The following is a 133,995-nucleotide window of genomic DNA, read 5'->3' as shown; positions in this document are numbered from 1 at the left end:
CACCCTGGCTGCCACTGCCCACGCCCCCACCCCAAACACAAGTCCTGGGCTCACCACAGTCTTCAGTCTCCTGCAGGGCTTTCTCCTGTTTTGTTGTTTAGATATTGCATATTGTTTTTGAAACCTTTATTTTTTTAGAGCCTCTTAGGTGCCCAGAAAAATAACGAGGAAGGTAGAGAGATTTCCCACTTACCCGCTTCCCCCACACATGCATAGCCTCCCCCATTATCAACAACCCCCACCAGAGTGCAACATTTCTTATAATAGATGAACCTACATTGACACCTCATATCCCCCAATCTCCATTGTTTACGTTAAGGTTCACACTTGGTGTTTTACATTCTATGGGTTTGGAAAAATGTATAATGACATGTATCCATCATTTCGCGTCATCCAGAGAAGTTTCACTGCCCCAAAAATCCCCTGTGCTCTGCCTATTGGGCCCTCCCCTCACGGCCCCCAGTGACCACTGCTCTTTTGACCATCTCCATCATTTGCTTGTTCCGGAATGTTCGTATATTTGGAATAATACAGTAGAGAGCCTTTTCAGATTGGTTTTGTTCACTTGGCACTATGCCTTTAAGGTTCATCCATGTCTTTTCATGGCTTGATAGTTCATTTATTTGTTGCACTGAATCATATTCCATTATCTGGATGTACCACAGATTGTTTACCCATTCTCCTACTGAAGGACATCTTGCTTGCTTCCAAGTTTTGGCGATGGTTAGCAAAGCTGCCCTAAACCTGTGTGCAGGTTTTCATGTGGACATACCTTTTCACCTCTTTTGGGTAAATACCCATATGATTGCTGGATCATGCAGTGAGAATACGTATGTTGGGTTTTCTAAGTACCTGCCAAACTGTCTTCCAAAGTGGCTGTACCATTTTGGTCTCCCATCAACAATGAATGAGAATTCATGCTGCTCCACATCCTCGACAGCATTTGGTGCCGTCAGTGTACCAGATTCTGGCCGCTATAACAGGTGTGTAGTTCTTGCGTGTGTGTGTGTGTGTGTGTGTGCGTGTGTGTGTATTTAATTTCATTCTCCATTCTTTGGCTTTCCAGCGTTGATTTTGGGAGTGGAAGACAGAAGTCCGAGCTTGATTATCATCTTGGCTGCCACAGTCTTTTAAGCAGAACTGACATCTTTGCATTATTCTGTTCTCCCTCAAGGAATAGAGCATACTGCTCCCTTTGCGGGTACTTGTTTTACCCGACTCTATCTGTAAACTTGTATCGTTGCATTTCTCAGTTAGATCTCATGTATTTTCGTTCAGCTTGTTCTTAGTTAAATTTCATTTTTGTAGCTTTGTTCAATGGAGTGTTTTCTATTACTACACGTTCTAAATAGTTTTTGCTTCGGTGTGGCAAGGCTCTTGATATTGTGATAGTCGTGATCTTCAATCCACTCTTTTTCTGAAGTCTGTTTTTCATTTGTATATTCCATGTGCCCATTCTTCTTAATTTTCTAGGAACGTGATGACTTTGTCACACAAAATTTATTAACTCTTTGTTTTCAATACTCATTCTTGTCATTTATTGGGATATCCATAGCTCTGGTTGTGTGTTCCAGTGCAGCCTCTGAAAGAAGAGGTGATTCCACATGTCTGTGACTTGTCTCTGACAAGGGTGCTTCTAGCATTTCACACTTCAGCGTGTTTGCTGTGCTTTCAGGAAATGGAAATTCCCTACTAATCTTGTTCTGCTAAAAGGTTTTTTCCATATACTCATGTTGCATTTCATTCAAAGGATTTTTCGGTACCCACTGATGTGGTCAAAGGTTTTCCCTTTTTTCCCCCACTAATTTGTTAATGTAGGGTATTACAATTGAAAGCGTTTTATAATGTTAAATCATATTTTCATTAGTTGGACACTTCCTGTTTGTCCATTTAATTCACTGCTATTTTGAATATGCTATTCATTTATTTAGGATAGTTGCTGCGATGTGAGTGATTTTGGCCTGAGTGTTATTTTCATGGTGGGGTCCTCCTCTGGTATTTAACTCAAGGAGAACTAGTTTGGGACAACAACTTGAACACTTGCCCCTGTTTTTTTATGGTTTGAAAGAGTTGACCTAAATGACGATGAGTTTTCCATGAGCATTTGGTAGAACTGGCCTCCAAAACTGCCCTGCCCTGGAACATTTGAGGGAGGCTTGAGCTTAGGATACAGGTTCGGTTTGTAATGTACAATTAAGATTTTGTATTTCTTTATGGTCATATTTTTTTTCTAGAAAATTGGTCCATTTTACTCAGGATTCCAAATTTAATGGCATAATATTTACAAATGTAAACTTTTTGTTACAGAAAGTCTCAAACATGTAAACAGTAGGAAATACTATAATAAACCCACATACCTCATACCCAGGGTCAACAGTCTTCGATATATGGCCAGTCATGTTCAAACTATACTCCTAACTACTCTGTATATCAGCTGCTGGGATACTGTAGAGCATATCCAAAACATCGTACCTTTTCATCTCTTAGTACTTGAGTAAGCATTTCTAAAAGATAAGTACTCTTTTACAAAACATAAAGTCACCATGATTATTTTTTAATATGTCATTAATATAGTGAAATGTCTGCTTATTTTTCACAATTTTATGGCAGCTATATACTCCTTTTAAAATGCTTTTTTTTCGAATCAGTGTCAAAATATGTTCTATACATTTTGATTGTTCATGTTCCTCATCTTTTCAAATCTACACGTTGTTCCACACCACCTCTTTTTTTTAGCAACATTTTTGTTGAAAATAAAAACACACCTTGTCTTCTGTCCAGTTTCCCCTTGTCTGGATTGGACTGAATGCAACATTTCTCTTCTTGCATTATCCATCTGTCTTTCCATGTTGCCCATTTTCTTTTTCCATTGGAGCCTCTTCACATTTTAAACATGGTTATTTTAAATTCTGGTCTGTTACTTCCAACATCGTTGTCATATTTGAGTCTTTTAATTCCAAAACATATGTATCATATTTGATTCTAGTCCTGATGCTTGCCTTGTGTGTCCAGACTGCCTGTGTTCTGGCCGTTTGGTGTGCTTTGTAATGTTTTGTTTGGAGGCAGATGTGTTGTGTGAGGTAATAGGGACAGAGATAATTATGCCTCAGGTGTGAAGTTTTATGTTAATCTGCCTAGAAGTTGGGTTTTGTTTCTTTAAGTCCTGAAAGTGCTTTTTAAAAAAGCTTTAAGTGCCAGAGGCTTCAAATTTCTCCAGTTTCTTTGTTTGTATCTTCCCTCTTGTATTAATTGTGAAAAATATACCATGATAACATAAGATGATGATAATAGGGGAAACTGGATATGTGGTATATGAGAATTCTCTGTACTCTCTTGGCAATAATTTTGTAAATCTAAAACTTTCTAAAATAAAAAAACTGGGGCCCGCCCGGTGGTGCAAGCAGTTAAGTGCGGGCGCTCTGCTGCGGTGGCTGGGGGTTCGCCTGTTCGGATCCCGGGCACGCACTGACGCACCGCTTGGCAAGCCATGCTGTGGCGGTGTCCCATATAAAGTAGAGGAAGATGGGTATGGATGTTAACCCAGGGCCAGTCTTCCTCAGCAAAATGAGGAGGATTGGCAGATGTTAGCTCAGGGCCGATGTTTCTCACACACAAAAAATAAATAAATAATAAAGTAAAAAAAATAATAAAAGTGACTCATTGTACCCCATTGGAAGTAACAAGGACAACCACTCTTCATTCTGAGAACTGGACCTCCAAGGGAAAGAATTCAGCTTTCATCCTGCTTTCCCTGTACCAACTGCATTTCTGGATAACACAATGGCTGTAGTAAAAGTGGCCGAGTTCTTCCTTGCTGGAGGATTCCAGTTGAGGAAAGTGCAAAGTATGATAGTGTGGAAATTAATGAAAGAAACCTTAACTAAATTGGAGTCGGGAAGGCCTGTAGGGGGAGCTCTCACGCCTTATCATATACTGCCAATTACACCGAAGGGGAAGAGAGGGACCTTGCATCTTCCACAGGAAGTAAAACTACTTTACTACTGAAGGAAGATTTCTCTCCCCTCCCAGCAACAGCCCAACCAATGAGAAATACCACAGCTCAGCCATTGAGAAGCTGTTGCCACCCTGAACTTTTACTTTACCCCAATGGACTTTCCTTTAGAACAGCCCCTCCCCACTCCCCTTTTTTCCCTATAAAAGCGGCTTCCCTTTTTGTTTTCCCAATTTGCCTATGGTTCACCATAGCATGCACATCCTGAATTGCAATTCTTTTGGCTATCCCTGAATAATCTCATTTTGAGGGTAAAATAACAGGCAAATTTGCTTTTTAAGTTGACAGTAGAAAAAAAGAAAATGACCATTTGCCTGTCCCAGGGGCATAACTGATGCAGCCCACGATAATTGATGGATGAAACCGTTTGGTGAAAGGCTGATGAAGCCCTTTGCAATGGAGGCACGAGCTGTCACCACCTGAGCCTACTGGTCAGCGCCACTCTTATCAAGAGTGGAATAACCACAAGTTATATGCCTTCTTCTGCAATGCAGTAGGAAGGACACAGCGCCACCTAGGAGTACTTTTCCCCCAAGAAAGTTGAACTTGCTTCTGGCCTCCCCCTGGGTTAACTTACAGTGACAGGAAATAGAGCTCTCTGTTAAAGTGACCATGCCCCTCAGTGAAGACACAGGGCCTGCTCTGTGAGAAGAGCTCTAGGCATCAGCAGAGAGGTGTGTGCTTTGTCCTGCACCCAGTCTACTAAAGGCAAGCACCATTTTCCTGCCCACCACAGTGCAGGCCAACAGCCTTGCCCATTCCAGGACAATGGCATCTTCCCTTCCCTTTATCACAGGAAAAGGGACTCTGGATGGCTAAACCTGCATTCGCTCCCCACAGGTCAAGTCAGAAACCTGGATCCAACAAGCCAGTTCATGGCATAGTGCAGATGACCTCGCTGCAAGGCTGCCCCTCACTGCAAGGGGAGGATCAGGCCCTCCCCTTGAGCTGGCTCACCGGGCCCCCCAGAGGGGCCTCTCTAGACATCTGCCTCCTACTCTCTGCTGCAGTGCCCTGAGCTACTGCATGCCATTGCTCTCCTCTGGGCCTTTGCTCCTGTCATGCTGCTAGTACTCCTCCTGAGACATCCTCAAGTCTCTCCCTCAATGTCACCTTCTCCATGAGTCCTTCTATGAATACGCTATCCGAAATTGCTATCCCTCCTCCCATGCCATTCCCAACATTCCTTATTCAGGTCTGCAGATTCAATTTGTTTCCACAGCGTTTATCACTATCCAACCTACTTCACCTTTCACTTTGTTCCCATGGTTCATTTCTGCCTACACCGCCCCCCCCCACACACACACTAGATTATAAGCTCCACAGAGGCAGGAAATTTGTTCAGTTCTGTATCCTTAGAGCCTAGAGCAGGGCCTGGCACACAGTATATGCTCACTACTCATTTGAGGAATGAATGAAGAACTACCAGCTCCCAAGTCCTAGTATTTTGCAACCTCTCTGCCCCAAACCCCCTCGGCATTTCCAACCGCACCAACCACCCAAACAGGCAATGTTTGAATACTTCCCACCATCCTAATTGTTGGATCATGGACCAGGTAAGCAACTGAGCTTACTGAGGACTCTGGAGAGCCCTTGCCCCAGCCTTGGTCTGTGCTCCTGGCATCCTGGGGAAGTGAGCATGGCAGGGCTCTAAATACCCATGGCTGGCTGCACCCTCTCTCCTGCCAGCACGCAGCTGTGACCTTCGCCCCTATGCCCTGCTCCTGTTTCTGGTCGGCTTGGATCTGTAAGTTGCCATGGTCAAGGACTCACATGTCCCTGGGTTTGGGTTGTGCCACAGAGTATTTTACAAAGAGACAGTTCAAACAGCACGTGCCCATAGATTCCTGGGCATGCTCTGGAGAGTATGCCCCTATTCACCAATGACCTTGATGACCCTTTATTAGAGAAATCGGGGAGCAGGGTGGCCAAGAGAGTTTGTAGGTTTACTTTCAACCTGAAAGTGCTCCAACCACTAGCATTTCTCCCCATTGCCAGAATACAGGTGCACCCCCTGCCTCTGCACACACTGTTCCTTGCATCTTGAAGTGTTGGAGATACCATACCTGCGATGAGAAGGGCTCTTCCTCTCTGTGGTGTCCTTCATGATAATGTGTAAGCCCAGTCTTATCATGAGAAGATATCGGACACACTCAAACTGAGGGACATTCTGCCAAAACCAGACCTGTACTCCTCAGAAGTGTCAACACCATTGAGGTAGGCATAATAATGGCCTCCCAGAGATGTCCACATCCTAATCCCTAGTAGCTGGAATATGTTAAATTCCATGTCAAAGTGGGATTAAAGTTGCAGATGGATTAAAATTACCAACATGCTGACCTTAAGATAGGGAGTTATCCAGGATTATCCAGGTGGACCCAATGTTAATACAATGGTCCAAATGTGGAAGAGGGAGGCCACGTGAGAAAGCCTCAATTGCCCATTGATGGTTTTGAAGATGGAGGAAGGGTCCACGAGCCAAGGATTGTGGTCACCTTCTGGGCACTGGAAAAGTCATGAAAATGGTTTTCCCCCTGGAGACTTCTGAAAGGATCACAGCCCTGCTGACAGCTTGATTTTAGCCCAGTGAGCCTCTTTTTGGACTTCTGACTTCCAGAACTGTTACAGAACACATTTGTGTTGTTCCCTTAATAAATTTGTGTTGTACCACTAAGTTTGTGGTATTTTGTTACATCAGCATAGGGAAGTAGTGAATTTTCAGTGGACCCGGAGATACTGAGAAACTATCACAGACCAGAGGACCCTAAGGGGACATGATGACTACATGCATTGTGGGACCCTGGGTCGGGAAAGAAAAGACACTTCCCTGTCTCTTTGCTTCCAGAAGTCTTGGCCACTGTGCAGTCCCTCTGGCTGCACCATCCCTCAGGACACCTTCTGCAGGTACCCAGGCAGAATATGTACAGGAGACTGTGGCTGAGCTGGAAAGACAAGACCCTCATGAGGACAGCATGTTCCTCTCTCCAACTCCCTGTCCCCAGGATCAAGCATTCTCTCCACCCTGGTCAGGAGGAAAGGAGTGACAGGAATGGGGAACTGGCACCTGACAGTTGCGGGATGGCAAGCAGGAAGCTGAGGACACAAGAAGCTGCATGAGGTTGTTTCTACAGGAGAAGCCTCAAGAGCCATGGGTTTCATTCTCACACCATGAGCCCAGAGACACAGATCACTCTGAATGCACACCTGGGGACTTAAGTCATGCACATTTGCTCCTTTTGATGTTAGACGCCAGATTTTGCACCTTTTAGGCCCTGGGAGAGGTGGAGGTTCTTAAAAGAGGAGGCGCCCCACAGAAGGCTGACTTCAGGAATGGCTGGATTGCTATCCACACCCTTCAGGCCCATGAACTGTACTCATCCATCTCCTGAGAGCCATAATGTTCACCAAGGCTCAGGCCTGTGGTCCAAATGGTCCTGCTAGGATTGGAGATGTCCTCCTTCTGGGGCCCAGGCCAGAACCTCCATCACCCCTGCTGCCCGCAAAGCCCACTCTCTCCGGAACCTGACTTTGGTCTGCACAGTGTGGGGCTTTGCCCTGCCCGTCTCCCCACTGACAACCGCTCAGTCCCCGATGCCGATGTTCTTGTACCTATATCTGTATTTGGAGGTCCCCAGATAAGAATCCCCTTTCAGGACAGTTGTCGTTCAGGGAGAGCTGGCACGACGTGATGTAGCCTTTTGGTGAGTCTCCTCATGGCTGGTAAATAATAATTGCCATTGTGTGAATGTGTGGCAAATCGCTATGATGATTAGTTATTTTCAAGCAGTTCCTGGTATAATGCCAAAGGTTTGATTAAACTGATGGCCTGGTCAGGGTGACTCTGAGGTTTTGCTTTCTGAGGCCGAGCCAGAAGGGGGAAGTAGAGTCTTCTCAGCCACCCACAGAGCCAGCTAGGACCTTGGTGTCCCCAGCAGAGAGTTTGAGCAGACAAAAGGCTCCAGCAGATGGTAGGGGTGGTCACCAGGAGGCTCCTCCAGGTCCCAGACACCCCAAGACTCAAAGGTGGATTTAGAAAGGAGCCATGCAGGAGAGGGCTTTGGGGTCCCAGGAGGCAGGCTGTGAAGAGGATCAGTCGTGCCAGGAGAGGTGAAAGGAGGAGCATCCGCCAGATCCTATCTGAAACGCCCTGGGCTGGCCAGGGGAGGGCCGTGGGAACATATGCGGCTGGAGGTGAGCTGGAGCACTGGAACACATCATGAAGCGGGACCAGGACCATCCTGACAAGTCCCAGGACCAGTCCCAGGGCACTCCAGGATGGAAGCAAGGACACTGCATGCCCATTCTTGGAGGGAACTGACTGGTGTGGGACAGTGCTTGCCCAGGGCGGCTGTGGACTGCAGGGCTGCAGCAGCTAGGATGTCCCAAGTGCCCCCCACCACCTTTCCCAGAGGCATTTTCAGGATCTGACATCCCCAGCAGCAGCCTTTTGTGCCAACACACATCATCTAGAGCCTCAGCCTACATATATATTGGAGGGCAAATACAGTGATCCAATAAGATTATTTGATTTTTGAGTAAAATGTTATTTCACAAGCATATCATGATCTCCTACTGGGTGCTAAGGCCCTTGGTGTGCACCAGGGGTTCAGAGCATGGCGTTCAACCCATGCTCTGATAGCAGTGTATAGCCTCGTTAGGAAATTCTTTCTGTATGGTTCTGGAGGAGCCAAGGAATGTGTACCACAAAAATTTATAATTAAAAATAAGTATGTTTCCAAGTAAAAATAGTTTAGACAGACTTAGATGTAAGGGAGGCAGCTGAGAGCAGAGGCTCTATAGCCTGGATTGGAATCCTGGCTCTGCCCCTTCCTAGCTGTGTGACCTTGGGTAAGCTTCCAACGTCTCTGTGCCTCGGTTCCCTTATCTGTCAAAAGTGGATAGCAATAGTAGCTACTTCATGGGGCAGTTATGAAGACTAAACCAAGTACTATCTGTAAAGCACACATAACAGTGCCTGGCACACAGTAAGTGTCACATGAGTGTTTATGAATTCAGCAGCTTCTGACTTCACCACTCACTAGTGTATGGCCTCAGGATTAAGCAAGTCAGTTGGTGGAAGGTTGTCAAACTGGGTAAAACTTGTACTCCACAGGGCTGTGATGGACTTGAAGTGCTGAGCCCTCTGCCTGGCATGGCAAAAGATGGGTACCTGGTGTTATAGTTATCCTCATCCTTGAGGCTGGCCCTGAAGCCCTTAGAACCTCCGATGCTCCAGAGGGCACTATTGCATCTGTCAAATGTTCTTACTGTCTCTGCAATCGCCCTGTGGCCAGTTCTGGTGAAATCACTTAACATCCTGAATGGCTTCTGCCATCATGACACACTACTGTTCATCAATGTGTGGGTCACAGGCATTTTCTCACTGGAGCCTTAAAGTAACCCAGGTGTTTTGATTGTAGAGTGCACTGCTTGTCCATGACTGCACTGCTTACTGCGGGATGCATATATTACTGTTATCACAGTGATAATGGCAACCTCTTATTAGTACTTTTCAGCTTATACACTGGGTCACACAGATGATCTCATTTGCTAAAACAAGCGGCAATAGGATTGAGATTCTGGCCTTTGGTTGAGCTCAAGCCAAACACCTGGGGAGCTCTATTTCTGGAGTTCCTGACGGAACACACAGATGGCCCCCCTACCCATGACTTAAGCCTCCAATAGCTAAATCATGGTCTACCTTGCATTTCATTCTGCCATTCACTTCTGCGGCCCTTTCAGAGCACAGTGGTCACAGTAATAACTTGAAATCAGACATCAGCTGGGAAGGCCCTATAGAGATAAGACTAATCAAAGCAAGGGGGTCAGGCCTTTGTATCCTTGCCTCATTGACCCCTTGACTAGTCTTTCAAAGGGAGCTGATCTCAAGGAGGCAGTTCCCTTCAACAGAGGGCAATTCTGGAGAAGACCTTGGCTGTGAGTCCTCATCAACCGACACCTTTGGCAGCTGGGGGAATGAGTGCCTTAGTTATAAAGAGGAGATCTGGGTGGTACCACACCATCCGCTATAATGCACCCCTTGCAACACTTAAATCTGCTACCTTCATATATAAAGTTTACCTCATTTGAGGACAGCCCCTTGAGGATTCTGGTTGTTCTCTTCCTAATGAAGCTCACATGAGAAATGATAGTGGACCCTCTGTTGCATCAGGCTTCTACGCCACAACTCATGATCATTCTTTCTTGTCTGCTATCCATTCTAGGGTCCCTTTAGTCTCAGCCAGCACCTCTGCTGTTTTCAGTGGCTCACCGGGTGAAGGAATGCAGACTTTTGCCCCTGAAGGTTCTGAGCCCCTGGTCCCAATGCCCTCCTCAGGCTGTGGCACTTGCATTTGTCCATTTACCATAGAAATTGGGCAGCAATACCAAGATGCATTCAAGTGAATCACCTGGGTATTAAACATATCCTTCTCTGTTCCCATATGTATTAGTAACCCTGCCAGCTCCTTATGATCAGGGTCAATTACCCCTGACAGGCTGGTGACTGCACTCTGTGCCTACTGGTCCCATAGCATGAGGACCCCAGAGTGCCCAGGTGGGAACCATAGCTTAGTGTTCAATGGGACTCTTATTGTGTTTCCTGGTGGAAGCATTCTAACTTTGGGGACCAATATGTCTAGCCAGCACTGTTCAAAATGGTAACCAATAGCCACATGTGGCTATTGAGTACTGAAATGTGATTAGTGTGACCAAGTGCCTGAACTTTTACTTTAAAATAAAATTAAATAATTTAAACTTAATTGTAAATAGCTAAATGTGGATAGTGGCTACCATATTGGATAGCACAGGTGTAGAACTACAGAAGCTAAACTTGTAGGGCAGGAAGCACAAATCCCCATGTAGGTCCCTGGGATGGATAGTAGGTGGGGTCATTCTACCCCTTGGTTCGTGGATGATGTCTTTTATCTCTCGGTGGCAGATAACGATAACAGATTTAGAATTTAGGATGACACTCTATCCTCACAGGCTATCATCTACAAATTTGCACCATTTTTGTACTTGTTGTGTGTGTGTGTGTGTGAGGAAGATTAGCCCTGAGCTAACATCGGTTGCCAATTCTCCTCTTTTTTGCTGAAGAAGACTAGCCCCGGGCTAACATCCATGCCCATCCTCCTCCACTTTATATGGGACGCAGCCACAGCATGGCTTGATGAACGGTGTATAGGTCCACTCCCGGGATCCGAACCCGTGAACCCCGGGCCACTGAAGCAGAGCCCGCGAACCCGACCACTATGCCATTGGGCTGGCCCCATCCATTTTTTTTTACTTTAAAGAGGCAATTCCAATGTTCTGGAAGACCAGCAACTTCTGGATGGTGCAAGTTGAGATAGCAAATTTGGATCTCATGGTCATGTTCCCTCTGAGCTCCTCATTTGTTCTAAGTGGGTCTCTTGGTCCCAGGTGATCATATGAAATAGCCTGTATCAGTTAATCCAACATTCTGCAAGCTCTCAGTTAGTGGTGCCAGACAAGGTCCTGCATGTAGGAAAGTCAAACCCACACCTAGAATGTGTACAAATTCCAGGAAAGATGAATCTCACCCCCTTCAAGGATGGAAGTGACCTTCTTTAATCAACTAGTCATAAGTGGCTCGTTGGTCTCCTCGAGGAATGGTGCCATATTGGGGATTCAGCATTGGTCACTGTTGCTGGCTAGTTAAACATTTGGCAGCCGCGGTAGCTAGTCTTCCCCGGTGGGTGGGGTTGTGGGTTGAATTCATACATAGCATCCATTCCTGCCACCATGGCTACTCCATACATAAGAACATTGTGCAGCACTGATGTGGCCAATGACAACAGCTGGCTGATGTCAATTAGTCAGGTCATTCTGTCTTGATTTTTTAGTGCCTCTTATATGGTGGATGCTTGTGCGAGCATTAAGATATGATACACATTTCTTCATATTTAGTTCCCCCTCCCACAGGTCCATTGATAATGCCCTTTCCACAAACCTGCTTATTGCAGTCTTCCAATATTTCTCATTCTAGGTCTCTGACCAGCTGGCCAATCCATTTTCCATCGTCCTTAAGTCCATGTAGGTTCTTAGCTTGGGCCACTCCCTCTATCCATCCAAAATGAATCACTAGATGCACCATCTGAAGCTCTGCCCACCAGGAGTATTTCCACTCACTATTGTCTTTCATGGCAACACTCGATTAAGGTGGTATTGCAAAAGTAGTCCATTTTCAGCTTGCACCCTAAATCCAGCCAATCCATCCACTATCTAAGCTCAGCATTTCTTGTCCTCCAGCCCCTGGTCATAAGAGAACTCCCTGGTCCATTAATTTATAAGAATGAGTGAAGGGAGAGATGCTGGTGCAGCATTTGCAGATGATATTGAGGTTTAGGTCACCTGCTTGTAATCTATGACCCTGCTTGATTCTGATCCCGGATATACCACTTCCATCTTTTGATGGATTCCTGTTGGAATCATCTCACTTTGTGGGTCTAACAGAACCTAGCTCATGATGATCAATGGCTGCACGCTGTGGTGATCTGTTCTAGTAAAGAAAACAAGTGTGGTAAAGCAGTTGCAATTAAGTTTCTGGTAGTCCATGGTCATCCTCTAGGTGTTAGTAGGGGCCGGATTGCTGAGGAGATATGATGGGGACCACCATCCCTGCATCCTTTAGGTCTTAAGGGTGTCATTAATATTTGTCATCTCCCCAGATGCAATTTTGTCTTTTATTCACTATTGTGAATAAAAGGCACAGGGAGTGTACTTGGCCTTCTCCACTCTGATAGCTCTTACACTAATGACCACAGACTCAGTTGGAGCTTATGTCCATTGTCAAGCATGTCCATTTTAATTACACGTTTGGAGATTGGAGGAGAGCACTCTGGGTCAGTCCTAGGCCAGCACTCCTTACGAGCCTGGTCCACATATGCTTCAGCTCTAACAGGGAGCATTGATGAAGTTGCAGGTACTGGGTATCAGTGTCAATGCAGATCCTGTTTCCAGCAGTACTCGAAATGTTTGGGTATTTCCTCTTTCCCCAGTCTTCCGTTACCAAGGTGAATGGACATAGGTCTCTTTGGAGGGTAGACTTGGGGAACTATTACTGTGGAAACTTGCCACAGTGTTGCAAGGTCTTTCCTCATAGGGACCCCAGCTTTTCCTTTGTCAATGGAGTCTGTGTCTGAGAAGTTGCTCAGGTCTGGAAACTGGTGAAGAAAGCATGACTTTTTATTGGAACAGTTTACTCTAGCCTCTTGCTCACTCATCCTTGAATTCTTTTGCTTAGAGAAATTAAGCAACATACTTGTCGACTGTCCATATATCTTGACCCTAAAAACACTGTGTTCTATTAACAATCTCTATACCTCTCTGCAGGACAGACCTCCTGGATGCTACTTCAACTTTGCCAAATAATGCTATAGTTGTGATTACCTTGCTTTTGAAATTTAAGTGCCACCTCTTGAATTGAAGGGACAGTGGCCCAAAACTTCCAGTTTTTTGGTACAATTGCAAGAAATAGAGACTCTGTAGTCAACACTTGCACATCACCAGTCCCAGAATTCACCGGCCACAGGTGCCTCTCTGGACACTGCTCTTCGATGGCTTCTCATGGTCTAGACCAAGGGAACAAGTATAAATTTCATTGGAGCACTATTCATGAGCACACATGATGCAGCTCCAGGAATTCTAAAAAATAATCAGGTCATGATTTCAAGAGGATAGAAACCCCGTATCATGCAGGAGTGAGGGCAACTGGTGAAATTTCAATTGTTACTATTAATACAATTCTGAAGGAAAAAGGGAAACTGATTTCATTTGTAGACAAAATGATCTTTTATATAGAAAATCCTATGGAACCCACCAAAAAAAGTACCGGAATTATTAAACTGGTTCATCAAGGTTGTAGGATACAGGATCAATATTTTAAAAAATCTGTTGTGTTTCTATATGCTAGCAATGAATAATCCCAAAGTAAAATTAAGAAAATGATTCCATTCACAATAGCGTCAAAAAGAATAAAATACTTAGGAAGAAGACTAACAAAAGAAGTGCATGAGTTATATGCTGAAGACCACAAAATGTTGCTGAAAGGAGTAAAAAAAAAAACTAAAAGTGAGAGATGCACTGAGTTCATGAGTCAGGAGATGTAGTATTGTTAAGATGCTAGTCCTCTCCAAATTGATCTGTGGATTCTACACAATCCCTATCAAAATTCCAGCAGACTTTCATGTAGAAATTGACAAGCTGGTTCTAAAATTTATAGTAAAATGCAAAAGACCCAGAATAGCTGTAAACCTTTTGAAAAAGAAAAGTTGGATGACATTCACTTCCTGATGTCCAAACCTAAAATAATGATATAGCAATCATGATAATATAGTTTTGGTATCAAGGTAGACATATAGATCAATGTAACAGAATTAAGAGTCCATAAATAAGCTCATATATTTGTGGTCAATGGATTTTTTAAAAGGTGCTAAGATGCTAATTCCATGGGAAAAGGGTAGTCTTTTCAACAAATGGTACTGGGAAAATTGGATATCCGTCTACAAAAATATGAACTTATGCCATTTCTCAGACGATACACAAAAATTCAATCATAGGAGAAACTCTTCATGACCTTGGCTTTAGACAATGCTTTATTAAACACAACACCAAAACATAATCCATGAAGGAAAAACCCAATAAATTGTACTTCATCAAAATTTAAAATGTTTTTCACATATCCTTGCAAAGAAATACTAGTTAGTAATAAAAAGGAAAGAACTACAGGTAGATGGTACAGCATGAATCAACCAAATAAGCCATAGGATATGATACCTTTTATATGTAATTTCCAGAAAAAGCAAAGCAAGTCATCAGAGATGGAAAGTAGATTAGTGGTTGCCTGGTAGTGGGCTAGAAACACAGATTAATTGTAAGTAGCCAGAAGTGATCTTATTAGGTGATAGAAATGTTCTAAAACTGGACTGTGACGATGGTTGCATGACTTAGTAAATTTACTAACAATCATTGAATTAGGTGAATTTTAAATGGGTGAATTCTATGGTGTGTAAATTATATCTTGATAAAGTTAAAAAAAAATAAACGAACTAAGACTGTGCTCCCATCCCCCCAGAATTTTTAACTTTCATGCTTGTCCACGCTGAAACTCCAGCAATCTTCAGTTCCAATTTAAATGTTCTACCCCATTACTGGCTCCAAAGGTGGTTTTTGCTTCTGGGGTTCTGTTCTGTAAGCTGTAATTCTCTGTATATGCCTGTCTGTCTCTCCCATTTGAGGGACAGCAGTTTGCCCTGTGACCTCAATTTTTTGATGAATCTGAGAAGAATTGTTGATTTCCAATTTGTTCAGCTTTTCTCTTTTGGTGAGGACAGGAGTGATGACTTCCAAGCTCCTTACATGCCAGGCCAGAAGCCAGAAGTCTCCAATGAGTTTTTTTTGAAAGGTGATATTAAGGCACCTTGTATACCAGCAAAAATGATCCAGTAGAGAGTGAGGATTAGCTGATGCAGGAAAAAAGGGGGAGAATTTCAAGAGAAAAGTCCTTGAGAAAGAGTGGGATTTAGGGTCTTAAAAAGGTGCCAGGAAGCTTGTTCTCCTGTAAGAGGATTAGGGACAGAGAATGTAGATATCTTGGGGGGATCACTGGTGAGAGGAGGAGAGAACTGCTGTTGGTAATTTCTCTTTCCCTTATGACATATGTGGCAAAGTCATCAGATACAGGTGGAGGGCAATGTGTGTTGGAGATTCAAGGAGAGAGAAAGGTTTGAAATAGCTCCCCGTCAGAGTGAGGAAGTAAATTCACTAGAGGAGTGAGTAGGTTTTCTGGGGTTGATGGGATTTGTGTTCACATATTTGAAATGGTTCCAAACTTATCAGAGGTATATTGTTTTATATAACTGGAGAAGACTTTCATTTGGTCAGGTGCCATCATGGAGAAAGTTGTTAATTAGGTTTACCAGTGTTGGGGGTGTTTGCAGAGGTGAATCACATTTGCAAAGGGGTTTGCAGGTGGATCGCCTCTACAGCTGTTGCAATTGCCGAGAAGAAAGGCAGCAGTTGTAGTGCTGAAGAAGACAATGAGCAGACATTCAATGCAGTGTTGAATATGGGTAGTGGTGATAGGAAGGTATCAGGGAGTATATTCTGATGACCATGTTCTTTTAAGGAACTGGGGACCTGTAGAAAGAAGGAGGAGAAACAGTGTGGAAGAGGCAATGAGAAACAAGGAACACACCCACCCCAACTCCAGGCCCTGATGTATGGGAGGGTGAGGTGGTAGAAGACACAATAGCTGGCCCTTGAGAGGGCTTTGGGCTGTCTTGGTTGAGGGTAGGCCAAGCCAAGGCAACAAAGGCACCACGGCATGTGAAATGGTTCAAACACAATAGAAGTTCATTTCTCATTCCAGTAACAGTCAAAGTTGGCTGTTCCTGTGCAGTAGCTAGCTATGCTCCATTTGTCCCAGGCTCTGTCTATCTTGAGGCTCTGCCAGGAAGCCCTAGTGACTCATCATCTGCATCCAGGTGACAGAAGAGGAAAGCAGGAGTGAAGGAGGTACAGAAACTTCTTAACCCTTGGCCAGGACATGGCACACATAACTTCCACTCAGTCTGATTGGCTGGGACTCAGTCACATGGCCACACTCGACTGCAAGGCAAGATGGGAAATGGAGTCTACCTTCATGCTCAGAAAGAAAAGGAGCCTTCAGATTTTAGTGGAGAGCTAGCAGTCTCTGCCAACAGGTGGAGCACATAGCCCAGGAAGCTGCCAGGTTCAGTAAAAGAGGAAACCTTGAGGGAAGAAGTGAAAGTTGCAAGGGTTTTCTCACCATTGAATTGTAGTTTTTCCCTAATGGAGATTCTCTGTTGCCCTCCTGCCTTCTATACTTATACACTTATTAATGAAGAACAGAGTAGTGGTTGCCAGGGGTTACAGAGGAGGAGGTGGGTGTGGGAAGGAAGTGAATGTGTCTATAAAAGAGCAACTTGTGGGACCCTTGTGGTGATGGAAATGTTCTGTATCTCGACTACATCACAGTCAGAATCTTGGTTATGATATTGTACTGTAGTTGTGCAAGATGTTGTCATTAGGGGAAGCTGGCTAAACGGTACACGGGATCTATTTGCATTATTTCTTACACCTGCATGTGAATCTATGATTATCTCAAGAGTAAAAGTTGAATTATAAAATTGTCTGCAAATGATGCCCCCCTTTATAGCCTGTATGAGAGGTGAACCAATCCCACAGTCCCGCCCTTGGTAACCATCTACTTCATTCCAAGTTTTCTTAGCAAGAATGTGGCCAAATCAGTGTTGGATTTGTGATTTCCAAAGACTATTATTTTAGTGCTTCAGCTCTCGGTGACTTTAAGTAGGGTAAGGATTTTGGTCCTTCTGAGCAACTTACATCATAGGACTGGATTCAACAAACACTACTATGAGGTAGGTGGCCTGCAGGCAATTACTCTGTGTGCCTTTTTGGAGATTGGCACTGCCACCCCACACATAACACCTCTCCCCAACTAGGTCCACACTCCTGCACACACACAAGGAAACACCAAGTCCTTTTCCTCTTACCCTGTGGGAAGTTTTTCTCCAGTGCTCAGTCCTGACCCAGTCCTTATCCCCACTGTCTGCTAACTGGACCTTCTGGTCTGACCCCCAACCCTGCAGGACTCACCTGCCTCCTCCTTCACACACCTGCCTCTTCCCTTCCTTCCCCACTCCCACCATGAGAGAACTCACAGAGACACACACATTTTCACAACAGGTCCAATTTATTTGAATCACCATCAGTGCACCCTTTTGCTGTAAAATGACGTCTACACAGTTGGCCATTTCTCAGGGGCCATACCTCAGAGACTTCTCAGATAATTCTGAGGTCTCTGGCCTTGCTCTGAAGTTACTGGCTGCCCAGGTAGTCACGTGAAGTGGTGGGCTCCTCCACGCTCTCTGGCTCATTTTGACTCAGTTCTTCATTCAGCCAGTGATAGTGACCGAATAGTGTTGTTCCTCTAGCTTTCTTAGATTTAATTGAAGAGGTGGGATGTTTTGGAGAGGCTTTTTTTGTTGAACTCCTTTGAAGGGGCCTTTTTGCCCCCATGGATTTCTTGGCCACCTGGAAAGGCAACAGGATGAATGCAGAGGGGCATTGGTTTGAGGGAAGAGGGTGGGGGATGGGTGGGGACAGGGGCTTCATGAGAAGAGATGTGGGCTGAGGGGGGGGGGGTGTGCCAGGCAAGGACAGGGGATGAGTCTTGGTGCGGGGAGTCAAAGGGGATGATGGGGAGCTTGGGCTGGGTCATCTCACCTTGACACTGCCCCTGGACCTGGGTTGACAGGAGGCCTTCCTCTTCTTCCTCTCTTTAGTATTTGGAGTCTGTTGTTCTGGTTGTTCCGTAACTGTGCTAGAAGCTTGTGGTGTCCTGGTCACCCGCGCCATGTCAGTGCCTCCCAGTGGTCTACCCCAGGCCTCCTGACCTGCCTATATATCCCCCTCTCCAGGACAGTAGGGGGGCCACACCCTTCAGCTTTGTTTGGTCAGCAAGGCTCTCCTCCAGCCAATGGTAGCCTTTGGGGGGCTTAGACATCACAAAGTCCCACCCTGACACCTCTAGGAGAGGATGGGGAGCAACCAAGATGTTCCGGTGGGAGAAAGGGGACATATTTTACACATGCCTTCCAAACTGACCTGCCACCCTCCTCATCTCCCCATGTCAATTCTGGTGGGTCACATGGCAGGGAGAGGGTGTTTCCTCCAAACCTTTCCCCACTGCCATCCTGTTCAGTCGTTCATTCTCTTCTCTCCCACCCTTCACCATTACCTAGTTTCTGTATGTCTTGCCTAAAATCCATCCATGGTAACGTGGCTGTATTTAAGTCTCTGTAGAAATGTGAATCATCCCACTTCCTGACTACAAATTACTCTTATGCACCCTGAAGACCATTCACTTCTACCAGGGATCCTTTCCACCCCACCTCCTTTTCTCAGTGTCAGTGTTGCTCTCCTCAGTTTTCTGTTTTCCAATCTGAAATTGCTGCCTTCATCCTGCCAGACTTCCATGAATAGACTTGCTCTACTCAGAATCTAGTCTTGTTCAAGTCTGGGACTCATGCCCATCTCAGTAGGTGTACTATCCAGGCTTGGGTTTTAATAGGGTCAGCGGGATGAGGCACATACATGCTACAAGTTGTGCTAGATGTTTGTATGCAGGAAACTACAACTAAGACTGGTGAATTCACCAGGGGCTGGGAGGTGTTCAACATTGTCCTTGTTGTCCAGTGCAACAAGGGAAAATAAAAGGCATACAGATTGGAAAGGGAGAAATAGAACTATCTTTATTCACAGACCACAAGATAGTCTATACAGAAAACTCTATCAATCTAAAAAAATGCTTCTAGAAGGAATAATTGAGTTTAGCAAAGTCTCAGGCTACAAGACTAATATAAAAAATTAATTGTATTTTTATATACTAGCAATGAATAATTGAAAAGTGAAATTAAAACAGTGTGATTTAAAATAGGGTTAGACGGCATGAAATATGTAGGGGTAAATCTGGCAAAATATATAGAAGATCTGTACACCAAAAACTATGAAACATTGCAGAGAGAGATTAATGAAGACCTAAATAAATGGAGGTATATACCTCGTTCGTGGTTTGGAGGACTCAATATTGCTAAGATGCCAATTCATCCAAAATTCATTGATAGAGTCAATGCAATCACAAGGAAAACCCCAGAAGACTTTAACAACAACCAAAAAGGAATTGGCAGGGTGATGTTCTGCAGTGTAAGCCGGGACAGGTACTTTTTTCTTGTTTTGTAATGCAAGTGCCTGACTTAAGCTTTGATTGCCAAGTCGTCCACTTCAAAGAAGCATTCACTTCAAGAGGGCTATCTTGAAAAAACACATTGCCAGCCACAGGACTAGATAAAGAGCCAGGCCACCTCTCCATACTGAGGCTCCTTTGATTTAGGGAGTTTGGTTGATTTCAACAACTGACCATTTGAGCCACTTCTTTTTTTTCTTTTCCCACACTTTAAATTCCTGCTCTTATGTTTTAAATTCACCTATAAAGAGTGTGCCCATAAAACTCTAGGCTGCCACCCTGGACCCTAATAAAAGCAGAACCCCAGGCCCCTGTGCACTCTCTCTCTCCAGGCGACCTCGCTGTGTGGCCCCAGGTGTGCTGTGCAAATTCCAGGTCCTGTGAGTAATAATCCTTTATTCTTTCAAAGTTTCTTGATGGTTGTTGCTGAAGGCCATCTTGTAGTCCTAATGAGAGCTACAAGGCCTGATCCAACCACAACATTGGTTACTGATAGGCTGAGACCAGCACAAAACATGTTCACATTCATATGGAAATGCAAAGGACCTTGAATAGCCACAATAACTTTTAAAAAGAGAAGAGCTGGGGGTGGCCGGCCTCGTGGCTTAGCAGTTAAGTGCACGCGCTCCGCTACCAGCGGCTCAAGTTTGGATCCCGCGTGTGCACGGACGCACTGCTTGTCTGGCCATGCTGAGGCGGCATCCCACATACAGCAACTAGAAGGATGTGCAACTATGACATACAACTATCTACTGGGGCTTTGGAGAGAAAAATGGGAAAAAAAAGAAGGAGGAGGATTGACAATAGGAAAAAAAAAAAAAAAAGAAGAGCTGTGAGCCAGCCCTGATGGCCTAGCAGTTAAAGTTCGGTGCACTCTGCTTTAGCAGCCCGGTTTTGGTGCCGGGCTCGGAACCACACCACTCGTCTGTCAGTAGCCATGCTGTGGCGGTGTCTCACATAGAAGAACTGGAAGAACAACTAGAATCTACAACTATGTACTGGGGCTTTGGGGAGGAGGAAAAAAAGGGGGCAGATTGGCAACAGATGTTAGCTCAGAGCAAATCTTTCCCACCAAAAAAAAAAGAGAGACAGAAGAGCTGGGGGCTTTATTCTACTTGACTGCAAGGCTTATAAAATGACAATAATCAAGAGAGTGTGGAATTGGCATAACATAACAATAGAAATACCTTTGTGGAACAGAAGAGAGAATCTAGAAATAGACTCACACATATATGCATATATAGACAACTGATTATCAATAAAGATACAAAAGATTAGAGGTGAAGGGATGGTGTTTTCATCAATTGGGTTTGAAACAACTAGATAGCCACATGCAAAAAGTACTGTTTAATCCATACCTTGTTCCATATAAAAAATAACACAAAATGGATCATAGACCCACATGTTGAACCTAAAATTATAAAGCTTCTTGGAGAATACATAGGAGAAAATCTTTGTTACCCTGGGTTACTGTAGTAAGTTTGAGGATTTCGAGGTTGATCAAGGAATAGATAGGACCATGAGAGGCAGGAACACACAAGCTTTATTGAGCAGCACTCGGACAGGGTTGCATGAGAGGAGAAGTCCCTCTCAGGAAGAGACCTTCCAGAGGCAGAGGCACAAAGCCATCACCCAGAAAGGAAATAAGGCAAGTGGCCTCCCAGGAGACAATGGGAAATAGGAGAGGGGGCTTCACTTATCTGGGAGATGTTGCTCAGCAGTGTGGAGGAGGAAGACAATTCCTCTACCCTCTAGGTCCTTCTGGCTGGTCTAACAGTTAAATTGACATGAGACGGGATAACAGGAAAAAATCAAACAAAGTTTAATAACATGTATACATGGGAGAAACCCAGGAATACTGAGTAACTTGCCAGAACAGCCAAAACCACCACCTTAAATACCACCTTCAGCTAAAGACAATGGAGGATGTTGGGGGTAGTGGTTTAGGTCGTCAAAAGTGAGGAAAGCAATTTACATGGAGAGGGAAATGCAAATATTTGTTAAACAAGTGTTTGCTATGACCCGAGAGACACATTTTGGGGTGGCCAATTCTGATTCTCCACAGCAGCAAGGTGGGGATCTCTGGGTCAGATAACTCCAGAGGGCAATAGCAGTTAGGAATATTTTATCGCTACAGACTCTCTTATCTATGGTTAGCAGGTGTTGGGTGCATTTTTGTGGAGTATGCAAAGTAGGCAGGCTCTAAAAGGCTACAGATATGTTTGTCTGAACTGTATTTAAAGCAATTGGGTGTGTAATAATTTGAGTTTGGCACGAGTGCATTTTGGGCTACAAACCCCAGCCTGCTGTGAAGAAGTAAACAACATGGGCCATTTTAGGGCAATACATAGGGGTCACCATTGGCCCATTTACATAACAGTCAATAATTTCTTAGATGCTAGAAAACAAAATCCATAAATGAAAAAAATTGATAAATTTGACTTCATCAAAATTCTAAACTTCTTTTCTTTAAAAGATACTTTTAAGAGAGTAAAAAGACAAGCCACACATTGGGAGAATGTATTTGCAAATCACATATCTGATAAAAATCTTGTATCAAGAGTATATAAAGAACTCTCAAACTTCAGTAAGAAAGAATCAAACAACCCAATAAAAAATGGGCAAAGGTTTGAACAGACACTTTCCCAAATAGACATACAGATGGCAAGTAATCATACAACTAGAAGCTCAAAGTCATTAGCCATTATGGAAATGCAAATAAAAACCACAATGAAATATCACTACATGCCTATTAGAATGGTTAAAATTGAAAGAGTGACCATATCACATGCCGGCCAAGCTGTAGAACACTGGAGTTCTCATACCTTGATAGTGAAAATTGACAAGATATTTTCACATATTGAAGTATATGGCATGATTATTCAGGTTCAAAAATGATTCAGCTTGAACTAAAGAAGCCTATAAACATAAACTGTACATCTGCTTTAACCATTAAAGTAAAGAATGCACTCTCAAGACAAGAATGCATACTTGCCCTCCCATGCCAGTATTGGTAGGTAATGCCCTATCAGTAATGCTCATATTAGTCCCTTTCCAGACATCAGGGTCGTGTTGACCCGGTAACTGGCAGCTGAACACCTGTTTGAAATTTTGAGGAATATGTATCCTGAGCATTTTTAATGTACGTTCTTTGTTCTAAAAAGATCCAAGTCTGCACTGAAAACCACTCTTCTCTGGAACACTTTCTTTCTTTGTGGAAACTGCCTTCTCGGGTTATAATCCTCACCCTGGCTCAAGTAAAGCTGACCTTACCTCTCTTATCTATATAACGGTTATTGGTTATTTTGTGTCAACAAAGTATAAAATGGCACACCACTTTCTAACACAGTGTGGCAGTTTCTTAAAAATTTAAACATACATCACCATATGATGCAGCCATCTTGCTTCTATTTATTAACATAAAACTTAAAAAATGCAAGTGAATGTATTATGACAGAAAGCAAATCAGTGGTTTCTTAGGGATGGGAGTACGGGGATGGAGAAAGAGGGAGGTATTACAAAGGTCTGTGAGGAAACTTTTGGGGGTGATGGATATGCTCACTCTCTTGATTGTGGTGATGGTTTTCCTGGTGCAAACGTATGTGAAAACTTATCAAATTGTACACTTTGGGAAGCTTAGTGTATGTCAATTATACTTCAATAAAGCTGTTTAAAAAATTATATTCTCCGCTGGAAAAAAAACAGCTTTTGAAAAGAATAAAGATAAAGGATTTGGGGAGCAGAATGGTTTATCACTGTAAATATATAGATAAGCTGGAGTATGGTGGTGATAAAAATCAAGACTGGCTTTATTTCAATCTTATTATTGTTTTTAAAATTCTCTGTAGGGATTCAACTGCAACTTCTGGGAAGATGGAGTAGATGTGCTTTCCCTATTTCTCCTGATAAGTAGAACTAAACAAACACTCAGCATATTATATATAAAATGAACACAAGAAGGCTCTGAGCAGTGGAGAGAAGAAGGCAGGGACCTTGGGGCCCTAGGAATGACACAGTGGTGAGTTTGTTCCCTGGGTTTTTTTGTGTGTCTCATGTCTCCCAGACATGGCCCTAAAGTAGCTGGCAACACGGAAATGCCAACAGGCATAGACCAAAAAAAAAAAAAAAAGCTCAAACCAAAGACTGCTCTCTCTGGCCAAAGGACCAGGAAAGGGATAGCCTAGCATGACAGAAAACTTTTAGACAGTAACTGCTCTACTCCTAGAAAACACCACCAAAAACATCTGTGAGCCACCCTCACCCATGCCAACAAACACCATGTAGGAAGCCTAGATTTCCACCCTCACCAGGCTACACCAGGTGTCCCAAATATTCCCCCCAACCACTGCCAGGGTGATGTCAGAGAAGACTGAGTAGGGAGCTAGTAGTTCCACCCCCACCAGGTGATAACAAGGTCTCCCCACCCCATGCTGTCTGTGGAGACCATTTTGGGAGCCTGAATTTCCACCTATAGGTAAGAAGTCACCACTTCCACTCCACAGTGGGGATGGAGTCAGAGTCAGCCTAGCGAAAAGTGAGAACTTTCATCACTGCCCAGCAATAATGAGGGTACCTCAACCCCCTTACTGTCAGTGGAGCCACATTAGGAACACTAATGAGGCACATCTATGCTTTCCAGGCAGATAGGTATCAGTGGAGACCTAGTAGGGTGGAAGAAGTCCCGCCCCTTTCCAGCAGTAATGAGGACCATCCCCCTTGGGTGTCAATGGAAGCTAAGTGAGGAACCTACACTTCCATTCCCAACCTGGTAGTAATGAGGTGATGTTCTCCTTCTTCTTTTGGAATTTAAGAACCAAAATGTCAGACCATGATCAAAACTTACTCTTCCTAACAAGAAACAGGAAAATATCAAACTTAATTAAAAAAATCAATACATGCCATTACCAAGACGGCAGACATGTTAGAACTATCTGACCAAGATTTTAAAGCAGTCATCATAAAAATGCTTCAACAAGCAATTGTGAATCAACTTGAAAGAAGTGAAAAAAATAGAAAGTCTCAGCAAAGAACTAGAGAAAGATGTTAGACACTGTGAATTTTACTTAGTTTTGAGTGCTGAATATTTTTGTATTTCTATAAAAAATATTCTTGAGCTTTGTTCCCGGCCATAGTTACTTGAATACAGTAAAATCCTTTCAAGTCGTTCTTTTAACTTTGTTGGGTGAGATTACAGCAAGTGTTTAGTCTATGGCTTATGCTACCTCATTACTGAGGCAAAACTCTTTTGTGTTTTGTAATTTATGTCCTGTGGTTTATGGGGTTTTCTGCTGAATGATGGGAAAAGGAACTATTCACATCCCTGTGTGAGCTCGAGTGAGATCTCTCGCTACAGTTTTCTCCTCTCCATTATCCTGTCCTGCAATCCCTAGCCATCTTTGCCTCCCTGTACTCCCAGTTCCATCACCTCAACTCAAAAAATCAGCCAGACACCATGCAGTAAGCTGAGGTGATTGTAGGGCTCATTTCCTTTGTTTTCCACTTCTCAGAGATCACTCCTCTTTGTTTCAAGATCTACAAAAAATTGAAAATAGTTGTGAACAGTGATTCATGATTTTGTTAATTCATCTCCTTGTGCATATTATCCACATTTTCCACTAGATTATTTAACATATTAATCACAGTTATTTTATTTATTTATTTATTTATTTATTTTTATTTTTATTTTTTTTTTAATTTTTTTGTGAGGAAGATCAGCCCTGAGCTAACATCCGTGCCAATCCACCTCTTTTTGCTGAGGAAGACTGGACCTGAGCTGACATCCATGCCCATCTTCCTCCACTTTATGTGGGACGGCGCCACAGCATGGCCTGACAAGCAGTGCATCGGTGCACGCCCAGGATCCGAACCCGGGCCACCGGCAGTGGAGTGCACGCACTTAACGACTATGCCATTGGGCTGGCCCAATCACAGTTATTTTAACGTTTCTTTCTAATAAAGTCAGCATCCAGGTTGTCTCTGAGTCCAGTTCTGTTTATTGCTTTTTCTCTTAGAAATGGATTGATAGTTCCTGACTTTTTGTATGTTTTGTAATTTTTTTTGAATGCCTGACCGCATTTGTAGAAGAACAGTAGGAACTGAGGTAACTAACATTTATACATGGAAATTGGAATGTGTCTGCTCCTGCTAGTTTGTCAGTGTACGGAGCGTGGTTGATCTATTCAGTAGTTTAGCTGGGTTTGGGTTTTGATTTTACTATCAGCTTCAAAATCTCCCCGTGGTGAGCTGCCTTTGCCTATACTTAGTATGAGTTTTATGATGCTGGAACATTTTCCCAGCATTCCTGCTCTTCCCTCAGCTTTCAACAGTCTCAACAGGGCTGCACCCCAGAGGGGATCCCTATCAATACTCTTTCCCTACCCTGGCTTCAATTCTGTGGATTGTCATTTCACTTTCTTTTTTTAAATGCATATATCATAAATTTACCACTCCAAAGTGTACAATTCAATAGTTTTTAGTGTATTCACCAGGTCGTGCAACTATCACCAAAATCTAATTCCAGAACACCTCCATTATCCCCAAAGAAACCACCTACCCATTAGCAGTCACTTACGATTTCTCTAGCCCCAAGCAAGAATTAATCTACTTTCTGTCTCGATAGATTTGCCTGTTCTAGATATTTCATATGAAGGGAATCACACAATATATGATTTTTTGTGTCTGTCTTCTTTCACTTAGCGTAATATTTTTAATGTTCATCCCCATCGTAGCATGTTTCAGTACTTAATTCCTTTTAAAGGTTGAATATTCCATTGCATGTATATACCACATTTTGTTTCTCCAGTCATCCATTGATGGACATTTAGGTTGTTTCTGGTTTTTCGCTATTATGAATAATGCTAGTGTGAACATTCATGTGCAAGTATTTGTTTAAATACCTGTTTTCGCTTACTTTGGATGTATATCTAGTAGTGGAATTGTTGGGTTGGTCATAAGCTAATGCTCCATATTTAACTTTTTGAAGAGCTGCCAAACTGTTTTCTACGGTGGCTGCATCAGTTTACATTCCCAACAGCAATGTATGAGGATTCCAGTTTCTCCATATCCTCAGACACTGTTATTGTCTGTTTCATTTTAGTCATCCCAGTGCATGTGAAGTAGTATTTCATTGTGGTTCTGATTTACAATTCCCTAATGACTAAGGATGTGGAGCCTCTTTTCGTGTCCTTATTGGTCATTTATATATCTTCTTTGAAGAAACGTCTGCTCAAATCCTTTGCCCATTTTAAATTGGTTTATATGTTTTTTCACTGCTGAGTTGTGTTTTTTAAATATTCTGAATATTAGCCCCTATCATATATATGACTGACAAATATTTTCTCCCATTCTGTAGGTTGTCTTTTCCATTTATTGTATCCCATGAATTGTCTGAGACAACTCACTCACTCCCTTAGTGAATTCACCTCCTTACTCTGAAAAGGATCTTCATCCTTCTCCATCTCCTCAAATCCCCAACACACTCTCTCCTCCACCTGTATCTGAAGACTTTGACACCTCTTTTATAAGGCAAATAAAAGCTATCTGATTGCAGTTCTCTCTTCATCCTACCACTGATCCCACCAAGGTACCAGCATTCTCTGCCCTCCCTTTTAGTGCAAGGGACCAAGCTTCCCAGCACCTAAGTCTCTAGAGCCCACTCTTTCTCAGGGAATTTTCTCTTAAAATTCTCTCCATTTTCCCCTTCATCAGCTAATCCTTGCTCTTTACTGGAACATTCACACCCTGATACAACATAACTCAATTTGAACTTTCAAAAAAATGTCTTCCTTAACCTCACATTGCCCTTCTGTTGCATGTCTCACTCCAATACTTAGTAAAATTCTTTGCAAAATTGTCTACATGTTCCCCTCCAAATGCTCTGTTAGTCACCTCCAATCAGACAACTATCCCCACCACTGCATTGGAACAGCTCTTCTCAAGGTCACCAATTACCTATATTTTCACAGTCTAATGGTCAATTCTCAGTGCTAATCCTACTCAACTTCTCAGCAGCACTCAACAGAGCTGACCGTACACTCCTAGAGATGGTTCTGCTCTGGACCTTACAATAACTACAGTTGGATTGCCTTCAATCCCACTGACTATTCCTTCTCAGTTTCCTTTCCCGAAGACCTAGCCAAACTTCCAAATGGCTGAGAGCCCTGAACTCAGCTCTTGGTTATCTTCTCCCTCACCTGATGATCACATCCAGTTCCATGGCTTCATGTGCCATCTACACCTTGGTCACTCTCAATTTTTATTTCCGATAGTGAACTCTTTCCTGAGTTCCAGACTCCTACATCCTCTTGGTTATCTAGCAGAATCTCAAACATGACATGGGTAAATTAGAGCTATTTCTTTTCCTCCCTCCCCTTCCCAATCTGGCTCCACTTGCACACTTCTGAACTTCAGTACATGGAAACTCTGGTTTTCAGTTGTTCAAGCCAAAATTTCTGGAGTCTTCTTTGACCACTCCCTTTCCCTTACATTCTACATCCAATCAGTCAATGAAGTCTTGATGGCTCTAACTCAAAGTTACATCAGGACCACAAAGGAGGCAGGGATCATCAGCGGCCATCTTGGAGGCTGCCTTCCCTAGGCAGGGACTCCGTTGTTCACAGCTGATTCCCTGGTGCCAATCACAGTGCCTGGAACATAGAAGAGTATCCATTAATATGTGCTGACTGGCTGATTATTTACATCTCCTAGGATACTTGTGTTCTGAAGGATAGAGTTTGGGAAACAACTCATTGAAACATGTTTGTCTCTCTTGCTAGGACAAGAGTTCCTTCAGAACAAGTATTCTTTCTTGTTCTGAACTGTATTCCTAGAACCTAGCACAGTTTCTGGCACATAGTAGGTGCTCAGTACATGAATAAATGAATAAAGTAACAATTAATCATGAGTGAGTGACTATATATATAACTAAACCCATGGGCACAACAAAATCATCTTTTAAACTTTATTGGGATATAATTTACATACCTTAAAATTTACCCATTTAAACTGTTCAATGAAATATTTTTATTAAATTTACTGAGTTGCACAACCATCATCAATCAAGTGTTAGAAAATATCCATCACCTGCATGAGATCCCTGGTGCCACTTGTAGTTAAATCCTGTTCTCAGCATCTGCCCCAGGCAAACACTAATCTACTTTCTGTCTCTAATGATTTGCTTTTTCTCAAAAATTCGTATTAATGGAATCACATCAATGGCTTATTTTGTTGATCTTTGTTACAGCATGTATCAGTAGTTCTTTCGTTTTTATTTATTTTATTATTGAATAGTATTCCATTATATGGATATGGCACATTTTGTTTATTCATTTACCAGTTGATGGACATTTGGGTTGCTTTACTTTTTAGTTATTGTGAATATGATCCTGTACACATTCATGTGGAAATCTTGGGCTGAACATATATGTATTTTCTTTTCTCTCAGGTAGTGGAATTGCTCATCATATGGTAATTTTATGTGTAAAATTTTAAGACTCTGGATTGTTTGTCTTTATTATTGAGTTTAAGAGGATTTTTTTTTTGGTACATTTTGCAAACAAGTCCCTCATCAGGGACATGATTTGCAAATATTTTCTCCTAGTTTATGGCTTCGTGCTTTTCAAAGTGAAAAAATATTTATTGATTTTTTTCTTTCATGGATTGTGGTTCTGGTGTCATATTTAAGAAATCCTTACCTAATCCAAGGTCGTGATGATTTTTTCCTATGAATTAAATTTTGAGTATGGTCTGAGGTAAGATTGTAAATCCATCATTTTGCAGGTGGATATCCAGTTGTCCCAGAACCATTTAACTAGCTCCGTAGCACCTTTGTTGAAAATCAATGACCACAAATTTATGGGCTTATTTGTGGATTCCCAATTTTGTTATGGTCATCTATATGTCTACCCTATAAAAATATTATATTGTCATGATTACAATATCTTTATAGTAATTTTTGGAATCAAGAAGTAAAAGTCCTCCAACTTGACTCTTTTCCAAATTATTTGAGCTATCCTGGATCTTTTGCATTTCAACATAAATTTTAGAATCAGCTTGTCAATTCTTACAAAGAAAAAAAAGCCTACTGTAATTTTTATAGGGATTGTGTTTAATCTATAGATCAACTTGGGGATTATTGACACCTTAATATTGCATTTACTGATCCGTGAACACAGCACATTTCTCCCTTTCTTTAGGTGTTCTTTAATTTCCCTCAACAATGTTTTGTAGTTTTCAGTGTAAAAGTATTGCACTTCATTTATTAAATTTATTCCTAAGTATTTTATTTTTTTAAATGTTATTGTAAATAGAATGGTTTTCTTAATTTAATTTTGGGATTGTTCATTGCTAGTACATGGAAAAACAACTGATTTTTGTTTATTGATCTTGTATCTTACCACCTTGCTTAACTCTTTTATTAGTTCTAGTAGTTTTTGGTGGGTTCCTTAGAGTTTTCTTTATACACAATTCTATCGTCTATGAATACAGTCAGCTTCACTTCAGCTTTGGAACCGTGTTAACAGTAACAATCCAAACTTTATGACTGCACTCATCCCTACATGATGTGTGCCCTCCATCTCCTTGAAAACATGACCTAGTTATTTCTTAGAATTCTTGGGGCTGCCTCATACATACTCATGATTAGTGCTCCAGTGTACTTCACACTGACAACCCTGGTCAGACCCTGGGAAGCCACAGGAAGGCATGGCTGACAGCAGTCACTGTGGCCATTCTTTTCTGGGAATATTGATAGCCAAGTCAGGAGTGCAGACCATAGACTATTAAGGAACAAACTACAAGTAAAATTAAGAAAACAATTCCTTTTACAATGGCATCAAAAAAGACAAGATACTTAGGAATGAATTTAACAAAAGAAGGGCAAGATTTGTATACTGAAGAAAAACTACAATATATTGTTGAAAGAAATTAACCAAGACTTAAATAAATGGAAAGACATCTCATGTTCATGAATCAGAAGGCTTAAGATTTTTAAGATGGCAATATTCCCCAAAGTGATCTACATATTCACTGCCATCCCTATCAAGCTCCCAGCTGCCTTTATTTCAGAAATTTACAGGCTGATTCTAAAATTCACATGTAAATTCAAAGAGATCTAGAATAGCCAAAGTGACAAAGTTTGAGGACTCACACTTAACTGTTTAAAAATTTACTATAAAGCTACAGTAATCAAGACTATGGGGTACTAGCACAGATCAATGGAATAGAATAGAGAGTTTAGAAATAAACCCCTACATCTATGGTCAATTGATTTTCAACAAGCATGCTAAGATAATTCAAATAGGACTAGCACAACCGGATATCCCCATTCAAAAGAATGAATTTTGACCCCTTTCTCACACCATACATAAAAATTAACTCAAAATGAATCATATACCTAAATGTAAGAGCTAAAACTATAAACTATTAGAAAAAATATGGCAGTAAATCTTTATGATTTGGGGTTACATGAAGTCTTAGATTTCACACCAAAAACACAAGCCACAAAAAAACATGATAAATTGGACTTCACCAAAATGAAAAACTTTTTTGCTCAAGAAAGTGAGACAACCCACAGAATGAGAGAGAATATTTGCAAGTCATGTATCAGATAAGGGACCTGTATCCAGAATGCATGAGGAACACTTACAACTCAACAATAAGAAGACAAAGGACCCATTAAAAATGGACAAAGGATTTGAACAGACATTTCCCCAAAGACAGCCTACAAATAACCAATAAGCACACTAAAAAGTGCTGGACATCAATACTTATTAGGGAAATACAAATCAAAATCACAATGAGATACCACATCACACCCACTAGGATGACTATAATCAAAAAGACAGATAATAATATGTGTTGACAGGATGTAGAGAAATTAGAGCCCTCATACATTGCTGTTAGGAATGTAAAATTGTAGAAAAAGTGCAGCCACTTTGGAAAGTGGAAAGAAGCTCTTGCTATGTGGTATGTGGTCAATAATGGGAGCTTCTAAAAAGTGTCCACTCGGGTAATCCTGCCCCATTACTCCTGACTGTTGAAGACAGAACAACCCTGAATTCAGTGAGTCACAGACTACAGAAGGCAGAGGCACAAAGCACAACCAAGCTGCAATGAGCACATAGTAACATCACCTGGGGACCTTGTTGATACACAGATTCTTTCTTCATAGGGCTGAGTGGAGTCTGAAATCCTGCCTGCCTAATCTGCCCCCAGGTGATACAGATGTTTCTGGTCCAGAACTACTGGTGGAGGAAAGAAGTCAGACTGGTGACAACTGACTCCAGAATAAGCAATTTTATGTCCTTCCAGAGGAGAGGGAGGTGCAGTCAAGGAAAAGCAGCCGGAGCAGGCCTTGGGCTTCCTCCAGGCAGATGTTCAGTGCATTCTGGTGGTCCTTCAGAAGACACGGGATTTAATCAAGCAGCCCTGGCCCGAGTCCCTTCCATATTTGGCTCCTTCTTCCTTCTTATAGATTCACCTAAGGGATGGTGATGAACAGCACAGAACTGGTCATTGTGTGCAGGAAATGTCTGTGTGCAATATTGGGCAGACTGTGGAATTCAAGGTGGCTGGGTGGCTGGTTTATGCCCTGCACTGTGATGTACTTTCCCGAGGTGCCAATGAGAAGAGTGGGATTGCTCCTTCAAGATGTCCTGGGTAAATCTGGGGGAGGAGGGGCACTGCTCCCAGTCTAGGTCTTCTGCCAGATCCAAGGTCTATGCTGGAGGTGCACTGCTGGCTCTTGGTGGTTCTCTCAGTCCTATGCCCCTTTACTTCCTGTCTGGCCAGGCACAGGGCCACCCGGCTAAGCCCCGCAGGAGGAGTTGCAGGGCCTGAGTGGCTGGGACCTCTTGCCCCGGACCACTTGTCCTGGGGCATAGTCATGGCTTTTGGCCCTTGCATTTTCTTCAAGTACGGGCCCTGATCCATGCGAGCAGGTGGTAATTGGCACTACTCTTACTGCTGTACCCTCCATCAGGCCCCGCGGTGCCAAGTGGCGGGACCATAGAGGACAGGGGATTTTCCATGACCACAGCCATCTTTGAAGCTCTGTTCATATTCACCACCTTGCTCATCTTATGCATTCCTCTGGTGCAACTCGCAGAATGACAACGAGGATTGAAGGGAGAACGAGGCCTCTGCTTTAGGGGGCCCCACCCCTGGGGTGTCCCAGGGTGTCCCAATGCAGGGGACCTCGAGACCCTTTTCTTATCCCACAGCCCTCTCCAGACCCCATGTCCCACTTCCCTTGGCCTGAAGCCCTCTCCCTATCTTGTGAACCATCCTCAAACCCTGCAACTTTCCCTCCATCACACACTCCTCATTTGGTGCCCTCTGCCCTTATCCACTCACCCTCCTGCCAAAAAGAAGCTGTGGTGATCTTGATTCTCCTTCACGTCTCTTCCTGCTGTGCCCAAGGCCCCATGACTCCCACTCACACCAGGCCAGCGACAGTTCCTATGTGGGTCCCCCTGCCCTGGGGCCATTCCGGGTCTGAGAAGCAGGCAACTGAAAGACAGTGGAGGGGACTTTCAGCGGCTGATGGGTGTCCAGCAGCCCTGTCTCCCCGTAGAAAATCCATGTCACTCTTGCATCTTCCTGACATCAGATGCCTTTTTCCCTCCTAAGGATGGGGGCACATAGGACTGAGCAGGCCAGGCCCTTAAGACTCCTTGGTGGCTTGATTCTGCAAACCATAAAGCAAATAATAACAATCTGACATGTCACTTCTGTTCCCCGTGTTTCCCTGAATTAGGTTCAATCCGACAGAGAGGCCCCTGGCGTTGGGGTCAGGCACTGCCCTGGAGATTAAAGGGTACAACGTGGATGAGCCTGTGGGCATGGAGTAACAGAGGTTGTGATGAAGGTGGACTCTGAATACACGGTTGAGCACAGACTTGAAGTGAGTTCACCCCAGATTCTCCTGGAGAGGCCAAAGGCATTCGGGCAGCAGTGGAAGCAGCCCCTTCCACAGGGTATTGAAGGCTGTCCCAAAACCCAATTCAGAAGCTGTCCCAGCTTTTCTCTGATTCTCTTCGGCTATTCTCATCCCTTCTCCTTGCCCTTAATGTTTCTTTCTCTTACCTCACGCAGCACTAGAGAATGGTGATTTCCTTTCCGATTCCAGCTGGATTTGGGGCGGTCTACACAGCTGACAAGTGTTCTAATCTCTTTGGGAAGATTAAACAGAAAATTATTGAAACTGGGAGCCATGTTCCTGCTCACTGGGAGTGAAATTTCCATGAAAACATTCTGTATCATCCTAGGGAAATTTGACTGTGGAAACCATCTCAAATAATAGCATCCCCTGTTTGCTTCTATAAAGGAATACTACATTTTTCAAATATGTTATTTATGTAGATGCTTTCTTGCTCCTTGGGATGGAGTGTACCATCTCCGCCCATATTAATGGGCATTTATAGTGCAGTGCAGGTGCAGGATGTTGAGAGCTGGATTTTTGGAGTCACACAGACCTGAGTTCTAATGCCAGGTCAGCATGTGACTGGGCTAGTTACATCTCTAATCATCTGTTATTTCACCTGTAAAATGGAATGACAGTATCAATCTCACTGAGAGGATTACACGAAATACTGTATTTAGACTGCTAAACAGTCTTGTACATAGTAAATGTACCATTAGAGGTTGTAGTTACTTTAAGGGATGTATAGCTTGGGTGACAAATCAGAGGACAGGGTAAGAATAGGTTGGCCTTTGGAAGGGCCTAGAAGCCGGGAGTCAGAGTGGACCAAGGATCTAAGCCCCAGAAAGCAGACTTTCGGGGGAAGCAATCTCAGGAGGTTGGGACTGTCACTAGATCCATTTGACAAACAGGGAAACTGAGTCACCAAGAGCTTAGGTAACTTGACCATGATCATATAACAAGTAACTAGTGGAGACAACTACACTTAAATTAATTGTGTTGAAAACAATGGTGATGAATATTTAAAATTCATCATTTCCTAATTATTTTCCTACAGTTTTCTATTATAGGTTATTCACATCTATTGTATCTGTATGATAGAAATACTATATAATTGTGTGCCACTGAACATCTTTTCCCAGCAGTGACCTCTTACTGATAGCTTTAAATCAGCCACAATGGAAAGTGGCAAATGCTGAAAATCAAGGCTTTTTTTTGAGGTAGTTGTTAATCATTTATCATTACACCACTGAGAGGAGATGAGAGGAGGGGCTATATAAGAGCATTGTTTTGGGTGTAGAATTAATGGTGATGGAAAGAAAGGGAAGGGTATAGAATAACTCCTGGGTGTCTAGCTTTGGTGAGCACATGAACAGTGGAACACAGGAGGAGTAGCAGTTTGGGAGCGAGGGAAAAAGGCGAGGAGTTTGGTTGTTCTTGATCCAAAAGACTGAGCCTGAGGTGTGAAATGGCACAGTCAAGGGGAACTTCCCAGCAGACAGAATGGTTTGGGAGCACAGAAGAGCGGCCTACAGTTGCCTGCATGGGGCCTGGGATAGAGGACAAGAGGCTGGGGAGCCCCACCAATTAAGGGACACCAAAGAGGTAGGAGGAGAACCATACAGACAGTGGCCAGGCAGGTCAGGAAGAGAGGTCCAGGTGGTCACAGAGGACATTGCTGCTGAGGGACAGAATAGGACAGGGACTGACATCTGTTCACTGGAGCTCTCAAAGTGAGGGCATTGGTGATCTTGGCGAGAGCTGTTTCTGCGGAGCAGTGAGAACACGAGCCAGAATGCAATGGACTGAGGAGCAAACAGGGAGCATAAACTCTGAGCAAGCAGAAGATAGGAGAGAGAGAAAATACATACAGACCAAACGGAAAGATACGTGACTGACAGCGAAAACATTGAGCAGAAACAGCAAGAGGACGATTCAAGATAGAATGATTTTTGCTGGAAGGGCCTCAGGGAGATTGGAAGAGTTGAGAGCCAGGGTACAGTGGGCTAGAGTTGTGCAATCATCACCACAATCAATTTTAGAGCATTTTAATTGCCGTAAAAAGAAACTCCATACCCAGTATCCAATCATTCCCCATTCTCCTCTTCTCCTAGCCCCTGACAGCCAATAATCTGCTTTCTGTCTCTATGGACTTGTCTACTTCTGGACATTTCCTGTAAATGGAATCATACAACACGTGGCCTTAGGTGTCTGGCTTCCTTCATTTAGCATAATGTGTTTAAGTTTCATCCATGTTGTAGCATGGATCAGGACTTCATTCCTTTTTATGGCTGAATTATATTCCATTGTATGGACACATGACATTTTGTTTTTCCATTCATCCATTGATGGACAATTTGGGTTGTTTCCACTTTGGGGATATTATGAATAATGCTTCTACGAAAATTAGTATATGAATTTTTCTGTGGATGTATATTGTCATTTCTCTTAGACAAGTTTTAATCTCAGAAATGCATGCATCTTCCTCTGCGTGGATACATCTGTGCCTGTAGGCTTGTGTTAACTGTAGAATTATTACAGTTCTCCAAGTGGGAGAGGAATGAGAAACCAAAGGAACTATAAATGATGTGTGAGCCATTCACAGTTTCACTGTACTAAATTCAGTTTAAGATCTCTTTGTGATTCTTTGCACCATTAGGATATATCCCAAGAGGGGTGCACAATTAAACACTATGTTTCAAATTCACCTAAAATAATTCTTCTCTGTGTAGTTATGCTTTCAATTGATAAACAGTCAGGTTCATTTTTCTCAGCTTTTTTATTATTAGCATTGCTTTTTTTTAAATTTAATTTTGTTTTTAATCGTGTAAGACATTTACATGTTTCCACAGCAAAACTATAAAACAAGGTATGCTCAGAAATATTTAGCTTCCATTCTTATCTTCTCCCTCCTGTGCTCTGATTCCCCTTTTAGCTAGCTGGATTACTTGTCTGTCTTCAACCAAGAATTTGGAGGGGATCTTCTGGCCTGAGTCTGGCCATACGAACGTGGTTCCCACAGACTTGAATCATTAGTCTTGTCTTGATGTATCTGAAAGCTATTCATTTAAGTATTGTTCATCTTTATTGGGTAAATTTGTCCTGTGCTTGACTGCCTGTTCAGACACAGCTTTAATCTCTAGATTTTTGTCTCTATTTTAATTTATATCTGTTTAGAGATACCTATTTGCATGCCCTCGAAATCAGTGGTTTTTGATTTGTTGCATGCCTGCCTGTGGGGAAGTGGTGAAAGATGGGCTATCACTACGTCTAAAACTCTGTAGTTAACAATGCAGGCCAGTGCAACTGATCCATGTGCTCAACTGGTGTGAATGTGTGCATGTGTGCGTGTGCGTGTGTGTGTGTGTGTGTGTGTGTGTGTGTGTGTGTTGTGTGTAGGGGCTAGAGGGCCCACAGTAGAAGGATAAGTTTGGTCTTTCAAAAGAATATTTTTGCATTGTAAAGAAGATGCACACAGGCTTTCTGATGTCACCTGCTCTCAAACAGAGCCTGTACAATTCTGTAAGGCTTTATATGAGGAGATGGTTTTCTCAAGTTTCCTGTCTGTCACAGAAGCAGACTCTGCTGTCCCTGTTGCGCTGAGAGGCTTCTGGGTAGTGGTTGAGAAGCATCCCTACTATAAGAGCAGACACAGCTTGTGCAAACGTACTCACGGCAATGTGCTTTTAAGATAGATTGGTTAATAAAGTTGTCTGCTGTAATCTGCAGTGTGGTGAGTGAACGTTTTAGAACCCTTTTAATGACTTTTCCCTGCTGTCCCATACACATCTCTGGTGCCTGCTGTGCAGGACATAGGTTGTCAGACATCGTTAGAGTCTTGGGCACTTTTTTCTCAAGATTATCACATACCATAAGTTCACCCTTTTAAAGTATACAATTCAAAGTTATTTTTAGTATCTTCACAAGATTTTGCAACCATCACCACTATCTAATTCCAGAACATTTTCATCATTCTGCATTCACTCTATGAACTTTACAAAAATTTTTCTATAACTCAAGATCTCAAACATTTTCTCATATGTTTTCTTCTACAAATATTATAGTTTTAGGTCTTCCAGTCAAGTCTATCTTCAGTTTTGAGGTTTTGGTTCAGGTCCATTTTTTTTTGTTTGCATATAGATGTCCAATTATTCTAGCACCATTTGGATTGCTTTGCAACTTTGTCTGGGTCTATTCTGCACTTTCTATTGTTTTCATTTGGTCTATGTATCTGTCCCTCTGCCAATACCATGCTGTATTGATTGAACAGCTAGACACTAAGGATTGGCAAACTTTGGCCCTTGGTCCAAACCTGGGCTGCCACCTATTTTTGTAAATAAAATTTTATTAAAACACAGCAATGCCTATTCATCTACATGTTATCGATGGCTGTTTTTGCACTACAATAGCAGTAGTGCAATTCACAATTGCAAAAAAATTTAAAGTTACCTAAGAAGAAACATAAAAAAAATATAAAAGGTCTTTATGGAGGCAATTATACAAGTTTACTGACAGATTCAGGTTAAAGAGTTCCCAAGTAATAAATATAGCAATATACCATATATATTGAGAGGAACATAATATTGTAAAAATGCCAATCCTCCTTTTTTACAGATTTACAGATTTACTGCCTTAAGTTTAGCTGCTAAAATGACAGTCAATCTTGGGCTTCTGTCTTCTCTTCCCAAAATCAGCCCTGGAAAACTATAGACAGGAGAATGAAAATTTAAGAAAGAAATCAACAACAACATCTAAACAACAAAACAAGAGAAAGCCCTAGGGGAGACTGAATACTGTGATGAGATTTTACTTGTGTTTGGGATGGGGGCATGAGGAGCAGTAGGAAGTTGGGAGGGTCTGTAGGCTGCACAGATGTGGATGACAGGGTGGGTAGGAGGAAACATTTCAAACTTCTGCTCCTCCTTAACTGCACACATCTGAAGCAGGCCCTCAGGACACACATGCCAGTGGCCCTGGGGCAAAACCAAACAGCAGGAAAGATGGGTCAATTGAGGCATTTGACTCCACAGTCTGTGATAATAACCACCTGAAACCATCTTAGTGGGTGAGGTCTAGCCTTTCAAAAGATTCTTATCTTAATAGAATTAAAGAATAGACTAGAAACAGAATAGCGAGTTATCAGAGCGAACCACGTGGAGAAAGAGAATGTATAATTTCATAAAATAAGTAGATATATATATATAGATATATATATATATATATATAGTCTACATGCATTTATAAAGATATGCTGGGAACATGCATGCATATATAAGTGCTTAGGTGCATATTCAGATGGTATGTACACACACGTCTGTATAGACACATATAATCTACATAAATGTTATATATATAGATACAAGACACATGCAGTGGGCAGAGATTTACAGTGTATTTCTTACTAGGAAGGAGGATTAGAAAGTGAAAATCCCTGCACTCCATCCCACAATATGAGGTCACCATAAACCCAGAGGACCATCCTGAAGCCCCTGCAGCTGCTCAGTCCCATCAATGAGTAAAGAAAAATCTTTTGAATGAAATTCAATGCAAGTTCATGGAAAAAAACTTTAGCAGAATAGGATTAGAAGGGAATTTCTCTCTCCTGAAAGCAACAGCAAACATGCTGAAGTGTGAACTACTAGAAGCACTCTTGTCAGAGACAAGTCACAGACATATGGAATCACTTCTACTTTTTGAAGCTGCACTGGAACACAAATCCAGAGCTATGGATATCCCAATACATGACAGGAATGAGTATTGAAAAGAAAGAGTTAATATTTGTTGGGACAAGATCATCAACTTCCTGGAAAATTGAGAGGAATGGGCACATGGAATATTCAAATGAAAAACAGACTTCAGAAAAAGAGTGGATGGCAGATCACGACTATCACAATATCAAGAGCCTTGCCACACCAAAGCAAAGACTATTTAGAACGTGTAGTAATAGAAAACACTCCATTCAAAACAGCTACAAAAATGAAAATTTAACTAAGAAGAAGCTGAATGAAAATACACAAGATCTTTAGGAATGCAACGATACAAGATTACCGATAGATTCAGGTAGAAGTCCCCCCAAAGGGAGCAGTATGCTCTATTCCTTGAGGGAGAATAGTGCGAAGATGTCAATTCTGCTTAAAAGACTGTAGCAGCCAAGATGATAATCAAGCTTGGACTTCTGTCTTCTACTCCCAAAATCAACCCTGGAAAGCCATAGAATGGAGAATGAAATTAAATACACACACGCGCACACACACACACACTCACACAGACATGCAATAACTACACATCTGTTAGAGCGGCCAGAATCTGGTACACTGACAGCACCAAATGCTGTCGAGGATGTGGAGCAGCAGGAATTCTCATTCATTGCTGATGGGAGACCAAAAGGGTACAGCCGCTTTGGAAGACAGTTTGGCAGTTACTTACAAAACCAAACATACACATTCTCTCTCCATGATCCAGCAATCATATGGGTATTTACCCAAAAGATGTGAAAAGGTATGTCCACAAAAAAACCTACACACAGATATTTAGGGCAGCTTTGCTAAGAAGTGCCAAATCTTGGAAGCAAGCAAGATATCCTTCAGTAGGGGAATGGGTAAATAATCTGTTGTACATCCACATAATGGAATACGATTCACTGCAAAAAAGAAATGAACTATCAAGCCATGAAAAGACATCGAAGAACCTTAAGGGCATAGTGCCAAGGGAACAAAGCCAATCTGAAAAGGCTCCCTACTGTATGATTCCAAATATATGAACATTCTGGAAAAGGCAAATGATGGAGGCGGTCAAAAGAGCAGTGGCCACCAGGGGTTGGGAGGGGAGGGCGCCATCCGCAGCGCACAGGGGACTTTAAGGGCAATGAAACTCCTCTAGATGGCGCTCGAACGATAGATACATGTCATTACACATTTGTCTAAACCCATAGAATGTACAACCCCAAGTGTGAACCTTAATGTAAACAATGGACATTGGGGGATACGAGGTGTCAATGTAGGATCATCAACTATAACAAATGTCCCACTCTGGTGGGGGATGTTGTTAATGGGGAAGGCTAGGCATGTGTGGGGGCAGGGGGTAAGTGGAAAATCTCTGTACCTTTCTCCTTATTTTTCTGGGCACATAAGAGGCTCTAAAAAAATACAAGCTTCAAAAACAACACACAATATGAACAACAATACCTAAACAACAAAACAGGAGAAAGCCCTGCCGGATACTGAAGACTGTGGTGAGCCCAGTACTTGTATTTGGGGTGGGGGCATGGGCAGTGGCAGCCAAGTTGGGAGGGTCTATAGGCTGCATAGATGCAGATGACAGGATGGGTAGGAGGAAAGATTTCAAACTTCTGCTCCTCCTTCACTGCACACATCTGAAGCAGGCCCTCAGACCACAGATGCCAGTGGCCCTGGGGCAAAACCAGGACAGCAGGAAAGACGGGTCGATTGAGGCATTGACTCCTCAGTCTGTGCCAATAACCACCTGAAACCATCTTAGTGGGTGAGGACTGGCCTTTTAAAAGATTCTCATTTTAATAGAATATAGAGAATAGACTAGAAACAGAATAATAGAGAGTTACCACAGCAAATTATATAGAGAAAGAGAAGGTATCCTTTCATAAAATAAGTATACACACACATATATATAGTCTACATGTATCTATAAAGACTAATAGAAACATACATGAATGTATACACGTTTATCCGCATATTCAAGTTGTATGGACACATACGTGTCTATACGCACATAGAAGCTACATATGTGTTACAGATACAGGACACCCACAGCGGGAAGAGACGTACAACGTATTTCTTACTAGAAAGGAATATTAAAAAGTGAAAATCCCTGCACTTAACCAGGCAACACGAGGTCACCATAGACCCAGAGGGCCATCCTGAAAGCCCTGCAGCTGCTCAGCCTCTTCAGGACAAATGAAATCCAGAAAAGGAACGGTTCGCGGTGTTGCGCTGCCTGGTGCAGAGACCCCACGTGAAGGGGGCTTCTTCTCTGACCTCCCCCACAGCCCTGGGCACCGCAGCCCCCACCCAGCACCTCCCCTGGGACGGCAGCCCTTCTCGGCCAGGATGGACGAGGACCCTCCTGAGGGAGGCCGGAGGGCACCCCCGGCCCCAGAACACAGGGTCCCATAGAACCCCCCTGCGCCCCTGTTGTGCGTTCTGGGGGACCCCCGGCAGGGCTGTCAGCAGAGCGCTCTCCCACGTCCCCCTCCTCAGACAACCAGGGGAGTCAGGGCTGAGGGTGAGGGGCGCAGATTCAGGCGGGCAGAGGGCTAGAGGCCCAGGCCGGGCAGAGTAGGGTGAGGAGCGGAGGGCGGGGCCGAGGGAACGTCCAGACCACTCTCACCCCTGCCGTCAGCACTGGGAGACTCCGGGCCATGGCGTCCGGATGTGACGTTCTCTGGCGTCCGCCTCCGAGGTCTGAGGGAGCCGATGGCCTCACGGTGGGAGGCCGGACCCTGGGCGGCAGAGGGAAGGAGCCCAGGCCCGGTCAGGCGTCCAGGTAGCCTCGGGAGGGAGGACTCCTGGCCCCACGGCGTCCAGGTCTGCCCCTGCCATCTGCCCTGAGGGACCCTGGGGGACGGGGAGGGGGCAGGTGGTCAAGCGGAGCCCCCCGCCCCCACCTCGTCCTCAGAGGAGCCTGCTGGGGAGTCCTGGGTCTGCGTGGAGCGGCCTCAGGGGGCAGGGGCCCAGGCCCTGCTGGGAGCTCCGGAGAGGAGCAGAGGGAGGGCCAAGGAGCCCCAGGCAATCCCTGTCGGCCCCTGCCATCAGCCCTGGGCGTCCCCGTGCTTAGTGGCCTGAGGTGACCTCCACAGACTTCCCCCAGGGCTCTCCGGCCAGTGAAGGCCTCGGATCCACAGAGGGAGGATCCCAGGACCTGCCAAGGCTCAAGGGGAAGACCCTGAGGGAAGACAGAGGGGACCCCACAGAAACACGGCCCTGCAGGCAGCCCCGGGAGGCGCCAGGGCGCCATGAGCACAGGCCACGTTTCCAACTTCCGCATCCGGGACTGAGAGAGACCGGGGACTTGGTCAATGGAGCAGGGCCTGAGGGGGGCAGAGGGGACGGCCCAGGGCCTGCTGGAAGTCAGGGGGAGATGCTGAGGGAGGCCTGAGGGACCCTGGACCCCAGGACAAACAGGGATCCTGTGGCCCTGTGCTGGTCTGGGAGGCCCCAGGGTAGGATGACCTGAGGAGGCATTTGCTGCCTTCTGCCTTGGGGGTCTTCGGGAGGTGAGGAATGTGGATTCAGGTCAGCAGAGGGTGGAGTCCCTAGACCCCCAGGGAGGACTGAGCAGACCCGCAGCTCAGACATAGGTGACCCCAACAGAAATCTGCCCCATGGTCAGTCCCTGCAGACCAGGCAGGATGTCAGGAGAGTGGCCTGTCCACTTCCTCCTCAGGGTCTCAGCAGGATGGTGGCCTTGGCCTGCAGGATGCATCCTCAGGTTAGCAGAAGGGATGGTTGTAGGCCTGGCCAGTAGTAAATATGAATACCTTGAGGACACTGAGGGGACTCCCTCCCCAGCCAGAGGAGGACCTCACTGAAATTAGCCCCCCCCACGTCACCCCAGGAGACTCCAGGCAGGGGTGGCCGCAGGTGTTGCATCCTCACTCACCTCTGCCTCGGGCTCTCTGAGAGGTGAGGCCTTGTTCTAAGGGGCGGTGTCAGGTGAGCAGAGGCAGCCACATCTGGTCAGCAGAGGAAGGAGTCCCAGGATCTTCCAGGACGCAAAACAAGACCCTTTGGGAGGAACAGAGGGCATGGAGATTCCCCCCACCCCAATAGAGAAGGAAACTTACAGAGGCCAGCTTCCCCTATTCTGAGCACCAGGAGGCCTTGGGCAAGGATGGCTGGATGTACCCTGCTCTGACTTCTGCCACGTGGTTGGGGATGGGGCATCTCAGGGAGGTGAGGCCTTGGTCTGAGTGGGGACATCAGGTCAGCAGAGGGAGGAGTCTCAGGATCTGTCGGGTGTCAAGGTGAGGACCCTTCATGAGGCCTGAATGTACCACCCTCACCTCAGAAAAGAAAGGCTGACACAGAGTCCTCCTGTCCCCTGATCTCAGCACTGGAAGGAAGAGTCAGTGGTGGTCCTCAATGGCATGCTCACTTCTACCATGGGCGGGAAGTTTGGGAGTCCTCAGGGAGAAGAGGTCTTGCTGTCAGTGGGAGATGTCAGCTATCCCAGGTAGGGGACCGGGAAGAAGAGCAGGCCCTGGAAGGAGAAAAGATGAAAAACCAACAGGATGTCTGAGGGAACCCCCACCCAGGACAGAAGGGCTGGTCCCCTCTGCCTGCCAGCCTTTTGTGATCCTGGTGGGGGATGTGGGGGGTGGGGGGTGGGAGTGGATGTGGTGACTCCTCTCATTTCTTTCAGAGCCATCAGGCAGGTGAGGACCTTGGTCTGAGAGGAAGACGTCAGGTCATCTGAAGAAGCACATTTGGTCAGCTGAGAGAAGAGTCCCAGTTCTCACCAGGAGTCAAGGTGAGGACCCCAAGGGAGGAGAGAGTCTACCCCAATCCCCAGGACAAAGAGGGGAATCCTCAGAAATCTGGCCTGCCCCTACTGTCAGCCCTGGAAACCCCCCGGCAGGGCCTGTCTGGCTGAGCCCCTCCTCACTTCCAGACCAGTGGTCTCGGGAAGGCGATGGCCTTGGTCTGTGGCTCTGTTTTCACGTCAGCTGAGGCAGGATTCCAGGCCTTAGTAAGGGTCATGGTGAGGATGAGAGGACCCGCCCACACACTCATCAGGACGCATGGAGCCCAGGCATGCCCTAACCTTCTGTCTGCCATGGGGAGACCAAGAATCGGGGTGTGGATTGATTCCGCCTCACTTCCTCTTCCCGTGTCTTCAGGAGACGAGGGCTTTGGCTAAGGAGGGTGGCCTCAGGTCTAAAGAGGGAGTAGTCTCAGGCGATGCAGGGTGTCAAGGTTAAGACTGGGCGGACCACCCATCCCAGGACACATGGAACCCACAGAGTTTGGCCACCCCTTATTGTCCCTTGGTGCTTCCTATTAGCCCCTGGGCAGGTGTGGCCTGATGTGGGGACCCCTCACTTCCTTCTTTTCAGTCTCAGGGGTGTGTGATGTTGTTCTGAGAGTTTTGCCTCAGGGAAGCAGAGGGGTGGGGCCCAGGGACTGCCAGGGGAAAGGTGAGGACCCTGAGTGAGCATGCAGTGGACCACGCACTCCAGAAGAGTGGGGACATTACAGAGTCCAGCCCGCCCCTCCTGTCAGCACTGGGGGCCCAGGGCTCTGCTTTTAGTCTGCACCCTGACGTGCCCCCTCGTTTCCTCTTACAGGGGCTCCAGGAACCCCCAGGTGAAAGCCTTGGTCTGAGGCTCGTGTCCTCAGGTCACGGAGCAGAGGAGGCCCAGGCAGCGCCAGGAGTCAAGGCGAGGTACACACTCTGAACGTGTATCAAGGGGACACCCCATGCCAGAACCGAGAAGACCCCACAGTGCCTGAGCCCACCCCACCCCACTGTTGTCACCAGAACCTCGGGCTGTGCTGGGTGTACCCGGAGGAGCCGTCTCACTTCCTCCTTCAGGTTCTTAGGGCACAGTCCGCCCAGGAGGACAGAGCCATGCAAAGCTGAGAGCATCCCTAAACAGGAGACCTGGAAGTCGCCTTTGTTAGAGACAACAAGGGTTTGTTCCTCAGCTGATGCCGCTCACACTCCCTGTCTCCCTCAGGCCTGTGGGACTCCATCGGTCACCTCCTGCCTACGCTCCTGCGGGCTGCTGGACACATGTCACCATGCCCCTAGTTTGGATGAGTGAGCTCTGCAAATGAGAGGAAGACCATGAAGACCCAAGAGAGGCCCAGGGCCTGGTGGATGCGCAGCTGTCTGGGGCTGAGGAGGAGGAGGCCACATCCCACTCCTCCTTCCTCTCCTCCTCCTTCTCTATCCTGTTCTTGGGCACCCGGGAGGAGGTGGCTGCTGCTGTGACTCCAAGTCCTCCCCAGAGCCCTCAGAGTGCCTGGCCCTCCCCCACTGCCATGGCAGCCGCTCCATGGAGCCAATCCCAAGGCCATGGCTTCAGCAGCCAAGATGAGGAGGGACCAAGAGCCTCGGAGGACCCGGTAGACGCTGAGTCCTCACTCCAAGATGCACTACATTTGAAGATAGTTGACCTGATGGGGTTCCTGCTCCTCAAGTATTGCACAAAGGAGCCGACCACAAAGGCAGAAATGCTGAATCTGGTCATCAGAGATTACCAGGACCACTTCCCTGTGATCTTCAGCCAAGCCTCTGAGTGCATGCAGCTGGTCTTTGGCATTGATGCGAAGGAAGTGGACCCCAGCGACCACTCCTACGTCCTGGTCACCACCCTGGGCCTCACCCATGATGGGATGCTGAGTGGTGAGCAGAGCATGCCCAAGATTGGCCTCCTGGTGCTGCTCCTGGGCGTGATCCTCCTGGAGGGCAACTGTGCCCCTGAGGAGGATGTCTGGGAAACGCTGAGTGTCATGGGGGTGTGTGCCGGCATGGAGCACTTCATCTACGGGGAGCCCAGGGAGCTCCTCACCGAAGTTTGGGTGCAGGAACAGTATGTGCAGTACCGCCAGGTGCCTCACAGCGATCCTGGACACTAGAAGTTCCTGTGGGGTCCCAGGGCCCACGCTGAAACCAGCAAGATGAAAGTCCTGGAGTATTTGCACAGGGTCCGTAGCAGGGATCCCGGTTCCATCCTCTACCTGTCTGAAGAGGCTGTGAGGGATGAGGAAGAAGGGGCCTGAGCCAGAGATGCACTCAGGCACAGTCCAGGCCCACGTCCAGCAGCTTCTCCTGCCGGGCATGAAGTGAGGCTGCTTCTTCACTGTGTGTTTGAAGAGAGAGCAGTCAGCATCCTAAGTAGTGGAGGGCCAGGACGAGGTGGGGGGACACGGTGCATAGCGTCTTTGGGTTTCTGTTCTCTATGATAGATATGGGAGATGGATCTTGGTTTCCTTACCAATTTTTCAAATGGCTTCCCTATAATAGAAGGTTTAATTAGCTTCCACATCTAAGTTTTCAAATGACATTCATTACATATGAATTTGTACTTATCCAGTCCAAGAGGAAGAGTTTTGCTATTTTGTAAAATAATTGGGACACCTTCCATTGTAGTCTGTAACCGAACCTGGTGACATGGCACTGGAACAGGAATATCCTTGGAAATGTGAAAGAACTTAGCAGTCAAATTGATGGGGTCAAGAAATTGAAAAATAAATGTAGAAGGTACTTAATTCTTGGCTTCTTATCCCTTCTCTTCTGTCATTCTATTAAAGTAAAAGTTATGTATATACCCGGATTTGCTTGGATTATTCAAGAAATACAGAGAAATTTCATCTGAATAAATAAGACCCCTGCTCACTGGCTCATTTCTTCCGCAGACTTTTGCTGAGCCTCTGCTCTCTGGAAGGCCCTGTGTTAATAGTGGGGAAAGGAGGGTAAGGAGGACGCCCCCCACCCACAGACTGAGAGTCTAGGAGCCTCAGTCCTAGAAGGAAGGTGGTGAAGTGTCCCCCCCAGAACAAGTCAAAGAAGATGAGCGGTGGTGAAGCCCCAGGGGAGAGCACTCAGTGTAAATACCCCGAGCCAGGGCAGTGTGGGGCTTTGGGAAACTGTGATTCCTTCCGTGGGAGTTGATTGTAATGATGCTGGGTAGTGGCAGCAGCCAGACTCGCAGACGGTGTGTCTTAGGGCTGAGAAGAATGTTTGAAGACAGAGCAGGAAATTGCTCTGAGAAGTTTCTTTTGGATCATGGGTAAACCAGAGAGAAATGCTGACCTGGGGCAGGAAAGCTCTCCTGGGCTCTGGTCGCATTGCAGAACAATAGTGAAAACTGAGGTGTTTAATTCCCATCATTTGCAAGGATTACCTGAGAAATACAGTCGCATTCCTTTGAAGTGATGCCCTGAAGTCAGTGGCCTGGCACTCGTTTCCCAAAACTGGGAGAGCCAGAGCCCACAGCATAAATTAGGTTTTAATCTGATTTGAGGTTAATTTGGCCAATTGTATTCAAGGGCTAGATTTTTGGTGGAGATGAAATTAATGGATGGTCTGGATGACCACAGTCTGGATGAAGAGCAGCTTGGAGTGAGGGAAGGAGTTGGTCCTTGATTCTATTTCTAGGTTTGTGTTCCATCCAGCTGGGAAGACTCCCCCAGACCCGAATACTCACATGTATCCTCTAATTGGGAAGATTTACTGTGTTTTAATTATGAAACATCCTTTTTGGCTGATTAGCTATTCCGTGTACTATTGAGCTGCATGTTCGCTTATGACCTGAATAAAAATCAAGCAAAATTCCAGAGGAAAGTGTGAACAGCTTGGGTTCTTAGAAATAACCGCCAGTCCTCAAAGTTCCCATACACACCAGGCACTGTGCCAGTTCCTTTCCGTACATCACATACACACCTGCAGTTCTACAAGACAGGGCTCACCAACCCACTTCCTTCACAGAGGGAGAGTCAGAGGCTCAGAGGGCTTGCTAATTTTCCCAGGATCACATGGCTAGTAAGTGACAGAGTGACGGGGCGGAGACCAGAAACTGATCTGGATACATCTAGAGCCAACGCTGCTCCCACCCATCCCAGCCACGGCCAACCTTCTGACTCGTCGTTCATTTCTCTTCTCAGTACTCCATGATGTCTCTCAGGTGACAAAATTAGGACCTTGAGGCCCAGGTAGTGAAAGCCAGCCCAAGGAAGGAAGGCAACAATGAGAATCAAACACAATTTGGGGATGGTCCGAGGCTTGTTGAGAGCTGACTCCTCCAGGTGTCACCATTTCTGTCCAGTCCCAGCTCTTTCCTACATGATAGCACACTTCCCCTGGTCTTCCCCCATGTGCCCTCCTGCCCAACTCTGGAACCTTGTCAGCTGACAGGGTCGTCCCTTCTGCCTCCTCTGAAGGCTGCACAGAACCTCCTGTCCTCTCCACTGACACAGGGCATTCCTACTCCCTGCAGAGGTCCCCCTGATCCCATCAGAGAGCCACAGGCGTTTTCATGGAAAAGGTTACTTGGGACTGTGACGTTTAGACACCTGGTCATCCCTCCCTGGGAGTCTTCAACACATTCGCTGTTTTCCAAATGGGCTGTGAGTCGAGTCTGATTGCATCTATAATATACTGGGACCTGGGATACAACCTTGAAGCTACATAGAGGATTTGTGAAGCCACCCTCGGGTTCTCAGTAGGCCTTTAATGGGCTCCTTATTTGATGCTGGGAACTGAACACATACACAGATGAAAGAGCTTATTTAGGTGGTCAGAAATTAACACCTCGTCACAAACAGTAGCGGAGGAGCAAGTATCCACTGAAGCCAAATATCTACAAACCCTGGGATCCTCCTAGGAGGTGAGAAATGGTTCCCTGGTGGACATGTTAGGTCAAATTTAAAAAGAAAAAATAACCATTCTCCCACTTTCCTTCTCTAGTACCTGCCCCACAGGAAGGTCCTGGCTTTCAGTGAGCCTAAGGGCACCTGTGCAGGTGTTCAGAGAAGTTCAGTCATGTGGAGGGTAGCGGAGACTCACAGGTTAGGATTTTACCCATGCATCAAAAGGAAGGAGTAAATTCTCAGCCTACTGAGATTATAGATGGTATTGCAAAGTGAGGGCAGAAAAGTGCTGTTGAGTGAAGAAGGCGAACCCTCCCTGCTGAGATTGACAGTATCCTCCTAAAGTCAGATGCGGGTCTGTATTTCAAAGCATCTGTCGCATACTAGGCACTTAAAACTGCAGAGAATTTCAAGGCAAATGTGACCTCAGAAACTCTTCCAAGCAATGGACACGGTTGTGGTTATAACAAGTTATAATAGTTGCTTTGTGTTGAGCACCTAGTATGTAACGGTGCATGGGAGAGACCAGTGCTCGTCCATATCTTGTCTAGCTGTCTTCCCTGGATACAGGAGACACTACATTGCTAGTCCACTTGTAGTTATGGAGGGTCATGTGATGACCCTTTGCAAGGGAGACTTGAGCAGAAACATTGTTTGTCACATCCAGGCATTTGAGATCCAGTATGCCAGGTCCATGCTCTCTCTCTCAGTTCACCAGCAAACATGGTAACCCCGTGCTGAGATGGTGGAACCACAAGATGGAAGCAGTCTGGACCCCTGAGTCACCTAGAGTGGAGAGACCCTGGCAAACCGCATCAGCATTTATGTGCACCAAAAATACGCTTTTGTTGTGATAGCCTTTCAAATGTCAGGGTTGGTCTTTTGCCCCAGCTAGCAGGAACTTTAATTGACACAGTGACTATTTATGTTGTTAGGTTTATATAATAAAATACTTTATAATATAAATATTACAATATATTGCATATATTATATATTACATATATTCTTGTTGCAAAAAATTCTAAAATAGAGCTAAATCACAATTTCCCCCTTTACCAAATTCTTCCCAAATTCAGCCCCCTCATCTGAGGTCACCACAAATAACATATTGCTGTATGCTATTTCAGAGCTTATTCTGGGCTTTTTCATACATAAAGACATTATGAAATATGTGGCATTTTTAACGTACCTAGGTAATGAAGTACATACCGATCTGTCACACGACTTTGTCACTTAATAAGATGGATGCAGGGTATTCCCATGACAAAACATATAGATCTACCTCACTTTTGCAAAAAAACACCAAATAACCCTATTCAAAAATGTGCAAAGGAATTGAATAGACATTTCTCCAAAGAAGATATACATGTGGCCAATAAGCAAATGAAAAGGTGGTCAACATGACCAATCATTAGGGAAATGCAAATCAAAACCACAAGGAGATATGACCTCACACCCATCCGGATGGCTACTATCGAAAAAAAGAAAAAAAATCCCAGAAAATAACATGTCTTAGTGAGGATGTTGAGAAATTGGAACCATTGTGCACGGTTGGTGGGAATGTATGATGATACAGCCGCTTTGGAAGACAGTATGACATTTCCTCAAAAAATTAAAAATAGATTTACCGTAAGATCCAGCAATCCTTCTTCTGAATATGTACACAAACGAATTGAAAGCTGAGTCTCAAAAAGGTATCTGTACACCCATGTTCATAGCAGCATTATTCATAATAGCTAAAATGTGGGTGTGACATTGTGACTTTGAGAAAAATTTATATTTGGTCATTCAGATGACCAACATGTATTTCTCATATAAATTGGTCTTTGTCCAGGGTTCCTGACTCACAGCTCCCAAATCCCTTGGAATGTTCTAACTGTCGAGAGTGACCGAGGTGTCTCTTGCTATTAATGAGCTGACTTTTGGACCCCACCCAAGGATGGGGGCTATGCCAAGAGAACCAAGCATGCGATTAGAGGGTTGGAACTTCTAGTCCCACTGTCTTGACCCTTGTGAAGGGGAGAGGGCCTAGAGATTGAATCAGTGACCAACGGCCAATGATTTAATCACTCATGACAACGTAATAAAGTCTCCATAAAAACCCAAGAGGACAGGGTTTGGAGAGCTTCTGGGTTGGTGAACATGTGGAGACTCGGGGACAGTGGTGTGCCTGGAGAGGGTACGGAAGTTCTGTGCCCCTTCTTATGTACCTTGCCCTATGCAGCTCTACATCTGGCAGTTCCTGAGCTACATCCTTTTACAATAAACCAGTGATCTGGTAAGTAACTGTTTCTCTGAGTTCTGTGAGCCACTCTGGCAAATTAATTGAACCTGAGGAGGGGGTCATTGGAACCTCGGATTTCTAGTCAGCGGGTCAGAAGTACAGGTAATAACCTGCATTTGCAATTGGCACCTTGAGTTGTAGGGGGTCGTTGGAACCTCCAATCTGTAGCTGGTCACTGAGAGGCATGGGTAAGAACCTGGGCTTGTGATTGGCATCTGAACCAGGGGCTGGGGAAGTCTTGTAGGACTGAGCCCTTACCTGTGGAATCTGATGCTGTCTACAGGTAGATAGTGTCAGAACCAACCGGAATTCTTGAACACCAATAGGGTGTCAGAGAATTGCTTGTTGTATGTGTGGGAACCGCCCACCTCCAACGTTGAAATTGAGTCTCAGAACACAAGAAGAGTGAGAGCAAAGCAAGCATCTATCAACAGGTGAATGGATAAGGAAAATGTGGTATAAACATACACTGGAATATTATTCAGCCTTAAAAAGGAAGGAAATTCTGACATATGCTGGTGAACATTAAGACACAGAAAACTCATTTTAAATGAAGTCAGGAGGCCAGAAGAGAGAATTCTCATGCAGGAGCCTCTCAATGCACACTACAGACCCCAACAGGAAGAGAAATACCTTGCATCTCCCACAGGAAGATGCAGCAGAAGGAAGGAAGTAATTCCTGCTTGCCGAGCAACAGTTCAGCCAACGAGAGTTGTCCATAACTCATCCAATGAAAACTCACCATACTTTGAAGTTCCAGGTTCCTCCAGTGGACGATTTGTTTATAACAGCCCCTCCAAGGTTCATAAAAGAATGTTTTTCTCCTTTGTTTCTCTGGAGACACCTCTGGTTTGCCACAGACCACGTGTCCCCCATTGCAATTCTATTTTTTTGTTTGTGTGAGGAAGATCAGCCCTGAGCTAACATCCACGCTAACCCCCCTCTTTTGCTGAGGAAGACTGGCTCTGAGCTAACGTGTATTGCCAATCCTCCTCCTTTTTTTCCCCAAAGCCCCAGTAGATAGTTGTATGTCATAGTTGCACATCCTCATAGTTGCTGTATGTGGGACGCGGCCTCAGCTTGGCCAGAGAAGCGGTGCTTCAGTGCGCGCCCGGATCTGAACGCAGGCTGCCCGTAGTGGAGCGCACGCACTTAGCCGCTAAGCCACAGGGCCGCACCCCCCCACTGCAATTCTTTGTTGTTCCTGAATGAACCATTTTCATGTTAAAATAACTGGCTGTTGGGCCAGCCCGGTGGCGCAAGCGGTTAAGTGCGCGCGTTCTGCTGCGGCGGCCCGGGGTTCGCTGGTTCGGATCCCGGGCGCGCACCGACGCACTGCTTGGTAAGCCATGCTGTGGCGGCGTCCCATATAAAGTGGAGGAAGATGGGCACAGGTGTTAGCCCAGGGCTGTCTTCCTCAGCAAAAAAAGAGGAGGATTGGCGGATGTTAGCTCAGGGCTGATCTCCTCACAAAAAAAAAATAAATAAATAAATAAAAATAACTGGCTGTTTATTTGTTTTAGGTCAACATATTACAACAAATATGAGCCTTGAGGACATTATGCTAAGTAAAATAATCCAGACACAAAAACACAAATGCTGTGTGACTCCACTTATGTGAGGTACTTAGAATAGTCAAATTCATAGAGACAGAAAGTAGGGTGATAGGTGCCAGGGGTTAGGGAAAAGGCGGAATGAGGAGTTATTGTTTAATGGGTATAGAGTTTCAGTACTGCAAGATGAAAAGAATTCTGGAGATGGATGATGGTGATGGTTGTGCAACCATAAGAATGTACTTAATACCACTGAACTATACATTTAAAAATAGGATGGTAAATTTTATGTTATGTGTATTTTACCACAAAAAATATATATATATATATTTTATTAAAAAAGGACACTGTAACAGAAAGGAAGACTGCCTTAGATGGGCTCATCAATAGACTGGACCCAGCTCAGGACGGAATGAGCCAGCTTGAAGAAATGTCGACAGCAATGTCCAAAACTGAAATGTAAACAGAACAAAGAATGAATAAGATGGAAGAAAATACCAAAGAAATGTGGGACAAGTGCAAAGGTGAAAGATATTCATTAGTGGAATACCAGAAGGGGAAGAAAGAGAGAAAGAAACAGAAGAAATATTGGAAGTATTAATGGCTGAGGATTTCCCAAAAGTAATGATAGACTTGAAACCAGAGATTCAGGAAGGTCATTGAACACCAAGAAGGATAAATAACCAAAAAAATGTACATCCAGACATATCATATTCAAACTGCAGAAAATCAAAAGTGTGAGAGGAATCCCTTCTGTTATTTCTCTTGTCAACTTAAAAAGCCAAATGCCTGTTATTTTATCTCAAAATGAGTTTATTCAGGAATAGACAAAAGAATTGTAATGTGGGATGTGCATGCTATGGCAAACCATAGGCAAATCCGGAAAGGAAAGGAGGGGAGCTGCTTTTGTAGAGGAAAAGGGGGAGTAGGGAGGGGCTGTTCTAAGTGAAAGTCCTTTGGGGGAAAGTAACAATTCCGGGCGGCAAGAGCTTCTCATTGGCTGAGCATGGCATTTCTCATTGGCTGGGTTGTTGCTGGGTGGGGAGAGAAATCTTCCTTCACTAGTAAAGTAGTTTTACTTCCTGTCCAAGGTGCCAGCGTCCACTTCCTGTTTCGTGTAATTGAGGATGTATGATAGGGTGTGATAGCTCCCTCTGCAGGCCTTTCCAACTCCAATCCAATTTAGTTAAGGTTTCTTTTATTAATTTCCACACTCTCGCCCTATGCTCCTGCCACTTGGCCAGCGAGTCAGACCCATTCGAGGGAAGTGCACAGTTGTGTCAGGAGACTGAAGGCCCATCTCCTAGCAAGAGGACCACAAGGGGGCCCCTTGTGGGGCCAGTGAGTGTAGTCAAGGTGATCTGTCCCGAACAATTTTAGCTGCCTGTGACCAGTGTCAACGATGAGTGGTGCAGGCATTCTGTGTGAAAAGTGCCAGAGCTGGGCCCACCCCCGGCTGTGTCATAGTCAGTGCTGTCAGGTGTGCTCCCAGGCTCAGCAGTCAGTTTGGAGTCCATCACTTGAGGCAGCTTACAAAGGCAGCATGGTGCGTTCTCCTTCAGGAGGAGGGCAAAGCTTCCAGGAGCACTTCTGGAAAACCGAGATCAAAAAGCCCTCCCCGTGCACCACACCTCCCCTTTCTGCTCTGGAAGGGTTGTATGCAAGAGGGACAAAAGCATTTTCACAGAGAAACACTGGCATACAAGTGAGCCAGAAAGACACGTCATGTTCGGGAAGTGGTCAGGATGAAATCCTGGTTTTCAACAATTTTCAAAATGGATTTACATAAATCTTTTCATCCTGATCGCTTCTGCAGTGAGGGGTGGAGAAGAGAGCAATGCCTTTCTGGGGACAGCTCCGTTAACCCTCACACCGCCTGGTGCCTGCGCCAGGAGAAAGGTGAGGGAAACAGTCAGGTAATCGCTCCTTGTTGCAAACTGCGACTAACCCGGCTAGTCAATGGCAGAGGAACGTCCCGAGAGGGAGTCTCAGTGGGATCTGTCTGAAGTACGTGGAGGGCTCCCAGTCCCTGTAATGGGCCCTCCCCGGATGTACAACTATCACAGGAATGCCAAGTCAGGAGTGCAACCATCTGCCCCAGAAAAGCAGTGCCCATGGGCATCTCCATCTCACTTGGCCCCATCCCATATCAAGCCCTTCATCGCGGGCATCTGCAAAAGACCCAGATGGTGCAGGACAGCACCCAAGATGCTATGACAGATTCGGACCCCACAGAGGGGTGCCCCAAATCTGCAACAGTCCCAGAGTCCGAGACCTGTTCATTGAGCTTGGCCTGCTCTCCATTCAGCACAGCTCGCGCTGAGCCTGAATCAGACCATCGTGGACAGTTTCAGGTTTTAGCTTAGAGTTAAAGCCAGTCCATTAGGATTTGTGAGTCTGGGGTCCACAAAAAGTCAGTGGCTTTTCTGCAGCAGCAGGAAAGCCGAGACGGTGCAAGGACAGACGGCAGCGGTCCAAGTCTGAATGACAAGGAACGCTTTCCTAAGCCCTTTTTGCATTGTCAGCCTTAGAGTCCCTCCCAATCGACCCCTGAAAAACATGCACCTCAGGTCGCATAATCATCAGCCTCTAAGGGTCAGACGTGATTTCACAAGAGCTCATTAGCCAACTGTAGGGGGTTCGAGGGATTGGGGGCTGATCCAGGAAGAAGAGATGACCAGGGGAGGCAGCAACCCACCACAAGCTTTACTGGGTGGTGTCTCAACAGGATTGCATTAGAGGGGACTCCCTCACAGCAGGTGATTGTCCGGGGGTTTATGGGTCAGGAGGGTACTCTCAGAAGGGGAACACTATGGTCGAACTAATGTGTCCCCCCAAATGCATATGTTGAAACCCTAATCTCCAAATACGAGTGCATTGCAAGGTGGGGCCTTTGAGAGTTGCTTAAGTCAGGAAGGTGGAGCTCCCATGGATGCGAATCACCTTCAAAAAGAGGCCCCAGAGAGATTCCCAGCACCTTCCACAGTGTGAGGACACAGTGAGAAGGTGGCGGCTAGGAACCCGGAGGAGGGCCCTCAGCCCACCATGCTGGCGCCTTGATCTTCCAGTCTCCGGAATGATTAGAATCAAATTTCTGTCGTCTATAAGCGACCCAGTCTGTGGTCTTTTGTTAGTTGGACTGTGGGAGGAAGGCAGGGGAGCTGCTGGGAGAGAGGCATCAGAGAGGGGGCCCATGTGTCTAAGGGATGTTGCTCAGCAGTTCGGGGAAGTGGCCTGGGGTCATAGGGCCACAAGGCTCTATCTTATCTATTCTTAACAGATGTGGGTTGAGGTTTGGTGGGGTACACGAAGCAGGCAGTTTCTAAAAGGCCAAAAATCTGCTAGTATGAGCACTGTGCGAAACAATTGGATATGTGAAAATTTGAGTTGGGTGCTGGCAGGTTTTTAAAACAACAGAACTCAGACTGCTGTGAAGAAATATACCACCTAGGGGCCCATACACACAGGTCACCCCTCTTTGGCTCGTCAGTATAACACAACCTGAACACTGCTTTTTAAATCTCTACAAGTCTATCTCCATCTGGAGACTGCCTCTCTTTCCCAAGTGGTCTTCCTTTTTCCAGGGTCGCCAATAGGCAAAAATCATCAGGAGGCTTGTTCTGTTTCCAATCCTCAAAGAGTTTACACCAGAGAGATTGATTGAGACTGACTTGAACGCCACAATTCCTACCGGGATAATGTCCCTAAAGGAGAATAAGGCTAGTGGAAATTCCTAGAATCCAGGCCTCCCTGTCTAAGGCAAGGGGAGGAAGCAGGCTGCTAACAAAGCTTGCACGTGGCTCCTTTACAAAGGCACATTTCACCCAATGGCCCCCGTGCCATTTTTAGCCTCTTAGGACATGTTTACCAGCATGCCCTTAGCCTTGGACAACTACAAAATGAGACACCACCAGACAAGAAAGACTCTCCTTTGCTGCTTACCCTGCAGTGTGCAGGTGGCTTCACGGCACACAGAAGGCCCCCGTCTGGGGGTGAGGCTGTGGGCCCCATCCTGGCTCTATTTCTTCCTCAGGGTGGAAACTGGGCCCGTGACTCCACCTGCTATGGCCCAGGCTTGGGTCTTTCCTGGAACCTGCCCAGGGACTGTGCTGAAGAGCAAATGGCACAGACCCTCAGAGCACTCCCACAGCCAGTGATGCAGGAGCCCTCCACATCTGCTCCTATGGTCGCTGTTACAAGGCAGAGCTGCTTTCAAGGACACTAAACCCCACCCAGGTCCTGGTGACACAGAACTTCCTTCATTCCAACATGTATACTGGGGACTGGGTTCACATCATGGTCTCCTGCCATCCTCAAGGTCCTCCTTCCTAGTCTGGAGAGAGAGACAGACCCATCCAACCTCACAGGGGGCAGGAGCAACCCAACTGGCACTGGATGTGGCTGCTGGGCTGTGGGAGCCCCGGAGAAGGAGCTGTGAGGGGGACCTGGGATGGGAGGAAGGAATTACTGAAGAGGCAGCCTTGGAGCGGGACCCCGACAGGATGAGTGGCCTCTGGACAGGGAAGGGCATTGCCATACGAGGGGGCAGCACAAGCACCATTCCTGACTGGAGTTCCCACCGTGTCAGAGAATAGCGCCAGGGGCCCAGTGGGGCTGGAGCCCAGCAGATGGTGAGTGAAAGCAGCTGGAAGGCCTCTGGGCTGGCAGATGGCTGAGTGGGTAAGAGGAGCACAGTGGCTGGGGGGCTGGAAAAGGCAGGCTTCGGATGTCACGAGCGCTGTGTCTGAGCCATGGCTGAGACAGACCCCTCAGGTGCGATGTAAACCAACTGCTGGGGCACAGCTGGTGCCCAGGGGGGGAGGGAGACCAGTAAAGAGGCAGCTCCCATGTGACCCTGGGCGCGAAGTGGGGCAAGAAGGTGGGGGAGGCACAAAAGGCCACACAACCAGGCTTGCCCCTTGGCTGCCCCAGGCCCTGGGCCCCATAGCTCAGAACTATGCACTTTCTCCATGGCTGCAGGCTGTGCAGAAGCCGCAGCCAGTCCAGACTGAAATCACTTTCCCTCCTAGGTGGCTGTCCTCAGAGCCCAATCAACTGTGCTCTTCTCAAGTCACCTGACTCTGGGGATTTGGTCCATAAGGTGGCAACACGTATGAGTCATCTCTGAGGCCTCTGGAGCACTGAAGAGCCAACCAATCATTTCTCTCCAAGAGGCTTGAGCGTGGTAGCTACCTAATAAAGACTGTTGGACTGGTGGCCACAGGGGCCCGGGTTCAAATATTGAGACTGAGAAGGCTTCGTCGAGGGAGGCCATTTCCATAATGCCTTTCATCAACTAGACTGAAGTCATCACTGTGAACGTTTCATTTTCAGAGGACAAGATGAGCCTCGTGTCCTAGATTCTTAACCCCAGTGGAAATTCGGTGACTCCTGAAACAAAGGACACGAGCTAATGGTCCTACAGAAGACTCAGGAGGTAAGAGTGCCTAAAGCACATCAAGGAAATACCTGCTCTCTGCAGAATGCCAGGCTGTGGTTTCCTGCGTCATTTTCTCCTCTAGCACCAATGGCCCAATCCCTTTGTATAAGTCATCGGCAGAGTTCATGAGCTAGCACATGCCACAGGGAAATTTCGTTTTCAGACTTTAAAGAGCTCACTGAAGCAAAAACACTTTGGTGTGCAACTGAAGAAAGCTGGCTGTTCATCCAGAGACTCTAGGAGCCCTCTTCTGAGAAGCCACCAGCGGCCTCCATTTTAAATTCTTAGACTCTGATGGGATGTCCCTACAGGATAAACTGACATCTCGAATGAACGCTTTGGAAACCTGTTTAGAAGCACAAAGACCACAGACCAAGCCCAAATCTAGACCTACACGCTCCCTCAAGGGTTACAGTCCCTAGAATGAAAGGCATCTTGGGAGATTCTCTTTCACACGCTCTTGACACTCTCCTTTTAGAAACAAAGGATTGGCATATGGGGCATATGACCCTACTTAGTGGTAGAGCCGGGACAAGGAACTACGATCCTTGCAGGTGAGGCCTTCCCACAATACCAGTCTATCCCCTTGTGTGGAGTGAATATTAAGAACAAAGTTGTCCAGAAAGGCTAGAGAACACATATCACCAAAATCACTGTGGTATCCTCTCATCTTTGTTGAGGATGACTTTCATTTGGGTTTTGTCCCATTCTACACCCAGACTCTCATCTATTTTCAAATACACATTGAGGAGTTTCTTCATGTTGACTTCTTTTGCACATGTCTAGCTAAATGAGCAGGAATATTCATTGGGAGTGAGTCTATGTGAAGTAGGCCCTTTGAAAAGCGTCTAAGCCAAGAGCAAACAAAATTCTTCAATGGACCTACCATCCAGGTAATGGCAGGGGAGGGACACACCGCTGGGGAGTGGGCATGAGCTTGGGGCAAGGAGAGCAAGGCTGGCTCATGGGAGTGGGTCAGTGAAATGCTGTCTCAACAGAACAGAATAGATGCTGGCCACCCAAGTCAAGTAATCAAAAGGGGAAGTACCAAAGGAGATCCAATTTGGAAGTGGGAGGCCAGAAATCTGGGAGAGAAGAAGCCAAACCACTCTATTGAAGAAAGGAAATAGGGCTTTAGAGGCAGCCTCAAGGGAGGCTGAATCCGAGCATCTGGGGAAGGTGATTTGAAAAGGGCAAATACAGGTGTTCCCAAAGTGAGCTCATCCTGGGCAACGGGAAGAGTTTCTATGGGGGAGAAATGGAAACTGGAGACCATTTTTTGTGATCTGGAGAAGGATGAGATTTGGGGACAAGCAGAGCTCAAGAGGAGACTCTCTCCCACGCAGAGTGGAAGATGCGGCCACCCACTCACATGATGGTGCTTTGGGTGACAGAGATTGGTGAACCTGAGAAGCACTGCCACTGTGCTCCTGCACAGCCCTACTCTGGGGACAACTTTACCCAGGGGCAAGAAAACAGGACTCTTTGTTTGGGCCCACCTGAGCAGGACTAACCAACCAGCAGGAGTAGCTAGAAGAGACAAAAGCAGAAAGGGAGGGGGCGACCAACCTAGACTAGGCCAATCAGCCTGCTAGGGACCACCCTCTTCTGGGAGGCGCAGTCTCCCAGGGGCCCTTCTGACCCACCTAGTCTTGGAGGGAGCCCAGCTAGGACTAACCAAGGCCTGGTCCTTGAGCAAATCAGAGAGCTCAGCCACCGGCCCACCTTCCCATCTTTAGGGGTGGGAGTGGAGATAGGATCATGGTTTCTCAACCCATCCAAGGCCTGGCCCCATGAAATAATGTGCCTGGCAGCAGATGGGAGCCTTTTCTGGGAACTCAAACCATAGGTTTCTTTATTTTTAGAAAAGAGAAGCTGGGAACCCACACCTCTCCCCTCCCCAACACTTGGCCAGGGCTCCCTCTCCAGACCAGCTGTGAGCCACCCTTGTGACATCATGTGACAACTGAAGAGAATGATGACTTAAGCAGCTGATTTCCCCACCCCAAGACTCTAGAATTTTGTGGACAGTCTTTACTGGGTGTCCCCGCTCTGACTGAAGGCATTTCTGACTCGAGAGTTCAGTGATAAGGTCTTGGGTAGAACGTGCTCCTGACCTAGACTAGCTCCATGGCTAATCAGAGTACTGACCAGATAGATCAAGTCGAGCTGGCCCCATCAGGTAATGGAGAGTCAGCAACAGGGGTCCCATCTAATTCACCCCTGGATCCAAATTTGGATTCAAGGGAGGTTTTGGAGAACCACAGTGACCAAGCCATGAGCCAAGATCCAAGCCCCCAAGATGACCCACGACCACAGGATCCAAACCAAGGCACAGCCCACGTGGAAGAAAATGATCTTCTTGGGCTCTCCTTCCCTTGAAAGCTTTGGATGTTAGCAGAGGACAGCGCCTTCATGTCTGTGCTCTGGATTGACGATGGAGACACCGTGATCATTGAAGGAGATCTTTTCCAGAGGGAGATTCTTAACCGGAGAGGTGCAGTGAGAATTTTTGAAACAGACAGCTTGAAGACTTTTAACCGCCAACTGAATCTCCACGGATTCAGCAAAATACGTTCAGACAACTCTTCGGCTCACTCTCCAGGGAACAAGAGAATCATGGTAAAGTAGAAAGTCCTTCCCTTTCCTATCTTCTCTGTCACTTGAATATCTTCCTAGTAGACCAAGATGAATGATACACTGAAAGGGTTTAATTTCTGAGGATAACTTTTTTCACGTGAGACATTATCGAAAGATGAGAAAGTACAGATGTTCCTATGAAACTACAACCTCCTTAGAGATAATCTGTAGGTATGACTAAAGACTCTGAGATGTCAGTTAATGTCAAGGAGAGAGATTAACACCTTAACCTATGCATTACGTATGTCTAGTGAGCTTAGGCTCTAGGGCATAATGAAACTTGACAGCAATTTAAAAATATCTTTTCTCCATAGGAAAACAAGACCACTATTAGTGGGAGGGGGGGCGTTGAATATTTGCTCCCAGAATGACTAACAGGATTGATTTTGTTTCAGATCTCCTGAAACCCCAACTATCAGAGAGACAAGCCTCTCCTCATTGAGAACATTCGGAGAAGAGGAGACCTGAGAATTATCGCCTGCCCAGGGACCAGCGCAACAACTCCCAAGAGAAAGAAGAAGGTAGCAGCTACGAGGCACCCTTCAAGAATCCATCGCAATGAACCCACCAAAGAAGCTGACCAAAAGGCCCAGAAGGAAGCCCCAAATGCTCAGGGTCTCAATGACAGCTGGTGGTTCATGTGCTCTGGTATTTGTTCTGTGACCTGCGTAGCCAGACGTGCCACGGAAAAACATTGCCCAAGTGAGCCAGGCAGCCCAAGTGGGGAGGGCCCGTCCAGGAATGATATGTTTGTGCCCCTGGCTACTGCCAGAAGGGACGGCACAGGGGAACCACCCGCCAGCCCCCCAGATTACTCAGATTACGATTTTGTGATGTCCTTGTACAACACCTGTTATTTCATCCTGCTGGCTGCCCTTTCAGTCATGTCCGCATACGAGGTCCCTGACGAGGACGAGGAGCAGGAAGGCTCCTCAGATCACAAATGTGCACTCTGTGAGCAGTGCAAGGACAATCCGGGTCCCTAAGCTCACAGGTCAGTGGTGACAGATAAACATCACCGTTTTATAACCAAGATGCAAAACTCCATGGGAGTAAATAAACAATCTAATGAGAATTGTGAGTCGGTGTTCTTCCTAACTTTCGATACTACACACACCTCATCAGATAAGCCTGAGGAGGCGGGAAATCCCGGCCCCAAACAGGTTTTGGGCCATGTTGTCCTCCTTCACTTGAAGCAGCAGCATTTTCACACACTCAGCTGAGGATTTGGCTAGGGAGTCTCGAGGCAAGCCCAGGAAGAATTGGTTCCCTAAGCTTTGCCTGATGGTCAGGAGACAGAACAGCCGGGCTCTTGACCTTGGTGGTATCGCCTTACACTATACATGCATCTTGAAACAGGAGGGTCTTTCCTCACGGGTTCCCCTATGATACTAGGAAGTTTCTGATCAGGAGCTGGACGTCTCTGGCCCAAGAGCCAGGGGCCTTCCAAAGAGGTCCACCTAATACAAGGGCCACCCCACTTGCCCAGGGATGTCCAACCACTGCAGTCAATAAACATCCCGCACCAGCACTCCAAGTTCATGGCCCGTGGGCCTGACCTCTCCCCAATGTCCCACCCTCCCCCCCTGCCCGGGTGCCCTGAACCCTCAGTCACCTGGACGGTGGGGGAGCAGAGAGTGTTGGCTCCTTCTTCCAATCACCAGGCATCTGCCGATAGGCCCGATGGAAGGGGTTGCTGACTGGGATGATCCGCCCATCAGATGGAGTCTTTGGGGAGCTCACGGAGGTGGGTGGAGACAGCGAGAGAAAGTCACAGCCAGGACAGCATTTGGTCAGTTCTACAACAGATCACTGAACCCCAGAGCAGCACAGAGGAGGGAGGGAGGGTCCTTTGGCTTCACAGTGCAGTGGGTTGACTCTAGCCCTCTCCCAACACAGCCAAGGACAGTCCTGGGCTTTGCTTCTTCTACTGCCACCCCCACCAACCCCAGCACTCTCAGCTTCCTGGCACTGCCACCACCAAGGCACTGTGGGTCCCAGATCCCCGGCCCCTAGCGCAGGGCTGCTAAGCAGAAATCCTCAGTATCCGACCTCAGCTGGGCCCTGGGGATGCCCTTGATCTCAGATGGCCTGTCGGGTGTCTCCTCCTGACCACTTTGGTTGCTATTCCCCTTCAACCCCTTCCTGCACCACTACTCCCTACTGTCAGCAGACGCCAAGAGCCTAGAGAAACGAATAACGAGAGTAGGAACAATTGATAGAAATGTGCATGCTCTGCCTCCATGCCAGGCCCTGGGACGGGCACGATCCATGACGGATCATAGAATTCAATCCTCAGATAACCAGGTATGGGGCAGTGCTACTGTCACCCCACTCTACAGCTGAGAAGAGGGCATTGAGAAATGAAAAGACGGTACACAATAACAGCGGGCCTGACTGCATGCACCCCCTGCCCTTGCCTCCTTTCCTTGTACCTTGAAGGGGTCCCTCCTCCTCGCTGGAGGACTGAGCTGTGCACGGGGAGGAGTAGGGCCCCGGGCCCGAATCTCAGCTGGTTCATGGCACCTCGGGGAGCCTCAGTCTCCACGTGGCTGTGAGGACAGGGGACAAGGCACCTAGGGCACCTAGCCCAGTACCTTTCAGGGGCTTCCTTCCCCAAACAGAACAGATCCACACTTCTCACCAGGGCCCGCCAGGCCCTGCGTGATCTGCCACCCCACCACCAGCTGTCTGCGCTCCTCTCCCCTTTACTCCCCACCCTGCAGCCACGAAGGCTGTCCTTTCATCCCTGGAAAATTCCAAGTTCCTTCCTACCGCAGGGCCTCTGTAGGTTGCTATCAGTTGCATTGTGCCCCCCCGATTTCATGTGTTGAAGTCTCAGTCCCCAGTACCTCAGAATGTGACCTTATTTGGAGAAAAGTTCTTCACAGAGGTAATCAAGTTAAAATGAGCTCATTAGAGTGGACCCTCATCCAATATAACTACTGTACTTAAAAAAGGGGGAAATTTAAAGAGACATGCATGCAGAAGAACACCATGTGAAGCTGAAGGCAGAAGGAGGGATGCCAAAGATTGCCAGCAAACCACCAGAAGTCAGGGACAAGGACAGCCCACATTCTCTCTTACACTCCTCAGAAGAGCCAGACTTGGCCGACACCTTGATTTTGGACTTCTGGCCTTCAGAACTGTCAGACGATAAATTTCTGTTGTTTAAGCCACCCGGTCTGTGATACTTTGATGCGACCACCCTGGCAAACTAATACAGAGGTGTACGCTCTTTCCTGGACATCTCCACAGGGTGGAGAAAGATTTCTCCATTAACGGCAGATCAGCCACATCCTTTCAATGTCTGCACATCTTCATCTATCCTATTTGTCACTGCCTGTATGGGATCCCACTGTTGGCTGCCCCGCAATTTACTGACTCTTCTCCTACTGATGGCGAGTCACAGACTGCTTTGCACTTTCTGCCACTGTAAAGGACATTACCACAAACAGTCGCTGACTGAAGACATATTTAGGAGGAGGCCTGGGTCACGCAGCACGCACATCGGAGATGCTGATATGCACCAGCAAGACGCCTTCCACGGAGGCTCACCCGGGCACGCTCCACCAACCGCAGGCAAGGGTGCCATTTCCTCACACACTTGTCAGCCCTGACCATCACCTTTCTGCTTAACCTTTGCGAACCTGATGGGTGACAAAGGGTCGCCCTATTCATTGGGTTTGGATTATTTACGAGGGAGGCTGGCTGTCCCCCTGTGGCCTGGCCATTTCTATTTCTTCTCCTGGGATAGATGACTGGACTGCAGGTTTGCCTAGTTTCTGCCACTTGGTGTCTTGGCCCTTTTCTCAGCAGCACCACAAAATCACAACAAGGAGACCTGAACTGCGTGGGTGGAATCCCTAGAGAGAACTGAGGTAACTGTAAAAACACGAAGGGGGCTGAGTTCCCTCCTGCCTCATGAGGCAGAGAGTACCTGCTTGGTAGCCTGAGGAGGAAAGGCTGTTCCTTTTGTCTCAGCTTTAGGATGTCAGGAGGAGTGGCCTGTCCACTTCCTCCTCGAGGTCTCAGTGGGATGGTGGCCTTGGCCTGCAGGATGCATCCTCATGTTAGCAGGAGGGATGGTTCCAGGCCTGGCCAGGAGTAAGTATGAAAAACTTGAGGACATGAGGGGACTTCTTCCCCAGCCAGAGGAGGACCTCACTGAAATCGGCCCTGCCCTCATCACCCCTGCAGACCCCAGGCAGTGGTGGCTGCAGGTGGTGCATCCTCACTCACCTCTGCCTCGGGCTCTCTGAAACGTGAGGTCTTGTTCTAAGGGGCGGTGTCAGGTGAGCAGAGGCAACCACATCTGGTCAGCAGAGGAAGGAGTCCCAGCATCTTCCAGGATGCAAGACAAGACCCTTTGGGAGGAATGGAGGGTATGAAGGTTCCCCGCACCCCAATAGAGAAAGGATCTTACAGAGGCCTATTCTCAGTCCCCAGAGGGCTTGGGCAAGGATGGCTGGATGTACCCTGCTCTGACTTCTGCTATGTGGTTGGGGATGGGGCATCTCAGGGAGGTGAGGCCTTCGTCTGAGTGGTGACATCAGGTCAGCAGAGGAAGGAGTCCCAGGATCTGTCGGGTGTCAAGGTGAGAACACTTCATGAGGACTGAACGTACCCCCTCACCTCAGAAAAGAAAGGCCAGCACAGAGTCCTGTTGTCCCCTGTTCTCAGCCCTGGAAGGAACAGGTTGGCGGTGGCCCTCAATGGCATGCTCACATCTACCATGGGCGGGAAGGTGGGGAGTCCTCAGGGAGGAGAGGTCTTGCTCATTGGGAGATGTCAGCTATCCCAGGTGGGGGGCCAGGAAGAAGGGCAGGCCCTGGCAGGAGAAAAGACTAAAAACCTACAGGAGGTCTGAGGGAACCCCCATCCAGGACAGAAGGGCTGGTCCCCTCTGCCAGCCTTTTGTGTTCCTGGTGGGGGATGCGGGGGATGAGGGGAGGGCCTGGATGTGCTGCCTCCTCCCGTTTCTCTCAGAGCCCTCAGGGAGGTGAGGACCTTGGTCTGAGAGGACCTCATCTGGTCATCTGAGGAAGCACATCTGGTCAGCTGAGAGAAGAGTCCCAGTTCTCGCCAAGAGTCAAGATGAGGACCCTGACGGAGGAGTGAGTATACCTCAATCCCCAGAACAAAGAGAGGGACCCTCAGAAAACTGCCACCCCCCCTCGTGTCAGCCCTGGATACCGCCCCCCCCCCCGCAGGGCCTGTCTGACTGAGCCCATCCTCATTTCCAGATCGTTGGTCTCAGGAAAGGGAGGGCCTTGGTCTGAGGCTATGGGCTCTGGTCAGCGGAGGCAGGGTCCCAAGCACTGGCAGGGTTCACGGTGAGAACTGAGGGGACCACTTCCCACACACTCAGCAGGACGCGTGGAGCCCAGGCCTGCCCTACCCTTCTGTCTGCCAAGGGGAGACCCGGGATCAGGGAGTGGATTGATTCCCCCTCATTTCCTCTTCCTGTGTCTTCAGGAGACGAGGCCTTAGGCTAAGGAAGGTGGCCTCAGGTCAACAGAGAGAGTTGTCACAGGCTCTGCAGGGTGTCAAGGTGAAGACTGAGAGGACCACTCATCCCATTACACATGGAAGCCACAGAGTTTGGCCACCCTTTATTGTCCCTTGGTGCTTCCTGTTAGCCCCTGGGCAGGTGTGGCCTGATGTGGGGCCCCCTCACTTCATTCTGTTCAGTCTCAGGGGTGTGTGGACTTGTTCTGAGAGTTTTGCCTCAGGGAAGCAGAGGGGTGGGGCCCAGGGCCTGCCAGGGGAAAAGTGATGTCACTGAGTGAGCATAGAGGGGACCACCCACCCCAGAACAGTGTGGACCTCACAGAGTCCGGCATGTCCCTCCTGTCAGCAGTGGGGGCCCAGGGCTCTGCTTGCAGTCTGCACCCTGAGGTACCCACTCGTTTCCTTACAGAGGCTCCAGGAACCCGCAGGTGAAGGCCTTGGTCTGAGGCTCATGTCCTCAGGTCACAGAGCAGAGGAGGCCCAGGCAGCACCAGGAGTCAAGGTGAGGTACACACCCTGAACATGTACCCAGGGGCTCCCCCGTGCCGGAACCGAGGAGACCTCACAGCACCCGAGCCCACCCCACGCCACTGTTGTCCCCAGAAGCTCAGGCTGTACTGGGTGCACCCTGAGGAGCCGTCTCACTTCCCCCTTCAGGTTCTTAGGGCACAGGCCGCCCAGGAGGACTGAGCCCTGTGAAGCCGAGAGCACCCTCAAAGAGGAAACCTGTAAGTCACCTTTGTCAGAGACACCAAGGGTGCGTTTCTCAGCTGAGTCCACTCACACTCCCTCTCTCCCCATCGGTCACCTCCTGCCCATGCTCCTGCCGGACACGCGTCGTCATGCCTCTAGGTCAGATGAGTGAGTTCTGCAAGCATAAGGAAGACCATCAGGACCCAAGAGAGGCCCAGAGCCTGGTGGATGCGCAGCTGTCCAGGGCTGAGGAGGAAGAGGCTATATCTCCCTCCTCCTCCCCCTCTGTTCTGTTCCTGGGCACCCTGGAGGAGGTGGTTGCTGCTGTGACCCCGAGTCCTCCCCAGAGCCCTCAGGGTGCCTGGCCCTCCCCCACTGCCATGGCAGCCGCTCCATGGAGCCAATCCGAAGGCGATGGCTCCAGCCACCAAGGTTCCGAAGGGCCTAGTGCCTGGGAGGACCCAGTGACGCCAAGTCCTTGCTCCAAGAAGCACTGCGTTTGAAGATGGCTGACCCTGTGGCGTTCCTGCTCCTCAAGTATCACATCAGGAGCCAACAACAAAGGTGGAAATGCTGAATCTGGTCATCAGAGATCACCAGGACCACTTCCCTGTGATCTTCAGCCAAGCCTCTGAGTGCATGCAGCTGGTCTGTGGCATTGGCGTGAAGGAAGTGGACACCAGCGACCACTCCTACATCCTGGTCACCACCCTGGGCCTCACCTACGATGGGATGCTGAGTGGTGAGCAGAGCATGCCCAAGACCGGCATCCTGGTGCTGCTCCTGGGCATGATCCTCCTGGAGGGTGACTGCGCCCATGAGGAGGACGTCTGGGAAGCGCTGAGTGTCATGGGGGTGTGTGCCGGGATGGAGCACTTCATCTACGGGGAGCCCAGGGAGCTCCTCACCAAAATTTGGGTTCAGGAACAGTACGTGGAGTACCGGCAGGTGCTCGACAGCGATCCTGCACGCTACGAGTTCCTGTGGAGTCCCAGGGCCTACGCTGAAACCAGCAAGATGAAAGTCCTGTTGTATTTGCTCAGGGTCCATAGCAGGGATCCCAGTTCCTTCCTCCTCCTGTGCGAATAGGCTGTGAGCGACGAGGAAGAGGGAGACTGAGCTAGAGTTGCAGCCAGGCATGGTCCAGGCCCACGTCCAGCAGCTTCTCCTGCCGGGCATGAAGTGAGGCTGCTTCTTCACTGTGTGTTTGCAGAGAGAGCAGCCAGCGTCCTAAGTGGTGAAGGGCAAGGAGGAGGTTGGGAGACAAGGTGGATAGTGTCTTTGGGATCCTCTTCTCTATGATGTATCTTGGAGATGGATCTTGGTTTCCTTGAGGAGTTTTTCAAATGCTGTTCCTTGTAATAGAAGGTTTAATTAGCTTCACCATCTAAGTTTGTCAGTGACATTGACCGCATATGAATTCGTACTTATCCAGTCCAAGATGAAGAGTTTTGCTGTTTTGTAAAAGTCATTGGGACACTGTCCATCATAGTCTGTGATCTGAACTAGGGAATTCCTGGAACAGGAAGGAATTTCCTTGGAAATGTGAAATAACTTAGCAGTCAAATCAATGGGGTCAGGAAACAAAGAAATAAATGTAGAAGGTACTTAATTCTTGGCTTCTTATCCAGTCTCTTCTGTCATTCTATCAAGCTAAAAGTTATATGTATACCCAGATTTGCTTGGGTTATTCAAGAAAGTCAGAGAAATTTCATCTGAGTAAATAAGACTGCTGCTCACTGGCCTGTTTCTCCCCCAGACTTTTGCTGAGCCTCTGCTCTCTGGAAGGCCCTGTGTTAGTAGTTGGGAAAGGAGGGTAAGGATGACGCCCCCCACCCACAGACTGCGACTCTAGCAGCCCCAGTCCTAGAAGGAAGGTGGTGAGTTGTCCCCTCCAAAACAAGTGAAAGAAGGTGAGAGGTTGTGTGGTCCCAGGCAGAGCACTCAAGTGTAAATGCCCTGAGCCAGGGCAGTGTGGGGCTTTGGGAAACTGCGATTCCTTCTGTGGGAGCTGATTGTAATGAAGCTGGGTGGTGGCAGTGGCCTGACTCGTGGACGGTGCGTCTTAGGGCTGAGAGGAAAGTCTGAAATGGAAAATTGCTCTGAGAAGTTTCCTTTAGATCTTGGGTAAACCAGAGAGAAATCTCCATCTGGGGCAGGAAGGGAAGGTGTCCTGGGCCTTGTCACATTGCTTTCAAACAACAGTGAGGAACGAGGTGTTTAACACCCATCATCTGCAAGGATTTCCTGAGAAATAAGGTTCTTGCTTCTTGAAGTGATGCCTGGAAGTCACTGAACAGGCGCCCTCCTCCCTGGCCTTGGAAATCCAGGACTAACTCCATTGAAATGACTGTTGATTTCAGCTCCCTGGAGTTTATTTTGGTCATTCGTAAGCAAGGGTGGATTTTAGTGGGGTTATATGTATGAAAATAGGTGGTTTGCATGCAAGAGAGGCGGCAAAAGAGGAAATGGGGTGGTCTTTGATGGGAATTCTGGGAGCTTTGAGTTAGATGCACCTTGCTGGGGGAGACCCCACACTGAAATTGAGTAATATAGCCTCAGGGAGGGAACTGTCAGAGCTGTGATTTGGGTGGAGTTTCTGTTCAGTTTCCAATCGAGCTGCAAATTCTCTGAGATGTCATGGAAACCAAAAATTTCCAGAGGAGATAGTGGTAGGAGCTGGGGCCAAAATCATACTAGAAATGACTACCAACCAGCAAAGATCCAGTGTATGCCCGTGTCCACGGGTTCAGGCACATTCAGCAATGGGGACGGTAGCAGAGACTCACTGGTTAAGACTGTGCTATGGAGTGAAGAGGGTGCTCTCTCTCTGCTGAGGCCTAGGGAATAATGTGAAAATTAGATGTGATCCTGAATATGAAGCACTGCCACATGGTAGGTGGGCGCGTGAAAAAGGTGGAGAATCCCAGGGCAAATTTGACTTTCTCAGAAACCCTCCTGGAAATGAAGGAGATTTGGTCATAACAAATTATAACAGCTGTTTTTCGTTGAGCATCTAGTACGCAATGGTAGTAGACATTGGAGAGACGTCAAGTGCTCCTCCGCATGTCCTCTTCCTCTCCTCCCTGGACTGATGGGGACACCATGCTAAGTCCTCTTGTACTTAGGAAGGGTCCAGGACCCTTTGCCACTGATAGGCACGGATGCATTTTTTGTCACAGCTGTTCCTATAGAAGGCACCACAGGGGACGTGGATTAATTCTTGAGCCATGACAACATGGGGCACGGACCATGCTCTTTCCTCACCCAGAGACTTAAGGCGTGCACATTGGACCCTTAGAGGTGAGATGCCAGATTCTGTGCCTTCGAGGCCCTGGGCAGGGTTGGAGGTGTTCAAAAGAGGAGCCGCCCCACAGGAAGCTGGCTGCAGGAATTCCTGCATGCCACCTGCACCCTTAGGCCCCTCTGCTACACCCCTCAATCCCCTCAGGACTGTGATGCATCTCTAGTAGGAGGCCAGCTGCCCAATGGCCCTGTAGGGATTGCGGGCATCCTCCTCCTGAGGCTCAGCCTGGCACCCCCATCACCTCTCCTGCCCGCTCTGCCCACTCTCTCCCCAACCTGGCCTCCTAGGTCTGCACAGAGTGGGGCTTTGCCCTGCCTATCTCCCCACTTGCAACTGCTCAGTCCCCAGTGCTGATATTCTTGTGCATATATCTCTATTTGGAGGTCCCCAGATAAGAATCCCCTTTCAGGACAGTTGTCATTCAGGGAGAGCTGGCACCACGTGATGTAGCCTTTGGTGACTCTCCTCATGTCTGGTAAATAATAATCATTGTCATGTGAATGTGTGACAAATCGCTATGATGATGAGTTATTTTCAAGCAGTTCTTGGTATAATGCCAAAGGTTTGATTAAACTGATGGCCTGGTCAGGGCGACTCTGAGGTTTTCCTTTCTGAGGCCGAGCCAGAGTTGGGGGGAAGGAGAGTCTTCTCAGTCACCCACAGAGCCAGCTAGGACCTTGGTGTCCCCAACAGAGAGTTTCAGCAGACAAAAGCCTCCAGCAGATGGCAGGGGTGGTCACCAGGAGGCTCCCCCAGGTCACAGACACCCCCAGACTCAAAGGTGGATTTGGAAAGGAGCCAGGCAGGAGAGGGCTTTGGGGTCCCAGGAGGCAGGCTATGAAGATGGTCAGCTGACCCAGGAGAGGTGGAAGGAGGAACACCCACCACACCTCACCTGAAACGCCCTGGGCTGGCCAGGGGATGGGCGTGGGAGCAGATGCGGCCAGAGGTGAGCTGGAGCACTGGAACACATCATGAAACGGGACCAGGACCATCCTGACAAGTCCCAGGACCAGACCCCTGCGGGGCACTCCAAGATGGAAGTAGGGACACCGCATGCCCGTTCTTGGAGAGCGCTGGCTGGTGTGGGACAGCACTCACCCAGGGCGGCTATGGACTGCAGGGCTGCAGCATCCGGGATGCCCCAGGCGCCCCACAGGGTGCATCAGGGAGGCATTTCCAGGGTGCACCATCCTCCGCAGCAGACTCTTTGTGGGCACACAACCCCCAGGACCCCAGCCAATCCTGAATAGGGCGGGGCAGAGCTCACGGGAGGTCCCCTGCCCATCAGGAGGAATGTTCTGACATTCTCCAGATGCCCTGAGCCTGCCCCCTGAGGGGCTGGTGTGAGGGGACTCAGCCATGGTCCTGCCTCTCTGAGAAGCCCCCATTCCCCAGCCATGGCTGAAGCTTGCTCAGAACTCCAGCCTCCTTGGCAAGGGACTGACCTCCTCCCTGGCTCTCAGCTGCCCTCCTCTGTGGCCAGTATCGCTGGCAGCTGCCCCAGGGCCCTTCATGAGCAAGTACGGGGTCCCAGGTCTCTGCCTGTTCTCGGTCCCTGAGCTGGGGCTGGGCATAGGGATTGGACTGGGCTGGTGGCAGGATGCAGGGTGTGATGCCAAGGGCCATCCACGAGACAGCATCAGGTGGTAAAGCCACGTTTTCCCAGCACTCAGACCGAGGGCCTGTGCAAAGGGCCCCGCAGACACTTACCCCTCTGTGCATGCGTGAATGCCTCCGGCCCCATGGACGCCGTGCTTTGAACTGCTGCCCTGCCATGTGCCTGACGTCCAGCCTGCCCGCAGGAGTGAGCCAGCAGGAGAACGTTGAGCCCCAAGCCAGCTGGGAGAGAAGGGGAGCAGACTGGGTAGGTGACTTGGAGAGCAGGGCCCATGCTGGATCATAAGAGCAGCCTTCAGAGGCCCGCACCTCAAAAACGCACGTCCAGGTGGAACCTTCTCTGTCCTCACGCTGTCCACCCTAGACCCCACCTCTCCTCCGAGGCCCCCAATCTGTCCCCTTGTCAGAAGAGATGGTGACTCAGTGGCACTAGGAGAGGCCATGTGAGCTGTGTCACGCTCTCTGTTTCCTCATCTGTAGAATGGGAAGAATAACGGTACAACTTTGAGCCTTGAGATTGTTTCAGTTTCCTAGGGCTGCCTAACCAGGTACCACAAGTTGGGCAATGGGGAGGGCTTTCTTCTCTCACATTTCTGGAGGGTAGAAGTCCAAAAGCAAGGCTATGCTCCCTCTGAATGCTCTGGGAGAGGATTCTTTCTTGCCTCTTCCAGCTTCTGGTGTCAAGTGTTCCTTGGCTTGTGGCTGTATCACTCAAGTCTCTGCCTTTGTCTCCACATGGTTATCTTCCCTCTATATATGTCTATGTCCACTTTTCCCTTTTCTTATAAGGACACCAGTCATATTGCATTAGGGTCCACTCTAATGCCCTCATCTTAACTTGATTGCATCTACAAAGACCCTATTTCCAAATAAGTTCACCTTCCCAATTACTGAGGATTAGGACCTCAGCATATGTTTTTGGGGGGCATAATTGAACCCCTAACAAAGATTATACAAGGTTTCACCTGTATATAAAATGCCTTGACTAAAGAAGGAGTTCAATTATAAGGAGTTGTTATTACTGAGCATCTAAGATGTACCTTCTCACTCACATTTTAATATATGTCTTGTGATCCACATGTACATTGGTTGATGCAATTTTTCTTTTTCATTTGAAAATCTATCATCAAATGAGTGGGCCATCTCACATCTTAGAGCTGTGAAAACCTGGTATGACTTGTTCTATAATAAGACACTCAAAGCCTCAGCGTGTCAATGACCTGGGAGAATCTGGTAGGAAAATGGGAGTGTGGCTGCCCACAGATAATGCCTGCAGCTACTAGAAACTTCGGAAGAAAAGATAATTGTTCCAGCAGGTGTAGGGTGCCCAGTTTGAGGCATGGGGGAAGGAGAACTGCTTGTTTGAAGGGCCCTTGGGAAGTTCCGACTCCCATATTCATTTCATGCACGCTCCCTGAGCATTTACCATATACCAGGCTGCAGGGTTGCAGGGAGGTAGCAGGTAGCTCACGGGCCTCCTGTGCTGAGTCCTCAGGGCATAGAGGCCTAGGAGAGCACCTGCCAGACTGCAAGTGAGCCAGGGCAGGGCAGAGCATGCTTTCCATGGGACTCGAGGAAACAATCATTTTAGGAGGTCGCAGGATCCCAGGATAGACTGGAGACTGTGACAAAGCAATCTACCTGTATTACAAATGTATGGAACAACCACAGTGAGATGTTGCTTCACACTGCCTGGCTCTGTGTACTGTGTTTGCACACAGAATCTGGAACGGCCCAGGATGAGTCCTGTTCTGTTGCAGGGGTGATTCTGGGAAAAACAATTTTGTGATGAGCTCTCAGATCCAAGATTGGAGGACCTGCCTGAAAGGAGGGTGCTTCAGAAACTCCACAGAGAATGAATGTAGATGACATTTTTCTCCTGAAAGGTCCACCTGCCTCCATTCACTGACTTCTGTGCCTTTGCAAGTGTTGTTCTCTCTGCCTGGAATCCCCTTTCTTCTCTTCTTGGCCTGAAATCTTCTTATGTATCCTTTTAGATTTTGCTCAGTGGTTACCACGTCCTGGAAACTTATCATGTACAACATAGCATTTTAATTATTCATATTTGTGTGTTCCCAGTGCCTCCCACAGTGCTTGGCACAAAGCAGATGCTTCGGACAGCTTGTGTTGAATGAAAGTGATGGAAGGAGTGACGGTTACAGGCTGCCCCAGACAAAAGGATGCATTAGGAGAAGGCAGGGGGAGGAAAGGGGCATCTGATTAGTTAGAGTAGAGGGTCCCAGAGGAAAGTGACAGAAAGCCAGTGCGGAAGCACAAAGGACAAGAGACAAGCAGCGAATGGAGACTCAGGAATGAGAGCAGGATGGTGCTGAGGAGAGAGCGGACTTGTGTGGGCAGTTGGTTGGTGACCTCTGGCAGGCATGTTCCTTCCTGTCTGCCCCATAGGCCTGGCCACATGCACTTGACCTGTGCTTTGCAGGCATGTTTCACTGGAGGAGGGGGCCCAGGAGCCTCCTTCTTCTCCTGAGAAGCCTTCCTGGAGCTCCTGGCAGCAGGAGAGGTCCAGAGAGGAAGCACAGGGACACCATTCTGCCTTCCAACAGGGAATAGCCCCTGCTCCCTTCAGTGGGAAGCTTGCTCCAGGAGGGATGCTGACTCACTCACTTTCAGGGCCACCCTCAGTGACAAGAGGGACAGTGGGGTCTTGGGACTGCTTTCCCTCCCTCTTGTCTCTCAGCAGCTACAATTTGGAAGTCCCAAGAGAGGCCCCCTGATGAGGGATGGCTCCTTCTGAGCTCGGGAAGAAGATCGAGGGCAGCTGCAAATCCAAGCAGAACCATAGGTACTACCTCCTCAGTCCCTTCCATTGCCCCCCAGCCACCTCTCTCAGTTCCCCAAGCCCACAAATCCAGCCCTGAATTCTACCACACCCCTGTCCAGACTCCAGCCACCTCCCAGGGAGATCTCAGGAACAGAAAGACCACATATTTACCCAAGTCAAACTAAAGTAGCCAGAAACAGAGGGCCATCTCAGGAAGTGGGGTGCATTTTGCAAGTGGAGTCCTAAGAACTCCAGTGATTCCCTAATTAGTGGCATTCAGGATGTGGATTTTCAGGAACTTAAGGCTGGAGAATTTCAGGTTGAGAGAGGGTCAGCCTGCAGCTGGCACCTCACATTTCCCGGCTGAAGACGTTGTCAAGCTGATCCCCCAGGAATTCTGTAGTAGGCCTACTAGTCTTACCCAGGATTGGATCCCAGCTGTCCCTCCCTGCACTAGAGCAGTGGTGAAGCTGGTCTGAGTCTTCTAATTCCATGCTCTCTCCACTCTGCTGCTGTAGCACAGGGGAGGAACCCTGCTGCTGTGGAGAGCTGGGCCATAGCTACTTCCTTCCCCTAACTGATGTCCTCTATGACCAAAGTGTCTGAATGCACCAGGATTCTCCTCTTCAAGGCCCTGCTCTTCAGAAGCCTGCCTTCCACCCCATCACATTGGAGCCAATGTGAGTGTTGAATTGGACAAGCCACCAACTCATCAGAAGGGTAGCATAAATCCAAGGTAGTCTTTATAACCATCGTCGAGATATGCAGTGATGCTTCTGGAACACTGTAATATGTGTCCACTCCAAAGCCACATGGATGTGCTTTCTTGCTTATTTGGGGGTCATGCTTTTTCAATCCACAGCCATTTCATGCCTTTGTATGAAGAATGTTGGGATCCTCCAATAAGATGGCCCTGAAATCTGGTGGCAACTCAAAGTCAAAGTTTTCTAGAGGGGATGATGAGGGTGTCATCCTGTGTATGGCTCAGGGTCTTTCCTCAATACCTAGGTCACTCATGGTTTTGTCCAAACAGGCCAGTGAAGCTTTAGGCCTCTGCCCAGGGTGAGACACTGAGCAAGAGATCTGAGGTGGGCAGCAGATTGGCAGCAGGGTCTTTTGCACTTGCTGGAGAGAGGACAAGAGGGACACCTGGATGTTCTGATTTTTATTTTCATGAGAGCACCACTAGAGTACAGCACTGGGCCTCCAGGGAAGTTGAGGCAGTCCAGGCACATCCACTTCTCAATGATTGGGAATGTGAGGCCTTGGGGTAGTCCAATTTTTCCCATATCTCTCCATGGACAGGACTATATGCTCCCCTTGGCATTTTGGCTTGTCATAGCAAAAGAATACATTGACAATTCATTTGTATGTTAACGTCTTGTTCCCCGGGCTAGGCAGCCCCTCCCCCCAGTCTAGTCATCTTTGGGGGGACTATGGACCTGTAGAGCAGTGGTTCAGTTCTGGGACTCCCTGGGACCTCACCTAAGTAGTGCCTGCCCTCAAGGCTCTGGACTCGGAGCAGCTTGCCTGGTCTCTGTGAAGCTCCTGAAAGGGCAATAGTGTGATTCAAGTGTCTTAACTGACAAATAATCTCACTCTTAATGCCCGTTTGGGGTGAGGCCGCCAGTAATTAAGCTGGTGCTAGTTAATCTGGCCACTGGCAAGTACTTCTTTTTTTTTTTTAAATATCTAATTTTTTTTTTTTTGCAGGGAAAGATTCACCCTGAGCTAACATCTGTTGCCAATCTTCCTCTTTTTTCTTTTTTACTCCCCAAAGCCCCAGTAATTGGTTGTATATGCTAGTTGTAAGTCATTCTAGTTCTTCTATGTGAGCCACCACCACAGCATGGCTCCTGACAGATGGGTGGTGTGGTTCCACAATCGGGAAACGAACTGGGGCCACCAAAGCTGTGAGTACCAAACTTTAACCACTAGGCTGTCAGGGCTGGCTCACAAGTACCTTTTTTTTTGCAGTATGGGCTGCAGGTTCGGCAGGACTTCAAGTTGCATCTTTGCTCCTACATCCTTACTAGTTGGGAGGCTCAGGGCATGTTATATAAGCCTCTCTGTGCCTCAGCTTTCTCTCCTGTGTTTAAATGTTCACTGGGAACCTCCTCAGGGGTAGACACTGGACTCCACCTGGAGGATGGGCAGGAGAGCTGGACCCAAAACTGGGACAGGGTTCTGGTGCTTCAGCATCTGACAAAGTTGATTCAGTTATTCATCCTTAGAAACAACTCATATAATATCCATTACCCAGTGGGTTTGGGAAGCCTAATTACCAGTTGTGAAATGTTTTCAAGTTCTCAGAAGAAGGGTGATACATCATAGCAAAGAAAGACTATCATAGTTGTGATCTTCTCAAGCTGCCCCCAGGGCTAACCCTTATAAAACTGCCATTCATGAAATTCTGCTATTGTAACAAAGTACGACTATTATCCATAATGATACTAGACTAATGTCTAAGGTATTGCTGTGCTCATGGAAAACTCTTAAATCAGCCGGAAGTGAAGAGGATAGACTAGGTCACTTGCTGTGAGCTTATCCTGTTCTCCAATCCTGAAAGTAAATAGACTCTTTGAGGAGGCAGGCACCTGAAAGAGCACCAGACAGCAACAGCATTCTTTGAGTACCTAGTGTGCATCAGGTAGTGTGTTATGCACACTATCTCACTGATTCTTCCCAACAAGTTTAGGAAGTAGGTTTTATCATCTCCAATTTGCAGAGGAGAAAAACTGAGGCTCAAAGATGTTGACTTGCCCAACGTAGATGAACCTGGCAGTTATAAATAGAATGGCCTGGAGTGCAGGAGGAGGCCAGGTGTGAGGTGACCACAAAGTCCAGGCAGGAGCCAAGGAGCCTCTGAACTAGGTTAGCAAGGTGAGGATGACTCCCAGATTTCCACTTTGGGCATCCCCCCGTGAATAGGTCTACTGCCAACAGAGAGAGGCAACCCAGAAGGGCAAGGCGGTTGAGAGGGAACATGACTTTAGTGCAGGGTAACCTGAATTTGGCTTGGCCAGCATATCTTCACGTGCTGGCCTGGGCCTTGGGAAGGAAGTTGAGACGCAGAGTTTGGAGTCACTGACATCTTTGACAGGTGAAGCTTGGGATGAGATCGCCAAAATGCAACGTGTCACCGGTGGCCACTACCCCCAAGGCTCAGTTCTCGCTGGGGGAAATCTCCAGAAGGCAGTGCAGGCCAAGGTGACAGGTGTGGGTGAAGACCTCACTGCGGGATTCCTGGGTGGCGCGCTCCCTCCCCTCAGTCCTGCACTGAGCCAGCGTCCCCGCTCGGCTCTCCTGTCTCTCCCAGCCTTCATCACCCAGCCGCCTCCTCCGGCCCCCGCGCGGGAACGCAAAGCCGGGGCCTCTCGGTGCCGCGAAGCAGGAGGGCGGTGTCTCGCGCGGCCCACGGCGCTTCCAGAGCCAGCCGGCGGGGCTTGGGCGCATGCGCGACCGCTGTACGGAAGCCCGGAAGGAGGGGTGGGAGGCGGTGGCTCAGGTTTCTTGGGGCGGCGGCGGCGGCGGCGGCTGCTCGCGCTGGCACCATGAACCCGCTGTAACGCGCAGGCAGCGCGACGCTGGGGGACGGGGGAGGAGGAGGACGCGGCCGTGAAGTTCTCCGCCATGAACCTGAGGGGCCTCTTCCAGGACTTCAACCCGAGGTGAGGCGCCGACGGCTCAGCTCCAGGGAGGCGCGGCGGGCGTGATGCTACAGCGGGCGGCGGGGCAGCTGCGGCCCCAGGCGCTTGCCCGAGCCTCCCTACAGGAGCGAGCCATTCTCCGGGAAACCAGTCGGCCTCGGCGCCGGCTCGCTTCCTCCTTCCGCGCCCGGTGCCTTCAGCCCCCCGGTCCGCCGGGCCATCTAGAACCACGCGGCCACGGCCCCGGCGTCCCCGCGCCCGGCCCCGAGCCCTGCCCCGCCCCGAGGGAACCCTCTGTCTCTCTGCTTGCCTTCCTTCATTGCTGTCCCAAGTTCCCCCTCTCCATTCCATCTTCTTGCATCCAGCTGCCTGCCCTCCATTCCCTGCGCCAGCGCTTTTTCACTTGACCCCCCCCCCTGCTGTTTCCACCAGTTCCTCTCAGTCCTTGAGGTTTTCTTTGGATGTATGCCCATCCCTCGCTTGTTTGCTTCTTTGTCGAACTGATATCGGAAACATTGTCGAGTCCTTGGAGTCGGTGTCAGGGTATGGCAATACCTTACATAATGCCTTTGGAGGTGAACCTGAGAATTTTCCATGTGTGTTTTCTCATCAGCCTTCGCTATAAGTTATTTGCAGGAAGTGGATCTTGCTGTCCTATTTCCCAGATGGAGAATATCCAGTGGACAGTGTGGAGAGAACATTGGCTAAGGAATCAAGCGTCTGTCCTTGCACTTGCCCAAGTGTTTTGGAACTCTGTTGCCTCCCCCCAGGCTGTGAGCTCCCTGAAACAGAGTCCATCTCCTGTTCATCTCACTATCCCCAGCGCCTCCCACCATCTGACACATAGTGGACGCTTGTAAAATGTTTGTGGAACTAAACTGAGCCAAAAGACCTGGATTGGAGACCAGGCCATATGTAACTGGGTGATTCTCTGCTCATCTGAAAAATAAGGAGTTGACCTAATCTCTTAAGTCCACTCCTCTTCGATGAAGAGTGTACCTGTTTCCCTTATTTGCTGGTGGGAAGCCATGCACTCAATAAACTTGTTGTGTGCTAGGTCCTATGCTGGGTGCTTCAGATGCTGGGAGGTCCCAGCTTGGGGGTGGAGAAAGGCATGTAAATAGATGATTTACAGCACTGTGCAGTATCCTACTCTGGGCACCCAGTGGAGACCACTGTCTGGGCTGCTTGTGGGGGAAGAAAGGAAGTCTTGGGTGGGTGTGTGTGTGTGTTTTGGGAGTGCAGTCTCCTTAGGGACAGTGACATTTTAAGCTACAAGCCATTGTGACTGCTTAGGTGCTCTTATTCCTCTTTGAGCACTACTGAGTTCATATTCTGGTCTGGAGTGCCAATGTCCCAATCACAGTGCAGTCATGATCATTGTTGGCCTTGAAGGCACTCTGCATAGAGGAGCTTTTTGAGAACAGCTGAGGGAGAATTAACTGCAGTGCCTTCCTCTGCTGCTCCTAGGGGTTAGGATTGGTCTGCAGGGTAGCAGGACTGGTGCTGGAGTTGGACGGGCCTTGTGTGTCTACATTGTTTGGTGATGGTGATAAGAGAGATAAGTAAAAGCTCAATTGGTTTGTGTCCTTGGGCCACTCACTTATCTGTCTGTTTTATCTGAGGAATGAGTATAATCTCAGCAGGACAGGGAGGCCAATCAATGATTGCTTGCAAAGTGCTTTACAAATAGAAAGTTCCAGGACTATTTTGCAAGGTGACAGATAATTCAGGAGCCACAAAGAACTGCCTCAAGTGATCTAACTAGGTAACAGAGTTGCCAAAGCAAAATAGTGCTGCACAGATAACATCCTTAACCATTTTCTCCTGTAACTTTTTCCCCCCCGCCAAAATTGGTATATGCAAGTTACAATGGAATATTAGGTATCAAAACAGATTTGTAGTAATCATGAACAAATGTGTCAACATCTTAATTCTACCAGGATTGGAATGCGTCTCTCCCTGAAAAGTTTAAAGATCTTTTATAGGGTGCCATTTTCTTGATTCAGTGTTGAGTCAGTGGGAGTGAGTAGTGTTACCTCACAGTGGTGACTGCTAAGACAGTGGCCAGGTAATATTGGCAAGGCTGGTTTTTTAGATGGTGGTGTGTCACATCTCGTGGGCACACCTGGTTTTTGACGTTGTTCTTGTTCTGTGCTGAGGAGAGCCTTCTAGACAGCTAGAGAGCAAACTGAGGGGAGTAAGGAAGATACCTTGTGTCAGGGCCTCAAACCTGCCTTGCTCCCTGCCTCTAATTCAGAGCCAGTTCAACATCTCCCACCTACCCCAGGACCTTGGCACATACTGTTTTCTTTGCCGGGAATGTTTCCTTCTCCTCTCTTCTCTCCTCCTGACCTAGTTAACTCCTATTTATCCTTGGGATCTCAGCTCACTTGTTACTTGCTGAAGGACGCTTTTCTGACTTCCTGGACCAGGTCCACTGATCCCTGTTTGTACACTAGCTGTAGTATGCTGTACTCCTCCATCATGGCACTTATTTGTACCCTTATATTTCTCTGTGTGCTTATTTGATTAATGCCTGTCTCCCCTACTAAGCGATAAGCTCCATGGAGCCAGGGCTATGACTGTTCATTATGATATTCTGCATACGTGGAATAGTACCTGGCTCAGTAAATATTTGTGGAATGAATGAATGAATGAATTACTCTCCAGAGCGTATAAGAGAAATCTAGAGCTGCTGCTTTCAATCACTGCTTTCCTGGTGGTCTGTGGCCCGGTTCTCTTTCCTCTCCTCTTCCTTCCTTCAGAAAGCAGTCATTTCATTGGAGAGACAGGAAAGACCATCACTCTGAGGCAGAACGTAGCTGCCTTTACTTTGTAGATTATGTCTCTGTCACAGAAATAGTCACTATCATGGCTTGGTGGGTCCCAAGGCATGGGCCATGTCTCCAGATCGCTTTTCAAACCTTTTGATCTTGGTGAGTCTGAACCTGCTGCTGTATTGCCAAGGCTCTGGAAAATTGCAGTGACAGAGAATGATTCAGAAGTGTCAACACTCAGATCCGCAGGGCTGCCAGCTGACCCTCTGCCTACTTTCTGGCACAGAACTGGTTGATCATGAACTTCTTTTTAGTTACACAGGTTAAGACTTGCTGAAACAGACACACTGGACCCACCAAGTCCTTCCCTGAATACCCGAAGTTTCCTAACAGCTAGGGAGCCCTATTCATTGAATAGGCAAGCTATTAGAATGATACAGAATTGCCAAACTGTGTTTCTTGGGTGTTCCTGAGAGATAGGGATCTGGGAGTGGGTGGCATTAAACTGGCACCCACACCACGGAGCCTTGAGATTTTCTGCTACCTTGGTGGAGTTGCTGGCTCAGAAAAGGCCCTTCAGCCCTGGTAGCCAGGCAGCGCTCAAAGGCTGTGAGAACTCTGCTAGGCCTTCTGAGTTGTCCACAGTGAGCTCCTGATGGAGTGTGGTGCATCCTGCAGGTGTGCTATATTGGGACGAAGGCTGAGGACCACTGCTCTGGGCGTTCCACTGTATGGGTATGGAATGCTGAGGAGGTGAGTAGTGTTTATAAACTTCCACATGCTGCAATTTCTAAAGCCATTCTGGAATCTATGTAGGTTATCTTGTCTCTTATTTGAAGTCAGAAAAAATGAATGTGATTGCTAGTAATTGTTAACAAAAGGCAGCTATCTGGCCTTCAGCGGTCCTTTGTAAAGTCTTTATATTGAAAGCATTCATTCGTCAAACATCTCCTGAGTTCCTACTGTGAGCCAAGAGATGTGCTAGGTGCTCTAAGTGCAAAAATAAATGAGATATAGTCCCTCTCCATGCTCAAGCCCAGCGGAAGAAGCAGAAACAGAAAGAGAAATTAAAATTCAACACAGGATGAGGCATTCCAGAGACAGGAACTAAATGCTGTGGGAGCACAAGGGGCAGAGCTACTAATTCTGTCTAGAGCAGGCAGGGAAGGTTCCACAGCTCAATCTTGAACGATATAATTGTCAAACCAGAGGGCGGGAAAGGCATCTTAGGAGGGACAAAGTATGCAAAGGCACGGGGGCAGGGGAGGGCCTGATATGTTCACACAGTAGTGAAAAGTCAGTGCAGTAGGAGCATTACAGGCAACATGTGTCATGTGATTTAAAAATACTACACGTAGTGTTAACAATTACTGCAAATGTTATTTACGTATTACTGTTTTTTTAAAAAAATAGCAGGCTCCAGATCCATCAGTAGTGAGTGTATGTTGGTATTGTTAATGAACTACTCACTAGCCAAATGTCTGTTTATCTGTCTTACTTATAGTAAAAGAAAAGCCTCTTGATTATACTGAGGTTATTATTAATAATAGCTGCGACTTATGTGGCACCTACCACGTGCCAGGCACAATGTCAGTGCTTTGTATCCATTATCTTGAATCTTTACAACTCTTCAAGTTAGATATCAGCCTTGTTTTGCAGAGTCTTAGAGAGCTTGTGACTTCTGTAAAGTTGCACAGGCAGCAAGGGGCCAAGTCAGGATTCTAATGCAAGTTGGTCTCCTCCTGAAGCCTGTGCTCTTCTTTCCTGCATGCCATACTGCCTCTCTAATTTAGTGACAGACCCCCATGACACAGTAGGTCCAGTGTACTAAGGAGCCTTCTATGTACGAGTTGTATGTGATTAAACAAAGGAATCCTTCACATCCAAATGAGTATTATCCTTCAAAGAAGTTACTTAGGGAAAAGAGCTCTATATACCTATTCCATTGCTCACACTCCTTGTTACTCATCGGGAATTGCTTTTGGAGTCAGATTACAAATCATATAAGGAAATCCATCTCATTGCTTTATAATCATATATCATTTTTGAACGAAAATAGCGCTACCTAGTTTGATCACACATCTTATTCACTAAACTTGGCTCTGACATTTGGCCATTTCCAAAAATCAAATTCACTCTCGTTGAAGATTTGGCACCACTGAGGATATTCAAAAGAACAGACTGCAGGCTCTGAAGGCAATTCCAGGAGGAAAGCTCCAAAGATGGTTTGAGCAATGAAGTGGAATTCATGCATTGCCTCCCAGGGGGACTGTTTAAAGGAGACGAGTCTCATTTGAATGCATAATTTCTGGTTTTAAAAATATCATTCTCATTACTTGATAATTACACACATATTTTTGTTGGCTGTGAGTTCTTTGCAGGCCAAGATGTTGAGGCATTCAATAAATGTGCTGAACGAGCAGATGTTGAGTACACATAGCCATGTACCATTGGAGACTCTGTTTTAGGGGAGAGACAGTGGCTTGTAGGAGTTGTAGATGGTGTCCTAGGACTCCAGGAGTTAAGCTTCCCAATACCGAGCTTGGGGTTTCTAATTGCCTTGCCTGGTCATAGGTCGTACCTATATAAAGTGACTAGAATTTAAGATGAAAGCCTTGAATTGAATTCTGGAGATAGGCTCTTTATAACTGATGATTTGTACTTTGTCAGTTGTGACCTAATATTGAGAAAAATGATTGCTAAATGAGATGTTACAACTTTTCTCTTTTATAATTATAGTAGCAGCTAAAATATGTAAAATTGATCATTTACACAGGGCTTTCACACCCCCTTATCTTAGTGAATCGATACATGAGCAACCTGATGAAGAGACAGGCTTAGGGAGAGAGTGACCCATCCATGGTTGCACAGCTGATAAATGGCGAGCTTCCTGCCAGCCTGGGCTCTTGCTAGTCCTCCTTAAGAGTGATGTGTTTTTATTTGGCTTTTGTGCTTTCTTACATCTACTGGTTAAATGTTCTTAAACGTGTTTCGTCTTAATAAAACTAGTTAAAATCACCACTAAAAGACTTTAAATGTTGTCAGTAATGTTCTGCTCAGTGTAAGAAGTGCAGTCCCTTTAACAATTTTGAAGAGTGTCAGTTAGCAGATGTCAATTGGAGCCATCTCTGAAGTTGTAGACAGAGAGGCCCTCACAGGCATGTGTCACACAGAGCATGTGTGTGTGCACATGTGCGTGCATGTGTGCCTGCTCCAGTTAAGCCACCAGCTTTCACTGGAGAAAACTGATGGGTCTAAAAAGAGTCTGGTTGCATTCTTTTGATTTGCAGAAAACAGACACTACAACGTTTACGCTCACAAGAGTCATCCCTTTCTTTACTAGGTGCTTAAGCCTCAAGCAGAAAGCTCCACATAAATTTCAGAGAGGACACTAGCTTTGTAGTTTGACCCATGTGACACCACTTAGTAATCATGTACTAGTATTACAGATTCAGATGAGAGTGGAATAAATCCATTTTAAAGTTGTAATTGGAAAAGTGAAATTTAGGAAGTAGTGGTTGATGCCAGAATATCCAGTGGAACCTCCATTTGCTGGTTTGTGGAGAATTAAAAGCAAAGTCTGTTTTTAACTTGGACTCTGGTCTGAATGTTTCTTGAAAAATAGCTCAAAGTAGTTTAGGCTTTGACTGTGACTTTTTTAAAAATAAATTTTCTTATCGCTATGTTATTGCTGGGTCACATTCTCTTCATGCCAGTCAGGTTTAGAATTTCCTATTTGATATGCAGTCATCTTTTTTTTTTTTTTTGTGAGGAAGACCCTGAGCTAACATCCATGCCAATCCTCCTCTTTTTGCTGAGGAAGACTGGCCCTGGGCTAACATCTGTGCCCATCTTCCTCCACTTTATATGGGACACCGCCACAGCATGGCCTGACAAGCAGTGCATTGGTGCACGCCCGGGATCCAAACACGGGCCGCCAGCAGCAGAGTGCGTGCACTTAACCACTATGCCATGGGGTCGGCCCTTGCAGTCATCTTTTTTACTTCGCTCTCAAATGCATTGGTATATTTGAGATACTATTCCTTCTTCCCCCAATTACAAATGTGTGTATAAATTACATCTTTTGAAATTTTCGATTGTATTAATTTGTTTTATTTGATCAACTTTGTAGTTTGTTCATTTTTTCAAAGAACCAGCTGTTGGTGTTACTTATCGATTCCGTTTTATTTATTTAGTTTTATTATTTCCATATTTTGGCTGCTTTGTTTTTTTTTTAACACCCCTAAATTTCTTAGATAGAAACTCAGTTCACTAGTTTTCCCTTTGCCTTTTCTTTTCTTTTTTGCTTTTATTTACACTTTTGGGGTGGATACATTTTCTCTGAGTTTTGCTTTGCTGGCAGCCCAGGTGTTTTGCTGTTTCAGTTGTGTTTTAGTAGTATTTTAAATACTCTGTAATAGCGTTCTGTTTCGTCCTTGATTCAGTCATTATTTAAGGGAGGAAACTAACATTTATTGAGTATTACCTGCTTGGCGCCAAGCCCTGCAGTAAGTGCTTTCTGATTGGTTCTTTAATCCTTACCTCAGCACTGCCTGGTAGAGGTAGTAGTATCTGTATTTTGCTCATGAGGAACCTGAGGCTCAAATAAAGCTGCATAAATAATCTCTTCAACTCTGCTACGCTGCTCAACAAGTGAATCTTGAAAAAGATCCATGTGGTTAGGCAATTTTCAGTATATTTTTGTCAGTTTATTATGAATTGTGGAGAATTTCTGTCTCCAGTCTCTACCAATTACAATCTACCTTACACACTCTTCTATGCTTTTTGTCACTCTTGCTCAGAAAATCTTCAGTGGCTCTCTATTGACTATTAATAAATTCCTAGGACTTTACCTGATATTCAAATCTCCCTGCCTTCTTACCCCAGCCTACCTTTCCCTTATTTCCTCTGGTGCCTTTTCTCCTCAGCACCCAACCTCCCAAGATTTACAGAATGTATTCCACATGTTCCAGTCTCCTGGGATACAAAAAACTATCTCATACTTTTAAAAATCTTATCCCCTTTGTCTGGAATTCCCTATCCCCAACCTACTGCCCAAATCCCACCTCCCTTCCCAGCTCTCCCAGGGAAAGTAAACTTCCACGTCCCAGTTTACCATGATATATACTTACTTGTTGATGATTTTCACTGAGCTTGATGACCTCCCAATACTTAAAATATTTCTGATGAAGTGGGTTGTGATAATAACTAATGTGATTTTTTTTGTTGTTGTTGTATAGTGAAATATGTCAACATTTGAAAGATCTTCATTACTCAGTGAACCGATATTTTCTAATGGACCCTACATGGTATTACAATCATGAGGGGATAAAAGATTCATTCCAAGTACAAGAGAGACCAATGGATTTTAATGTAGCCAGACCAGAAAAAGTTCATTGATAGGGTTTCAGATTCCACATCACAGTTAACCTTCAAGAAACTACCACTTGTTGAGTTTTGGTGTCCTATCAAAGAAGACTATCCACCTTTATCTGAAAGAGCTATTAAAACACTCAGTTCATTTCTAATTACATATCTCTGTGGGGCCATATTTTCTTCATATGCTTTGAACCCAAACAACATATTGCAACAGAATGAATGCAGATGTAGATATTAGAATCTAGGCATCTTCTATGAAGCCAGACATTTAAAAAATTTGCAAAACTGTAAAAACAATTTTGGAAAATAGTTTCTTTTTTCATTAAAATTATGTTACTTATGTTAATGTATGTGAGTTTATTATTATTATTATTATTATTATTATTATTATTATTTTTTGTGTGAGGAAGATTAGCCCTGAGCTAACATCTGATGCCAATCCTCCTCTTTTTGGTGAGGAAGATTGACTAACATCCGTGCCCATCTTCCTCTACTTTATATGGGACGCCACCACAGCATGGCTTGACAAGCAGTGCGTCAGTGCGGGCCTGGAATCTGAACCTGTGAACCCCGGGCCACCAAGATGGAGCGTGCGAATTTAACCACTATGCCACTGGGCCGGCCCCCATGAGTTTATTATTTTTAATGAATTCATAAATATTTTTAAAATAACAGTTTTAAAATTTGATACAGTAAATATCAATAGGTATAACCTATATAAACAAAGCTCTTTGGGGTCCTCAGTAATTCTTTTTTTTTTTTTTTGGTGAGGAAGATCTGCCCTGAGCTAACATATGTGCCAATCTTCCTCTGTTTTGTATGTGGGTTGCCATCTCAGCATGGCTGATGAGTGATGTAGGTCCGTGCCTGGGATCTGAACCTGCGAACCTGGGCCACCTAAGCGGAGCACACTGAACTTAACCACTATGCCATGGGGCCGGCCACCCTCAGTAATTTTTAAGAGTGTAAAGGAGTCCTGATACAGAAAATTTTGAGAACTGCTAATTTAGTGCTTTACATAAAGCACTTTTCATGTTCATTATCTTGTATTCACAACCACCTTATGAGGTACATATTACCCTGCTGTTATAGACAAGTCTACTATGACACAAAAGTGCTATGTATATATTCTAGTTAGCAACTTCTCCAAATCAGAGGGTTCTCTCACTGTAGTTTACACTCTTAGAGGTTTGTTTCTGAGTTGAATTTTGTAGGTCCCATCTCTTTACAACCTCCCCCTTTTTTTCCAATTGAAGTTTCTTATGTTGTTTTTCATAATACAAAAGTGGTACATGCACCTTGCAGAAAAATCAGCAATCTTGAGGAAAAGAGTATAAAGACTGTCCTTATGCCTCCCCGCTGGAGATCACCTTTAATCCTTAGTGTATATCTATCCAGATGCTTTTCCAAGAATGTTGAATTATCAGTATAAAGTCAGTTGTATAGTATTCAATTAAAGGAATTTGTAAGTCAAATAGATCTTAGTTTGAATCCCAGCTCTGTGAGCTGCTAGCTGCTTGGACAAGTTATTTAACATCTAAGCTTTCATTCCTCATCTGTAAAGTGGGAATAGTGAAAATGCCTCCTTCATAGGGTTGCTGTGAGGCTTAAGTGAGATAATGCATGAAAAGCACCACAGTACCTGACATTCCATAAACATCCAGTAAATGTTAGCTGTTGATGTTGTCGTGTATATGTAGATAGATCAATAGATATGCCAGGTTTATTGAAGTATATTTTACATGCAATAAAATTTACTATTTTTTAGAGCACAGTCATATGAGTTTTGATAAATCCGTATACTTCTGTAACCACTACCCAAAGATATAGATATAGAACAGTTCCATCACTGCAGAAAATTCCCTTTATAGTCATCCTTTCCCCCAGCACAGCCACTGGGAACCACATTGATCTGTTTTCTGTGTCTATACTTTTGCCTTTTCAAGAATGTCAAATAAATGGAGTCATCCAGTATGTTGTGTTTTCAGTCTGAGTTATTTTACTTAGCATAGTGCATTTGAGGTTCATCCATGTTGTTGCATGCATGCCTAATTTGTTCCTTTTTACTGCTAATTAGTATTCTGTTGAACTGATATACCATAATTGGTTTAACCATTCACCAGTTTATGGACATTTGGCTTATTTCCAGTGGCTATTATAAATAAAGCTGCTTTGAACATTCGAATACAAGTCTTTGTGTGGACATATGTTTTCCTTTTTCTTGAGTAAATATGTTGGCATGGGATTGCTGGGCCATAGAGTAAGTATGTACTTAAACTTTATAAGAAACTGCCAAAGTGTTTTCTAAAGTGGCTGTACTGTTCTGCATTCCCACCAGCAAAATATGAGGGTTGCAGTTGCTCCACATCCTTAGCAACAATTGTCATAGTTGATCATTTTAATTTAACCATTGTGGTGAGTGGGTAGTTTTATCTTATTTTTTGATTTGTATTTCCTTAATGTCTGAAAATATTGAGTATCTTTTCATGTGCTTATTTGCCTTTTGTATAACTTCTTTGATGGAGTGTCTGTTCTTATTTTTTGCCATTTTTAATTAGATGTTCTTATTTTTTAGTTGTAAAAGTCCTTTATATACACTGAATACAGGTACTTTGTCAGATATATGTTTTCAGAATATATTCTCCCAGTCTGTGGCTTGGCCTTTCATTTTCTTAATTGTGTCTTTTGGAAAGTAAGAGTTTTTAATTTTGAAGAAGTCCAATTTTGTATCCCATCTAAGAAATCTTTGCCTGGGTGGCAAGTATTTTTTGCCCTTGTGTTTTATAGTTTTGGCAATTATATTTAGGTCTGTGATCCATTTCACATAAATTTTTCTATATGCTGTGAGGTTAAGAGTCTAGATATGGAGCTGGCCCAGTGGCGTAGTGGTTAATTTCACACACTCCACTTTGGCAGCCTGGGGTTCACAGGTTCAAATCCCAGGCGCAGACTGACGCACTGCTCATCAAGCCATGCTGTGGCGGTGTCGCACATACAAAGGGTAGGAAGAAGGGCACAGATATAAGCTCAGAGCCAATCTTCCTCAGCAAAAAAAAAAAGAGTCTAGATGCATTTATCCCATCTATCCAGTTGTTTCAGCACTATTTGTTGAAACACAATCCTTTCTCCATTGAATTGCCTTGGCACCTTTGTTAAAAATTAACTCTGTATGTATGGGTCTGTTTTTGGACTCTATTCTGTTCTCTGTATCTCTTCTGATGCTAATACCACATTGTCTTGATTATTGTAGCTTTATAGTAAGCCTTGAAAGCATGTAGTATGGGTTATCCAACTTTGTTCTTTCTCATAATTGTTTTGCCCATTCTAGGTCCTTTGCATTTTCGTATAACTTTTAGAATTAGTATGTCAATTTTTACAGAAGAGGCTGCTGGGATTTTCATTGGGATTGCATTGAATCTTTAGAGTAATTTGATGGGTGTGGTAGGCTAAATAATGGCCCTCAAAGGTATCCACTTCCTAATCCATGGAACCTGTGACTGTTACCTTCTATGGCAAAAAGGTGGATATTAACCTTATGTGGCAAAAGATGTAATTAAGTTCAAGATCTTGAGATGGGGAGAGTATCCTGGATTATCCAGATAGGCCCTAAATGCAGTCATGGGTTCTCGTATAAGAGGAAGGCAGAAGGAGATACTATTAAGAGAAGGCAATGTGATGGAAGCAGAGAAAGAGATTTGAAGATGCTGCACTGCTGGTTTTGATGATGGAGGAAGGGGCCCAAGGAGTGCAAGGAATGCAGCTCTAGAAACTGAAAAACACAAGGAATGGATTCTCCCTTAGTCTCCAGAGGGTGCTGGGCCCTGCTGACATCTTAGTTTTAACCCAGTGAAACCCATTTTGGACCTCTGGCCTCCAGAACTATAAGAGAATAAATGTGTGTTAAGCAACCAAATTGTTGGTAATTTGTTATAGCAACCATAGGAAACAGAGGATGTAAATATTAAAAATATTGAATTTTCTAATCCAGAAACATGGTATATCTCTTCATTTATTTAGATCTTTAATTTTTCTTGGTAGTGTTTGATAGGTTTCAGTGTACAAGTCTTGCACATATTTTGTTACATTTATCTCTAAATATTTCATATTTTGATGCTGTTGTAAATGGTAGTTTATTCATAAACTTTTAATTTTAGAATAGTTTTAGATTTATAGGAAAGTTGCAGTAAATGATATATATTTTAAAAATTTCAGTGTCCAATTTCTCATTGCTAGCATGTAGAAATACAATAATATTTTTTATACATTTACCTTGTATCCTGCAGCTTTGCTAAATTCACTTATTAGATTTATTAGCATTTTTGGTAGATTAATTAGGATTTTCTACATAGATAGTCATGTTGTCTGCAAATATCAGATTTACTTCTTCCTTTCAAATCTTTATCCCTTTTATTTATTTTTCTTGTATTATTGTTGTGTCTAGGACCTCTAGTACAATGTTGAATAGATGTATTGAAGTGGACAGACTTGCCTTGTTTCCTGTCTTAGGGGGAAAGTATTTAGGCTCTCACCATTAAGCATATTTATAACCATAGATTTTTCATAGACACCCTTCTGTTCCTAATTTGTTTAGAGCTTCTGTCTTGAATGGGTAGTGAATTATGTCAAATGCTTTTTTCTGGAACTATTTAGATAGTCATATGTTTTTTCTTTTTTATTCTATTGACAGTGATTTACATTAGTTGACTTCGGATGTTAAGCCAAGCTTGCAATTCTGGCTAAACCACACCTGGTGATAATATAGTATCCTTTTTATATTTTGCTGGATTCAATTTGCTAATTTTTTTAAGGCATTTGCATCTATGTTCATGAAGGATTTTGGTTTGTAGTTTTCTTTCTTGGTCAGGTTTTGGTATCAGGGTAATGCTGGCCTCATAAAATAAATTGGGAAATGTTCCTCCCTCATCTTTTTCTGCAAGAGTTTTTGAAAAATTAGTGCAATTTCTTCCTTGTGTGTTTGGTAGATTTTTTCGGGGCCTGACATTTTCTTTGTGAGAAGGATTTTAACTACAATTTCAGTTTCTTTACTAGATATAGGGTTATGAAAGTACCTATTTCTTCTTGTGTGAACTTCCATAACATCTTTCTTTCAAGATATTTACTTGCATAAAGTTGTTCATAATATCCCCTTCTAATCCCTGCAATGTTTGTAGGATTTGTAGTGATGTTCCTGCTTTCATTCCCGATATTGGTAATTTGTGTCTGTTTTTTTCCTTGTCACTCTGGCTATACGTTTACCAATTTTCATGATCTTTTCAAAGAACCAGCTTTTATTTTCATTGATTTTTCTCTAATGTCTTTCTACTGTATTTCATTGCTGATATTTATCATTTCCTTTCTTTTGTTTACTTTTTAAAAATTTCCTTTCTAGGGGCCGGCCCGGTGGCACAAGCAGTTAAGTCTGCGCCCTCTGCTGCGGCGGCCCGGGGTTCACCGGTTTGGATCCCGGGCATGCACTGACGCACCGCTTGTCATGCCATGCTGTGGCGGCGGCCCATATAAAGTTGAGGAAGAGGGGCATGGATGTTAGCCCAGGGCTAGTCTTCCTCAGCAAAAAAAGAGGAGGATTGGCAGATGTTAGCTCAGGGCCGATCTTCCTCACACACAAAAAAAATTTCCTTTCTAGTTTAAGGTGAATCTTAGATTGTTGACTTCAGATCTTTTCTAATGTAGGCATTTGATGCTATAAATTTCCCTTAAGTACTGCTTCAGCTGTATTTCACGAATTTTAGTTGTATTTTCACTTTCTTTTAGTCCAGAATTTTTCAAATTTTCCTTGTGATTTTTTTTCTTTTACCAATGGATTATTTAGAAGAGGGTTATTTAATTTAAAAATATTTTGTGAATTCCCCAGATATTTCTGTTATTCATTTTCAGTTTAGTTTCATTGTGCTTAGAGATTTACTTTGTATGATTTCAATCCTTTTAAATTTGTTGAAGCTTATTTTGTGGCCCAGAATTCAGTCTGTCTTGGGCAGTGTTCCACGTGCGCTTGAAAGCAATGTGTATTCTGCTTTTGTTGGATGGAATACTTTATTAATATCAGTTAGGTCATATTGGTTGATATCCTTAGTAATTTTCTATGTGTTCTATCTGTTACTGAGAGAGGTGTTAATTTCCAATAATAATTGTGGATTTTTCTATTTGTCCTTAATGTTTTAAGTATTAATATTTTCTACATGTATTTCGAAGCTTTGTTATTAGGTACTGTGTATAAATATTTACAGTTGTTGGATTTTCTTTGACAACTTGACCTCTTTATCATTATGAACTGCCCCTATTTATCCCTGGTAATGTTCCTTGTTCAAAAATATACCTTGTCTTATATTGTGGTAGGCAGAATGGCCCCCCAAAGATATCCAGGCCCTAAGCCCTGGAACCTGTGAATATGTTATGTTGCATGGTAAAGGGGACTTTGCAGATGTATTTAAGGTTACAATATTAGTTTCTATTGCTTCCATGACAAATTACCACAGATTTAGTGTGTTAAAACTACACAAACTTATTATCTCACAGTTCTGTAGGTCAGAAGTACAAGTATAGCATGGCTCAGTTGGGTCTTCTGCTAGAGTCTCACAAGGCTGAAATCAAGGTGGTAGCAGGGCTGTATTCCTTTCTGGAGGCTCTGGGGATTAATCTGCTTCCAACCTCACTTGGGTTGTTGTCAGAATTTAGTTCCTTGTGGTTGCAAGGCTAAGGACCCCATTTCCTTTCTGGCTGTCAGCCAGGAGTCATTCTCAACTTCTAGAGTCTGATTGCATTCCTTGGCCCATGGCACCCTTCCTCCATCTTCAAAGCCAGCAAGGGCAAGTTGAGTCCTTCTCATGTTTGGAATCTCTGACTTCCCCTTCTACCTCATCTCTCCTCTTCTGCCACATCTCTCTGACTTACTCATATGCCTTCCTCTTCCACTTTTAAGGGCTCATATGATTACATTGGGGCCACCTGGATAATCCAGGATAATCTCCCTTTTCTAAGGTCAGCTGATTAGTAACCTTAATTCCACCTGCCAAATCCTTTCATGGTAGTACTTATATTCGTGTTTGACTGAATAACCATAGGTCAGGAACATCTTTGGAATTCTGCGTACCACAGTTATGGACTTTAAGATAGAAATAGTATCCTGAATTGTCCAGGTGGAACCAATCTAATCACATAAGCTCTTAAAATCAGAGAACTTTCTCTGGAAGCAGGAGCATTATGGCAGAAGGAGAAGGCAGAAGAATTCCAAGCATGAGAAAGATTTGATATGCTCTTGCTGGCTTTGAGATGTAAAGGCCTATGTGCAGGGAACAGACAGAGACTTCTGGGATCTGAGGGCATCCCCCAGCTGACAGCCAGCAAAGAAACTGGGATCTCAGTCCTACAACCACAAGAAACTAGATTGCCAACAACTTAAGTGAACTTGGAAGCAGGTTCTTTCCAGAGTCCCCTGATAAGAGCGCAGCCAACTGACATCTTGATTTCAGCCTTATGAGACTCTGAACAGAGAAACGAACCAAGTCTGTCTGGACTTCTGACATGTACAACTGTGAGATAATAAATTTGTATTGTTTTAAGCTGCTAAGTTTGTGGTAATTTGTCGCAGCAGCAGTAGAATACTAAAACAGATATTGATATAGTCACCCTAACTTTCTTTTGGTTAGTGTTTTCTTGGTATAACTTTTTCTGTTCTTTTACTTTTATCTATCTGTGACTTTATAGATATATAAAGTGTGTCTCTTATAGCATACAGTTGTCTTGCTTTTTTTTAATCCAGTCTGACAATCTTTGTCTTTTAATTGGTATTTAGACCATTTACATTTAGTGTAATTGTCAATAGTATTGGGTTTTAACTACCCTCTTGCTGTGGCCTAGAAACTGCCTCCAGGCAGTAAGCTAGGAGAATAATAAGAGTTTACCTCCTTTGTTTTCTTTCTTTCTGCCATCATGGTCCTTCACTGCCTGTTGTCCAGTGTCTGAAAACTGTTGTTTCGTGTATTTTTTCCAGTTTCTTGTTTAAGGTGGGGAGGAAAACCCTCTTATTATTACATCAAAGCTGGAAGTAGAAGTCCTCAACAGTGTAATTTCTGATTAATATTTTAAGGCTATCCTCTTCAGGAAGTCCCTTTTATGTGAAATGTGTGTGTGTGTATGCATAATTTATTCAGTCAGGAAAAGTATAATACATGTACTATAATTTTACTGTATATGAATGTGGCAGATGGCTGCCTTTTTAAAAGAAGAATCAAATAATTAGTAATAGAACTTGACCATATCCTGAACATGTCAACCTTTTCCAATCTCCATGTCTTGGTACAGCTAGATTCTTCTGCTTGGAATCATCTCATCTTCATCATCTCACATCCTTTGCTGCCTGGCAGCTTTCCATGTATCCTCTGGAACCAGCTCCAGGGTTATCAACTCCCTGCTTCCCAGTGCCCCCAGACAGAATCCATATTTCCATTTCTGGGCTCCCATTGCACTCTGCCCATAGCACCGTTATGGCACACGTCATGCTGTATTATAATTATATGTTTCTGTGTGGACTTCCTCCTACCAGGAAGCTGTGGAAAGCAGGGAATTTATTTTAGTCTTCTTTATGTTTCTCTTATCCCCTAACACAGTGTGTCTATTACACAGAACTTTTCAATAAACAATTGTTGAATTAATGGCTCTTTTAATGTGCTAAAAAGTACTGCTGTTATTACTCCCCATTTCAGTATCACATATTTGTAAATGTGAATTCTCTTTAATCATTTTACTTTTCTCGTAGTAAATTCCTCATCTATGCCTGTCTGCTGCTGTTCTCTGTGCTGCTGGCCCTTCGTCTGGATGGCATCATTCAGTGGAGTTACTGGGCTGTCTTTGCTCCAATATGGCTGTGGAAGTTAATGGTCATTGTTGGAGCCTCAGTTGGAACTGGAGTCTGGGCACGAAATCCCCAATATCGGTAATACTGCTTTATAAAACCCATTGGTCTCTATCCTGAGGGAGCAATATCATGTTTTTCACTTTTGTTAAAGTAAGGACTACTTTCTTTTGTACCTATCTGGGGTTTTATAAGAACTATAATACAGGCAAACTGAGTTCTAGTCTAAGTTAAAAAAAAAAAACAGCTGAGTTCTAGTCTAGTTTGATATGCATTTTCTTGCAAAAGCAGTGTTATTTTGGGTGATTCAGTTTCTGGCCAGCCCACAAAAGCCTGTGTAATCTAAAATACATCCAAAATGTATAAGTGTTATACCATGCTAGACGAGGAGGTGTGAAACCCTCATGTTTTTAGGAGCAGTTCTGCAAACAAAAGTTCTAGCTTTGGTCATCGAGGATATATCCTTCTCCAGTTCCATCCTGGACCTGGGCGCCTCTTGTCCCAAACCCCTAGTGCTGGGGTCCTAGGAGTGTGAACGGTATGGTGGAGAGAGCTTGGCCAGGAAAGTGAGCCCCCAAACAGAGAAAGATGAGGCCCAGGTGCTGCGGAGGAGAGCAGAGACTTTAAGGTTGGCAGAGGTGGGGCCTTTACCTTCACCTCCTCCGTGCCCTTCTGCCCTTCTTCTCAGATGCCTTGCTGCTCCAGGTTCCTGTGTGTGCGGCCTGGTGCTGCTGGGACCTCTGAGAGTGTCTCCTCTCTCCCTCGCAGAGAGTGGAACTTCAGAAGGGAGAAAAGGGGGTTTGAGAGTGGGGGGCTATTCTCAACCTTCATCAGGAAGATGGGAAATGAAGGAATGCCCATTGGGTGGGTGGGGAAGACAGAGGGGGACACATGCGGCTGCTCATGTGAGAAAAATATAGAAGTTGGGACCACCTCAACTTGTTTAATTGTTGGTTAACTTTAAAAACAGGATTTAGATCATGTAAAATACATTACCACATAGATATCTGAGAACTTTAAAATAGCCACACAAAGAGCCTTAGCAGATGAGGCACATTCATGTGTCATTGTTTTAAAGTTATTAGATATTGTTTTTAAGATTACCTGTGTGACTGCAAATCTTTTCTTTTTTATGAGCTACTTTCAGGTGTGATTGCTACTCAAAGAATGAAAAGTTGAATAACTGAAGATTTTGCATTCCACTAATTGATGTTTAGAAGCTATTTGAACTTTTCTCTCTTGGTTTAATTTAAGATATTTAGAGCAAGGAAAGGAATTGTATGTATGTAGTTGAATGCACTGAATGTACAGGTGTGGTCATTCTGGTGTCAGCAATATGCAATGGAATGCTGTTGGACCCTACAGAAATGACCACTGATGTCATTTTCTTTGTGTCCTAAACTCAGGTTTATTTAGCACCAACAAGACACATCATAAATGTTCATCTATATTTTGAATGAAACATTGCAGGCCTTCCAAATGCATTATTAAGCATTTTCATGATCAGTGGTCTTATTATTTTCAACTGTTAGCCTATTAAGTTCATGCATGATACTTAAACAGCTAATTCAACTGATTTTGTTTAACTCTTTTGCTCGTCTCTCTTTCATCTGCAGGTATTAATTCATCCTAATGGAATAGAAAGGAAAATTAAAAGGCATTCATACTTTTTATTTGCATTTTAAAATAGCACCTAACTATGTTACTGTATTTTCTTGGAATATAACCCACACTTATTGATAAAGCTGGAGTTGTTTATATAGCATTGCATGAAATGTGATTTACGTGGTTTTTAATTCATTGACAGATGAGAATAATGAGATTTAAGGAATATTTGTCAGTTTTTAGCAGTAGAAGCAATCAGCTTGAATAATCTTAGAAGTAGTTGAATTTAAAGTTATGAACAATAGTGTTTATGTACACTGTCAGGGAAATGATAACCAGCTGTTACTTCTGAGAATATCCTTATACGGTTAAAACTTTAAGTCTAGTTTGGTTACAGTGTTCATTTCTTGTCATGTAGTATTTCTTTGATGTTTGAAAGATTACTTATTAAAGATTAAGTTTAAGTTAGCTTTCTACCTGAGTTTCCTTTGGTTTTTGTCAGATTTACAAATACAATTCATAGTATCAACATAAATTGGTATTTGCCCTGGACTGCTTTCTTCTAATGGAGATTCTGAACTGAGGGTGTTTTTCGTCTTCTTCTTCTGTTCCTTTTTAGAGCAGAAGGAGAAACGTGTGTGGAGTTTAAAGCCATGTTAATTGCCGTGGGCATCCATTTGCTCCTGCTGATGTTTGAAGTGCTGGTCTGTGACAGGATCGAAAGAGGAAGCCATTTCTGGCTTCTGGTCTTCATGCCGCTATTCTTTGTTTCCCCGGTGTCTGTTGCAGCTTGTGTTTGGGGCTTTCGACATGACAGGTCACTGGAGGTGAGATTTTATATATTTAAGAATGTTTTAAGAAGTAAAATATTTTGGTTAGTTATTGTAATGTAGATTTCTTGCCCTTTATTAGGAAGACATTGATCATTACCTCTAGATCATGCTATATAAGGAAACAAAAGATGATGGAAATAATCATGTTTCTCTTTCTTGACTTAGAACACTGGTTTTTCACCAACCCATCAGGCTTCTTCCAGCTTTAAATCTTTCCCTGTCCACCTGTCAGGCTTATCCTGAGAAACAGAACCAATAGGGTAGATGTAGATGTAGATACAGGGATAGGTGTAGATATAGATATAAGGAGATTTATTTGAAGGAACTGGCTCATGCCATTGTGAGGGCTGACAAGTCTGAAATCCATAGGGCAGGCTGGCGGGCTGGCAGGCTGGAGACTTCACAGGAGTTGATGCTGCAGTCTGGAAGCAGAATTTCTTCCTTTCCAGGAAACCTCAGTTTTTGCTCTTAAGGCCTTTTAACTGATGGGTTGATACCCATCCACATTATTGAGGGTAATCTCCTTTAAAGTCAGTACCTTCATAGCAATACCTAGATTGGTGTTTGATTAAATAATTGGGTGCTATAGCCCAGCCAAGTTGACACATAAAATTAACCACCATCCCACCTCAGACCCCAAGATCTAGCACTTCACTGGCTCTCTGGTTAGCTTATTCTGATGTGCCCATGTGTTTCTTTATTCATTCAGTAAACATTTATCAAGTATTTACTATATGCCAAGCTCCTTTTGCCTAAACGTAGGGGATACACAGATGAATAAAAAGGCAGTCCTAGCAATACTAATACTAGTAATGAAAATAATTGCAGATAGATTTATGGAGCAGTGCCTGTGTGCCAGGCATTGGGCTAGGCACTTCACATGCAGTAGTATCTTACTCAAGATTCACAACAACCCTGTGAAGTAAGTGCATCCATATTTTCCAGAGAGGGTCAGTAATTTGTTCTGGCCACTCATTCAGGGGCAGGGCCGGGATTCCATTTCAATCAGCCTGACTCCGAAGCCCATGCACCAAATCGCATAGAAGCTGAGGGCCCACAGCCCTATACAGATGGGTTGAGAGGAGAACTGGACAGTATGGATGCTTTGTTTTGAACTGTGTGGATCAAGAGTGGAGGAAGGAGACAGTAGTTGGGTTGGAAGGGAGCATAGGAGCTGGAAAGTGGCTCACAGCATGTGAATCTTGAGAGGAAGGTGCCTATAGAGAGGGAGGGTGATAAAGCATGGCCCCATGGGAACCAGAGGGAACAGGACCCTGAGCACCAGGAAGGGCTTGGCCTTAAACAGGGAGAGCGATTCCTCCACTCTGCTGTGACTCTGGTGCTGGGGGAGAGGGTGTGGGTGTGACTGGTGGTCAGGGTGGACTGTGGAGGAGGAGTACCTCTGAGGGGCCACTCTCACCCTCCCTGCACTTCCTTAACAGTCCAGCCTCTTCTCCGCGCTGCCCCCTCTGGCTGCTTGCCGATGGTATTAAAATATCACAAAGGAGTGCGATTAGGAAACAAATGTCTAAAAGACTCCTTGGGGAACAGTTCTGAGAGCAAGGTTGAGAAGCACTGAGCTAGGCCCTCCTTGCCCCCGCACAGCCCCTTACATATCTGTCTCTGCATGGGGCCCTCCCCATCCTCTGTGCCCCAGGAGTCATTGAAGACCTTTGCCTGTCCATCCTGCCTGCTGGGGCAGGCCAGTCACACTCCTGCTTCAGACCCTCTCCCCTTCTGGTTCCTCTAAGCATTAGCTCCTGAACTTATCCATACTCTCTCCAGCAACTTTGGTCTGTCATCTGAAAGAGAAAACAAAATGCCAGCAGCAAAACACTCTCGGTCCTATTTGGCTATTGTGCCTTCTCCTTCCGTTCACAGAAAGGCTCCCTGAAACAGTGCTGCTCTGACCTCGTGCTCCCTGCTCAGCCCCTGTGCTCCCTGGAAGCTGGCACTGAGAGCCCTAGGGCCAAATCCAGTGCACCCTTTTCAGTCCTCAGCTTTTCTGGCCACTGGCCACTCTGTAGCTCCTGACACCCCTGGTCCTTTGACCAGTCTGGCCGCCTCTGTCTTCAGCTCCTTCGCTGAATTCTTCCTCCTTCTGCTCCTCACAAGTTGCTGTTTCTTAGGATTTTAGTCTTAGGCATTTTCTATCCTCACTGTGCATACTCCCTCTGAATGATCTTGTTCACACTTCCTGCCTCCACTGCCACGTATGTTCCGTTGCCTTCTAAATTCACATTTCTAAACTCAGATTTCTCGACTAGCTCCAAACTCCTTATCTACCTTCCCCTGAAGCTGTATTCCCTACATTGGTTATAGTCATCCTTACCTCTCTGCTTTATGCCTCTGTCGCTTTGCGTGCTTTTTCTATTACCTGAGCAAACGAAGTCAAACTGAGTTTTAAAAATCATTTACAAAAGCTTACATTAAACAAAATCACTGAGATCAAACATTCTAGATGGTACCTATTTGGTTCAGCGTTTCTCAGTGTGGGTGGGGCATGTGCTCTTGGCCTTTTGGATAGGAAATGTTTTGTTGGACAGGACTGTCATATGCATTGCAGGACACTTATCCCTGACCTCTGCCAACTAAACACTAGTGGAGATACTTGCCCCTGCCTCCAGTCTTTGTGATGTCCACTAGTGCCCCTTCTCTGTTCCTAGCCCCTCCCCGGGCAGCAGTGTTGCCCAGGTTGAAAAGCACTGAGAGAGTTTACTAAATATGGTTGGATAGGGGCTGAGGAGGAGGTTTAAGAAACTAAAAATTTAGAACTTTGTTTCTTAGAAAGTAAAAGCACATGCAAGGGCTAGGACTACATTGAGCGTGAAACCTTATTCTCCTAATGCAGAGTTACAGAAAGTAAGTCATTTGTGTCGTCATGCTCCTGGTGTTCCTACCTACGAGGAGAAACACCGTGCTGAGAGTTGGGCTCCTTCTTGGCTCTTGTGTCCCAGGAGGAGGATCACCTATGTTTGCTAGAGCATGACTGGACAGGCTCACACAGAGACATGAAGGAGGAGTCAGGGTTTGCCAGGGTGCCCTATGCAGGTAGGGAAGTGGGTGATATTTTCCAGGCAGAAGGAATAACTCATACAAAGGCATAGAGGCAGGTGAAAAATCTGTCATGTTGAGTGTACTATGGTGGCTCAGATAGGACTGGAGCACAGTTTTGCAAGATGCCAAGAGTTCTGGAGATGAATGATGGTGATGGTTGCACAACAATATGAATGTACTTAATACCACTGAATTGCACAGTTAAAGATTGTTAATATGGTAAGTTTTATGTTATGTGTATTTTACCACAATAAAAAAAATATGCCTGGAGCATAAAGTGGAAAGGAGGGAATTGTGGCATTGGGGGAAAGGGAGGCTGTATAGAGGGATTGGGCTGAGTAGGGGCCAGATCCTCAGTCCTCAAAGCATGTGCCGCGCTGCCCCAGGGTGCCATAGTGAACTCACAGGGGCTCCATGGGAGTGGATGTTTTTGAGGGAAAAGCAGTGATACCTGACATCTGTGGGATACCATATGAACTACTAGCTCCAAGTAGTTCACGGTGTTATTAATTGGTCACACTACATTCCTTTTGGTGATGTCGTAGAAGAAGCTGGGTTGTTGGCAGTTGCTGTGATGAGAAGGTATTACTGTGTACAAGTCCGTGTGGAGAGTAGGTAATGAGGGTGGAAGTGTCTTGAGAAATGGTGCAGTGCCCAACAGGCACACACATCCACTTCAGAATTAGTTGTGGTTATTTAAGAATGAAATAAAAGTAATATTTTTCTTTCGATTTATGTGAGTTTTTTTTTTTAGATGGCTACTTGGGACATAAATACTTACTAAGTTTGGATCTAATTACTTAAATCAGTGGAACAGTTAGGTATTTCTTTTGGCTCAGAGGCCTATGAAAGAATTGCTGAGTCACTAAATGCTCTGTAAACTGAGAACTTTGGGAAGCTCTGGGCCAGATCAGATGGCTTCATGTGATTTTCATTCTGTAGGTGGTGGTGAATATTGTAGCCAGAAGGAATACCGCCTGGAGGGCATTTGGGAGCAGAGAGCCTTCAAGACTGGAGGCTGGGAGACTAGTCAGGGGCCTGTCGGAGCGCTTTGGGAGGGTTGGTGATGAGGAAGGCCTGACTAGGCAATAGGAATGGGGATGGAGAGCAGGCAGGGGATTCAAGAGACATCTGGATGGTAGAGAGGACAGGATATGGTGATTTAATATGAGAGTGTGGGAAAAGAAAGATAGAATGCTCTCCGGTGTTGTGGTTTGGGTAATAGGCCACTGTGGTAGCCTACAGTGAAACGGGAGGCTGTCGAAAGGAGTGGGACAGGATAAAGGTGGCGTGGGGGTAATGAACTCAGTTTGGGTCTGCCTTCATCTGAGGTGCCTCTAGGAGAGCTGGGTCTGGGCAAACCAGGGGTGTGGATGACATTTCTTCTCCCTCACCCCCAGGGCAGAGCGAATGAGCAAAAGCATGTGTGTTTGTGTCCATGTCTCTCTAGTGGGGAGAGAAGCTTGAATTTGAGGCTCTGGGGAGCATCACCATTTAAGGAGAGGAAAAGGAGACTGAAAAGGAACCATCAGAGTACCAGGAGGAGGGCAGGGCTGTGTGCTGGGCTCCTAGCAGGAGGAAGGAGTGTTCAGCACCATCAGAAGCTGCAGAGATGCCCCAGGAGGGTGCGAACTGAAGTGGTCTGATGTTGCAGAGGTTATTGGCAACCTTGATGAAAGCAGTTTCTCGGTGTTCGTGGGGGTGGAGGCCGGATCACAGTGCGTGGAGCTTGGAATGGCAGGGAAGGCCATAGGGGCTTAAGTATCCACGATGTCTCACAAAGCTTGATGGTAACAGAGAGAGCTGGGGCTAGGAGGGAATACTGGGTCAAGGGAGGGGTGGGTTCATTTGGTCTTGGGGTTGTTTTGTGTTTAATGGGAATGAGTTGAACTTGTTTCTGTGCTTCTGGGAAGGATCAGTGGAAGAGGCGGGGTTAAAGATGCATTAAAGAACCTATGATTGATGTCTTGATGTGACAAGGTTCTCAAGGAGCCAGAAACGAAGCAGTGGGATGCAGGGCCCAGTCCTGGGTACGAGAAGAAGGAAGTACGGGGATGGTTAGGAACAGAGATGTCTGTGGGTAGGGCCAGGAAGGAGGCTTGGGGAATCTACCACAGATTACCTCTATACTTGGCGAGCCTGGAAACAAGGTCATTGCTGGGGCCAGCATAAAGGGAAGGGCAGCCACTGAGCAGAGGGGTCAAGGCCAGAGGCCAGTGACAGGTTTCTCCTTGGCACAGCACTGGTTCCCTCCTCCAGTGCTGAGAAGCAGGAGGTCCCAGTGTAACTTCATGAAACTTCTACTGCATTATAATTTCCACTGCCTTTTAGTGTATTAGCCAAATAATTGCAGTATCGAAGACAACTTGTACTTTGTTTAACTGATTCTTCTCTTCATTTTTAGTTAGAAATCCTGTGTTCTGTCAACATTCTCCAGTTTATATTCATTGCCTTAAGACTGGACAAGATCATCCACTGGCCCTGGCTTGTATGTAACTTTTTAAATCCTTAAATAAACTTTTCTTTTTTATTATAAAAGTAATTCGTGTTCATTGTAGAAAACTTGGAAAAAACAGACAAGCATAGTTAATAGAATAATAATCACTCATAATCCACTAGGAGATAACAGGTTAGTGTTTTTTTTTGTTTTGGGGTTTATTGTTTCATAAAGATAGTTGAAATCACACTGCATATATAATTTTTATCCTGCTTTTTTGTTCTAACGTTGTATCAAAAGCATTTTCCTATGTCAGTAAAAGGATAAACATAACTTTTAAAGTTTAATAGATGCAAAATATTCTTCCAGTGCATTTACCAAATCATTCCCTTATTTCAGAATATTGAAGTTGTTAGCAGTGTTTTGCGACTATAAATCATGCTGCAGCATATATTTTTGTGCATAAAAAATCTTTGCATGAATTTTTTTTATTGTGTTCTTAGGAAAGACTCCAGAAACAGTTTTACTGGGCCAGGGGGTGGGGACTTTTTGAGATTTTGAAATACAAACTGCACTGCCAACTTGCTTTTCAAAAAAGCTGTGCCAATTGACACTCCTGCCAGGGGTGAGGTCTAAGTCATGCTTGTAACCTGTGGCTTCAGTTTATGGGTGTTTCATTAAAATTGTGCATAGATAGAAAGATGGATGGATGGATGGATAGATAGGTACATACATATATATACATGGCAAGCTGCAAATTAGAGAATACAGTATGGTTTCAACTATTAATGCATAGAAATAAGATGAGAACAAAGGTAGAAGAGTTACATTGCCTCTGGGGCATAAGCTCATGCTAGGGGTCTGGGTCCCCCCCGCCAGCATCTTGATGTGTACTTTTGCACATAAGACATTTTCTGTAATGAACATGGTTTACCTTTAAAAAAAAAATTAAAAAATGTATTAAAAAAAGAAAATACTCATTTGGCAATAGAGATGAAAATAAGGGAACATAAGTCGCCTCCATAATGCATAAAGACAAGACTCGTCACTTCTGCCCAAAGTCTTTGATATAATATTCATAATAAAAAACATTTTTCAGGCACCCATCCTACATCCTCAGGGTGCTGTATCTGGAGAACAGTAATTGGGTTCAAAACTTTTTGTTGTGATGTGGAGGAGACAAATCTGGATGAGACCAAAATTTTAGTGTAAGGTACAATCAGAAAAAAAGATTAGGAATTGTGAATGTTTTCTGTAGGTAAACAGAGGGATTTTCCAGCCCCAATTCTGTGCAAGTCCCAGCAGCTGAAGCAATCTGATTGCATGCATCACAATGATCAAGAGAGACCAAGTGAGGCTGTTACAGTCACTAACATTCCACCCACAAGGGGCATGCCGCTAAATGAGAGTCTGATCACAGAAGTGCTTTAGGAACACAGGGAAGAGGCTGTTTGTAGACTTTACAGCAAAACCTATAATCAGGAACTCTAAGCTACTCAGGAGGATTAAAAATCATATACTAACTCAAGTCATAGGTCTAAAAATAAAATGTAAAACCAAAGAACTGTTAGAAGGAAACAGGAGAAAATCTTTAGGCCTTGGGGTTAGGTGAAGAGTTCCTAGAAATGACACCAACAACATGGTCAGTAAAAGAAGCTTAACATTGAAAAGAAATTAATGAAAAAACAGTCCATTGACAAAGAGAAAATATTTGCAGAGCACATGTCCGGCCAAGGACGTGTATTCAAAACATCTATAGAACTCTCAAAACTCAAAAATAAAAAACAAACAACCTAACTTAAAAATTGACAAAGACTTGAACAGACAATTCACAAAGAGGATATACATATGGTGAATAAACACATGAAAAGGACATCATTACCCTTTATGGAAAGGCAAATAAAAACCAGTATGAGGTACCACAACGCACTCATCAAATAGTGAAGATAAAAAGCATAATATCAAGTGCTGGGGAGGACGCAGAGGGACTGGGACACTCGCACATCGCTAGTGGGAATGCCAAATTGTACAGGCTCTCTGGAAAACGGTTTGACAATTTCTGCTGAAGTTAGACATGGAGTTACCATATGATCTAGCAGTGCCAATCCTGGGTATTTCCCCTAGAGAAATGAAAACGTACAGCCACACAAAAACCCGTGTTGGAGTGTTTGTAGCAGCTTTATTTGTGACAGCCAAAAGCACGAAAACACCCACATCTCCTTCCCCGGGTGACTGGATAAACAGGCTGTGGTGCATCCATCCAGTGGATCACCACTCAGCAATAAAGAGAAACGACCTGTGATACACGCAACAACCTGGATGAGTCTCAAAGACATTCTGCTGATTTCAAGAAGGCAGTCTTAGAAAGTGACATGCTGTATGATTCCACCTACATTACATTTTTGGAAAGACAAAAATGTAATAATAGAGGACAGATCAGTGGTTGCCTGGGGTTATGGGTGGGGTGAGGGTGTGACAGAGTGAAGGGACAGCACGAGGGAGTCTTGTGGAGTGAAGGAGCTGTCCTATGTCCTGCCTGGGGCTATGCAGATCGCCACATGCCTGCGTGAAAAGTCATAGAACTGTACACCAAATGAAAACAGCCAATTTTACTGTTTTATAACACAAGACAAAGGGATAACAGACGTATGCAAGGGGGCAGTGCAGGAGGGAGAAAAGGTCACACAGTGGAGCCTGGTGAGGCCCCCAGGACTTATCCTGTGAGCTCGTGTGGGGGCGCAACAAGGTCTTTCTGGTACAACAGCAACAGACACGGAACCCACCTGGGTCAGGCGGCAGGGACCGGGTAGCGAAACACTCCCAGCGTCAGTGTGCAAGTTAGCAGAGGGCCTATGCGCCTTGGGCAGCCAGTTTCCAGGGGGCACATCCCCCAAAGTCTTTGGCCAAAATGCCTCTGGCAAGATGGGGAAATGGCCTGTGAAGAGGGTATGTCAGGGTGAGGTGGGGCGAGTGTGCACGGGGTGGTAGTACTGCCCTGTTTCCCTCCAGCGCCGGGGGTGTGATGCTGACAGAGCCAGGCACAGGCTGAATGAGATCATACCTGAGTGAAGAGCGGTTGCCAGGCTTGTCACTCTAAGAATGACCCATGACAGGGCACTTCCCGGGCTGGCGGCAGGTCCCACGGGGAACGCCTGGTGTCCTCTTCCCCATGCTGTCCTCACAGCAGTCCACGTTCGTGCTTGCACTGCCTTACAGAGGTCAGCAAGGGATTGGCTATGCCTCCCCTCAGATGCTAGGGTGCAAACTAGAGAGATATTTCTTTTCTTCTTCCCTCAGGTCGTGTGTGTCCCCCTATGGATTCTCATGTCCTTTCTGTGCCTGGTGGTCCTCTATTACATTGTGTGGTCCGTCTTGTTCCTGCGCTCCATGGACGTGATTGCAGAACAGCGAAGGACACACATAACAATGGCACTGAGCTGGATGACCATTGTCGTGCCTCTCCTTACTTTTGAGGTAAGCTTTCAACAGCAGAACTCTTCAGGCCCTGCAGCCCACCCTACATACCTATACAGGCAGCTCACTCTCCCTGGAAATCACCGCACCAACTCCTGGAGAGCATGCTGAGAGACAATGACAGTAAAATTAGAACATCCTTTCTTTTGGCGGGCTGCGGGCTGGCAGTGGGAATTGCACCTTTCTACCCATGATGCATCGCGTGTATCAGTTTTTCTACTTCTGGAAAGAGAAAGTTGGATGTTGTATTTTCGTATTTGTGTTCTGTGGAGAATTATAGAATGGGCACTGTTGATTCCTCCAAACACCAGGAGGAGTTTCCTATAACAATCCTGGCACTGGAAACTTGCCAGGTAGACGGATTTTGCTTAGTTGTGAGGAAGGATATCAAAGCTTGTCTCCTCGTTTCCCCCGGAACAGAGGGTTTCTGTAGTCTCCTGTGGAGCTGACTTTCCTCCTTATGAGACCTGACGAAGGAGGGGTGGTCTGGTTTCAGACATTGTTTGTTTACAGGTGCTGCATCAACAGAACATCTGACTGTTTCTTTTCTTTTAGATCCTGCTGGTTCACAAACTGGATGGCCACAATGCATTCTCTTGTATTCCAATATTTGTCCCCCTTTGGCTTTCCTTGATCACTCTGATGGCAACCACATTCGGACAGAAGGGAGGGAACCACTGTATGTACTCAGCATTTCAGAAGCCCTTGACCTGTGTGTATGTGTGTGTGTGTGTGCGCGCGCGCGCATGCGTGCGTGCGTGCACGTGGCCCTTCTCTATGAAAGAAGGAGCCTGAGGGCCCCAATTAAGGAGTTTGCATGGGAAAGCTAAGGCTAAGGAAGGTTTGGAATCTTCCAAAGGAAGGGCATGCTGTCAACCTTGCTTTCCCTGCCCTGCACCAGTCTCCCTAGCGGTGCACTGTGAGATTTGAGGTGGGACTGACCATGGCAGGTAGACTCTCTGAGCCCCGTCCCCTCTGCTGTACCATGGGGATCCACTTTCCTGGGGGCTCCTGAGGATTAGATGAAAATCCACGTCACCCCTGAATGCCGGGAGTCCTCCTAGGTTCTATGTCCTCCTTGCTCTTCCCAGTGTCATTCCTGACGTCACCAAGTCTTGTCAGTGGCACCCTGCTTGCTCTCTCTTCCTCTCCACCTGCATGCTGTGATACCCAGTTTTGAAGTGATCTTTGACAAGTGTCCCTTCCTCATTAGCCAGTGAGCTTCTTTGCATGTAGCCCCAGAGCATGCCCTTCTGCAACTCCATGGAATGGGGGGGTTGCACCCTGGGAGAGCTCACGGTCCCGTGGTACACAAAGAAGAAGAGCGGGTCTTGGAGAACTAGCTTTGAGGTGGCCCCATGAGTTCAGGCCACCTCCTGGCCTAGACCAACATGTGTTTGCCATCCTCCTAGATTCCACAGGATGACGGAAATCCTTTTCTTGGATGACATTCTTTGTCATACATGAGTTTATCCCAAGCAGGGAAGATTAGAGGTTGTTGACATAGTCTAGACACCACAGGTATTTGAGACTCATGGAGCAGTAGTTCTCAAACTGGAGCACCCATGAGAATCCCTAGGAGGGCCTGTGCAAGCAGACTACCCTGCCCCAGCCACAGTTTCTGATTCAGGAGGTCTGGGCTGGGGCCGAGATCACATCCCTAACAAGGCCCAGGGGATACATACAGTCGCTGCCAGTCTGGGAGCCCGTCTTGGACAACCACAGAGCTGCGAGTCTTACTTCTTGCCCTTAGTGGGTATTTAGGCCTTGTTCAGTCTCCATTCCTAAGACATCAGGGTAAAGCATTACGTTGTACAAGTGAAATTTCTCATTCAGGAAAGTAAAGTAACATGAAATTCAATGGAGGCTAGTGGTTGAAAAAGTACATTCTTCTTTTTCAGGGTGGTTTGGTATTCGCAAGGATTTCTGTCAATTTCTGCTTGAAATATTCCCATTTTTGAGAGAATATGGAAACATTTCCTACGACCTCCATCATGAAGATAACGAGGAAACTGAAGAAACCCCAGTTCCAGAACCTCCAAAAATCGCTCCTATGTTTCGAAAGAAGGCCAGGGTAGTTATCACGCAGAGCCCTGGAAAGTATGTCCTCCCACCTCCTAAATTAAATATTGAAATGCCAGATTAGACACCATTTCCTGGGACAGAACGTAAGTGGACTGGTACGCACGCTCTCTTCTACCTTCCTCTGCCTCTTTATTCACCCCACCCAGAACTGGAACTGGAGCTGGGTCTCCGGGTACTTCCATCTCATGCCTTGTTTGCACTCAATGCCTACCAGTGACTCACCATGACGGGACACACAGGTAGCAGGTGACTGGAACGTGCGGTGTGGTGTGGGGTGTCTGTCAGTGGATGTAGATGCAATGGAGGGAATGTGTGTGTGAGAGGGAGAAAGCGATCTCCCTCCAGGTGGGTGCCTGAGGAACTGGCTTGGACCCATCGAGGGCGGCTGATTAGGCCAGAGAAGGAACATCTACATGGCTGGCTTTCAAAGTGCTAAAATTCCCATCAAAAGTGTTATTTGAAAATGTATTTTTAAACCAGGCCAGCCTTGCTGTGCAGCTCAGATTCTCCTGTTGTGGCATAGTCAGTGGGAACTGTAAATACGCCTCTCTGGCACCACATGTGTATCCACGCCGTCATACTGTTCGTGTTCCTGCTGTGGAAGAAGTTTCTCTTTGGGCATGCTGACAGCAGTTTTTAATGGCCCCATTGGTGAGCCCTTTCTAATGGAGTGACTCCGTGCCTGTATAGTATTTATATGACTATTTTAGCGTTGTAATATACCGTGTTAAATCCTAGTTCTGTACAGTATATTCTGTTAAAGTATTTTTTTACAAGCTTGTACTGGAGAAATACATGTTCTGTTGCAGAAGTAGAAACCAATGGTGGCACGCCTGTCCTGCCCACTGGGGTGCCACCCCTTAAGGGGACATCACCATTCCCCCTTGAATTTCTCCACATACATAGTAGCTGCTACTGCCAGAACAGCCACAATTAGCAAGAAATGGTTTGTACTTTTCTAACATTCTGGGAATACTGGCTTGCAAGAAATCTATAAAACACGAATTGAAACTGGAACACTGGAGAAAGTTGCTGAGACTAGAAACAGACAGCAGAATTGTATGTATGTTAAGGTCTGAGGCTTTTTGTCTGCCCCCAACAAGAATGGTTTTGGCTGGGCCCATGCCTTTATCTAGGAGTACAGTTGCTCCAAGAGCTTCTGGTACAGCCCTGAGTCAAAGGGGAAGAAAAAAGATCCTACAGAATAAGAGCCTTCTGCCTGGGAACAAGTAGGCCATTTTTTAAAGGAGAATAAAAGGAGCATTCACATTCTCACTGAGGAGAGGGTTTAAAGCAGGCAGCAGTTAACTTCTCTAAACCAAGCTCAACTGATACCCGCCACATACATGACTCTACCCTGGCATCAGCCCCCAGCAAGCCTGTTCTTTCTGGGAGAGAGGGGGGACATTTGGAATGGTGTAGCCTTTCCTGCTTGGTGTGTAACAAATGTAGCTCAATTCACTATTTTTGCTCCCTTTAGCTGTTCAATAAACTGGTTCCTCATTTTCCATGTGCACTGTGTGGGTCTTGCTTTAGATACAGTCTGGGACCCTGAAATTGTTCTCAGCCAGCAAGAAAGGAAACCTGTAGCTGCCACGGGTGGCCGAGGCATGCAGGGCTGGGGGAAGATCTCTAATGAGTCTTCAGGTAGAGCCAGAACATACAGTATGTAGAGGGAGAGGGGTGTCAAGGAGATTCTACTGTTGGCTAGGGAACACCGTGCCGCATTGTTACAGCTTAGGAGCCTTACGAGAATGTTCTAAGGTTTGAAGACAGTCTAAACCTGAAATTGGCTTTTTAGTGGTCCCGAGGCATTCCCCGGTCATATCAGTGGCTGAGTATTGCTTACATTTAAATAAAATACTCTGTGATTTGTGTCTAGCTTGCCCTAGCTGTTTCTACATTTTCATGGGCACTTAACTCTGGTGGTATTTCAGCCCATGGTTTGCAGCAATTGACAAGGAAATCCGCCACTTGCTGGTGATAGAATGATTTCCCGCAGGCAGCCAGAGGCTACAGATGGATCATTTCATAAGCTCATTAGATTTCAGACTTGCTGTTGGGCAAAAGACCTTTTTCAGTAACCACAGTAGCTGTGACTTAAGTGTCAGGTCCCTTGCTACCTGCTGCACGTCCCATTGGAGCCTCAGGACCCCGTGAAGCAGGTGCTATTACCCCCATGAGGAAACAGAGGGTCAAAGAGGTTGAATAAGAGGCCCAAAGTCACGCAGCTGGGAAATGGCAGGGCCGAGATGCCAATGTGGGCTGTCCACACGCAGAGCCCCTGCTCTCACCCACTGGGCCAGAGTGCCTGGGCCCTGGGCTGATAATACCTCAAGTTTGGAGGCATTTCTGGTTCACGGAAATCCCTGGAAGATCATGGAGCTCGGTGCCCAACATCGAGTGGGGGCGTCAGTGGAGGTGGCCCTGCATGTGGGGAGAATGTGCTAGAGGGGCTGCTCTGCGTGGCCGTCTCTTAGTGATTCTCCCAGCACTACACCCCAAAGAAGGATTGCAGAGCTCAAACCCCGGGAACAAACCAGGCTGAGTGTCCCTGCAGACGTCGGTCAAGGAAAGTAAGCCATGTGTGAGGCCAGTGGCTAATGCCCTGTCACGGCATGCCCGGGAAGACAAGGTATATAACGGTGTCTGCCTGTGGGGTGGGGGGGCACAAGTGCAGGCTGAGAAGAGGCAGGAAGAAGGCTGCCTTCTCTTCCTCGTCAATCTGCTACGTGGTGGTGGGACACTTAGCTAACCCGTTCACCCAAGCAGCAATCTGCCATGTGCCTTCTGGTGACCAACAGCATGGGTGTGTTAGGAGGGTCTCTGTGGAGCACCTGGCTGTGACAGTAATAAAAGGATGGTGTGGCTGCGCCCTTGACCATGGACACCCGTCCTGGACTTTGCTCAGTACTTAAAAGCACAAATCTGTCTTGTTCAGGGCCCTCAAGGCCAATGGACTCCGAGAACGAGCTCTGACCTTCTCTAGTCGGTACGTCAGTGTGAGTCTGGGGCCCCAGGAGCTCGAGGACGAAAAGACAGTTCATGGTTTGCACTGAATGTTTGGCCTGTTACTTTAAAACCATATCTGAGTGTCAACTTTCCCAGTGAGATGACTGTGTGTGGACCAGAATGTTGGCATGCTGACAGGTCATTGTATGGCCTGGCCCTATATTATGTCCCTTGCTGGCTGTGTTGTGATGTCACCCCCAAGAAACATGAGCCCCTTTGTGATGTCCTGAGCTGTATTGTTATCAAGGGGTTCTGCTGGCCATGCTGCACTCATGTGTACTTGAAGGAAAGACACGCCACCAGTGAGTACATCTAGAGATGAGGAAAGTCATCTGACAGCCAGGGGCCTGGATCGGGATGGTGCATTTTCCTCCAGAAACAAGGGCTCCCACAATTGGCTCAGAGAGCTACGCTCCTCCAGTAGACCCTTCACTCACCCTGACCCAGCTGGTGTCAGCTGGGCTCCTTGACTTCAGGCAGCTGCTTGAAGAAACTGCTTTCCAAGCTTTGACTGAAGAGCCTTTGTTCCGAAGGCCACACACATCTGTAATGCCCTGTCAGTGGGTGAAGGCAATCTCCTCTCTCTGCCCTTTCCTAAGAGGCTGTGGAATATCGTCAACAGCAATCAGTTTGCATCAGTTTGGTGGGACGATGGTGGGCCTTACATAGGTATCAATGAGAAACTGTTTCAAAAGGAGATTTTGGAGAGAGATGGCTGGAACAAATTGTTTGAAACAGACTGTATGAAGAGTTTCATCCGTCAGCTTCACCTCCATGGGTTCAGCAAAATGCATCATGACATTCACTCATCCACCTGCCTTACCAATTTTTTTCACCCACGAGAGACCTGTCTATGTCCTGAGCCAGGTAACAGTGGACAAACCTCCCAATGGGCTGAGCTGGTGGGCTCTGGGGTGGCGGAGTCGGGTTGGGTGGAAATCCCAGAACTGCCTCTTGGGAACTGGGTGCCCATTTCCACTCCTGGTGGTGGTGATGGCGACTATGAGTTAATACGGGGAAAGGGCTCCGACTGGTGCCCAGTGTGTCTGGAGTGCTTTATTAAAAGATACACGACTTAATGTACAACACAATGACTACAGCTCACACTGCTGTAGGGCATATGTAAAAGCTGGTAAGAGAGTAGATCCTAAGAGTTCTCATCACAAGGAAAAAACTTTCCATTTTCCTTTTTTTGTATCTGTATGAGATGATAGATGTTAACTAAACTTACTGTGGTAATCATTTCACAATACATGTAAGTCAAGTCATTATGCTGTATACCTGAAACTTACGCAGTGCTCTGTCTCAATTATATCTCAATAAAACTGGAGAAAAAAGATGATACTGTTGAAACACTGTATCTTCATGTCCTCCTGCGCGAGGACTGATGTCACTGGGGGGTTTGTGTGCACCTATGACTGCCATAGCTCTAAACCATAACTTAGGTGCGTGTCCAGGTCCATTGCTGTGAAATAGCCATGTTGCTTGGCTTGTCCTGGGGAAGCCGTAGCTCCAAAGCACTTTTTGAATCCTGTTGAAGGTTGACTAAATGGGTGTACTTCCCATTGTCAGCGGGCCCCCGACGGCCAAGAGCTAGTGGCTCCCAGCAAAGGGGCGATTCTGTTGCCAGCTGACACTTCCTTATAGGGACGCTGAATCTTCTTCTCTCCCTGTCTGCAAACTCCAAGTCCCCTTTCTTTGGACTTGTACACTTTCTAATTGGCCATGTTTAGTCATTTTCCAGGGGTGAAATGCGAGGCATAAGTTAGTGAATCTTGAGGATGTAAAAGTTAGTGTGCAGCTTCCTGTTGGGACTGTGACCTCCTCCAAAGAGGCCCAGGACTGCCAGACTAGATCGCACAGGGGCCTGGATTGTCCTTGCTAGTTGCAATCAACTCTTTTGTGACTTGGAGTTTCTTTTTCTCTTTAAATTTTGAACCTCATTTATGGTTTGACTGCAGTCCCTTGTTTAAGAGAGACTGCCCTCACTTTCTCATGAGGATGAAGAGGAGAGTGGGCATTAAAGCTGCACTGAGGCAGGTGGAGAGCAAACCCGAAGCCCTGGGATTTCCACAGCACCCACAGCCACCAAGCCACGAGACGACCTCCCAGTCTCTAATGAGGACAACCAGGAGACACCGAGCGACTGAGAACTTGACAACCCTACCTCCCTGATTAGGAGTAACTCTGCCCTTCCAGCCACTCTTGAGATGGCAGCTAAGCCCACTGTGACGGATCCCGATGCCACAGTAGACCAGCCGGCCCACGGCCGGCCCAAGGGCGCCCAGGCTCCTGTCACTCTTGTGGCAGACGTCGCCACGCCGTCTGAGTGCCCCTTGGTCTGTTTCACCTTGCCCTCCATCAGATGAATTCTTGTGGGCCTGTGGCGGCCTTGCTGCCGTGCCTCCCAGGTTCCTCAACATGCCAACCATGCAGCTCCCTGTGGCCAGACTGCCTTCTTTGTGCCACCCCTGGATGCCCATCGTGGCTGCTGCACCTGCCGCCCTCATGACTGAGATTCCTCATCGCCCAAGTCCATTCCACTGATGTCCCGATTGCCATTGTTTCCCGGAATACCTGCCAGCTACTGACGGGCCCCCAGAGTACCCAGACGTGCAGACTACAACAGATAAAGGCGGTCATTTTGTCACAAAACATGCAGGTGAATAAAAAGTATCAAGAAATGAGCGACGTTCTGCTGAACAAAAGTGTTCATTGCCTCTGTCATGTTTCTTTCTTGGCAGTTGAGGACCGCTCGCATATCCTCTGCTTGCGTGCGAAAGAATTGAACATACCACCACTCCTGCCATAAGGCAGGCACCTAGCAGATACTTACATGAGCCCCTCAGACGTTTTGCATCCACTTTAAAGTGCTTGACAAGTACAAGAGCTGAGCATCGGTGGCCTAATGATAACAATGACACTGTTTCCCTGGCCATCCAGACACAACTCCCTGTCGTGTTGGTGCCTTTGTCTAAGTGGATCTTCATTTCACAAAGGAGAAAAGATCAAGTCTCACCTTGCAAGAGGGCTAACAAGTGCCCTTACTGTTCTCCGGCATGCAGATGTGGAACAGACAGTCACGGCCAGACTCCTACAGGTTTTCACTGTACAGGGTGCTCCTTGGTGTCTGCACCACACAATTTATGTTTGGCTTTTACTGCACGTGCTGGATCTGGTGACTTTTCCTTTTTTTCTTCCCTTTCATTCTTTTTTTGTTTTCCCTTCTTTCTTTTTTGAGCTAAACAATTCAAGGGCGTCACCTTTCAACTTAGGAGGAAACCTCTGGTTGCTGGGGTGTCTGGCTCATAATACATGCTCTTGTCAATGAGCCTCTTTAAAGAGTGTTTCTCTTTGTGAACATAGGAAATAAATTTCCACGTTCTTGCTGTATAAATAATTGTGTGTAGACGCCAGAAGAGCTCCGAAATCGGATGGAGGAGAGGGAGCAAACGCCAATCCACCAGAACCAAAAGACACCACTCCCCCTTATTTTTGATTTGACAGCAGGTAGAGAGTCCCGTGAGAAGGGGGATGAGTGATAAGAGAATGCACACGTGGCAGTGGAGTGCTGGAGCATTGGTAATCCCGGGTCTACCTCTGGTCTGCGGTGATTCTCCTTGCCCCACCCTGCTCACTGAGAAATTGACACTCACAAATGGGTGCTTATCCCAATAAGATTTGTTAATTTGTGAACTCCTTGACTTTTAAGAAGTACATTTTTTTCATCTTTATCTTGGACTTCCATATGCCTCCTGATCTTGAATCACATGGAGATGCTGCTATTTAGAAACCACTTACCTATAAACTTAAACCCATGTGAGACTTGCTTAAATGTAAATCTACGTAGAAAGGGGCAGATGTGCAGAGCTGTACTATTGAATTACCTGCTTTTCAAAAAGGGCATGGTTTTATTACAAAATCTACACGGCATGATGTCAGTAACAGACCAATTCCGGAATTCATCCTACCGCTTAGTCATTTCTAGTTTTTGAACCTCACATCTGTTAACTGAAATTGGCTGACCTCGAGCCCTCCTGGGCTAGGGCAGAGGCAGCATTCTAAGCTCACCCAGGAATCAAGGGAGCCTGAAAGGCTTTCATGGGCTGGGCCACGACAGCCAAATAAAGTCTTGAAAACAACTCGTGCTTAGGGGACCAGAGGAGGGACCAGGCTGGCCCAGAGCACTGGATTTTACTTTTGTTCCCAGGGCATCTTAGGTGACAGTGTCTAGGAAAGTGAAAATGCAATTCAACCAGAAAGGGTTGTATAGAGAGGGCTGCATGGAATGTGCTCCAAAGTATGTAAAATGTGACATCTGATGCCTAAAGTAGAAGAGCCAGGTGAATTTGGTGATCGTGGACTCGCTTACCACAAGGCATTGCCCAAGCCTCCTCTAGCCCAGGGGTCAGCTCTGCTCCCCAGTGGACCCCCACAATCTCCTCCAGGTTCCTTTTTCCTCTGTCCCTTCTTGGCTGAAGGTGCCTACAGCCAAAGAGTGATCGGAGGGAGAGTGGAAGAGTCGGAGCCTTTCACCCACTGAATGCCAACCCCAGGAAGAAGAAGCACTGTCGTTATCTGTCCTGTAGCGCATGCTGTGGAAACGTGCACACCCCTTTCTGCCTGTGCGTCCTTCAGGCTTGGGATGATTGTGTCCACAGTCATTTTGACGGTCGCTGTATGAAACAGGGACTCACCAATGCCATAAGGACCAACTGGGTGCTCTGGGTCATTGCCCCAAAGATGGATATTGGCTGTCACATGGTTATAGAGCAGTGGATGAAGCAGTGACTCGTCAGAGAGCTTTCTTAGGATAGCTGAAAACCGTTCCCCAGTAAAGACTTAGGAATCCCCATGTAAGTCCCCAAGAAGAGCGGTTCTCACCTAGGACAAGCCCCTCCCAGGGACATGTGGCAATATCTGGACGTATTTTTGGTTGTCCTATTCGGGGGGTGGGGAGGGAATGCTACTGACATCTGGAGGGCAGAACCCAGGGATGCTGTTAAACAGCCTCCAGTGCCCAGGACAGCCCCCATGTAAAGAGGCCCAGCTCCCAATGTCCACAGTGCCTCTGTGCAGAGACCGTGCCCTAGAACATCACCCGCATGTCCTCACCTCTCAACCTAGTTCCTCATCCTTGCACTAGATATGATTCACGAGGCCTCAGTTTTCAAGGCAGGATCAAGGGGAAAGAATTCATCCTCCCCTTCCCAAATATAAACATGAATTGGTACATCCAGGTAAACATGATGACAGTTAATGTAAAAAGGTGACAAGTTCAGGTGTCCATGATAATAGAATCAATCGCACTGATAGGAACTTTATTTCAGAGAGGCATTTGGGCTCTTTAAGGTACAGGATGACAGTGCTTGAACATTTGAAAGACCCATCAGCTCTTATGAAACAGCTAAATGGCAGGTGGCAAGGAAATATTTATTCTTGTTCTTAGCTAAATTTCTTAAATTCTTAGATTCTTCTCTTAAATTCTTCAACTCTTCAATTCTTAGTTCTTCAGCTAAATTTAAAAACTGAGTTTACAGTAAAACACTGTGAAGCATTTGGAGCACACTGGGCTGAGCTTGTGGTGACTGACACTCGCCAGAGCTCTGGTGAGCGAGCTCTCTGTGGAAGAAAACTGTTGTGGGGTTGGTGTGAACCTTTACGAGGAAAGGCCCTGAAATGAAACAGGCTCTACAGACAGGCAGATAAGGCTGATTATAGGCCATAGCCTGGGTGTTGTCCACGGCCCCAACACAAGCAGAGTCTTTGGCCTGGCGACAAGGTGTAGAGACAGGCCCCAGGTTACAGCCTTTAGACTGCGGGAGAACCTCAGAAACGGGCAGGGGACGGGGCCCACATTGCCAGTGACAGATCTCCCAGATGAGGCCTCGGAGGTATGGGCCAGTGTGCTCGCCCCGGGACCCCGTGCAAACCCCCTGGCGGGTGAGCCTCTTCCCCCTAGAGTAGTCCTGTCGAAGTCCAAGCTGCCCTCAGAGAGCACCCAACTTCTCGAGCACCTCTGACATCCGTGACAGCGCTGGGATCCTGCAAGGGGAGCTGAGGACCAGGCCACTGCAGGGACAGGAGTCACAGGGTTCAGCTGGGCCCTGTGTGAATTGCAGTGCTAGCCTCCCAGGAACCCTGGTGGAGGGGTGCAGGGCAGCCACTTGCCCAACTCCTAGGTCTCTCTCCTCCCCAGTGATGGGAGTACTTAGAACCAGGCCACTCTTGTGTTCTTGCATCCCCCAGGAGCACCTCATGTCATAACATACCAACAGGGCCAGGGAAATCGTCTCTCCAGACCACGAGTGAGGAAAGGCCCCAGGGGACTCACCCTTTCTTCCTCCCAAGTGCAGTGTGAGACTCAAAGCACAGCATGTGTTCTTGCTGACTGAGGCTCATGCGAGTCTAGACTCCCTATGTTCTCATCCTTCCTACTGACCACCTGGTCCCATATTAGCGACCCTCCCTTCCTGCCTCAGTGAGTGTGAGGAGCACAAGTGAGGCAGAAGGCACCAGGGCAATGTGAACGTGAAGTATTTCACCGCACGACAGATGTGGGAGCCTGGGCTGGAGCTGTGATTGGCCCTGGGCCAGAGGAAGAAGTTTGCTTTGAAATCTTTAACTAGTGCCTCTGTCCACAGTGGCCCCTTATTCTACCCTGAAGGGGAGGCTTCTGTCCAGCCAATTGAAGCTGGTATTGTCAGCCTCTTGGCTCCTCAGTAGACAGGAAAATACCACATCGCCTCAGTGGCCTTCTTGGGTAGGGAGGACGTAAATATTCACTAGGAGAGCTGGCGCTTAAGCCTGTAACTGCTGAAACTTGTCACTTTTACCTTCTTCATAGGCACTCTTCTGAGACGTTTACACACCTTCTTGCTGTCAAAAAGAGGAGCATCTGCACACCACGTCCTCACTCCTTGATGACCTGGGACCCTCGCAACAAATGCTCACTTTGTTGTGGGCCGTGATGGTTCAGTGATACTCTCAGCAGCCACTGAGACACGTCAGCATGTCGCCCTGACGTCAGCCCAGAGTGCTAGGCCTTTCCATCAGCTGCCGCCACACTTCCCTCGGTGGCTGGCTGTTCTCATACAAGATGCAGCGAGGCCCCTGAGCACTCAGCACAACGTCTACACAGACTTGACTGACTGAGCTGTCACTGTTCAATGGGTATGATCTGGAAATGTACTGGGTCCCAGTGGTGGGGGACATTCCTAAGCCTGTGTAGAAATTAATAAAAGAAACCTTAACTAAATTGGAGTCGGGAAGGCCTGAACGGGGAGCACTCACACCCTGTCATACATCCTCAATTACACCAAACAAGAAGAGACATCTGGCTTGCATCTTCCACAGGAAGTAAAACTACTTAACTACTGAAGGAAGATTTCTCTCCCCACCTGGCAACAGCCCAGACAATGAGAAAGACCACAGCTCAGCCAATGAGAAGCCGTTGCTGCCCTGAACTGTTACTTTCCCCCAATGGACTTTCCTTTAGGACAGCCCCTCCCTACTCCCCCCTTTTCACTACAAAAGCAGCTCCCCTCCTTTGTTTTCCAGATTTGCCTGTAGTTTGTCTTAGCATACACATCCTGAATTGCAATTCTTTTGGCTATTTTCAAATAAACTCGTTTTGAGATAAAATAACAGGCAAATTTGCTTTTAAAGTTGGCATCTACCTGCTCCATGAGGACAGTGAGCAGCAGAATCACTGCACACGAGGTTGAAAGGGAACTTAAGGAGAGGATGCTCCAACAGCTAACAACATGCTGCCTCCCGAGTGCAGAGGGGGAAGGGGAGACCTGGCCAGGACTCCTTGGCTTTCATAGGGATAGGATGACAGCTAGGGCCATTCACAAACACTGTGATGGAGGGGATGAGAGGATGTGGGAGAGTTGAGCCGAGGTACAAGGATTGCTACAACCACCTCCAGCCAGAGAAGCCCCAAGTCTCCCCTGGTCAGGGGAGGTCACATCTCCCGCTCCTGTTGGTCACAATGTAATAGCTAGTGGAGGTCAGGGGGATCTCTTGAGCAACTTAACAACTGAGCCCCAAAATGAATGATGCAAAAACGGACGGAACTGGAGGAAGAAATATTTCTACAATAAACGTTGGAGACTTCAATATCCCACGTGATGGGCTGAATTGTGTGTCCTCTTCCAAGTTCATATGTTGCAGCCCTAACCCCTGATGTGACAGTATCAGGAGATTGGGCCCTTAGGGAAGTAACTAAGGTTAAATGAGGTCATAAGTGTGGCACCCTAATCTGACATTACTGGTGTCCTATAAGAAGAGGAAGAGATGCCAGAGATCTCTCTCTCTCTCTCCACCCGTGCACAGAAAAGAGGCCACGTGAGGGATACAGCAAGAAGGCGGCCATTTGGAAGCTAGGAAGGGAGACCTCACCTCACCAGAAACCAAATTTTCTGACACCTTGATCTTGGACTGCCAGCCTCCAGAACTGTGAGACAATACATTATTGTTGTGTAAGCCATCCAGTGTGTGGTACTTTGTTATGGCAGCCCTAGCAGACTAACACACCCTACTTTCTATAATGGATAGAACAACTAGACAGAAGCTCAATAAGGGAATCAAAGACTTGAACACCATTATAAAACAACTAGATCTAATGACATCTATAGAGAACTCTCCCCAACAACAGAATAAATATGCTTCTCAACTGCACCTAGAACTTTCTCTGGGATAGTCCACATGCTAGACCATAAAACATCCCTCAATAAACTTAAGAGGATTCAAAAGGAGTGAAATCATACAAAGTATGTTCTCTGGCTAAAAGGGAATGAAATTAGACATCAATAACAGAAGGAAATGTGGGACATGTGCAAATACATGTAAATTGAACAGTGCATTCCTAAAGGACTGTATTAGTCTGTGAGGGCTGCCAAAACAAATTACCACACAGTGAGTGGCTTAAACAGCAGACATGACTTCTCTCACAGTTCTGGAGGCTGGGAGTCCAAGATCGAGGGCCAGGCAAGCTTGGGTTCTTCTTTGGCCTCTCTCCTTGGCTTGCAGGTGGCTGCTGCCTCGCTGTGTCCTCACATGTTCACCCCTCTGTGCATACACATCCTGCCCCTGGTGTCCCCTTTTATAGGTCCCAAACGGCTCTTCTTATAAGGGCACCAGTCATATTGGGTTAGAGCTCATCCTAATGGCTTCATTTTACCTTAATTACCACTTTAAAGGCTCTATCTCCAGTAACAGTCACATCACGAGGTACCAGGGCTTAGGGCTTCAATATATGGATTTGGGGGGGACACAGTTCAGTCCATAACGATAACCAATGGATCACACAAGAAATCAAAGGGAAACTAGAAAATATTTTGAAATGAACAAAAACGAAAACACGTACCAAACATGTGAAAGCTTATGGGATGCAGCGAAAGCAGCACTGAGACATATAGGGCTGTAAACGCGTACGTTCAAAAAGAAGGATCTCAAATCAATCACCTAACCTTCCACATTTGAAAACGAGAAGAAGAGCAAAGCAAACCCAAAGCAAGCACAAGGAAAGCAATAAGAAAGATTAGAGTGGAAATAAATAGATAACAGAAAAACAACAGAGAAAATGGATGCAACCAAGTTTCTTCTTTGCAAAGATCAACAAAAGTGACAAACCTTATCTAGACTCACCAAGAAGAAAGAGAGAAGACGAAACTTAATAAAAACATCCTGAAAGGCTACATACTGTATGATTCCATTTATATGACATTCAGGAAAAGCAAAATTATAGAAATATTTAAAAAGATGAGTGATTGCCAGGGGTTTAGGGGAAGGGAAGAAGGACGAATAGGTGGAGGCAGGGGATGTTTTAGGGCAGTGAAACTATTCCACACGTTACTGTAATTGTGGATATATGGCATTGTGCATTTGTCAAACCCGTTGAACTGTACAGCACGAGAGTGAACCTTCATGTATGCAAATTTAAAAAAATCATGGAGGAGGTCAGTGGAATCCCAGGAAGGAGTGCAGCGTGTCTGAGGAATCTAAGTCTGACAAATGTATGAAACAACCTCACTGAAAGGGTAGGGGGAGGTGATGACCTAAGTCCCTTTGGAAGTGAGTGAGTCTGTACGACTAAAGGCACAGGGAAGTACATAACCACGGTGTTCTACCTCATAGAGCTGTTTTCCAAGAGGGCACAGGTTAACAATTCTGATATTACTATACAGTTCTAATTGAATTGAACAAATATGTAAATGGATGGTGGATAGTGGGAGCCAGGTTTCTCAGTGTTGAAAGGGTGGTTTACTCATAGATAAGAGCAGGGGACTAGAATGATCCATGGGGTACTAGATTAGAGTTGGAGTCATCAGCGTGAACTCATATTCAGTTTTGTATAGACACAGATGATCACACATTGAAACATTTGTAAATAACTGTATATGCAGGGGTGAGTACCGCTGTATATGTTTCCTTGCTCTGTCAGCAGAGAGGGGCCTGTAACTACAACACCCATTAACAATGAGCACACCTAGCACCCAGATCTTGGTTTCTAAAACCATTCATCAAAAAAAGGAACTAGGGGGGCCGGCCCGGTGGCGCAAGCGGTTAAGTGCGCGCACTCTGCTGCGGCAGCCCGGGGTTCGCTGGTTCGGATCCCGGGCGCGCACCGACGCACTGCTTGGTAAGCCATGCTGTGGCGGCGTCCCATATAAAGTGGAGGAAGATAGGCACAGATGTTAGCCCAGGGCCGTCTTCTTCAGCAAAAAAAGAGGAGGATTGGCGGATGTTAGCTCAGGGCTGATCTCCTCACAAAAAAAAAATAAATAAAAATAAAAAAAATAATAAAAAAAAAAATAATAAAAAATAAAAAAAAAAAAAAAGGAACTAGGGCTCCTTAGATGTGTGGATGATTCCAGGATTGGGGCAGGAAAGATGCACTATCAGCAAGTAAAAAAAATCTCACACTTCCTCCTATGTGTTTCTCCTCTACTCTCACACTGCTACCACACTCACAACACTTCTGACACCAGATGTGTGTGCTTTTGCCCAACCCAGCAATTCGGTGACACCAGCTGGGTGTCCTACAGTTAAACTCAATTCGGACACTATCCACCTGGAGATAGCGTCAGACCTCACAGGTTAAGGGCTCAGTCCCATGAGACTGCCTCCCACTTCAGATGCCAATGGCAAGTAGTAGGTCTCTAGGTTACCCACAGCTTCTGCCCGAGTCGGCTACAAATTGGAGGTTCCCATGACCCTCCCACCCTGGATTTGCTTGTTTGCTAGAAGAGCTCTCAGAACTCAGGGAAACACTTACTTATGTTTACCACTTTATTAAAGGGCAAGATAATGGACACAGATGAACAGCCAGATGATTAGATGCACAGGGCAAGGTCTGGGAGAGTCCTGAGCCCAGGAGCCTCTGTCCTCGTGGGGTTGGGGTACGCCACCTTCCTGGTACGTGGATGTGTTCAACCTAGAAGCTCTCCAAACCCTCATACTATTTGGATTTTATGGAGGCTTCCTCACGTTGGCATGATTGTTATTAACTCCATTTCCAGCCCCTCTTCCCTCTCTGGAGAATGGGGGGTGGGGCTGAAAATTCCAAGCTTCTAACCCTGGCTGGGTCTTTCTGGTGACAAGCCCCTATCCAGTACCTCACCCATAGTCACCTAAAAGATATTAGGGCTATGGCTATGAGAAGGTATATGTTCCTCTTCCCTTCCAGAAAAAAAAATGCAATCAGAAACTCCAGTGAAAACAGACTACAAAAGAAAGGCACAGTTTAATATAAAGCAAGCTAGAACACGGTAACATTTGGGACAATAACTAAATTGTATCAGAAAGGAGACTCCATTTGAACATTCTCATCTGAGCATCATGGAGGTTGTGGCATGCAACTATAGAAATGGAAATGGAATCCTAGTCCTATATTGTACTGTAATGAATAATATTACTGTAATCATAACCCTGCAAACACAGTTGTTTGCTTTTCAACTTTGAGAACCAAGCTGTAACAAAGCGTAGAAGACTTCATTATGGTTAAAGAACAGTGGACAATGGGAAAGTACAAACACGGCTATGATGGTGTTATGGTGCGCTGTTCAGAACTCCCTTCAAGATCCAAATTCTTATTTCCCTAGCTGGCTTGAGTGCTGTCAGCTCTCCTCAGGAACTGCTTTGGATAAAGACAGACGCTTTGACCAAGGTCACACCCGTACTCAGGAAGCCCACATCCAATGATTCAACTTGGAGATATACAGGTCCAGCCTCCTGCCCCAACTTTTGACATCTCGGGAAAGCAATCCCAGCTTCAGAGCTCCCTGTGGGGTTGGCTGGAGCCCTTTTTGAGACTGCATCACTGCCCACCTTCTCCATCTGCCCAATCCTGATTCCTTCCCTTAACCTCCCTTACCGCACCTTCTCTTCCACAGGTGTTGATACTAAGAGCACTCCCTAAGAAACTCCTGCACATTAATCTCCATCTTAGAGCCTGCTTCCCTGGGAAACTGACCTGCAATAACAGTTGACAGAAAGTTGGGAGGAGGAAGACAAGTGGAGGGAAGTGTAGGTACCTTAGTATCATCATTACAAAGGAGAAAGTCAATAGCTGTTGTCCCTAGTTAATGGAAAGAGAAATAGAGGTATAGTGATATTATTTAAAGGTACAAAAGTGGCCACTAGGAAACCTGAGAATAGTGGTCTATCTATCTATAAAGAGGAGAAGGGAAAATGGTAGGGAGAGATGAAAGAAAATTGGTCATGAGTTGATAACTGATGAACTTTGGGGATGAGCATACAATTTTCTGTACTTTTGTATATTTTTGATCAATTACCATAATTAAAAGTTAAAAATACATACATAAGCATCTTGGGGGAGTGAGCTTCCCCCATTGAACTCTCCCCATCTAAGGCAAAACAAAAAGGAGAATCATATTCCAACAGAAGTTATTCACACAACACAAGGGACATCTGAGGGACCCACACAGACATACATCTGAGGGCAGAGGTACTGGAATCCCCAGAGGAAGTGGGAGGAGGTAAGAGGAGCTCCCTGCCTTCTCTAAGGACTGTGACCCTGAGACTGAGATCACACGGCTCTCAGAGAGAGGAGAGGAGGGGCAGCCCTCTGCGGGAAAACCGTCGGTCTCCAAGATCCCTCACAGCACATGGGGAATCCCCATATGGAGGGAGCAGAACTGTTGCAAGGGTACCATCGACAAGCTAGCAGTTCAGGAGACCAGAGAGTGACAGCAAAGCAAGAACCTCTGAGATCGGGGAGGCAAAAATAAGTGCCCCTCCCCACCCGCCCACCCTGCACTTCAGTACAGCAGCCCTGCAGCCTCAGTTCAGTGGCACTTCAGCACGTCTCTGGCCTCGGTGCCAGTGGTGGCAGCCCCCCGGTGCCCTGGCCCCATCAGTAGTGGTGCGCCTGCACCCCCAGCACCAGTGGCAGCATCTCACTGGTGCCCTGGCCCCGGTGGCAGCAGTGCACCCATGCTCCCTGCACCCGCAGTGGTGGCTCTCAGGTGCCCCGGCCCCAGCAGCCCCAGTGCAACCTCGCCCAGGGCCCCAGCTGCATCGGCTCAACTGCGCCCCAGCCACAGCTCCTTTGGCTCCACTGCACCCCAGCCCCAGCTGCACTGGCTCGATCGTGCCCCGCCCCAAGCTACTTTGGCTAAAACATGCCCTGGATCCAGCTGCTTCAGCTTGGCTGTGCTCAGACTCCAGCTGCTTTGGCGCCAGCTACTTCAGCCCAGGTGTGCTCCAGCTGCAGCTCTAGCTGCTTCGGTTCAGCTGCACTTCAGCTACAGCTGCTTCCACCCAGCTGCGCTCCAGCTCCAGCTGCACCGACCCAGCCATGCTCCATCTCCAGCTGTTCCCACACTTCAACTCCAGGTGCTTCCTCTCTGCTGTGCTGAGGCTCAGCCATACCCCAGCTCTGGTTTCTTCAGCCCATACACACCCAAGCTCCAGCTGATTCGGCCTAGCCGTGCTCCAATCCCAGCTGTTCCTGCACTCCAGCTCCAGTGGTTCCAATGCTCCAACTCACACAGCCTCCTCTCAGACGTGCTTCAGCTCAGCTGCAGGTTGACCAGAGCATGCGTGGATTGAGGCGGTCACCAAATACACAGCTCTTGACCCCCACCCCAGAGCAGCAGGAGGAAACTATGACCAGATATTTTCAGTATGGGGTAAAATAAGCCAACACTGACAGGCAGTATCCAACAATATATTAAATATCCAGAAAAAAAGGAAAATGGCAAGCACCCAGAAATCGACCCTGAAGGCACAGAAATGGATAACCTTAATGACAGAGAATTCAAAATAGCTATCATAAAAAAGCTCAATGAAATATGAGAAAATACAGGTAGACAATCCAGTGAAACCAGGAAATTTTTTCACAAAAGTGATTGAAACTATAAAGAAAAACCAATCAGAAATCTTAGAGATGAAAAACACAATAGAGGAGATAAAGACAACTCTTGAAGCCTTAAGCATCAGAGCTGACAATATGGAGGAAAGAATTAGCAATGTTGAGGACAGCAATGCAGCAATGCTCCAGATGGAGGAGGAAAAAGAACTAAGACTCAAAAGAACTGAAGAAACTCTCTGAGAAATATCTGACTCAATTATGAAATCCAACATAAGGATTATAGGCGTTCCAGAGGGAGATGAGAGGGAAAAAGAAGCAGAGAACTTGTTCAAAGAAATAGTAGCTGAGAACGTCCCAAACCTGCAGAAGGAGCTGGAAATACCAGTGAATGAAATCAATAGATCTCCCAAACGTATCAACACGAAACGACTCTCTCCAGAGCATATAGTAGTAAAGGTAGCAAAAGTCAATGACAAGGAAAATATATTAAGGGCAGCTAGACAAAAAAAATAAAATAAAATAACATACAAAGGAATTCCTATCAGGCTCTCAGCCGATTTCTCGACAGAAACTTTACAGGCTAGGAGAGAGTAGAACGATATATTTAAAATTCTGAAACACAAAAACTTTCAGCCAGGAATAATCTGCCCAGTGAAAATATCCTTCAGATATGATGGAGAAATAATAACTATCCCTGATAAACAAAAGCTAAGGAAGTTCCTTGCCACGAGACTCCCACTACAGGAATTGCTCAAGAAGGCCCTGATGCCTGAGAAAGGGGATACAAAGTCTTGAACGAGGAGAAAAATAGTTAGAAAAAAACAGAAAAATTGCAGCTCTCTATCAGAATAGATTAGCAAACACTTAATCACAAAACCAAAGATCAAGGTAAGGAAAACAGCAAAAATAAATATAACCTCATCACTTTAAACACAAACTCACAATACAAGATGGAATAAGTTGTGACAACAATAACTTAGAAGAGGAAGAGGAAAGGGGTCAAATCGACTTAGTCTAAGGAAATAAGAGGCCATCAGAAAATGGACTATACATCCACGAGATTTTTGATACAAACCTCATGGTAACCACTAACCAAATAATCAGAACAGAGTCACACATGATAAATAAAGAGAAAACTAAGAGAACCACCATACAGAAGCAAACTGAATTGGTACTCCGAAACACACAGGATGGGAAACAACAGAAATGCAAAAGAATCGGAAAATGACCAATAAAATAGCAAGATTAAGCCCTCATATATCAGTAATTACCCTAAATGTAAATAGAATGAAGTCTCCAGTCAAAAGACACAGAGTGGTGGGATGCATTAAAATACAAGACCAAACAGTATACTCCCTCCCGGAAACACATCTCAACTCTAAGACAAACAGAGGCTCAGAGTGAAAGGATGGAAGACAATACTCCAAGCCAATGGCAAACAAAAGAAAGCAGGTGTTGCCATTCTTATATAAGAATGTTGACTTCAAGATAAAACAGGTAATGAGAGACAAAGAGGGGCAATATACAATGATAAAAGGGACATGCCACTAAGAAGACATATCACTCATAAATATATATGCACACAACACAGGAGCACCAAAGTACATAAAGCAACTATTAACAAACCTAAAAGGAGATATTAACAATAACACAATGAGAGTAGGGGATCTTAAAACTCCACTTACGTCAGTGGATACACCATCCAGACAGAAAGTCAATAAGGAAATAATGGACTTAAACTAAAAACTTGACGAGATGGACTTAATAGATATATATAGAGCACTCAATCCAAACGCAGCAGAATACACATGCTTCTCAAGCATGCAGGGAACATTCTCAACAATAGACTACATGTTGGGAAACAAGGCATACCTCTATAAATTTAAGAAGATTGAAATCATAACAAGCATCTTTTCTGCTATAATGACATGAAGATAGAAATCAATTACAAGGAAAAAAACGGGAAATTGACAAAGATGTGGAGACTAAACAACACGCTACTGGACAACCAATGGATCATTGATGAAATTAAAGGAGAAATAAAATCATATCTGGAGACAAATGAAAATGAAAATACACCATACCAACTCATATGGGATGCAGTAAAAGCCATTCTGAGAGGGACACTCATACCAACACAGGCCCACATTAGCAAAGAAGAAAAAGCCCAAATAAGAAACCTAAAACTACACTTAACAGAATTAGAAAAAGAAGAACAAATAAAGCCCAAAGTCAGCGGAAGGAGGGAAATAATTAAAATCAGAGCAGAAATACATGAAATTGAAACCAAAAAAACAGTAGAAAGAATCAATGAAACATAGAGCTGGTTCTTTGAGAAGATAAACAAAATTGACAAACCCTTAGCCAGACTCACCACAAAAAAAAGAGAGAAGGCTCACATAAATAAAATTAGAAATGAAAAAGGATAAATTACAAGAGATACCACAGAAATACAAAGGATTATGAGAGAATACTACGAAAAACTATATGCCAACAAATTGGACAATCTAGAAGAAATAGATAAATTATTAGACTCATACAATCTCCCAAAACTGAATCAAGAAGAAATAGAGAATCTGAATAGACCAATCACAAGTAAAGAGATTGAAACAGTAATCAAAAACCTCCTAAAAAATAAAAGTCCAGGATCAGGTGGCTTCTCTGGAGAACTGTACTAAACATTCAAAGAAGATTTAATACCCATCCTTCTCAAACTATTCCAAAAAATAGAGGAAGATGGAACACTTCCCAACACATTCTACGAGGCCATCATCACCCTGATACCAGAGCTAGACAAGGACAATACTAAGAAGGAAAACTACAGACAAATATCCTTGATGAACATAGATGCAAAAATCCTCAACAAAATATTGGCAAACCGAATACAGCAGTACAGTAAAAAGATCATACACCATGATCAATTGAGACTTATACCAGGGACACAGGGATGTTTCAGCATCTGCAAATAAATCAATGTGATACACCACATTAAGAAAATGAGGAATCAAAACCACATGATCATCTCAATAGATGCAGAGAAGGCCTTTGACAAGATGCAACATCCATTTATGATAAAAACTCTCAACAAAATGTGTATAAAATGAAAGTACCTTAACATGATAAAGGCCATACATGACAAACCCACAGCCAACATCATAGTCAATGGGGAAAAACTGAAAGCCATCCCTCTGAAAACAGAAACAAGACAAGGGTGTCCACTCTTACCACTCTTATTCAACACAGTACTGGAGGTTCTGGCCAGAGCAATTAGGCAAAAAAAAAAAAGGAATAAAAGGAATCCAAATAGGCAATGAAGAAGTGAAACTCTCCCTGTTTGCAGATGGCATGATCTTACATAGAGAAAACCCTAAAGAATCCATTGGAGAACTATTAGAAATAATCAGCAACTACAGCAAAGTTGCAGCGTACAAAATCAACTTACAGAAATCAGTTGCTTTTCTATATGCCAATAACGAACTAAGAGAAAGAGAACTCAAGAAGACAATCCCATTTAGGATCACAACAAAAAGAATAAAATATCTAGGAATAAATTTAAACAAGGTGGTGAAAGACCTATACAATGAAAACTATAAGTCATTATTGAGTGAAATCAATGATGACATAAAGAAATGGAAAAATATTCCATGCATATGGATTGGAATAATAAACATAGTTATAATGTCCATACTAACTAAAGCAATCTACAGATTCAATGCAATCCCAATCAGAATCCCACGGACATTCTTCATGGAAATAGAACCAAAAATACTTAAATTCATATGGGGCAACAAAAGACCCCAAGTAGCTAAAGCAATCCTGAGAAAAAAGACCAAAGCTGGAGGCATCACAATCCCTGACTTCAAAACATACTACAAAGCGATAGTAATCAAAACAGCATGGTCCTGGTACAAAAACAGACACACAGATCAATGGAAAAGAATCGAAAGCCCAGAAATGAAACCTCACATCAATAGGCAGCTAATCTTCAACAAAGGAGCTAAGAACATAGAATGGAGAAAGGAAAGTCTCTTCAATAAATGGTGCTGTGAAAACTGGGCAGCCACTTGCAAAAGCATGCAAGTAGACCGTCTTCTTTCACCATACACAAAAATTAACTCGAAATGGATGAAAGACCTGAACGTGAGACCTGAAACTATATAAAACTCCTGGAAGAAAATATAGGCATTACACCATTCATCATCAGTCATAAAGGGATCTTTTCGAATTCCACGTCTACTCCGACAAGGGAAACAAAAGATAAAATAAACAAATGGGACTTCATCAGATTAAAGATCTTCTACAAGGCAAAAGAAACCAGGATCAAAACGAATATGCAACCCAGCAGCTGGGAAAAAATATTTGCAAACCATATATCTGACAAGGGATTAATCTCTATAATATATAAAGAACTGAACAACAAGAAAACAAGCAACTCGATCGAAAAATGGGCAGAGGAAATGAACAGACACTTCTCCAAAGATATACAGGTAGCCAATAAGCGCATGAAAAGATGTTCAACATCACTAATCAGGGAAATGCAAATGAAAACTACACTCAGATATCATCTTACACCTGTTAGAATGGCTATAAACACCAAGACTAAAAACAACAAACGTTGGAGATGCTGTGGAGAAACCGGAACCCTAATCCACTGCTGGTGGGAATGCAAACTGGTGTAGCCTCTATGGAAAACAGTATGGAGAGTCCTCAAAAATTAAAAATAGAAATAACTTATGTCCAGCTATCCCACTACTGGGAATCTACCCAACAAACCTGAACTCAACAATCTAAAGAGGCTTATGCACCCCTATGTTCATTGCAGCATTATTCCCTATAGCCAAGACATGGAAGCAACACAAGTGTCCCTTGACTGACGAATGGATAAATAAGATGTGGTAAATATATACAATGGATACTACTTAGTCATAAAAAAAGACAAAATCGCCCCATTTGCAACAACTTGGATGGACCTGGCGGGTATTATGTTAAGCGAAATAAGTCAGAAAGAGAAAGACAAACACGGCATGATTTCACTCATAAGTGGAAGATTAACACATGGACAGAGAGAACTGTTTGGTGGTTACCAGGGACAAGGGGGTGGGGGGTGGGGGGTGAGCACAAGGGGTGAAGGGATGCATTTATCTGGTGACTGACAAACAATAATGTACAACAAAAATTTCACAGTAAAGAAGAAAATGAAAAAAAAAAAGAAAAGCTAATAGGGTCTTTAGGGGTACTCAATTTAAAATGAGGTCATTACAGTGGGACCTAATGTGATAAGAGTGATGTGATTATGAAAAGGGGAAATTTGGATGCAGACCCAGACACAGGCACACACAGAAGGAAGCTGTCCGCGTGAAGATGGAGGATTGGAGGGATGCATCTACAAGCCAAGGTATGGCAAAAATTGCCAGTAAACCAGCAGAAGCTGGAAGAGGCAAGGCAGGATCCTTCCCCTACCGGATTCAGAGGGAGCACGGCTCTGCCAATGCCAGAATTGTAAGACAATAAACTTTGTTGTTCTGAGCCACCTAGTCACAGCAGCCCTCGCAAACTAAAGCAACTTAAAAACGTTTCAAAATATAATGTGATTGGTGGGCTGTGCAGAAGGTCAGCTGAGAGAGAAAATTACATGCACTGGTTGGCACAGTTCTGTTTTGGTTTGGTTTTGGGTATTTTTGCTGGGCAGTAGCAGCAGCAGGACGAGAGTGACAGCAAGTGGAGAGGGCCAGTGAGAGAGTAGTTTGGCTGACAGTGGTGAAGAGGGGTGTCTGAGAGAACTGGTTATTCAGAGAGTGGGATCCTGAAGTTTAAGACATTTGAGGTGGAGTAGATCCTGATAATAAGAAGGTCTAGGATGTGGCCTTGAAGGCAGGGGCCTGTGGTGGAGAGGAAGAGAGATTGCTAGAGGTTAGGAGGAAATCAAGAGTGACATGGGCTGCCCAGGTAGACACAAAATCACCCAGGATGATGGGGGGACTCAGGGTGCCAAGGAAGCCTATGAGCCAGGTGCCTGAGTCTTCGATGAATGAGGGAGAGGGACCAAGAAGTGCAGTGTAACAAATTACCACAATCTTAGTGGTTGTAAACAACACCCATTCACGACCTCATAGTTTCCACAGGTTAGAAGTCTGGGTGCAGCTTAGCTGGGCCTTCTGCTCAGGATTCCACAAGGCTGCAATCAACATGCTGACCAGGGCTGTGTTCTCACCTGAGGCTCTGGGTTCTCTTCCAAGCTTATTCAGGTTGTTGGTAGAATTCAGTTCCTTGTGGGTGTAGGACCGACATCCCCATTTTCTAGGTGGCCATCAGGCAAGGGCCACTCTCAGCTCCTAGAGACTGCTCACAGTTCCTTGCCAGATGACCATCTCACAACATGGTAGTTTACTTCTTCAAGGCCAACAGGGGAATGTCTCTAACTTCAGGGAAGGCCTGGCTCTCTTTGGAAAGCTCACCTGATTAGGTCAGGCCCACCCAGGATAATCTCCCTTTTGATTAACCCAAAGCCAATGGATCAGGGGCCTTAATTACATCTAAAAAATCCCTTCACCTTTGCCAAATCCTATTGTTTTCAAGCAGGCAGTGCATTCTGCTCACACTAGCACAAGGGGAGGGGATTATACAGGGACATTTATACCGGGGGGGGTAGGAAATTTGGGGGCTATATAAAATTTTACCTACCACAGATGAGCCCTGTCTTGAGCCTCAAGGCCACCAGATAACAGAAAACTTAATCTTGTCCATTCCACATTTTCCCAGTTATTTCAGGGTTTTCTTACTACCTACCAATAATCATTGTCAAGCAATTCAAGATTTTCTCTTCCTTGGCCCCAGACTATCACGTAAATTCTGTGAGGCTCACTTAGTTTCATGGCATCTGGAGAGAAAGAGAGAGAGAGAGAGAGAGACAGAAAGAAAGAGAGAGCGCGCATCTGGTCCTTGTAATTGGCAACTGTCGCTGCCAGCATCCACTGCAATGTACAATCTTTCCATGCCCTTCTCGGGGCCACAGGTAAATTCAGCTGCTTTGCCATGCCACTTTAGTGCATTTGGAAACTCAGGGGGCTGCCCCAGGCACTTCTGCAGGTGAGCCATGTCGATCTGGTGTGAGGGGAGTTCTAGGACTCTGAGCACTTTCCAGGGTACGGTCCAGCAAGGGAGCACAAGTCCCCTTGCCCTTGGACTTCTATTGTACTCCCACCTTTGACCCTAACTCCAGGGTGTGGGGCCGGACACATCAGTCTATTGGTACATATTCTGCAGTTCCCTGCTACAGCAGTAGAAGGATGAGGATTCAGGGGAGAATTGAAGGCTTGTCTCTGATTCCACATCCGGCATCCTCAGATGGGCACTCCTTGAGGGTAGGATCTGCCCCTTCCATTCAGTGCTGTATCCTCAGGGTGAGCACCCTTTGCTGGGTTTTGCGGGATCACTGGGATGAGAAGCATGAGCAGAATTACCTGGATGAGAAGGCAGAGCGGCCCAGGCTGTACTCAGCCTGCTGCCGGTGAGGGCTCTCTCGCCCTGCACAGAGAGGCAG

The 133,995-nt window shown here is 45.8% G+C and overlaps 3 protein-coding genes and 2 pseudogenes across 3 annotated transcripts; all 5 read left to right on the top strand.

Annotated features, from left to right (window-relative positions):
* The first annotated feature begins 45,314 nt into the window (after positions 1 to 45,314).
* LOC131400627 (melanoma-associated antigen 11-like) lies at positions 45,315 to 46,891 on the top strand. Its single transcript, XM_058535328.1, is given in 1 exon segment — positions 45,315 to 46,891. A coding segment is annotated over 1 exon segment (741 nt). The 5' UTR covers positions 45,315 to 45,767; the 3' UTR covers positions 46,509 to 46,891.
* A 13,613-nt stretch (positions 46,892 to 60,504) lies between these two features.
* Positions 60,505 to 62,000, top strand: LOC131400626 (heat shock transcription factor, X-linked member 3-like; annotated as a pseudogene).
* A 5,370-nt stretch (positions 62,001 to 67,370) lies between these two features.
* On the top strand, positions 67,371 to 68,310 carry LOC131400389 (melanoma-associated antigen 8-like; annotated as a pseudogene).
* Positions 68,311 to 78,501: 10,191 nt separating this feature from the next.
* TMEM185A (transmembrane protein 185A) lies at positions 78,502 to 110,609 on the top strand. The gene is made up of 7 exons (XM_058534877.1): positions 78,502 to 78,601; positions 95,513 to 95,689; positions 97,833 to 98,040; positions 103,508 to 103,591; positions 106,838 to 107,014; positions 107,570 to 107,693; positions 108,916 to 110,609. The coding sequence occupies exons 1-7, from the start codon at positions 78,564 to 78,566 to the stop codon at positions 109,158 to 109,160; spliced, it is 1,053 nt and encodes a 350-aa protein (XP_058390860.1). The 5' UTR covers positions 78,502 to 78,563; the 3' UTR covers positions 109,161 to 110,609.
* Positions 110,610 to 110,679: 70 nt separating this feature from the next.
* Positions 110,680 to 114,286, top strand: LOC131400388 (heat shock transcription factor, X-linked-like). The gene is given in 3 exon segments (XM_058535128.1): positions 110,680 to 112,672; positions 112,675 to 113,172; positions 114,086 to 114,286. Coding segments are annotated over 3 exon segments (903 nt in total). The 5' UTR covers positions 110,680 to 112,468.
* The last annotated feature ends 19,709 nt before the right edge of the window (positions 114,287 to 133,995 follow it).

This window comes from Diceros bicornis, chromosome X (assembly GCF_020826845.1).
Source record: "Diceros bicornis minor isolate mBicDic1 chromosome X, mDicBic1.mat.cur, whole genome shotgun sequence".
Classification (NCBI taxonomy): Eukaryota; Metazoa; Chordata; class Mammalia; order Perissodactyla; family Rhinocerotidae; genus Diceros; species Diceros bicornis.
The sequence above is the reverse complement of the archived record's forward strand: the minus strand, read 5'-3'. Positions and strand labels throughout refer to the sequence as shown.

Excerpts from the sequence above, each read along its gene's own strand:
- TMEM185A (XM_058534877.1), top strand. The coding sequence starts at position 78,564 with ATGAACCTGAGGGGCCTCTTCCAGGACTTCAACCCGAG. Across the intron at positions 95,690-97,832 it reads GCACGAAATCCCCAATATCG|AGCAGAAGGAGAAACGTGTG; the intron begins GTAATACTGCTT and ends GTTCCTTTTTAG. Across the intron at positions 107,694-108,915 it reads ACAGAAGGGAGGGAACCACT|GGTGGTTTGGTATTCGCAAG; the intron begins GTATGTACTCAG and ends CTTCTTTTTCAG.